Source organism: Psittacula echo, assembly GCF_963264785.1.
Source record: "Psittacula echo genome assembly, chromosome: 1".
Taxonomy (NCBI): Eukaryota; Metazoa; Chordata; class Aves; order Psittaciformes; family Psittacidae; genus Psittacula; species Psittacula echo.
The window spans coordinates 126,288,491-126,432,669 of NC_137735.1; the positions used below are offsets into that span (position 1 = coordinate 126,288,491).

At 38.9% G+C, this 144,179-nt stretch overlaps 1 protein-coding gene across 1 annotated transcript; it reads right to left on the reverse strand.

Moving 5' to 3' along the window:
* Nucleotides 1-10,801: 10,801 nt before the first annotated feature.
* On the reverse strand, nucleotides 10,802-104,333 carry LGR5 (leucine rich repeat containing G protein-coupled receptor 5; the record flags this gene model as incomplete). Its single annotated transcript, XM_080623019.1, has 18 exons — nucleotides 10,802-11,892; nucleotides 13,666-13,749; nucleotides 14,726-14,871; nucleotides 20,851-20,976; nucleotides 22,811-22,882; nucleotides 23,781-23,852; nucleotides 24,066-24,131; nucleotides 26,421-26,492; nucleotides 26,632-26,700; nucleotides 26,833-26,904; nucleotides 27,680-27,751; nucleotides 30,518-30,586; nucleotides 33,153-33,224; nucleotides 35,963-36,178; nucleotides 48,566-48,637; nucleotides 50,242-50,313; nucleotides 66,104-66,175; nucleotides 104,125-104,333. 18 exons carry the CDS (start codon nucleotides 104,331-104,333, stop codon nucleotides 10,802-10,804), a joined length of 2,724 nt encoding a protein of 907 aa, XP_080479145.1.
* Nucleotides 104,334-144,179: the final 39,846 nt, after the last annotated feature.

Genomic DNA, 144,179 nt, shown 5'->3' on the forward strand with positions numbered 1-144,179 from the left:
GGGTTTAGGGAGCGGCCAGGAATGAGATGAGAGTAGAAGAGTCTGTTTTGCACAGTCGGCCAGTATTTCATGCAGAGGATATCTGTTGCTCTAAGAACAGAGCAGGGGTGTTAGCTTATCCTTATCTGTAAGGTGACTTAATGTTTGCAAACAACCCAAGATCAAAATTTGCCTTAAGAGAGGATATAGACGTTAACTGCTGCTTTTCTTTCTTATTGCAAACACCATTTGTTGTTGTCCCACCTGAGTAGCAGATAATAAATCAGAGCATGGCCTGTAACCGAAACTTAACCTTGAGAAATTGTCTGTGCATTGGCAATGCATTATCTGTGTGTCTGTTTGTTCTCTGTTAGCAGGAGCATAAAATCCAGTCATAAAGCTTGTGGTGCTGCACCTGGGGTACAGGCAGGAGTGACCGTATCATGGCTTCGTAAAACGTTGACACAGTTAATGGGGAGAAGCCTTTTGCTGCAGGCAGCAGGGCCTTATTGAGCAGAGAAAATAGTGATGCTGTTATATCAGTGACTTGCTTCAAAGAGCCTGAGCTGGGGAAAACTCTGCATCTTTGGAAAAGGGGATAATTTTAAACTGATTTCTCACTGCTCCCACAGCATGTGATGGCCACAGGTGATCTGTGGGGAATGTCTGCTCTTTGAGATGACAATCCTCATCGATTACTGTATTCGCTGTCTATTTTTGTGAGAACCATTGATCTGGTTCTCATCTGTGACCCTTGTAGTTAGGTCAGTCCCTTTCCTGTCTGTTTGAGAAAACTGTGTGGCTGGGGAAAAGTGGCTGTGGAACGTCTAACCATGAGTCTTAAGGGCAACAATATTTTCTCTTGTATTGACCAGAGTTAATACAGCATAAGTAGGACAGCATAAGAATGGGTCCTACAAGCCTGCATGAGGAAGTTCTAGTCACGATGGTGTGATGCGGGAATAGCCCATATTTTTCATCCCCTAGCCTTCATAATTACATCTGCCTTTCTCATTTGCTTTCCCCCGAGGCTTCCTTCTCCCTCTGAAACCTTCTGTGAACTTCCTTTCTCTTCTAGAAGAGAGGTTAAGGCACCTTTTTCTGCTGGGAGGGGTTGGATAGATTTTGGTAGGAAGGTCACGAAAAGCCCAACTTTGTCTAACATCTTCTGTTGGGACAGCAGGAAGGAGTGGCAGTGCATTCCTTACAGGGCCATAGATAGACCAACAGGTCTGAAGTGTGCTTCCAAAAGAGCAGTGGGTCTGAACTGTGTGATTGCAGGTATGAGACCATTGTTCCCGTGAAGTGATTGAGGGAGGATCACCTGAAAATCTGCCTACACAGAGGACAAAGACAGTGGTTTAAAAAACGATATTCACAAAAGTCTTAAGACAGCTGAGGTTTTGCTTAAAGACACCAGTGCAGGGCACGCTGAAGGTCTGATGATGGGTGCAGGAGATGGTGTATAGCAAGACCAGAGTCTGTGGCAGAGGCATACCCCAGCACCGTGTGGACAGCACAGAGACCTCTTCACCTCCTAAGCCGAAGTGTCCAATAGAAGGTAGTGGGTAGAGAACTCTGATGTACCTGGCTACTCTGAGGCACTCATTAAGGAATTCCCTATGTCTGTTACTACAGAAGGAGCTTGGAGAGGTCAGCATCCGTGCCTTTGCTGTCATCAGTCAATAGCACAGTCTGTGCTGTCTTCCGCAGAAGCACCCAGGATGGACTCAGAAACCCACAATAAACTTCCTAGTACACAGACTAGGGCTTTGACATACACGGGCTGGTGTTAGTTATTCTCTCCAAGAAGGAGGTTAGGCTTTTGGGGTTGTTTTTCCCTTTCTTTTTCTTACTTTCCCTGGATACAGAAAAGGAGTCAGGACTCTCTTGCCTGTAAAACGATTTTGAGCCAGCAACCCAGGGCATATTTTTTGCTAAATTGTCAGAAGCCAAATGTGGAGGCTTGGATAAAGCCGAAGAGTGAATTACGGGCAGAGATCTTGTTTAGATGGCAAAGAACTCCTGCTCCTTGTTTTTACAGTATGTCTGTTCATTCCAGCTGAGCAATGCGACTGCCATGTGGAGCTTCTGCACCAGCTCTGAATCAAGTAGTTTAACTTGATAATTAGGATAATTAGTAATTAGGAAATCCTGCTTCCATGTGTACTCTGGTTGTAAAGCCCCAGTATAATCCAATGGATTGTCTGGAGAACAGTGTGAACACAGAACATAATCGCACCAAAAATAATGTAAATGGATTTATAATTGTGCAATGGGAGATGGGAAATGACCAGCGGAATTCATCTGGGAGGTGAAAAGTCAAAGTTTGTGTCTGAAGTCAGCAGGTGAGTGGGTCAGTGCCTGTGAAGTGCCAGTGAACACAAACCCTCTGCTTTTATCAGTTGTTCAGCATAATCCTTTTAGAGTGCTATGTTGAGTTGTTTTTGAAGGCCCCGTGCCAGGGCCTTATCAGATCAACCTAGATCAAAGGTTAGGCTTGATATTATATTTGTGTATATTTCTGCCTTTTTTTCTGTCCCATTCTACTTGGCAGTCCAGAGGCTTTAAGTTACGCCAAGCGTTTGTTGAAATGGAGCAACGAAAGCTGTTTCAGCCTGGCCTTCTTTCACCCAACACGTAGATGGATGGAGAACACGGACATGCACCACTGGGACCTGAGCTCACTTCCTGCATGATCCACACTGATTTCTAATGCAGTGGAGGTCCTAAATCATAACTGGGACAAGCACTTATTGAGAGAATTGTCCATAGAAACTTGGAGTCAAGAAGCCTTGATCCAGCCACAAAGCACCCACTGATGCTGGCTATGGGGGAATATGTGGGCTTATCCAAGACCAGTTTTTGTTTTTGCTAGATCACAGGCAATTGGACGATGGAGCAGACTGGGAAGCCTTTAAACAAAGCCAGAAGTCCACCCAGTTGCCTGGGATATAAATGCTTCCAGGTCTGCTGGACACACTGACAGGATGCTAAACCTGAACTCTGGACTCTGTCTCTCTGAACCGTCTGACTTGTACTCCAGAAGCATTGGTTGTACGAATGGGATTGGGCAAGATGTGGACTCAAGCACAGGCTAACAGTTCAACCTGCTGCTAGCAAGCTCTCTGGCATGGTTTTGGCCCATACAGGTCTTGTTTGGTGAATGAAGGCAGGCCAGACACTGCTCTATGTTTTATGGACAAGACCACTCTGACTTGAGGGAAAAAGGGACTGGAGGGAGTGTAAGAGTGTAGGCCTGGATTATGCTTTGGGGCCAAAGCATTTAGGTTGCTCACATGGGTTGTCAAAGCTGGCTGCAGTACTGACCATTTTCTTGGCTTCCCCAGCACAATTACTAAGGTTCCACCCGCCTTAAGAGTTTGGAATCAGGAACTGTAACACTTCCACAGGTTCACAACATCCCTGTCCCATCCCCAGCCTTCCAAATACTCTGGGTTTAAAGCTTACTTTTTCAGATAGCTGAAGCAAACAGGAACATGTGCTTGATATAGAATAATATATGATATGAACATACCATATGTTATAGAGAGATATGAACAAAAGTATATAATGAATATAGCTGTGAACCAAAGAAAGTCCCAATACACTTAGTTTCCTTGATTTTCTGACCATTCTTCTGTATGGACATGAGAGTCCTCTGTACATGCTTTTTCCCAGATCTGCTTGGTTGGGGTCTGTTTTCTGTGCCTTTGGCTTTCCTGCTGTGATTTTCCTCAGTGTGGCTGATGGCATCCTTTTCTCTTACAAGGCTGGAGCCCTTTAATCACTTTTATCAGTTGATCTCTTCATTGATGATTTCCTTTCTGCAGTTAAGTGTTTTGCCTTGCCTGGCAACCATCTCGCTGATCAAGGATGCTGTGCTTCGTATGGAAAACTATTGAAGCTTAAGGGCTCCCATTGCCTGCCTTGTGCCTGTCTCCACCACCACCAGCAAGGGGAAGCCTGGGAGCGTTCCTTCCACCAGAATTCCCCAAATCTGCAAAGGGAGTTTCCTCAAATTGCCTTTCTGAGCCTTGCGGAAGAGGAATCAGACACTGGAAAGGGAAGGGTTTCACAGCGGCGGTGAGGCTCACTCGGGCACACGGTGGCACTAGGTGCATGGCAAAACGAGCCACCTCAGATGTACATCTCTGATGGAAGGGGCAAAAGCCAGAGCACCGCATGGCAGAGTAAGGAACATAGGTCTGCAGTAGGATGTCTGGGAATACTCCCTTAGCAAGTGTCTTCCTCCGTCTGTCATCTGTCGACCGAATTCTGCTTCTGGTCATATTACACCCGCACATCCCTTGGGACAAGCTTTTCCTGCAATGCTTTCTCATGGCTCCTTTGCACACAAACCCAGGGCACATTCCTGCTGGCTTATTAAACGATCTGTGCCACAGTTACTGAAAATCTTGCTCACATTAAAGAAAAATACTGGTTGTTTAAAAGGTGATGGCTTAATTTTCAGCCTGGGTCCTCCTTCAGAATCCTTTAATGGCTGCTCAACATCACCTTGGCAGCCGAAACTTCGGAGCCATAAAATGTGAAACTTTTAAATTTTTTCCTTATGACAGAGGTATTTGGGGTAGAAAATCAGAATGACACAAAGGGAGAGATTTGCCAGGGAGCTCTAAGGGGGAAACAGAGCTGGACAATCTTTTTCTAATTATCGTAATAGAGTGCCATTATCAGAAATGCTCTGTGCTCTGTTGGGAAAGAAAGTTATGTTAATAGGAAACAAAGATATTTGATCCTTCGTAGATCAAAGCACTTTTATGATGCTGCTGTCATCTTGCAAGGCTCTTGGTGTAAGAATGGTGCTCAGTGGACAACGGCTCTATTGTGTGTCACTTATTTACCTTCTAACAAAACCCATCAGACCTAGTGTATCATTTATGAGGTCCGATTTGATGAGAAATGCTTCACTCTGCCATAAAGCAACAGTTTTTAGGATTATGCTGCAGTTTCACTGCCTACAAATGTGACAAGTTCCACTATGCAAAAAGGGATATTTGCTATGGAAATAAAAACTTGCTGAAATCCACTGAAGTGCAAAAGGCTCCTTGCAAAGGCTCTGAATTCCTTTACGGAAAGGCCTTTGGGCTTTCTTACCCATTTTTTTTTTCCCCTGTTTCTTCATACGGATTCAGAGTTAACCGTGAGAGATTTCAAGCAGCCTTTTTCCTTTTGTATTTATACTGCGCTTAGAGCAGTGGGAATGCTGGTCCATGACCAAAGCTCTAAAGTGCTCTCCCAACACAGATAATAAAAGAAGTAGAGAGAGATCGATACTGAGAACAGCTCACCTATGGCTCTCAAAATGGATTTCTTACTGCTGTAAAACCCTCTAGGGAAGGAAAAAGTGTTTTAAGACCTGGAAAGGCCTGCATACACCAGCAATGTTGTGTAAAGAATAATGCCAAGAGGATGGGAAAAGGAGAGAGGATTCATTTAAAGGGAAAGCCTATCAATTCTTGTAGATAGAAAGAATTGATGTCAGTATTCAGAGACAGAACTAAATAATTAATACTGGTAGTTTTCTTTGACCTTTATTTCAGTTCTGTACATGAGAGGATCATCGATTCCTATTTAAGTGGAGTGAATAGAAGAAAAAAAGTATTTGACTTAGGAATAGCTTGTCAGCTCACCAAACCTAACACTTGCTGAAGCCAATAAAACACAATCATTTATGGTTTGTTTGCTACCGAGCCTTGCATAAAGGTGCTTTTAAAATTATTTTCTTTTCATGGAAATGCTTTGTTTCTGCAGTTATTGTATATTAGTGCAATGTGTGACTGGCAATTCCTGTCACTGCCTCTGCATCAGCCTATTCTGACTTGATAGCAGCATTTCCATAAGAGAAGGACACCAAGATTTGGTAATACAGACCTAGCTATATGGTATATAGCCTATAACATCAACAGCTTTAATAACTCATATTGTTAATTCTGTAATTTGAGAATAAAGTTACTTGAAACTAGGAGGTGATCTCTTAATCAGACAAACGTGAGCGAGAGCATGTCCCCAAAACTGCAAAGCTTTCTGGAATTCCAGACACACATCTTGGGTGTTAGCCAGAAGCAGGATGAGAGTGGGACAGAGAGGCATGGAGGGATGGCAGTGAGGAAGTACTGGCATCATCCAGACAAGCAGGTTTTGTATGAACAGGAAGTAAGAGCTTTTGGGTGAACCTGTGGCTGAACAGCTGCCCAAACCCACACAACCCCCCACACAAAAAAGCCAACCAACCAACCCACTGGAAAATCCAACAATATGAAGGATTGTCTGTATACTGGGACAAGGGTATATCAAATAAAGCAAAACTCCTCATATGTTGCATTCACAGTAGGGCATTCAGTCAGGGAGCTGTTTTCCCAGTTCATGAATTAAGATGCTGATGGCTGGCTTTTCCACTAGGCTAGTTTGCCATGGTTTAGACACGTTCTCATCAATCATCTCTTCTATGTACTTCCCTGGAACAATGATCTTGGATCCTCTTTCGTTTGCTGACTGATGATGATGTTCAGGCAGAGTGCTGTGAACTTGTTAACACTGTAGATTTAAGACTGATTTCATATCCTAGAATTCACTCTCTGGCCACACAAAACTTTCTGGATTCATTTTCATAGTTAACCAGAAAAGAGGCCTAGGAGAGTTTCACAGGCAGCTGTGGTACTTCCTACAGGAGACAAAACCTGTTTCTAGTAGAACATTCACCCCAATTACTTTTTTCTTAGAAGGCCGGGAGAGCTCTTCAGGAAACGTCATAAACTGGAAGTGCTGATAATCACTGCAGTGACATCTGTAGATAGTCCTGAGAAGCTGTTGTTGTGCATGGAACCAAATCAGTAACTGCAGACACCTGTCAAAACAGTGATTACATATCAAGAATGACACCAGACGAGAAAGGAGATGTTTGAAATTTCCTTTGAGTATTAAGAGTCCTGAGACTTTCAGGGCCAGTTGGAGAAGACTCTTGGTACATGAACGCATAACACTTAGTGCAAGTCCTTAGATTCACAGACGGACAGTTTTTTCCCTTGTTAGTGAAGCATATTTTTTACTTGACAAGTGGAAAACGTTGCCACGTGTGAAAAGATTAAATAGGGATTTTGAGTGTACTCTTTGTCTGTGACTGAGACTTTCAGAAATCCTGGCTGTGGGCCAGCTCTCAAGAGGAACACTCTTAGCTTTTTTCCTATGACTGAGATTGGATCCTTAGATAATTCTGACAATGCCACAACAAATTGTTTTATGAAGAGAACATATTCATATTTCCTATGTCTCCAGAGTCACTGGAGCACGAGCCTGTGATAGTCATTATGTGAACAAGATGTTTGTAATGTTGATACTGCCTTTTCTTTCCAGTACGCCTGCAAGTGTTAGGTGTAACACATGGAGTTCCTTCTACTTTATTAGCATGGGTAAATCTCTATTTTTCTTTAAAATTCCTAATCTCATGTAGCTGGGACTCTTCAAGCAAAGACAAATAAAGACCCGATTGAATCAATTTCCTAAGCTTAGTTTAGATAACATACAATAGTACCCACATATTTTAAAATAACACTATTGTAGAATGACAGATTTGTCCCTTGGTTGGCACACGTTATTGAAAGAGTACATCAGGTGCTTAATATGGTCGGTAGAGATGCTGGTCCTTTTGCTGGTGGAAGCAGTGCAGCTCTGCTGGAGTTTGAGCTGTGTTCTCCTGCAGCACCTGAGCTTCTGCACAATCATTGTGCCTTACAGATCTGGAAAGGATTTTCTAACACTGTTGTTGCTGCTGTGATCCTAGTTCTGGTCTTTTATTGTTAGCTTTCCTGTATTCATTTTCTTACTCTTCTATCTCCACTTCCTTGTTGCCCTACAGGAAAAACATTAATTTTGCTACAAACATTTTTAATCATTTAAGCCTCTCTCAAGCGGTTGTGTAATGAGGATTTCAACAAGACCTTAACTTTCAGATAGCATCCTAAACTGATGAAAGAGAAATGGCTGATAATGAGATGATTGTTCCAGTGTTTCATACAACAGTCAGAGGAAGTAAGTGAAGCCCACTCCTGTAAAGCTGAAAAAGTGATGGTGTAAAGCTGAAAAAGTGATGGCCTCTTTGTATGTATCAGATGAATTTCCAGCTGTTTTGTAATCCCCTGGCCTGTTTCATCTGCCACATAAGGGACTGGAATGAAAATTGGGACACATATGGGAGAATTTGCTGTCTCAGCAGAAGCAGCAGCCTAGTGCAGCAGAACCTCCTCCCTCATGTGGTCCAATACGGTCTGAAGCCTGCTGGTAACATCCATCACCTGACCTGATGCATGCCCTTGTCACACAGGCGGAGGAGCCAGTCTTGCACGTAGCAATTGTGAGAAGTCATCACTGAGATGCGGAGAGTGTGCACAGGGAGCAGGATCTGTTCATAAGGGTCTGTGAGGGAAGTTTTGGTCAAAGACTTTGTGTTAAAATGAAACATTCTTCTCTTTTTTCCCCCTCCCTGGGCACCTAATGAGAGCACAAGAATTTCGGACATTCGGGAGGTTAGCGTAAGTATTACGACTACTTGGGAAGGATTAATTGAAAATGAATGCCATTTTGTGAGGTGTTAGGTCCTGATTAAATGCTCTTTACTGTGTAGTCACATTTTATTACAACTTACATATGTTTGAAACACTGATAGAAAAGAAACCATGTCACCTATTTACAATCACTACACATTTACATTATATTATTTACAGATAATGAATTTAGTAATATATATGAGCAGAAAATATAGCAAATATCAATATGAAACTGTACAGGGCTTAATCTCACGTCCTTTACTGTGTTGCATTTCACTGTAATAATAAATACAGTTCTATATTTACACATTTTACTTTAAAAATCTATTAAATGAATTTTAACAATTTCAAGTTTAAAATATCTGATCAAAATATTTCAAACATGCTTATAAAAATAAGACACAAAGCCTTTAGGACCTTCTGCAGCTAAAAAAGTTCTGATAAAAGAAGCTTTCTTTAACTAGCCTTTAGAATTATAACCTTATTTTGCTTCTCAAATCACTTTACAAACTTCTTAAATATAGCGAGCTGAAAGGAATTTCACTGACATTAAGCAGAGCAGCACAGATGGACCCCAGTTAAATTAAAGCTAAGTAAACATGGTAATAGGCATTGTGCAACGGTTGACTGATCCTCTGTTTAATCCAAAGTGGTTTCAGTCATCCTTCTGCAGCTGTATGCTGCACTGCTTCAAAACCCACAAGAGATAAAGGATTAAGATAAGTTCTCAGCTGACTTTGTCATACATAATTTTAGCGTTGGTTCATGTTTTTTCCTGAAGGATGAACATGTCAGCCAAAGTCAACTGATGCCATCTGTAACTGCAGAACTGAAAATATGCCAGTGTGAATGGACAAGAAAATCAAGGCATATCCATTGTTGGCAACAAATTCTTCATTGTGAAAAATCTGTCCTTTGAGTCCCAGCAAGTTTTATATACAGTAACAGATGAACAGCAGAGATCATCTGTAACTGATTACCATAATTACCGGGCTAGCCTAACCTTGGTAATGTTAAAAATTAGTCTAATTCACCTAGAGGTTGAGTGGCCATTAACTGAGCAGTGAGCACTGGGCTATTAAATGTTACTCCTCAGGGAGCTATTTTTAACAACAAAAAAAGATTAGATCTGTGCACTTGAATGTCTTAAATGATCAGCTCACTCAAGCAAAAGGTGCCAGCTCTGAGAAAAGGATACTGGAATATCCCCTGATGGCTTGGCCAAGGTCAAAGACCGATACTCTAGGGAAGTGAAGGTGGCTCTGTGGTCTGAGATATTTTCACAGTAGACTTGGCAAAGGAAGGGTTGAAGTCTTTCATCTCTAACTGGGATGCTTCTAACGTGTAAACGTACATGTCCTGATTCAGCAAAGTGTTAACAGATTTAGAGCCATAGAGGAACTCTCTATTAATCTAATCTAATCTTTTCCTTAACTAAAGCCATCAGAAGTCCCTGAATTCCAGTAGCTGATCCAATACCTTTTTTGGCAATATATCCAATTTGAATTTAGAGATTTTTTGGTGACAGACGGTACCATTACCTAATGACCATCACTGTCAACAATTTGCACCTTTATTTCTATGCTGCATGTCCCTAGTGTCAACTTCCAGTTGATCCTACCAGATTCTTCTCTCTTGAATGAGCAGTCCTCTGCTCTCAAAATTCTGTTGCCCAGAAGTAGCTACTTACAAAATGTGATCAAATCACTTCTTTCTTAAGCTGCTTTAAATTTATGATATTAATATCCTTTATTAGCTTAATAGGGCTGCTCTTCCATTTAGATACCTTGCTGAATGAGGGCCATACACAGATGCTTATAGAAACTATCATGGCACTTAAAAACCATTATTAAACCCAAATTACAATAGTGGGGAGGGGAGGGAAAGGGGGAGAACCCAAGCTCATAAAATGGCACCAGGTGATGCTTTGAAAATACAGCTTACCAATTTAACGTGCTAATTTTGCTCTTGAACAACTGATGCCTTTCTGAGTAGTGCTCCTTCAAAAGAGAGCAGCTGATACAACTGCACACACTGCAGCAACTTTCAGTTTCTCTCTCCATCCCAGCATTTCGGAAGCAGGCTGAGAAGGCTCAAGTATTTGATTTTCCGCCTGCTGCAAGTTTTGTCACTGTCTGTTTCCTGATGTGTGTTAACAGTAACTCAGAGGCACTCTCCAGCATGTATACACACATCCATACCTACTTTTGGGATTAATAATTTTGTAAACATAGATATTTTCTGGAATGCCACTGAAACTAGCGACATGGAACAAATGCGACTGATGAAAGATTGCAGCTTTCTGTCATTTGATAAGATGATGGCATTAGTGAATTGCTGCTAGGCATATCATAGGATATGCTGGCACTTGTGAAGGTTACCAGCGCTTGTGTTGAGTCACAAGATTGTTTTTCTATGTCTTCTGAATTCACAGAGATCAGACTAGCATGTTTTGATCTTCTCCATAACAAGGTTTGCTTTCGAAGGCTTCCCAAGTCCTCCTTAAAGTGTGGATTGAAAAGTATATAAAGGAGTGGGTTTAGACATGCAGGCAGTGGGACAATCACCAGCAGTATTGACTTAATCACTTCTGGGCTGATAAAAGTAAGGTTTAGTAAGGAGGAAAAAGATAAGAAGGCCACAGGGCAATAAAGAATGCAATTAGTAAAAAGTAACAAGGCTATATGTTTGACCATAGAGCAATCCCAGATGTTGTCTAGTTCTCCCTTTTCTAAACTACAGTAGAGCTTTGTATAAGCAATAGTCATTACCAGAAAACAAAGGGAGTTCAACAATACCAGTGCCACCATATAGCCCATAGCAGTGGGTTCTCCAAATGGTAGTGGTAAACAAAGGGGAGAAACTCCATACTCACTCCCAGTGAGGAGGGGTATCATTGCAATGATTAGTGCCAACATAAAGCAAAAGAAAATGGCAATTTTTATGCTAGCAATGGAAGATTTTGTTTCAAACTTTGTAGCGTGTTTTACAGAGAATGCACGTTCAAGTGCAGCTAGGGTAAGGAGGAAAATGGAAGCCTCTGAAGCAAAAATGGAGAGAAGCCCAGTTATTTGGCAACCAATTCCACTTTCCCACCGTGCTCCGTACTGAGCAAAGCTACCAAAAGTTGATGCATCCACACTAGCCAGTACTCCGCTGGCCAGACCCATCAAGGTATTTACAATAGCTATTAAACTGATCAATAGTTTTATGGAGGACATATACAATGGAGATCTGAAAACTGTAGCAGACACCAGTGCGTTGCAAATAAAGGTCAAACCCACTATGGTCCACACTCCAATTCGGATCAGCCAGCTACCAAACAGATGGTCACATGGTTTGAAGGGACCTGAAATGACAAAATGAAAAGGTCATGGAAAACCCATGTGAACCAAACATCGATTTTGCACTTTCTAAAGTGCAAAGATTTCACTGCTTCGTGCAGATTCTCAGCACAGCCAAGCAATGAGTTTCGGTCCAAAAGGGGACCTGTGAATTTGCTCTTTGCAGCAATTTGAGACCTTGATAACATGGTGCTAAATGCATGTTGCATGTTGTGTTAAATGAGCCTTTGTCCCTTAAGTCAAATAGTCTATGGGTTTCCTTTTGTGCCTAGCAGTACAAGTGCAATATGAATGTCCAGTCGGTAGTTTCAAGAAATGCTATGAAGTTTGTCAGTGTGTGAAAAAAGCTGAAAAAGATACCTCTCACTAAACTAGGGCAGGTTGCTATTGAATCCTGGTGAAGTGTGGTGTAATGGATATCAACAGGTGCACTTCGGTTGTCTTATGTCGTTACACAGATGAAGAAAATTGAGGTTGTCTTTTCATTTCAAAGTGCTGCCCTTTTGGAGGAGCTTCTAATGAGCTGTGGCTGAAGTCAGGTCATTATGATTGAAGCTTGGTGTAACCTCATAAACTGAGGTTCATATGCTGTGCAGTTGAAGCTGAATGTTCTGCAGTCTGAGAAATATTATTTATCTTGGTACAAGCCAGCTATATTCTCTCAAAGCAAGTCCTTTACAGTGGTCTGTGCTTCTCCATGAAGACACAAACCCCTCAGCTCAGATGCACTCCATATGTCTACAGCTGTTGCCATCAAGTAAACATAAGCATCCACTGTGTCAAGTTTTTCTAAGATACCATTTGAAAGATCAACATGGAAGCCAAATTTTCTCGAGTCTGGTGATACCTTACCTTGAAGACAGTGACATTTTTGTGAAAGCAGTAATTATACTTAGGCCATAGGAGAATATGTGATGGTCAAATGGTTCTAAATTCTTTGGCTTCCTGCCTTTCCTACTACATAACTTTAAAAAACCTATTATTATTTGCTGTTCCAAAAAGGAATCTTGGTTTGGAATACATGCTGAAGTCTTAGGTTGTCACTTGGGTATTTTTATTTATGTTTCACAACAAAAGAATGGTTAGGGAAAATGCTGAATCAAGTGAGCAAACCTTATAACCACAGCTCTTAAAGCTAGAAGTAACCTTCCAAGGAGACATGTTTCTTTCCTTGCCTTAAGGGAAACTTTCAGTGGAACTGGTGGCCTGTACCCTTGCAATTCAACCAATGTATTTATTTTTCCTTTCTGCCAGACTGAGAAGCCAGAGATGCACTATTCTATAAAGGAAATAACAGTGCTGAGAGTCCTCTGCAATGGACTGTGTGCAGTAATATAGTACTGTTTGGTATTTCCTAGACATTCAACTAAACTGTGTGTTGTTCAAGAAGCTCACGTAGAGTAACTCAGAAAAGTTCAGAAGAATTACTTTAGCTTTACAGAAGACTGAGTGACCAAAGATTGTGCTGCCTTTTATCATCTGTGTCTTGCCAGAAGAGAGTCTTTGCTCTCTCATTCCGCAAAAGGGACTTGGAGTGAGGATCTGATTCAGGACTGGGTAAAACTTTTGTTACACTAATAGATGAATTTAATACCTGAATAGTTTTCTGCATTTCAGTGCAATATTTTATATTATTGTGCAATGTATTTGCATTAATCTCACCAGTTTATTGCAAAACACCATATTACTCTACTAGTGTCAGATTCAGAGTTTTGTTCTGCATCTAGAGTATCCGGTAATATTATGTTTGGATTCCTGTCTGGCTGGCAGTTTCATACCTGGAGAAGGTGAGCATTGCACTGAATGATGAGCTTTCAAATCTTCTTCAAAGTCAAGAAAAAAGTCTTCAAAGTCACGCTCATCTGTGGGGGAGAAAATAAGCACATTTTCAGGAAAACTTCTTTTAGTACAAATTGCAATCACGTCTGTGGTATTTAAGGCCTGCTCTTGTCTTTTTCCCTGCCAAACTGTGAGCAGAAGCAGACACATGCCTACTTGGTTTTGAATTACTGTACTCAGGATTATTTAAAAAGTTGGCACAATCACTGCTCTGAAAATGATCACATTCCCTGTTACCTAATTGCCAGTGTGATGACTGCCTAGGGAGGAGTTCAAAATATGAATTCTGCTGCTGTGCCAGGCTACTAAGAATTAACTCAAGTTTTTCTGTTTCTTAAGTCATCACTGTGTATTTTTGGGTGTATTCTTACTGGGGACAGCCCTGAACTCAGAGACTTACTGGTTTGCATCGTGGAGATAGCACAGAAAGCAGCAGGATGGTGTAACGCGTATGTGCGCCTACATAGCAGGTAACAGGTCAAGTAACAGACCTTGTGCTGAAGGTGAAGAAAAATACAGTAATCTTCTGTCCTGGAGAGCAGATGCACTCTCTGGTACTCAGGAAGTGCTGGAAAATATGTCAGCAGGTATGCCAAAGTAGCCACAAAAGCTCTGTGAGTCATTCTGAAGCATGTGCACAGCAGGAGAGCCAAGGATGTGTTGCTACTTCCGAGGCTGGCAAGAAACCTGATCTTTGCTGGGCTGCTCTTGTATGAAGTTACATACCAGCATCACTTCCCTGTCTCACACATAAAGGGAAGATTTCACTTCCCACATTATTATATTATTATTTGGACAGAAAGATGAGCAAGTGAGATTTCTGACAGACAGACCTGAAAAAAATGAATTTGCTAAGCATAGGAATGCTTGAATAGCATAACACTGGGCAAGAGACAGCGAGAGGCTGCATCTGTGACTGTAAAAGAGTATTGGATTTGTTTGACATCAGAGACTGCTCATAGCTTTCAGGCAGATTTAAAAGCCAAAGATGGTGATTACCTTGAATCTGTAACAACCCCACATCCTTCCTGTGGAAATCGTCAATGCTACTATTCTCATCTTTGCTCCATTGGCTGGAGATTTTGTAGTGGCTCTCACAAGCTCCGAAGGCACAGCACTGGTAAGCATAAGGCATTTCCATAACCCTGTAGAAGAATAAGGAAGCATGCCATGATAGTGGTTTAGCAGCAGGGTTACTGGATTTTACTGCTCCTCTACTATTGGCACAAAGGAACACGTTTAACTAGCCATGACTGAAAGCAAAAATATCTGTGGGTAAAAATCAGTCATGATAATACAAGATGAGGACTCACAAATCAAATTTCACAACAGAAATGCAAATGATTTCTAGGCTAATTTTAGTAAAGGCACAATGAAGCATTTAAATGCACTTACGCATTTTCATGGGAGATATGAAACTGGGAGACATCTGCCTTGCCACTGAGTGAATGTTTCTCTTAGAGCTTTATTACTATTTTATGATTTTGAATGATTTTGCAGTGTAACCCAACAGTTTCTCCATGTTAATTTCTTAACGGTTTCTTTAAAAAAAGTGGATCCACAGATCACAGCTGCATCTACCTGCCTAACACACAAAACTAAACCATCACTTCTCAAATGGAATTTCTCTAGGTTGGGGAGAATGAGATCTTTTGGAATTTAAATTTTATCCACCTCTTCCCATACTCAGCTCTCTTCCCAGCAAAATGGAAACAAGGAGATTGTGTTTTGTGTACAAATCAGGAAAACACTGTTCTAAACCAAAAGGTGAATGAATTAGAAAGGCACTGTGTGTGAAAACAAGTGTCACTGAGAAGCATGTTTTACTTTATTAATTGTCTTAGAAATGAGTATGGTCACTGCAGGACACTGGATGTTTATTCCTAACTCTTTCAAGGTCATCCCTGACACATCACTGAGGATAGGTCTGAGTTTCAAATGATTCTGAGGGCTTCTTTTGTCAGAAAATTGCTAATTTCTGGTATGTTTTGAATCTAGTTCCTTTGGGGATGTGCAAAACCTGGAGTAACACGGAAGAACTGCATACATTCAGGTTCTATAAACTACTTCTTCTATTCCCCAGATAATTCTATGCTTTGGAAGCAGAGATATTTAATTTGCACAGTTTGCCAATAAGTACAAAGTAAAACCTAACAAGTCACCTGAATTCCAAAAGCCCAATAAATGAAAAAAAATTAAAAGATAAAGAGGCAAAGTTATTCTGACTTAACTTAAAAGGAATAAAACAGAATTAGATCCTCCTATCAGATTACTTTCAACAGGTTAATCATGTAAATTAACATAATGAGCATTCCAAGCAACCTCTAACCCCCTGGGAAATCTGCAAAGAAATCAGTCGGAATGAGGCCCAGTGCCAACAGGACTTAAACTTGTGTGCTAGCCAAAAGCCTGATACAAAGGAGAGAAATCAGCCCTAAACTCTAAAGTGATTTTAAATTAGTGCATTTTGGGGCATTTAGATCCTATATACTTACATTTTTTGTTGGGAATTAGCAACAGAAATGTGTACCCTTGTACCCAAATGCGACAAGCTTCATAAGGTGTTTTTAAGGTACTCCAAGGAAAGTTTAAGATAACCAAGATCCAACTATTAAGCAACCTCATGCCAGCATATTTAAATACTTGATTTCTAATTCATTTCTGTGCATGTCATCTTTCAAAATAAGACGATCTCAACTAAACATTTTTGAACACATTTCCCAGAAGCCCCTCTTAAATAAACTATTAATAAACACATAGATGACTAGACTAACCCATAGCTCCATAGCTAGTCGCCTGGGCTAAATCCAACTTCAATCCCCAACTAGAAATGCCCCTTTTCTGGAAATTTAAAAAAAAATTCCCCACAAACAAACAAACAAACAAATAAAAAATTCTCAAAAGAAACACTGACAGTTGTGCAAGGTGATCACTGTAACTTGTGGCTTGCGACTTTTTGGAAGTCATTGATACAGCTGGGGAAATAATCAGCTACAGTAGATATTTTGGGCTCAAGGGACTAACAGATGTGTTCTCTCCTCATTCAAACAGGTATGTGTGCTTAATAATGGCAGATTTCCAGAAGCTGTTGCGCTTCTACCAAGCCTGCTAGCCTGTCATACATTGGAAATATTCATAGAATCATAGAATAGTTAAGGTTGGAAAAGACCTTAAGAACATCAAGTTCCCACCCCCATGCCATGGGCAGGGACACCTCACACTAAACGATGTCACCCAAGGCTCTGTCCAACCTGGCCTTGAACACTGCCAGGGATGGAGCATTCACAACTCCCTGCGCAACCCATTCCAGTGCCTCACCACCCTCACAGTAAAGAATTTCTTCCTTATATCCAATCTAAACTTCCCCTGTTTAAGTATTAACCCATTACCCCTTGTCCTATCACTACATCCCTAATGAAGAGTCCCTCCCCAGCATCCCGATAGCCCCCCTTCAGATACCGGAAAGCTGCTATGAGGTCTCCACACAGCCTTCTCTTCTCCAGGCTGAACAGCCCCAACTTTCTCAGCCTATCTTCACACGGGAGGTGCTCCACTCCCCTGATCATCCTCGTGGCCCTCCTCTGGACTTGTTCCAACAGTTCCATGTCCTTTTTACGTTGCGAACACCAGAACTGCACACAATACTCCAAGTGAGGTTTCACAAGAGCAGAGCAGAGGGGCAGGATCACCTCCTTTGACCTGCTGGTCACGCTCCTTTTGATGCAGCCCAGTTGGCTTTCTGGGCTGCGAGCGCACACTGAAGCTGGCTCATGTTCATTTTCTCATCAACCAATACCCCCAAGTCCTTCTCTGCAGGGCTGCTCTGAATCTCTTCTCTGCCCAACCTGTAGCTGTGCCTGGGATTGCTCCCACCCAGGTGGAGGACCTTGCACTTGGCACGGTTAAACTTCATCAGGTTGGCATCAGCCCACCTCACAAGTGTGTCAAGGTCCCTCTGAATGGCACCCCTTCCCTCACAGCGTATCAACCGAACCACACAGCTTGGTGTCATCGGCAAACTTTCTGAGGGCGCACTCAATCCCACTGTCCATGTCACTGACATAGATGTTGAACAAGACCGGTCCCAACACCGATCCCTGAGGGACACCACTCGTTACCGGTCTCCAGCCGGACATGGAGCCATTGACCACAACTCTTTGCGTGCGACCATCCAGCCAGTTCTTTATCCACCGAGTGGTCCACCCATCAAATTGATGTCTCTCCAATTTAGAGACAAGGATGTCATGTGGGACAGTGTCGAATGCTTTGCACAAATCCAGGTAGATGACATCAACTGCTCTACCCCTGTCCATCAGTTCTGTAGCCCCATCATAGAAGGCCACCAAATTGGTCAGGCAGGATTTCCCCTTAGTGAAGCCATGCTGGCGGTCACCAAGCACCTTGTTGTTTGTCATGTGCCTTAGCATGCCTTCCAGGAGAATCTGCTCCAAGATTTTGCCAGGCACAGAGGTGAGACTGACTGGTCTGTAATTCCCCGGTTCATCCATTTTCCCCTTCTTGAAAATGGGGGTTATATTTCCCTTTTTCCAGTCGTCGGGAACTTCACCTGACTGCCATGATTTTTTAGATATGATGGACAGTGGCTTAGCAACTTCATTCGCCAGCTCCTTCAGGACCCGCGGATGGATTTCATCAGGACCCATGGACTTGTGCACTTTCAGGTTAAGATGGTCTTGAACCAGATCCTCTCCTACAGTGGGCCCAAGGTCTTCATTCTCACCGTCCCTGCATCTGCCTTCCAAGACTTGGGTGGTGTGGTCACAGAATTTGCCAGTGAAGACCGAGGCAAAGAAGTCATTAAGAACCTCAGCCTTCTCCAAATCCAGGGTAGCCAGCAATCCTGATAGCTTCCAGAGGGAGCCTATGTTGTCCCTAGTCTGTCTTTTATTCGCTATGTACCTATAGAATCCCTTCCTGTTATCTTTAACATCCCTGGCCGAGTTTAATTCTAACTGGGCCTTAGCTTTCTTAACCTGGTCCCCAGCTTCCTGGACAACATTCCTGTATTATTCCCAGGCCACCTGTCCTTGCTTTCACCTTTTATAAGCCTCTTTTTTCTTTTGAAGTTTCCTCAGCAGCTCCTTATCCATCCAAGGAGGTCTCCTGGCCCTCCTGCTGCACTTCCTTCTAGTTGGGATGCAACACGCCTGAGCTTGCAGCAGGTGATCCTTGAATATCAACCAAGAGTCTTGGGCCCCCCTGCCCTCTAGGGCTGCATCCCATGGAACCTTACTAAGCAGGTTCCTGAAGAGGCCACAGAGTGGACCTCTCACATTGTACCAGTCCACTACTTCGATGAAGTAGGCAAAAAGCCCCAACTGCTTTTAAATTATCTTTAAAGAGCAAGACTTCCATTTCCTATTCTCTCTGTAGTTTAAGGTCTTTTTCCCTCCTGGGTTACTAGGATATACAGATAGGCCTCAAACTGGTGAGTGCTACTAATGTGTGTGCAAAGCTAATTGCACAGAAGGACTGGCACCCAGAACACAGAAGACAAAACACTTTGCAGTGCAGAGAAATTAGTATCAGCTTTTCTTGGCAAGAGTGGAATTTCTTTCTCAAAAAAAAATATATTTAACAACAAAAAGAAAATAAAATCCCTAACCAAAAAACAAACAAGAAAAAAGAAGCAGTTCTTAGCCATAAAGTGCTGGAAGCGATCCTTTTAATGGCTGGTGCTTATTTGATGTGGGCGATTAGATTTGGACTTCGTCAAACTAAACTCTTTTAGAAACACTGGCTGAATTTATTTCTCTCTATTGCTTATCTTTCTGATGATCTGTATCCTTGATAATTCTTCCGCAGCAAGGAATGCCTTTTTTTTTCTGATTTTTGATTAAGCAGCAGAGAACACAAGGTTATTTTCCACATCACAAAGGTGTGGGGTTGCTGGTGAATGAGAAGTTACAGTTACGATGAATGAAGCAAACACTGAGTTCTCTACAGTGCTGAATCAAAGCATCAGAGCAAGAAGGAGGGAGTGCATGGCAGCCTGACTTTACTTCCTCAAAGCTTGCCATAACAGGCTGGGCTCAGCTCTTAGAGCATTCTCGTGCCATTGCAGAGTTTTAATCAGCTCTGCACTCCTACTCATGATTCCCTTACTGATAACTCCAAACACTCCAGTCCTTTTCATTAATGGTAACATCTCCTTGAGTTGTCTGCCTGTTAAGACTCATGGGACTTTGCCAGTGCAAAATGCAAACCTAGTGAAGAAATAAGAATGGAGTCTCGCTCCTTGGAGACGTTCAAAAGCTGTTTGAACATGGTCCTGGGCAACTGGCGCCAGGTGACCCTGCTTGAGTAGTGTGGGTTGGACAAGATGACTTCCAGAGTTCCCTTCCAACATCAACCATTCTGTGATTCTGTAACTATGTGCACACTCATTGTTTCAGATTTTATGATAGCAAGCATGTTACAGTAAAACATAGAAAAAAATATATGTTGCATTTGGCACCCTCTAATTAAAATGTAAAAATAAAGAGGGAATTAGGGGATACTCCCTAATGCCTTGAAGTCATGGTGATTTCTCTATGGTCATCCAGTGACAGGCAGAGCTGCATATGATCTCTAGAGAACATTTCCTTCCTGTATCACAGAGCATCCAGCAGAAAATTATGAGCATCAAAATGTTTTAGTAATAATGGCAAAGTATTATCTGAATCTTAATCAAAAGATAACAGAAAAAAAACATGGTCAAACGAGTGAGGTCAAGTATTTTGGAACTCCAGGAGTATATTCTTCCCTTGGTATTTGCTGTGTTCTGATTAAATATAATGGAAGTTCTGTAAGCACAATCCAGTAGACAGACATATCACTAAGCTGCTAGCAATACTGTTTTAACAGCTTTCGAAACATATCACCAGGAAGCAGATGTGGCTCATATTAAGCAAGTACTGGGGTTAATATTTCAAAACTCTTCATAGTTTCTTCAGTTGAAAGTGAACATAATAAAAGAAGTCTATCATTTTTATCATATTTGCTTTAGTTTTAATAGCACAGATCAAAGACTGACAATACGAAATAACATGCATTACACACTGACACACCTTCCATTGCACATGAACACAAATGTGGCTTATTAGTTTTAATGATATACTCACTTGAGTTCTGGAAAATTTTCAGATGATATCAAACTTTGTAGGGCATGATTTCCTGTTAATTTTAAATGAGTTAAACCATGTAGCCCCGTCACAGGAAAAGAGGACAAAAGGTTGGATGACACATCCCTGCATAACAGCAAATAAAAATCAGCTTATGGATTTTCATCTTTTTTTCTTTAACTCTAGAAGTGTCATGTTGGAAAAACAGATTAGGCTTTTCTAACTCAATCAAAAATGACTACATTAAACAGAGGCCTCAGTCAGCAGAGCAAAGCTGCAGCACCACTCAGGAGTATGCACCTATGCATCCAGCAGAAAGCTAACAGTAGTATCTAGCAGTTAGCTAAGTCTCTGATGCCGAATTTTGACTCCAAACATTCATAGTGACAGCTTTGAGACGAGCAAATGAATTTAAAATCTGTTCATTACATTGTTTGAATTAAAGAAAGCCAGTACCAGAACAGCTTCCCACAGTTTAAAAGATTCAGTGGGATGCTAGAGGGCACGGCTGCCCTGAAAGCTCCAGAGGGAGCAAGTCAGGCGTGTGGGGAAGATGTGTGTTTCAGGGTAGGATGGGTCTGGGCTGGAGCAGATGAAGGTGACAGTTCTTAGCTGAGGTTTGTTTGAGGAGCTGAGGGAAGACAGTGCTGATGAACACGGATATGTAACTTGGGAAAAGTAAAACAGGAGAAAAGTGATATAGTAAAGTATTCAAAGAGGGGGGAGCCCGGAGGAATTCTTTTCTCTATTTTCCCCTTTCTCTTTCATTTATTCTATGAGCCTTTTCAGTTCTCTTCACAATTACCTACACTGCAATACTTCAGATGGTCAACAGTCAAGAACAAGGAAAAAGGGGAGTCTGATGCTGCTGAAATGCTTTTATGCCCAAGGCTGAACAGCAAAGTTCCTGACTCTTGGACTGTCTACTGAAATCTAAGGGCCAGACATAAAAAAGGTATGTTGATGAACTGGTGTTCTATCCATCTGATTTAGTGAGTGTCCTCTTGCTTACAACACAGTTAAATACCAAAGGTGAAATTCTGGTCCCCCTGCAATGCTAAAAATGACCCCTGACTTCAGTCAGACCAGGGTTAGAGACTAGCATTTTAGGGAACACTAGTGCACTGTTACAGTGCGTGTGTTACAGGGCTTTTTTCTTTAACCCTCTCTGACTGTTCTATGTTACTGACCAAAGGCACGACTTACTCCTCCCCTCACAAAGTAGGAAAGTTTGAGGAGGGCTCCAAAAGGGATGTCATAGACAATATTGTCTTTATTCAGGAGGCTTTGCACATTGACAGAAATTAGTACCCTTTTCAAGTTTAGGTTTCCCAGCAGCGACTGGATTACCTATGAGCAAATGTCCAGCAGTGTATTTTTGTGACAATCTTGCAGCAGGATGACTCCAGGGGCATTTTTTTCCCTGGGACTCACTTAAAGAGGCATTACAATGACAATGGGAAGTAGGAAAAATTTAGTAAGGACTGAGAAGTGCTGTGATCAAGGCCTGCAAAACTGGCAGCTGATGTTTTGAATTTACTACAGAAGAAAAACTATTCCATCAAATGAGGAATGATGAAATAAAGATGTGTACTGAAAAATGTTTCTTATTTAAATTTTAATCCAATTCCTTAGTCCTGAAACACAACTAAAATGAAATATTCCACACTGCTACAAGAGACTAAAATGCTAACAAATTAAATGAAGAAAGGCAGATGCACTGATAGCTTCATGAACCCCAAATCATTCTGATTACACAGTGTTATATGCAGCTTTGCCATAATGCCTATGGGGGTTGGTGAAGTACAATGAAGCAGGCATTTAGATATGGATCCAACAGACCAGAAGATTAGAAAAAAGAAAGCTTCAATTTCTGCTGGGGCACAAAGTTATTAAATTCTTGTATGGTCTAGCAAGACAAATGTGAACATTTGAATGTAAAAGATATACAAATACTTACAGTTTGATCAGAGATGGTAAAGAGGAGAAGGCATTGGGGTGAATAATTTTAATTTTGTTCCAAGCTAAATCCCTACAAGAAAAGTGAGTGGAAAATTACATACTCACTGAGTGAATGTGGAAGTTTTCATACACTTGATTAGGGCGCCTAAATATAGAAAAGGTATTATTTACATGCAAATATTTTCAATAAACTTCTGCGTATCTTATAGTGCAAAATCCTTGTTCCATTTTTAAATTATATTAGTCCATTAATGGTGTTAATTATTAAACTGACAACTTCTAAAAAACGTCATAATGCCTTATACAGCCTAAGGCAGGTATTTTCAGTCTCCTTCATAGCTTCCCAAGGCAGCAGAAACAAGGGTGGGGTATATGGGCTACTTCTAAGAAGTCCTCATGATGTGACTAAGAAAGAAAATCCATTGCCAACAGGCTTAATTTCCTAATCTCAATCTTCATTGCCCCTGAAAAGTCAAAAAGACTGAAAACAACTCTTAAAAGAATGTATGGGTTTGATTCTGCAAGTTCCGAAACTTACAACCATGAATAATTTCTTGACAAAATTACTCTGTTAGCACATGTGCCTGTGTGAAAACTAGAAACCCACACATAACTGGACTCTATTTCTTAAGACACTGTTCTCTATAAAAGGATTTCATGCTCCCTAGAGCTGATTATTAGGTGAACCTGCCAACAGACACCAGCTACAGCTCAGTATCTCTCTCTACCTCTATCAGAAACATTTGAAAGTAACAGCTTTTATAGCTATAAATTCATGTCTTTGAATTCACTGCTGCAGATGCTAAAATTCACAATGTTTGTTCTCCTTTCACAGTTATGATCTAATAGGTGGAAGATCAAAGTGAGGAAAAACGGAAACAAGGATGTTTTGGGGCATATAGTGAGCAGACAGCATAGACCCCATGCTTTTGAGAACCTAGGTGAATGGCTGTTAGGGCTGTACTCACAGAGACCGAAGAGCAGCCAGCTGCCGAAATGTGTCTGCTTTGATTTCACCGATTTCATTATGATGCAAGTCACTGAAACAGCAATAAGAATCTCCTCAGTTTCAAAGGCACTTGGAGGACGCTCCAGGGTGTTTTGGATTGTGTTTATGATACACTTCAATATAGTGTAAGGGTATGTGTTTGGGATATGTCAAATCGCCCAGCAATAATCCAAGTTAATGATGTTCAAACACATTTGTATATAGATGCTTCTTTTTAGGCTTTTTAGGGTAGTTTGGCACTTACATTTTTTGAAGTTTTTTACAGGCAGTAAAACAAGGTAACTCTTGCAGCAGGTTATAAGACAGATCCCTGTAATACAGAAGAAAATAGGAGATTAACATCAAAGTAACATTAAAAGAAAAAGATCTTTCATTGTCTGCCTTCACGCTCAATTTAAAATAACTTGTTTTCATTCCACTCACAGAATAGAAATGTGCAAACTCACTTATCATCTCTCATCTGTCAGACTTTCATTTCTAACTGAGGAGGAGAGAGAAGAGGAAAAGCAAGATGTACTAACTCCATATCCTATGTTTGCAAATTCCTTTCATTGTCTGAAGATTTCCTGCCTGAAGTAAAGACTTCTGCTGAGAGTTTTATAGTAATGATATTGGCCATCTGCTTATAGGAAATATTCGATTTACATCACAGACTCCATATCCATCATGCTTAAATTCTGATGAATATTTGAACCATTTAAAATAATCTGCTAAATAGCTATACATTCATACTTTTTCAGAGAAGATCCTGTATCTTTCTGGTAATAATCACAAGGGACTGCAATCAGCTGTCCATTCTACACTTTTAATTAAGCACTATGCCTCTGATCTTTAGATCTTGTAACTGAGGGAAAAGGTAAAAAAAAAGTATTGGAACTAACTAACATTGAAATCAATCACTACATAGGGAAAAAACCCTCTTTAACAGACTTGAGCCAAAACTCAACAAATTACAGAATAACTGAAACATCTGGACTGATTTATAGCATAATGTAGCTAATCAAAACCAAGCCCAGGCAATTTGCAGAAATTGGAGGAAAAAAAAATAAAAGGACCAAACACTCACCCCCACCATGCAACAGTCTCATCCTATATATACATGTTGCTCAGGGAAAAAGGAATGGGCAATATGCTAGTGAAAAAATACACAAAAAAGCTTATGCCTACAATTAGGAAAAATATCCTTTTCCACAGCTATTCAATATTATAATGTAAAAGAGTAATCTCTTTTCAAACCTGTTTCAAATTCTTCAAATCTGGTTCATATGCATCCATTTACTTCCTTGGTAAAATTTTATTTTCACTGTTCCTATCCCAACAGGGGCTTTTAGACTATTTTATGTAAAATAAAAAAATGTGAATTTACAATGAACAGTCCAACTCTACTATGAAATGTGTAAGTTATTAATTACTATAGTATTTATTTGCCTTCTGTTTTGAGGTTATTTATTGTTTAATCTGAAGGGGACCTACAAGGATGCTGGAGAGGGACTCTTCATTAGGGACTGTAGTGACAGGACAAGGGGTAATGGGCTCAAACTTAAATGGGGGAGATTCAGGTTAGATACAAGGAAGAAGTCCTTTACTGTGACGGTGGTGAGGCACTGGAATGGGTTGCCCAAGGAAGTTGTGAATGCGCCATCCCTGGCAGTGTTCAAGGCCAGGTTGGACAGAGCCTTGGGTGACATGGTCTAGTATGGGGTGTCCCTGCCCATGGCAGGGGGGTTGGAACTGTATGATCTTGAGGTCCTTTCCAACCCAAACTACTCTATGATTTTATGAATGCAGGAAATATTTAAACTGCATGCAGACTTCCCTGTGGCAACAGACTCTGTTTCTGTCTTTTATCATTCTGGAAATGATTATATTGATTCCATCAACTAAAACTTAATTTTTTCTGGAAATGTTCATGACATCCATGCTGGTATTCAAATAATGTGTTACAATTAGTGCTATTTCAATGCTGGCCAAAGGACTAATAACAAATACATTCCTAGTGATGTAATACGTAGAGGAAAGTGCTGTTGGCTCATTCTCAAAGAAGCAGACACAATGATTATTTTCATTAGTGATTAAGCAAACTCCAAGGAAATTTCCAGGCTAAAATAACATTGGATATGTAGTATAAAAACTATGCCCCAACTATGCCAAGCAATAGTCTGTTAAAATTTCAGGCAGCTACTTACGTCTGGTCAGAAAAGAAACTAAAAGAGGAGCATAACAAGGACTCAAAACTACACTCCTTAGTTATATTTTCCATTCACTTCACTGAATTATCTGCCTCATTGAATTAAAAAACCCCAGACTACTGTAGCAGAGACAGAATGAATGAAAGTATGGTAGTTCTGTTGTGTTTTTAAGCAAATTAAAAACTATTTTATCCTTTCCTAAAAATATGCAAAGTAATTCTCTTTTTCACCAATGTATGGGGGTTGTGAACTTTTTGAGTAACACGAGGGCCTGCTCCCTGAGCTGAACTCCTAAGAATTAACAGGATACACAGTAATAGCAGCAACTGGGTAATTTTGAAATCATAATGATTCATTTGTCCATTAATCTCTTGCATTAATGTAACGTTAGTAATCTTACTGAAACGTACAGCACTTGGAGATTAGGTAACTGGTCACAAGCTGATTTGGGGAGAGAGGTGATCTGTGCTCCTGTGAGTGTCCTGTTGAAAGTATTGATTTAAAAAAAAGAAAACCAAAAAGATTACTTATTAGAGATTGCAAAACAAATATAATTTTAGGACATTCTTTAGAGTAAGTATCCAAAAAATACAGCAAAGCAGAAATATTTTTCTCACTTACAAACTCTCCAGACTTGTAGTCCCTGTCAGATCAGGAAACTCTGTTATCTGTGAAGCACCATTTAAAGTTCTAGAAGATAAAAACATCATTTCAATGCAATTGTGGTGAGGGACAATCATTTCAATACAATTGTGGTAAGTGTGGGACAACTCTAATATTGCAATATATAAAGACAATTAAGACAAAAAAGTAAGCACATACAGAGTTCTGAGTTCTGGTAAGTGTTGAAAAGCAGATTTTCCAACAAGCTGGATAGGGTTGTCATAAAAATGTCTGCAAATAGAGGATAAAGTACATTTTATGAAAAGTATTTTAAAAGATTCTAAATATATTACATGATTATGCTACAAGCAAATGAGTAAACTCCCTATGATGAACTCATGCTACTCTGGTTGTAGCACCCACTAATTTATATCCATCAACCCCATTTCACACTTTGGACACTGAAGTAGTCATTGTTTTCTTGGTTTTAAAGCCAGAAGCCAGTCCCAAAATATTCCCTCCTCCTCCCAAGTTTGCAAAGATAGAAATCCACATATGAAGAACTTTGTTATGACCTGGGTGAAGAAGTCAGAACTTCCCCTACTCAGAAGAGGCTTCCTTGCAGTTTTAAAGTCATGCTGCTTTTGTTCATAGAATAACATTGCTCAAGATGAGTGACTATTTTTTTTTAACATTTATTTTACAAGATCTAATTCTGAGGTTTGCCCATTAAATATATTGTCATGTAAGACAATGGGAACTCAGACTGGAATCCATCAAGAGTAACTCTGCTAGCTTCTACATTGCCAGTAATGCCAAGAGGCTTAGAAGAAACAGTTCAAATCAAAGGTCAAAGGCCAGAGACCACTACTCAGTTCCCTTAAACAGGGCATACAAACTGCCATTCTTTTCACAAAACTGGCAAGATATGAGCTTATTTGTTTATACAATGATGTGCTACAGAGTACATTCACAAGAAGAGCTATTTGACAATTAGCCACAAATATGATACTTAGTTCCATGTTCTCTAATAAAAAGAGTCATGGAAAAGACTCTTATCACTTACATTGTAATAAGTGATGGATTACCCACAAATGCACGCTCAGGTATTGACTTGATGTTATTGCTATGAAATCCCCTACAAAAGGAAAAATGATTTACACAGTAAGAAAAAAGTGAAGGCACAATCTGGATTCACAATGCACACCATTTTTTTTTGGATTATAATAAGAAAAGTATCTGTATGTAAAGATATATCCTTGTTTTCTGGAATAAGAACTGAAAAAAGCAAAAGAAAAGAAAAACAATGAAATAGGTGGAATTCTGCTCTTTTCTAAATGAACAAAACAAACACAATAGTGTATATATATATCTCCTCCTGTACTTGTTAAACTGCAACTATCTCTTTTGCTGGGATAATAATGGATAGCACAAGTTTATCAAGTAAATGATTTTTACATTATATTGTAATCCATTGAGCCTCCCACAACCATCTTTCTGTTGACATATTTTAAATGTGGACATGAACAAACTATCCAATGTACTCAGAAGGCCCAATTTTCATCTCATCGTTAATTACTGGATTTTATTCATATGAGTAATTCTCCGTTGTGGAAAACAAAAGACACAACTAAGATTTCAAAAGAACAATGATGATTTGTGTGGGAAACTCCCATTAGTTCAGTCGGGTATGAAAAAGGCTTTCCAGCTTAAATTTATGCATTTAGAAAGCCTCAAATTGTTCACTGATGCAAGCACACTTGGCCATTACTTGAGCAGGTCTCACATTATTGGTTTAACTTGTTTAGGCATTGTGCTACTGCTGATGAGCTACATAGCAAGGCTCTAAATTCCTAGCTCTTTTGCATGCAGTAAGAACTGCATCTATGCAGACACAGACTCTAAGCAATATGAGGATGCCATTTCATCTAGAACAGTTTTGCGGCTGTATTGAGTGGGATTCAATACATGACAGAAAAGCTAAGGAAATGGCATGACAATTTCCCAGCGCAATTCTGGCCCTTATCACTATTCTGACTTGAGTCAGAGGCAGCCCCATCAGAAGCCAAGAGCAGATTCCAATGCATTTATGCACAGAAAAGCCTGAATCACTTTTGAGCTGGTCAGAAGACAGCGAGCTCACAGCTGTAGCCTGTGTCCTGGACACTGTACCCAGGTGACACAAACCTGTCTGAATTTAAGGGACCTTATAGCCTGTTGATTCATACAATGAACAAAAGAACAGCAAAATCTATGTGCCCCTCAAGTAAAAAGACTATATTAATGCCACACTGGGAAAAATGCTTCTACAATTACCTTCAAAATCCAGTCGGTAAAACATTACATATACAACAACTTTGGATAACAGCTATATCCACTTACTTTGGAGAGGTAACTACTCCTACAGCTGAGACTTTGAAGTGCAGAGCATCTGGGACAATGGTGTCCCTGTAGCGTCAAACATATATGGCCCTGACTAGCTGGCCACTTGCCAGCAGAAATCCAGCTCTGACTGGCTGCCCTGGATGTCTCCAAGCTGGAAACAAATGCCATAGTCTGTGTGTTCAGCCCAGGCATAACTTCTGAGAGAAGAATGTCATCCCACTCAGAAACACCCTTACTAATGTGTCCCTGTAATGAGCCGAACCTCTGTGGGCCTAGGCTCCCACTTGGGTGGAGACAGTAGGAAATGTACAACCTTGTGGGAACACCTTGTGCATGTAAGATAAGCTTTGCAGAGCCCAAACAAAGCACTGAAGCACATGGTCTCATGGTCTGTGCTGGATTTGGGATGTCAGTTTGCAATTTTACACTACAGAGATTTCTTGCACCTACGAGCTTATCTGAAACATAAGTGTGATACTTAGAGGTGAAGTCCTATGGGTGCCAGCAAGTAATCTCAATCACATAAGGCTGGGTTATCCATGTTTGGCTACTGGCTCCAGAGGTCAGCAAAAAGACAATCCTTAGTGGCCACTGGATTTCATACCAATTATTTTACCCAACAAGATGACATAATAGCAGCTGAGAACAACTGGCCTGCAAAACTCGTAGACCCACTCCCTCCTCCAGAGCTGCACTGTGCCAGCACAGGAGGTGCTGAGCTGGAGTCAGCACTGCTTGAGGGTCCCTGCTTTGGAAAAAGTCCAGGTAGCTATTTAACGGGGCTTTAAGATCAGCTTGTGATGTAGCAGGGGTACAACCATGTCCAACTTGTATATGATTACCTGTTGTTTTCAAAAATCTATTCTGATGGTACTAGTAACATGTTAAATAATTCAAAGGAAAAAAATCTCAACATATGCATTGATGTGTACAATTGTGTGTATGATGTGTGAATCGAATTTCATTAGTTTTTAATAATTCAGCTGTTTCTTACAATAAACTTGGCTCATTTCTTTCAATTTTTGATTATTTTTTAATGCAAACTATGTCTGTGTATCTGGAAGTGTTTTACTTACAGCATTACAAAGGACTATTTACATTGAAAAGAAAATGCTTTAATTTAATGTGGGGGAGGGAGGAAAGAAGGTTAAACCTCTAAACCTGGTGGACTAATGTCTTCTTACACTAGAAGACAGTGACATACTGGACTGTTTGCAAAATCCAGCTGTTGTGTTTGGGATTCAAAGTGAATTAATTGTGTTTATTTACTGCATTCCAGAGAGGAAGTTCCTCAAAAAAAACCCCACTACACAATGCAGTATACAAGTAAAAGTTATCAGAACTTGAATACTCTAAACTCAATGTTGAAAACGATCTTTTATGCAAGTTGGCATGTTTATTAGTTTTTCCTAGGATATCAGTTTTTAAGGATTACTGATAAAATCACCAGCATTAAAAAAAAAAATAAATCACATACTAGACAAAACATCCTCCTTCCTAATAGGAGCTCTGTACTTACAGTTCTTTTAGGTTTGTTAGTGTCCTGATAGCAGTGGGGAACTCGTCCAGACTGTTGTAATTTAAATCTCTGTGTGAAAATAGATTTTATTATTTAGGTTATGCGCTGCATATGAAGTAATGAAGTATCACCTTCCATGCATTGAATAAATACATACAGACAAAGCCAGGATATCCGTGAAAGTATATAGATGTTTTCCAACAAACTCTATTTAGGGCACATTATAATTTATATTTTCTATCAGCATCCTATTTTTAGTTATATCTTAGCTGTTCTGCGATGAAGAAAACATAAGTGGATTCAGAGACAGATTTGCTGTTTTCTAAATTGCCCATATGTTTCATTACTTGAAAGTATTAATGGGGAAAAAAATCTTTCAAACAGAATATTCAGCAACTTTATACAGTGAGCTGTGTTTCATATGGCTAATACATCTCACTATTGCCTCTGATTCACTGTTTCGTTGTATTAGTCTTCCTGTTTGTTTTATTTTTTCTGATGAAAAATCTCTTTAGAGATTTTTCACAATGGTTAAGAGGTAAAAATAAGAAACACTGGAGTTTGGAGGGTAAAAATGATTGGTAGAAATCTTCCTCTAGCTAAAATAAGTGGGAAAACATACAGTAACTTCAATGTTACCATTATCTGTATTGTTAATTTCAAGATTTCTCAATGTTCACACAGAGAATGTTTCTAACCACACAAATTGTAAAACCAGTAGTTTAGCTAGGGTAGGGACCTCTGCTTTAAGAAATGCTCATGCTGCAGTGGCAATTAGACTTTATTCAGGTAGATTGAATGAACTATAAGCCTTCTTTTGCCCTCAGATTGACATATACATCTGCTAGCATTCAGGAGACACATGAAACAAAAATTGAGATATGCTAGGTTACTGTGATGCTCTCTGGCACTGCTTTGTGAAGAATATAGTCTCAAAAACTTAAGCAAAAGCCTTTTTGAACAAGCAAAACACAAATCACAGTTTACAATAGATTGAAATTGAAATAGTATCAGGCTGAAGTAATGCAGGCAGGAAACTGCTGTCTGAACTCAACAAGGCTTTCCTTCCTGCTTGTAAATCTCTCTTGCTTGCTTATTGACAAAAAGAGATTACAGGCATGTACAGTTTGGTTTTGCCCTCCAGTGACATGTGATTTCCAGACCTATGCGTTGATGCAAACAAATGATCTTAAAGCTGGCGTCCATCATTTACACTGAGATCTCTTTAGATTATCTTGAAACTATCTGGAAACTGGTCTATACAGGACGCAGTTACTGTGCTTCAGGCAAGTGCTATATTCTGTTATTATAGTCAAGTGGCTGCACCTACACTTATTCCCAGGTTCCTGACTGTCCTCTGTGTTTTCATCTCTCTCATGCCAGGTGGCTGGGACCGGCTTTGCAATTACTTATTCCATTGTTCTGTTTTTCCCCATCTTTGACCAAGTGCCATGTGAATCTCACTTAAAAAAACAGAACAAACAATTACATTTTCCTTCTCCCCTTCCTGTCCCCCTTTCCAGTGCTACTCTAAGGGACTTCCTCTCAACTCATAGCCAGCTAAAAGTCAAAATTGTAAAACTGCAATTCAGTAGCAAGGGATCAATGTAATCAAAACTAGTGATAAGAAAAAAAGGCCCCAAGCTTCTTGCTTTCTGCTCTTAATGAAACATGAAAGTGGGCAGTATACTGTTCTGTGGATAAGAAAGCAAAGAGTCGCCTTTAGACTAGCATTATTCATTGTTTGAAACTGTCTATTTGTTCCTTGTATAACAGGCCTTTTAGCCTCTGTCGTGGTTGGGTGAAATCCTGTAAATCTCTGAAAATGATGCAGCTGACTGTGGCAGGTGCCAGGGAAAGGATATGGAAGCATCTACTCTCCTTGTAGCATTTTGGGGATTTGTGGGCTACTCCAGCAGACACCACTTTTATTTGGGTAACTCTGGAGTGAAATACCTTGAGCTAACCATCGGCACTGCATTCCTGTTTGGCATTCTTCTGTAGAATTACTTTTTGCTAGAAAACTCAAGAAAATTTGAATAGGTCTGAACAAACTACAGTGGAAACCTGAGGAAATGTCAATCTGTACCAGTGCTATTCTTTATCAGAGTTTTTTAAATACAAAAACTTGGATACAACTGAAACGCTCTTCTTCCCCACTTGTAAAAAACATGCATAATTTGGCTACCTGGCACTTTTGCATTTTCCAGGAATATAAAACCCCATCTGATTTTATAACACTCCTCTATGGTGAGACAGTTTTTTAATGTTAAGACTTTTCATTGTGACAATTACCCAATCTAGCTATTATTTGCTTTATTGATTAAACAAGACAAACAAATAGTACTAAACTAGGCAAACATAACTGTTCATGAATAGCCACTTCTTTTCAATGCTCAATAGTTTTCAACTGTTCTTCAAACAATTTATCAATTAACAATGCTTATTAAAAAGGCAAACTAATTTTATAGTCAAAAATAGGATTTGCTACGTAGAGTCATTGTAAACCACCACTTAGATCCTGTAGTGATTAGGCAAGCCAAAACCCACATTTGGCTTTTAGGCTATTTTTATTCTTTCAGAATATTAATGAAAACACTCTAAAAAAAGGGAAACAAATAAGAGGTCAACTCACAAAGTCTCTAGGCTGTGGAGCCCATCAAAGCATTTCTTTCCCAGGGAGTAGATTCTATTGTTATGGAGATGTCTGGAGGGGAACATTAAGCACAGAGTCAGGAAAGTACACTGCACACAGTGGACTTAAGCAAAACATTTTGATGGTTAAATCAAAAGAAACTTATTTCCAGGCATGCACTGATTATATGCAAGTCATGCTTTTGCAAGAGCATGTATAGGAGGCACCTCGACTGCCTTCGCCCCAGCCCCTCCTCCCCCCTTCTCCTGTATCTCCCCACCCATGCAGGCTTACATTTAGAAGGGATTTGTTTTAAATCACCTAGATTGTTTAAAAAGGGCATATCCCAGTGTTCCAGGTTGGGGGCTGCACATCAAGTATAGAGATATTGCAGAGATATTCACAGTGGTGGTTAATTAACATGCTGTCTTAAAAACTGTGTGTGGGGCATGAGGTGTATAAGGAAGATGTATATTCAAAGGGTGTCAGAGGATATGGCACAGAACAGGAGCAGGTGAGGAGATGGATAACACAGCAGACAGGAAAGAAGCATTAGGCTTGCAGAATGAAAGAAGACACAGGGCCATAGGACAAAAAGTCGTACCTTCACTGATAATGAGTAAACTAACCCATCTCAAAAGTGCTGCAACTTGCCTTCCTTTGAAACTATAAGAATCAAGAACTGCTTTCTCAGATGTTTAGCAGTTGAAAGTAATTTTGTTACATATTGCAACCAACTTCCCCCACACAAAGGCTCAGAGTGCTGACTATTTCTGAGATTTTTAGACTAACATGATAAAACCCCAGTCTCTGTGAAGCTCATTAATGTGAGCAGACACAACTTGGAGCCACTTCATGTTGTTTTTTAAAAAAGATGCCTTTTTCCCAGCAGTTTTTTCCTTTTATTTTAGTCTTGACACTCTACACCTGAAGTAGGAAGAAACTATGGGAGTAGCCCTTTAAAAGAAAAGAAGGGCTGTGAATAAGGGCCTGCCAGCCACTTTCCCTTCAATGCTTTATTCTGCTCTAAAAATACTGTTGAAGATCAGAGGCTCTCTGAATGTTCTGCAGAACCTGCAGAAACTGAGTCTACCTGTGCACAAAAGGCAGGGATTCTAATGGCAAAATGCAAATCTTCCATGAGTTTTTACTTTCCCAGGAAGAAACCTAATCAGCTATTTTTCTTAATGACTACACTGACCTTTAATACTTTAGTTAGCATGGAAAGCGCATCTCCAACTTGCAATTATGTTTGGATATTTAATGATAGAGGTTCAAACATGCTCCAATTGACCATGCATTTTTGCACTGAGTTGAAACTTTGCCAGACTGTATAAGGTAGCAAGCAAAACAAAGCAGAACCACACACAAAGATTCTGATGAGCCAAAAATACTAGATGTTGTAGATCATGAAGAATGATTCCATTATTAATCAATATGAAGACCAGAAGATTAGAAATAAGCAAGGCACATCTAAACCAAGGAAACCTAACTGAGCAGAAGTAATCAAGGCATGAAAACAGATAATTTTCTCATGAATTTCTTAACCCTTCTCTTATCACTATGTTTTCGGTTGGGATCTAGAGCACAATGTTCAAGGAAGTCTCTTCCCTTTAGCATTACTAAGCCTAGAAGCTCAGTCAAATAACAAGTTCATTTAGTCTTTAACTTGATTTGGTTTGATACTTAATGTAAACAAACAGAAGACAAAAGTTTTGCAGCACAAGGCTGCTGTTATTCCTCATTTTTGGTGTCCTATATGCTTATATAAGCACTAGGCAGAGACAGTGATTATAAATGTCAACAAAAGAACCCTGGCATGTGCCAGGTTCAATGCTTACACTGGGGCTAGAATATGCTAAAATATGCTAAGTGTCTTAGCTTATTATCTTAGCTTAGTGACTATGGTTTTGGACAGCTTGTAAAGCTTGAATATATTATTCTATCTTTAATAATGCCAACATTTTCCAAAGTACCCTGAAATAACTTCTCCACCTCGGCTTCTCCAGCCAGTCCAGATTTTTTTCCATTTGGTACATTCCCAGAGGAAAAAAAGATGAAACTGTGCTTCACAGTATACCTTCTGGATTTTGCTGCAAGCTATGCATATTTCATTTAGTTGAACTGTTATGCAAACATAAGCAACTACAAAACTACATATACTTTCTATGAAGGGAAGTGCATACTTTTTCTACTGGACAGCATTCTTTCCAAGTCAACCAGAAAGCTTTCAGTTCATTTCCTGTTTCTAATCTTCCCTAATTTAGCCTTAGAGTCTTAGAGGACACACAATTCATCTCTTCCTGTTTGCTTTGCTGACCAGATAGGGTGATTGTTTAATTCCCTTACATAGTTCTTTATTGCTGATGGAAACTTTTAAGCTAGATCAAAACAAGTGATGCAGCAAATGCCAGTTTAACTGTAGGAAGATGTAAAAAATCTGCTTTCTCCAAGCTAATTTTTAAATATTTCGGTTTGCTGCAATTCAGAAAAAGTAATTTATATTTCAAAAGAACATTCTCTGCATCAAACAAAACTGACCTCTTGGTAAAGAAATATCACTAAGCCTAGTGCAAATGTAGAAGGGAAACTGCAGATTCATAGCCTTAAGGTATCAATTTAATATTAAGACTGTAAGACAAAACGGATGTTTAATTAACCCAGGTATATACCTATTTATCTATCATTTGCCATTTGTCTCAAGCAACATCAAAATTAAACACAGTATCTTCAAGTTCTTTATCACAAAGAGAACAAAGCCCTTCAAAAAAGCTGAGATTGTGTCTAAAAAAGCAATCAATAAAACTTACAGAACTACCAAACTAGAGAGGTTTCCAAAAGCATAGTCTGGTATGTAATGAATTTTATTCAGTGCCAGTGTCATTGCCTGAAGTGCTGGTAAACTTCTAAAAGCTTGGACAGGAATTTCTGTCAAAGAATTATCGTCTAGCCACAGGTGTCTAAGGGAGACCAAGCCATTGAAGCAGTTGGGGGGCACATAGTTGATGTGGTTGGCATCCAGACGTCTAGGAGAAAAAGAAATGGAGAAAGTTGACTCTGAGAAAAGAACAGTGGACTTCCACAATGACTATCAGAAGTTATCACCAACAACACAACCCCAAAGGATGCCCATGTGTTGCCACATCCATTTTTCACTTTCTGGAGATCCTGCATTTCCATCTTGCTTGCAGCCTCAGCCCTGAGACCTCACATTATGCTTACAAGTCTCCTTGTCAGCTGGCTCTCCACAGACAGCTCTCCTTTGGAACCATCAGCTCACTGACAGCACGCTCCAATAATTTTTGAGCAGACTCTCTTTACAGACCAGGTATGAATTTGTTTCCCTTCCCAATCATTTGAAAGTAAGGAATAAAAAAAAGTGCAAGAAACCAAGCAAGAGATTCTCTTTCAGAACATATAAATCACTGAGCTGCAAGATGGGTTTCTGTATGCTCTCTCATTCTAAGAGCCAAAAATAAAACTCACTTCTGAGTCTCTGTTCCTGTTTTACCTTTCACGTAAAATGTTTATTCCAATGATTATAATGAGCAACGAAGTTCACATTTTTTGTAGTGGAACAAAACATTTTAAAAAATAGATTACTGTTGCTAATGCAATATATTTATTTTGAGAAAGACGTTATTAAATACACTTCAGTTTGCTGCAGAGCCGACAGAGGGAGCCCAACTGTGCATTGTACCTCTTCAGAGTCTGCAGGTGATTTCTTGGTCTCACACTTGTGTAAATAAGGATTAAATCTACTGAACCTTTTGCAGATGTGGTGCTAGAAATATTATGTCATGTATTCACCGGCTTTTGCTTTTGCTCTGTTTTGCTTTCCCATTGTGACGCTTTCAGGGAAAGATTTAAAAGTGTGCTTCACCTTTCTGAAACTTTGCAAAGCATTCAGCTGGTGATCTGTGCTCCAAAACACTTTTTCTGCTTTTAATGTGTTGTAGTGACTTGTACCTTGCTCAGAACATGAAAGACATGTTCTTAAACTCTCCTTGAAGATGTCTGTACAGAGCAGTAATTAAGTGAACGGTGAACAGAATAAATGTAAATAGATGTTTGAAAACACAACAGAACAACCAACCACACCCAGGGTACAAAGAAGTAATTCTGTATAACCTAAATTCGGTTTGTTTGAGAGAAGTGCAATACCCTTTGTGGCAAGCATACTAATCTATTTAAAGCTGCTTCCTCATTTACAGTCATGTAAAGCATCAGGTCCATTCTATCTCCTGCTCCATGTTGTCCCTACCTACTGCATGAGAACATATAATGACTGCTAAGGCTCTGTGCCAGGCTGACAAATAACTGAGACAAGGTCAGTTGGAACAAATTTATAAAGTTCAGTGTCAAAGCCCTTGTACAATTAAATTTTTGATATAATAACTGACATGGCTGGCAGCAGAGACAGAGCTTCCAAAACAACTCAAGGGTCTGTCAACAAATGGGTGAGGCTGGAAATGGTTAGAAATACTCATGCTGTACCTCCCCTCTCCCCAAGGCAACAACCATGCTATGCCTGTGTTTTCAAAGAAGGTATAATTCAAATGAGTAGATGAGGTTTCTTTGTGTTTAGTCATAATACGTAAATTTCTTCCCTGGGTGATGCTGGTATGTAAACTAAGAAGTTACACTTGCCTTAGTTTGACAGTTACACTGATTAAAGAATGGAGGCTTTATTCAGTTTATACTCTTACTGTATTACAGTTAACATCTTGTTCAATATGAAGCCTGCCTGTGCAGCTCTGATGTCCCTGCTGACTCCACAGGAGTTACTCACAGGATGCCTGGCTGCGTGGTGAAGCCGAAAGTCAGTTGTTTCTGTGTGATCCCGTGGCTGAAAGGGCAATGTTTCTGCTGTCATCAGAGGGACTGAGATTTTTGTCTTCCCAATATTTGGTAGCAAATCAAGGGACAGACTTTTTAATAGCGGAAGCTTCCAAAAACAAACCCAGCACTGGCTATGTAAACAAAATACACAACATAAAAAATACAACAGGAATGCTGTAATATACATGAAATTCTAGGTACTTGAAAATAGGGAAAATATGGTCCCTCTTTGGAAAGAAAACAGAGACCATGATACCCAGGATATGGAGAATGTTGAGGTTCTCAGCCTTCAAAAAAATTACTCCAAAAAATTACTTTTTGCCTCAATCTCCACCAGCAAGTGCTTCAGCCACACCACCCAAGTCGCAGAAGCCAAAGGCAGAGAATGAAGAGTTCCCCACTGTAGGAGAAGATCGGGTTCAAGACCATCTAAGGAACCTGAAAGTGCACAAGTCCATGCATTTGTGGGTCCTGCGACAACTGTCATGTGAAGTGACTAAGCCAGCATTCATCATATTTGAGAAGTCCTGGCAGTCCAGTGAAGTTCCTACTGACTGGAAAAAGGGAAACATAACTCTCATTTTTAAAAAGAGAAAAAAGGAGAAGCTACGGCACGACAAGTCAGTTGGTGCCTGCCAAGATCATGGAGCAGATTTTCCTGGAAACTATGCTAAGGCACATGAACAATAAGAGGGTGACTGGTGACAGCCAACATAGCTTTGCTAGTGGCAAATTGTGCCTGACTGGTTTGGTGGCCTTCTACAACAGGGTTACAGTGCTGGTGGATAAGGGAAGAGCAACTGGTGTCATCTATCTGGACTTGTGCAAAGCATATGACACTGTCCCACATGACATCCTTGTCTCTAAATTGGAGAGACATCAATTTGACTGATGGACTACCTGGTGGATAAGGACTCAGACAGATGGTCGCACTCAAAGAGTTGCAGTCAACAGTTTGATGTCTAAGTGGAGACCAGTGATGAGAGGCACTCTTCAGGGGTCAGTATTGGGATCACTGCTGTTTAACATCTTCATCACCAGCATGGACAGTGTGATTGAGGGCATCCTCAGCAAGTTTGCTGATGACACCAAGCTGTGTGGTTCGGTTGATACGCTGGAGGGAAGGAATGCCATCCAGAGGGACCCTGACATGCTTGAGAGATGGGCCAATGCCAACCTCATGAAGTTCAACAAAGCAAAGTGCAAGATCCTACACCTGAGTCAGGGCAATCCCAGGCACAGCTACAGGTTGGGCAGAGAAGAGATTCAGAGCAGTCCTGAGAAGAAGGACTTGGAGGTGTTGGGTGATAAGAAGCTCAACATGAGCTGGCTTCAGTGTGCGCTCGCAGCCCAGAAAGCCAACAGTATCCTGGGCTGCATCAAAAGAAGCGTGACCAGCAGGTGAAGGGAGGTGATCCTGCCCCTCTGCTCTGCTCTCAAGACCCCACCCTGAAGTACTGCATCCAGCTCTGGGGCCCCCAACATAAGGAGGATATGGAGCTATTGGAATAAATACAGAGGAGGGCCATGAAGATGATTAGAGGGATGAAGCACTTCTGAAGATGTATGAAGACTAGTTGAGAGAGTTGGGGCTGTTCAGCCTGGAGAAGAGAAGGCTCCAGGGAGATCTTCGAGCAGCCTTCCAGTGCCTAAAGGCGGTCTACGAGAAAGCCAGAGAGGGACCTTTTACAAGGGAGTGTAGGGACAGGACAAGGGGTAACGGCCTTAAACTGAAAGAGGGGAGATTTAGACTAGGTATTAGGAAGAAATTCTTTACTGTGAGGGTGCTGAGGCACTGGCACAGGTTGCCCAGAGAAGCTGTGGCTGTCCCATCCCTGGCAGTGTTCAAGGCCAGGTTGGATGGGGCTTGGAGCAACTTGGTCTAGTGGAAGGTGGCAGGGGGGTTGCAGCTGGATGATCTCTAAGGTCCCTTCCAACACAACCATTCTATGGTTCTATGATTCTATGAATTATTGTTTAAATAAAGCTTGGAAGAAATCAGGAAGCTACAATTATTCCTTCAGCAGGCCCTGTAACTGGATTACATATCTTGCAAGTGCTTGTAAGAAGTACTGCCTCAAGCGCTCTTTTGTTATCTAATCTTTTTAAAATTTCCAAGTGCCATTTTCCCTCTTGCAGATATTAAAAGGTTTCAGCAGTGGTTAAGTTTCCTGTCACACTGTAGGCAATGCACACTGATGTGTAAAGCATTAATCAAAATCGCTGTTTTCAGCCAATTGTTTTACATGTGTTGATCAAAGTTTTGGCACTTCAAGAACTAAACCCATTAACTCACAAACATGACCCTACTTATAATTGAAAATACATAGATAACGTGGTGAGTTTGAAAGCTGCTATTATATTCCAGAGAGGGCCAGTTTAGGGAAACAAATACTTGATCTCTTCTGATAGGCAGCATGTAAATAAAGCAGCCAGTAAGAAATTCAGCATAAGCTCACTTAAAATGTTTAAACCTTTCAAAGCAAATGCTTGAGCTATGTGGACAGTATCCCACTGGTGCTTCCTGTGAATGCTACAACCATGTGCATAAATTATGAAAAGATATTAGTCATTGTAAACAGGACTCATTTATTAGTACTCTAAAACAGGTGAAAAAGACTTGATTTGCATTTTTTTATCAATTCAATATGACTGGATACTTAGTTTTATGCCATTGGTAGGTTTCTAAGGTAATATTTACTTTTTTTCTCTTTCTGAATCTTCTTCAAGAGCAAGCCTAGCTACAACCAGGATGTACCCTGTGATCAAGAAATTCCTTAATGTTTGGTTGGAGTGCCTTGCTTATTCATTCAGAGGTAAATGAAATGCTAGATATGGGATCAGGAAGGAGATTTCTCCCTCTGAAATGGGCAGCTATTACATGGATTGCCTCTTCTTGCAGTGGATGAATGTTTGAATACAATGAAGGGTCCAGAGAAGAGGAGAGCCACAAAGATAGATAAAGAAGTCAAGTTCAAAATTATTCTTCTGACATTTAAGTTTTAAACAGGAAAGGTAAAACCGCATGAAAAGGGGCTGTATGCAACAGGTAGGGGAGGCAGAGAACTGAGAGCACACGTTGGGCTTGGTAGATTACAAAAGGGGTGTGCTCCTCCCTCTCTTAACACCTTCCTCTTCTCCTGACCTGGCTCTGTTATACAGGGAACCACAGCCAAGCCTCACCACAAGGTATGGGGACAGGGCCTGTCTGTGAAGGGTATAACAGGCAGGAAGGGATCACCTGCAGCCCCAGCATCTGTGCTAGTGTGTGGTAACAGGTCCTTTCAAGCGTTTGTTCATACAAGTTTGTCTAAAGCCTCATTTAAGTAACAGCAAGTGACATTGAAACTGGCTCTGAAAAGTGAAAGTAATGAAAATATAGCTGGGTATTGTGAGTCATGTTTTTCAAACATGGCCCTTTACGCAGGATATCCCCTTCAGTCCACAGGGGAAATGCTACGACTATTGTAAAAGGTTAAGTACGACACACCAGCATAGCAGTTCCCACAGCTCACTTTCAGCTGTTCCCTCATATGGGTTTCTACAGGACTGATATAAAGGACCCTGTGGGGCAACAGCAAGACAAACAAAGTCACAAGTCACAGTTGAGGAGCATTTGTTTCTGTCCCACTGCTCAGTTTTCCAAAAGGTATCTGCAGCTCTGGGATTTTCAATCCTTAGTGTTTCTCTTCATATCCAAACATGCTTTCTCCAAGATCAAGTGGGCCAGGATGCCAGATGACTGCATAAAGCAAAACAGCCAAGTGCAATGCTATATTTACGCAAAGATTGGCCCTGATACTGGGTACCCTCAATCCCCACAGCTGGGAAAAAGTGGGGGCCAGCAGCAGTTGTTGGGTTATCCTAGGAATCTGCCTGCACTCAGGTTACCAGTCCCCAGCTAGACCAGCACGTTTGGTGTGGCTGGGAATGCTCTCAGGTCCTGCAGCCAGCTGGCTCCGAGTGACCTCTCCTAGCCTCCCAAGCGAGGTGGCTGTATGCAGAGCTCCTAATAGGCACAGTCCCAGGGGTGCTTGAACTCCCAGATGGCCCCCAGGGAACAGCTCAGTCATGTGTTAGTTGGCACAGGTCAAAAGTGTGCCAAGGACCCTGTTAACAGTGCAGCAGGACAGACGGTCATGGCCAGTGCCTGGAGCACTAAAGAACTTTGCTTTGCTTGGCTGGTAGTAACCACACTCTGTCACTATGGTGCCCAAAATGATTTCAGAAGTCTAGTGTGAGCCCCTGTACTGATAGCCATCCGAACAGTGGCTTCTTGTCCTCTTCCCACATGGGGTGTACATACTGGTGGGCTTTAGCCATGCAGGATGATTATTGGCTAGCGGTTCCGAGGCTGAGAAATTTGCCTGTCCTTTACAAAATGTGGTTAAACCCCCTCTCTTTTGAAATTACTCAGAAGACAGAAAAGAGTCAGATGCCCAGTAGTTTCTACTGGATGAAAACCCCCATCACCCAGTGGCCTTGAACTGCTCATCTAGTTCACTCTATTTGCACCAAACTTTGAAAGCAACTGGCTTGTGGCTGGTTGATTTAGGGACTGCGTCTCAAAAAAATAGTAGCACATGCATTTTAGGCAACCTTGAGCCTCTATCTTCCTCCCAGCTGCTTATCAAGCTACAAAAGTGTCTTTGACTGAGAGGGGTGGCCTGATACTGTACTACTACTTGCTTCGTGTTCAGTCACTCTTCCGTTATTTAGCCCACCCCAGGGCTCCAGTAGCTCAGATGGCTAAGATGTGCAATGAAATGAGAAGACTGCAGTGGTGAGTTTTGAGATGTCTTTGTGTATGTGTACAGACAGCTGCATGGGTACACACAAACTTGATTTAAACTGTGGGAAATTCCTCCTCAGGGAGTTTGTGGGTACCTGTTGAGGTACTAGGTTTCCTAAGAGGATAATACCTTGTGTAGGCTTCATTATCATGGGGTGTGACATGGAAAACCACAACTAAAGCTCCTGTCTTTTCATGAAAACAGTTCTCTCGGGAGAATGTGATTTCATCAAAGTTGTTTTGCCTCTTAACTAAAAATCAGGATTAGTAACAAACATCAAACTGGAAAACAAAAAAAAGTTTGAAGTTAACATTTCTAAAGAAAAGGCTTTTTAATTTCAAACTTAAACTGGAAGCATTTCAGAACACTGAGCCCTCAAAGTCTTCAACTCTTTGTTTGGATTAAGAATGGAAACTTCTCTTGAAATGTCAAATATTTAGAGGAGTAGGGAGAAGATTAAAAATCTGTTTGCAGACCTGTTCCAACCAGCTAATTAAAGAATATCTAAGATGATTTCTAGATAATCTTTCATGTAAAACTCGGAGTAACCATCAGATGCTCCACAAATACTGAAATTCCTTAAAAATGAGATTTACACAACTTACAAATTCTGTTAGGAAAATTAAGACAAATGTAATTGATATTATTTCATTGTTACTTGTAAAGTCAAATTAATTTGCTTCACTAAATTGCCATTTTCCAGGTTGTCAAGGGAGAAAAGATGGTTTATTTTTTTCTCTACCAACTGTTTCCGGTGCTTTGGAAGATGGGCTATGCTGTCTTCTGCCCTATTTTCTGCTACTGAAGTAGAAGTCCTCTTAAATTTTGCAGAAAGGAAAGCAGGTGATACAGTAAAAAAGGCTTGCTTTTCAATGTCCTTCATGACTGGTTTGGCATGGGCAGTGAGACAGCACCTGATCTGCTCTTGATTTTGAAAATTTCTGCCTCTGAAAATGGAACTTACAGAACAAACCAATACACATATGTAAAAGGTTTTTAGACCATACAGTTATATTCAAAATCACTAAAAGGCTGCTGGATTTAAAAGCAGTCTGGAGATACTGATGCTGCAGAGAAACAAAACCCAGAGACCATCTGCTTATAGTTGGTTCTAAAGAAATATATTTGCACAAGGTGCAAAACAGAGAAGACAGCACACAAGTGACACAAAACCCTGCTGCCAAGATCCAAGTTGGAACATGTCACTGACTCCTTTCAGTCATGTTCCTCCTTTTCAGTCATGGTACCTGTGAATATATTTTCTTCTTGTTGGCTTAACAGAAATAAATGCCATCTGACTTGTTAGGACTAGTAATCCAGATAATTTATATTCGCAGTAGATTTCAGATGAAAATGATAGCCCATATAATAAGTTGAAGACACCCTTCTGCTGAACTTGGAGACCAAAACTATATCTCAAAATCAACATGTTCTGGTTACTTCCTTAAATCCTACTGCCACAAAGGGAACTGAAGTCCCATCAATCATTATGCAAGCTTTAGTAGCTAAACTGATTTATTAATCAAAGTAGCACTGTTGTTAACTATTGAACTACAAAGACTTTAATAAAATTGAGAAGATTTTAGTATTGTTTAATCTTATTTTTTCCTTTAGTGACAGAAAAAACCATACTGTTTGTTTTGAGGCAACAGTATATAAGTTTTCTCACAGATTTTTGCTGTTGAAGATGGAATGCGCAAATCTCAGGGGAGTTTTGTTATTTTTTTGGTGTCCACTTCTCATGTCATAGTATTTACTGATTAATATCTGCTGTCTGAAGAAGACCGATCTATTCTAGAAGCAGGTCAACCCTTAAGAAATTTAGGAATATTTATCACTCAAACTTGTTATGCCATTCTGCATGCCAGACTTCAACAAGTTAGTGGAACAAATTGTTGCTTGTTCCTGCAATACATCAGTTCTCTTTTGTGGGCCACAGGCCATTTAACATCAGTTAATATATCTATCAATACTGATGCTTGCACTGTCATTTTTTAGCCTGGAACTAGATAATATGGAAAGCATATTATCTAGAAATACCCTTTTGTGCAAAATATTTGTGATGAATTTGTATTACAAGTGAACATGGAGAACTTGCATCTGTATATATATACACATATATTGTTCATGTATATGCATACAATTGTATATGTATACTGATAAAAAAATGGTTGTAACATAATCCTCCTCACACTGACTAAGGCAGCAAGGCAGTTAGCATGGCTTGCCACTCTACGTGTCTGCGTTTCTTGTGTAAAACCACAAAAGGCAGAGATTTGAGTCCTGTCCTCAGTTTTCTGCATCCATACTAAGCTAAAGCAAAGGGTTAATGAGGCTTTCAGAAATCACACCACGTGCATAGTTAAACGTAGTTAAGTACAAGAAGTTGCTATCTTATAGGAATTGCCTTTGAGAAGGCTTTTAACCTCTTAACACTCTTGAAAAGGCTCCTGTTAGTTCAAAGGTTTCAAGAAACAATTCCTATTGTAAATCAGAAACCAATGCAAGAACCACCTTGAGGACAGAAAATTCCTAGACTATATGAAACAAGAAATTGAATCTGTGCACACCTTTATCTGACAGGCACAACCTTGTTTAAGCAAACAAAAGAATAATAGTTTTCTTTTCCTCAAAGAGGTCTCTTTTGCTGATGATCGTCTTTCAGGTGATAGTAGTTTTTCTGTACTAACCCGTATCATTCCATCTTGGCCTGCTACACAGCTGTCTAAAGGTTTCTACTGACCACTCCTATTCTCCTTCTGTTTTAATTCTGTCACAAAATATCCGTCCTTTACATAGACTGCACAAATGATGTTTGGTTTACTTCTTCAAATTCTTCACCCAAGGACAAAAATATTTGCAATAAAGCCTGAGTGAGACTGTCATTTTGTTTAGAAACTGTGATGAAAATTCAACAGTCTCTTTCAGAGCAACAAAAGAACTCTTGTTTGCTTGGCTTATCGTGTTTTGGTCCAGAATGTATATAGAGTGATCTGATCTCAGCAAGATTGTTTTTGTTTGTTTAGCAGAAAGAAAATCTAATACAGTCACTAGACCAGCATTTTCTCATGACTTTTTCAAAGATCAAAGGAAAGAACTGTAACCTCAAAAGTATATGGCTGAGATATTTCAGTCTGTGTCTGGTCAATAAAGAAAAAAGGTACTGGCCAAATAACAATTATAAGATAATTAATTCCTAGGGCTGTTTCACCTTTAGAAACCTTAACGAATGCTTTGTATATTAAGGCGGTAAATGTTGTTCAAGATGGATATAAGAACCTGGGAGCTAATGAAATATAAAGTGTGTCTGCGTAGCAGCAAGTTATACACAGATGACATAATTTTGCTGAAAATTAATTCCTTTAATTAATTCTGTTCTTCAGATTTTGGCTGAATTGAATGTGTGCAAAAGATGTTAACCTTTTGGTGGAACTTCTTTATACACAAAAAAAGAAGACCGTGTTCAACACAGTTATTTCTCGATCAATACAACTTAGCTCTAACCAGACTGGATACCTTGGTACAGACACCCACTCTATCCTTGTCATTGTTAGACTTCTACCAGTGATGCTGGTGATCAGTGCACACTGCAGCAACATTGTTTGTGACTTGTTATTTGAACTTCCAGATTTACTTTCACATTAGATATTGGAACTTTTTAGGAAAAGAACTTTAGTTCAGAGTAATTCTGTGAAAATATAAAGTGGTCAACTAAAGGCAGAAGGTTCCTCTGCCCAGAGAACCTGCATGCCTATCTTAAGTAATCTAAATATTTTATGCTGCGCGTCAAAATCAGTAGATCCTTTAGAAAATAATCTTTTTATTTATTTTTTTTTAATTGGGTGACAATGGAATTCTGTGGATAATTTGGAAACATACTCTATTTATTATGTCTGGCATTCAGACAGCAAGAGTGGCCTTGTGCTTGCAAACTGTTAACGGCAAGTACAGCAGAAGGAACTCATGATACTCAACTGACTCACAAGAATATGGCAGATGAGTTCAGTATAGATAGGTGTCAATTGAGGCACTTAGGGAAAAGGCAATACAAACTTTACATGACAAACTCATGAGTATCTACTAATATGCTAGGCAGAGGTCCAGCAGTTGTAGTAAGTATGAAAATAAAAGCTAAATTTTCAGTAAAGGTTAAAATAATTAATCAAAATAAAATTTGGGAGAATTAGTAGGAAAGCGAACAAAAAAACATTTATAATTCCACTCTATAAATCCATGATGTGCAAAAACTTTAAACATGAAGGGGGCCTACAAAGATGCTGGGGAGGGACTATCCGTCAGGGACTGTAGTGACAGGACAAGGGGTAATGGGTTCAAACTTAAACAGGGGAAGTTTAGATTGGATATAAGGAAGAAATTCTTTACTGTGAGGGTGGTGAGGCACTGGAATGGGTTGCCCAGGGAGGTTGTGAATGCTCCATCCTTGGCGGTGTTCAAGGCCAGGTTGGATGAGGCCTTAGGTGGCATGGTTTAGTGTGGGGTGTCCCTGCCCATGGCAGGGGGGTTGGAACTAGATGATCTTAAGGTCCTTTCCAACCCTAACTATTCTATGATTCTATGATTCTATGCTGTGAAGGTCTGATTGCTCCTTGGCGTCCCAGATCAAATATATGAGAACTGAAAAGAAGTTCAGTAAGACTGACAAGGATGACCAGAGGAAGGGAATAGCTCCCAGATGAAAAACAATCCTAACAGCCTATGCCTGAAAAAACATGACTCATGGAGATAAAGCAGAGGTCTATGAATCTGGTATATATCAATAAGGATCTGCTGTTTTCACTTTCTCCTGATGTTGCACTTAAAGGATACTAAATGTGTGTTCCAAGTAAATAACAGGAGGTACTTCCCCATGCTACCCAGGGCTAGCCGATAAGCAGATATACTGCCACAAAAAAAATCTTGAGTGTTACAGTGGCTCAAAAAGCAATTGTACAAAAACATAGAAGAAAATTTTTTAAGAGCTATTAAATTCAAAGAAGCCACAATAGGCTCAGTGAGTCCCTGAGTGAAAATTTCCAGCAGCTGGGAGAGTTTACCAAAGGAGTGTTTTATATTCCTTGCCAGACCTTCTAGTTTTCCTGCTGTTGAAGACTGGATACCGGGCTGGGTCAGCTTTTAGCACAACCTGGGGCAGTTGCACATAAAAACAATTTCATTCATACCATGAAGCAACCAATCCTCACTCCTGGTCTAGCAGTTCTGGCAGTTCTGTTAAAACTGAAGCTCATGGACTGAGTCAGCATAGCACAGTCATGAAGTATAAATATGGAGACCCACCTGAAGCACAGAATATAATTAAGCATCCTCTAGTACACTTTGTTTCATGAGTTATTGTTTTCCATGCTGCTTAAAAAGAAATAAAAAAATTACACCAAATGAAAAAAAACCAAGGGAGTCGTTTGGGATTCTTTCTTTTCCCTGGTAAAGAATCTCAGCAAGAAACCATGAGAAACACCAGTGCTCAAGGGACCATATTCTTCTGGACAGACAGAAAGCACTGCAGGGCAAGGTGTGTCTTCTCAGACAGTGAACCAGTTTATAACGCTGCAAAGAAGCTGCCGGTGTCATGAAATTACTGGAATGAAATCAGTCACTTTTGATGTTTAATTGAGTATACAATTCTGCTGAAAAACAGCTCAAAGAGAGTTAAAAGAAAAAGTTGATTCAGCACATTATTAAGTGATATTAACAGGTAGTTAATAGGTAATCATATATTCTTGTTCATGCAAAGTTACAAGTTGATTTATCAAGTATACTCACAGAGACTGCAGGCTGCGCAAGTTCTGGAGTGCTTCAGTAGGGACCTGGCGCAGTTGGTTATTCTGCAGCATCCTACATTTTGAGTAGCACAAAAAAACCAGAATCAACACAGTAAAGATGATTTCTTTCTATTGGAATTTTTTTTCCAAGCTTACCTCCTTTGTACTGGTTCTACTGCAAGATTATAAGCAAAGGAAAGCTACACAAATACTGTGTTCCCCTGCCCCTGTCAAATGCCAGCTCTTTTCAGAGCAAACAAATACCTGAAGCATATTAGCTTTGTTAACAGCTACACATCAGCTTTGAGAAGGATTTTCAAAGCAGCTGAGAAAGTTAAAATAAATCTGATTTGCTTTCAATAGAGCTTGAGCTCCTAATTCCCTCCAGTGATCCTGAAATTGTCATCCTCATGTACTGATTTTGTTTTCCTTCTGAAGTGATTCAGTTTCTTATTCTGATAAAGCTGAGAAGACTGACTCTTGAAATCCTTCCTCAGGAATATGCTACTATGGCCATCAGGACTTTTAACGTTATGAGGAGTTCATGATTTGGTTTGAATAAAACTTTATCTCCGTAAAAACTGCTGAATTCTTCCCACTGAAATAAATTTTCTCAAACAGAAGGTTGCTGTCAATGAGCTGACAAATCTCTTTTCTGAAATATCACACCATTTAGCTTACAAAGACTGAAAAATGACTTTTCATTCCAAAATAATATTTTCCTCCCTTTGAATTCAGTGTCATTTACACTGCCTAATATCCTTGTTTGAACCGACTCCTACATATATAAAAGGATTCTACATGAAACTGAACTATTACATGCTACCTTCAAAATGAGGCATACTTGGTGGGACATTGGAAATGAAATCATTTTTGGCAGGCCTTAATCTCCTTAGGCCAACAAGAGCTACAGCTGGCCAATTTAAGAATAAATGGAGTGGGAAGCTCTTCATACTTCTTTCCTACTTAGGTATTTTTTCAGTACAGCTCTGTATACTCTTACAGTAGCATCTGGCTTGACTTGATGCTGCCTGGGAGACTGGTGCTAACAATACAGTTTCTGTGATAGGCGAAGATCCTCTCTAGTATAAATATTGTGAGATGTGGCCTGCTAATAATTCCAGTAACTGTATGTGCCGTCCTATTACTCCAAATAATACAGGGTTTTGTTGTATTTTTTATAATTTACCTCTCAGCAATTACATGGCAAAGAACAAGATATGAAATACAAACTGGATTTTATTTTCATGGTGTTCTACAATAATGTTTTTTTCCCCTGGCTCTCACGAAAAGAAGGCAATTTACCCCCAGTTCTGTGTGATGATGAAAAGTTCACTAAGACTACTACACTTGCAATCAGAACTTTTGAGACACTTGAAGAAACTATTAACCGAACCTATTTTTACCTTTGATATTATACAGACACATTTACTTGATGAGCAAGTTGTTTTCAGAATGTCACTAATGCTTTCTAACCTTTTTGTTTAGGATAAGGATATTTTCTAAATGAAAAAACAAAGATTTAATGATGTTCATATGTATCTTCACTTCAATTGAATTGTTCAAAATGAGCTGATCAAAATATGTAATTTACTTGATCAAAACTTCACTGGTTAATTAGTTCCCTGGAGCATTTAGGAAATCAGAAATATATCAAACAACACACAGTTTACTTACAGCACTTTAAGACTGAAAAGGCCAGCAAATGCTCCCTTAGGAATGTATGTCAAGCCATTTCCTGCAAGACGTCTGCAAAGTTTGAAAAAGGAAAAGAGTGAATACTTTTTCTCTTCATGTGGAATTAATTTGGTTGTTAAAAAGTGCAACACAGCTATGTTTGAGCGACTGATGCCAGAGGCAGTAGTTTAAGAGCCTTGTTTTGTCATTAATACACTTTTAAAAGCAGAAAAAAAGAGAAGTCCTTAACTGTACAGTTGATTTACTGACAGCTGGACTGCAGAGAAAAAAATGCAATTTCACTGCAAATTGAGTTTATAGGTTAGAACACATGCTGAATTCTTCATATTGTTCTTTTTAAAGATTACAGCAATCTCAGCAACTAAAATACATACGTACTGACAACAATTAGCATCATTGGGTTTACAGGAATCCACTTTTGGAATTGTGCATGTATGATGTTTGTTAACATTTAACTAATTTGCACTGAAATACACCCACATAGTCATGACCATAGTCGATCTTAAAATAACTACACAGAAAACTGCTGCACTGGTGGAATCATAGGTTTTCCTGCGAATAGATAAGGTTCATAAGGATGGCAAAAAATGTGTTGCTAAAATCTGTAGAGCTTTTTTTCCCTACTTCTATTGCATCTTCCTTCTGAGAATACCTGAACGTACTTCACAGACCTAGGTGAGTACAACGAATACCTCTGTAAAGCACCTTACTCTGACAAAGAGCACATTCTGTAAGGTTTGTGCCTAGGAAAGAGATTTTGTATTTGATTTGAAATAAAAGCACATTATTGGAACATAATGGCACAGTGGAACTCCAGAGAATCTTGCATTTAGCCTACTGACATCCCAGTTCAGTATGAATGTTCTATGAAAGCCATACCCTATCTGGAAAACTGACTGCTAGGGGTCAGATACCCAGTAAAGTTACTTTGTGTCACTAGAGATATAGCGTCTGCTGGTAGCTGGCAGCAAATGTGGGTTGATATGATGTAACTCTCTTTGCGAGTAAATTAAGCCAGACAGATTGATACTCCCATCAGCTAAAACATTGCACACCAAAGCTGCAGACAGTCACCATAGACCAGCTGACGTTGTAAGATCTGACATCTGATTTGGCCTCTGGCCCCTTAGGAAAGACCACAGGACGAGACCCAGAAAATGCCTTACGTACCAAGCTGCCAGAGAAGAACCTACACCACTGAAGAAGGCACCAGAGTTGCCAATACTGTTTGTGAAAGAGTAATGACTGCAGTCCCAAAGGTCCAGCAGTGACTGCCCCTTAAACTTTCTTTGGAATTTAGTTGCCCCAGGCTAAGTACAGGGTCCTGAGCACATCTTCTCTTTAGACACCTCTTTCATACAGAAAATAAAAGTAAAAAATAGAGCCATGAAGAAAGAAAACATGATTCTAGATCCCAACTCCAAAGACCTTTCAGGCCATTTTCAGTGTGTGGAAAAGGCTCTTCCTGTACACACACCTGCTGGGTGATGTGACCTGTAACTCCAAGCAAGTGTCTCTTCCTCTCTCTCTTCAACTGTTTTAATTGTGCTCTGCAGAGGCACTTGACTTCAGACAGAGCTGCCGAACTTGTCTCTCATTTTGGAGTACACTGCAGTCTGATGTCGAGACATCTGAGAATGGGGCATGTGCACCTGAATTCCTGCAGGCAAATGAGTGAACCAAACCTGACTAGCTCTTGCTCCAAGGTGAGGAACTCACAGGCTGAGCTTATTTTTGTCTGAGAGGCTTCTCCAGCTTCAGCTTTCATTCTGAACGAAAATCACAATGACTTTTGGGTTGTTGCTGGATCAAGCAGGTGTGTGTTGATTATGCACACCACACTGGGTCCCTCAAAGTAAATGCCATTTGTGGGTCACTGACTAGCAGAGGGTCAGGACCTATCTAAGCTGATCCGAGTATACGGTAAGAGTTTTTTGGAAAGAGCCGTGACTGCTTCATCCCCACAGCACCCTTTTGCTCTTGTTTTAATTACATGACTGGACATGAGTCTGGACATGAGCCTGGCATGAACCAGAAAGTGAGGAGTCCGCAAAACTTCGCTGGAAAAAGGTGGGTACAGGTATTGAGGTATAGAAAGCTTGATAAAGAGCAGAGAACTAAGCTCACACATCTTAAAGATGTAAGTTAGTGCTCTTTCAGGCCAAAAGCCCTTCTTAAGAGTGGCTGTGTTGTGACAATTTTCATAATTGTCACCATGCAAACTGCCTAACACACCACATGTTCATACTGCCTGTTTCAACTGGAACGCTCTTCATAAAATGGGCTAGCTGAGAAAATCAGACCTGTTTAAGAGCTCCTGGAGAAGGGCTTTGGCAATTACCAAGGATGCTCCCCCCTGTTGCAAAGACAGGACTGCAGTCATTTAACTGGGACACTATGCAGCTTTCAAGTTTTGTTTCAAGATATAATACTCCTTTTTCCCAGGTTCAGAGCATCATTGTGGCTTTCTGTGGTAAGCCTTAATGTCTGGCATTTTTTAAGAATGGAGTTTCATAATTTTAAGACATTTTTGTCGCACCTGTAATCTATATCTAATATATTTAGAAAGAAATACCTAAGCACAGAGACACACTTATACATATACATGCTACACATCTCACTGACACTGAAGTTGGTTTCAGTGAGACTCCACTGCAATGGGCTGTATTTGAGCTTGTCTCTAATGGCTAAAACTTTTTCATGTAATTTTTTTCCCTGTTTCCTTTTCTGGCCAGGTTTTCTGTCAAAGTGATTTCAGGAGAAGATTTTCCAGATTAAACTACTGTCATTCTGACTGTAAGGTCCATTTGGATCATCTGGCCACATACAATATACCACCTTAAAGCCTGACCCCTCTGCGTGACCCCAGCTTCAACACCTTTTAGAGGAACATCCAAAGCTGACAGATAGTTGGTTGCAAGCAAGGGATGTTGAGCCATGTTCCTGAGCTGTTCTAAGTGAACAGTTTCCAGCACTGTTAAACTGGGATATATTTTTTTCTCTTTTCTTTGTTTTGTTTCAGATTCCAACTCTTGTTTTATATTCTGCTTCTTTTCCTTTTAGATCACAACTTCTCAATTATTAAATATGCCTTGTACAAACACTTCAGAGAGATGGAACCACAAGTTAATCTTCTTTTTGGTAGACCCATCTTCTGCATTTACTCCTTATGAGTTTTTCAAACCTCAGGTCATTCTTGAAGTTCTGCTTTGAATATTTTTCTGTTTGGAAAGAGCTCTTGCTAATTTTGCAGCCAGTGATTAAATACTATTTTATACGATATTCCTCTTCTTATGTAGCAGAAGATCATGCTCATCAGATACAGCCCTACATATTTCAGCAGAGGGCTACATGAAATATATCATAAATGCCAAAATATGTGTATGTCCATGTAGTTCTCATACCAAGTAAACTGGAAGCATCAGAAAAGGTAGACTTCTGGCAAAAATTATTTTTCATGTAATGATGTTGCCTGCCCTTCAGTTAAAATATTCTTTCTCATGATGCTCTTCTTGTGATTTTCTGTGGGGCTGACTTCAGGAAAACCACCTATCTATTCCCAAGACACTCCGTGAGACCACTTCTGAACAACGACGTAACAGTAGCATCTTCCCAGGCCTTTAGAATTCCCCAGCATTGTGGTATTTGGTAAAAGTCAGCAAAAATGATTTATTGGGATTGTTTAATTCTTTCAATATTCTTGGATGAAAGTTAACACATCAGCTACTTAAGGCATGCTGTAAAGCTCATTAAGTTTGGTTTATTTGTTCCTGACCATTTTTAATGCCTTCTTGTGGTTTTTGTGCTACTACTGTGCTCTATTCAAAGTCTTGGCATAGGGGCACATTAATCCCCTTGTTGACACGACAGTACCTGTCAAGTATCTATCAGGGTTTACTCTTCTCCACTTCAAAGATTTTGTTTTCCATTACTTTAAATTATTTAAGGGAAACTGCTCAGTATTTTATGGAACTTTGCATGGACTTTGAGTAATGATTTTAGTCTGGATAGGTAAATATTGCTTTCCCCAAACAGATGAAGGTAAATATACTATCTGTCTCTGTAGATCAGCATTTAATTAATGATTTCTGAGGGCAGGAATGAACTAGCTTGTTTATAGTGCTTACATAACCAAATGGTTGGCTTTTATTGTTTGATCAACTTCAATTTTTAAAGGTTATTTATTTCCAGCATTTATGACTATTTTAGAAGTATCTCATTAAGTACATTTAGGCTCAAATGCATCATAGCTCTTTAGTGAAAAAGTAGTCAAAAGTACACAGCACCACTGATTTTAGATCATATCATTTGAGCTCTATTATTTTAGAATTAGATTTTACTTATGCTGCTTCATATAATCTTGCAAATTAATAGAGGCTGTAAAAGTTTATGGAGAAGTGTTATTACATGTTTCCCTCAGTACTCACTTACTTGCCACCAGTCAAGAGACTAGGACACTTTTGGCTTAAACACAGGCTAAGTTTTTATACTAGTGCCTCTCTTTCTAAAAGATGCAAAATAAATGAGCTGAGAGAAAAGCATGCTGCCTCCATCCTTTCAAATGGCAGCAATTTATAAAGATGATCAGATCTAAGAAAATGTGTGTCTTGGTTCTCCTTTGAGTGTTGCCCATCTGTTTATGGCTACATACTTTTTAGTAAATGCAGTGCAGCAAGGCAAGGTGGTGGAGCTGCTCTTCATGTGAGACAGCAAGTGGAATGTATCAAGCTCTGCCTAGGAGTGGATGAAGAATGAGTTGAGAGTTTACAGGTAAGGGTTCAGGGGTAGGCTAACATGTGTGTGACACTGTTGTAGGTGTCTACTACACCCTGATCAGAAGAAGGAAGCCTATGGGGCCTTCTATGGACAGCTGGAAGTAGCCTCATGATCGCAGGCCCTGGTTCTTGTGGGAGCTATGGAGATGATTAAGGAACTTGACCATCTGTCTTATGAGGAAGGGCTAAGAGAGCTGAGCCGGCTTAGCATGAAGAAGAGATGACTGAGAGGGGATCTTATCAATGCATACAAATATCTTAAGGGTAGGTGTCAAGAGGACGCCACCAGACTTTTTTTGTATGTGCCCAGCGACAGGGTGAGGGGGAACGGCTACAAACCGGAACACAGAAAGTTTCATCTGAATATGAGGAGGAACTTTCTTACTTTGAGAATGACAGAGCACTGGAACAGGCTACCCAGAGAGGTTGTGGAGTCACTTTCTCTTGAGATATTGAAAACCCACCTGGATACAATCCAGTGCAACCTGCTTCAGGTGAACCTGCTTTAGCAGGGGTGTTGGACTAGCTGATCTCCAGAGGTCACTTCCAACCCAAAACATCCTGTGACTGTGTGATTTTGTGTTTACCCTTTGGGTGTATTCTGACCTCTCCTGCAGTGCAATAGTTCTGAGAAATTGTGGTCAAAAAATCAGAAGAACATTCCCAAAGACAACGCAACTAAGGAGACACCCACTGAAAGCTCTGAAAATGATCAGAAAGTTTTGCTTTACTTTGATTCTTTAATGTCTGAAAAGAGAAACTTCATTCTTCAGAGAAAAGCAAATAAACATGAAGTTGTGACTGAGCGCACTCAATTATTTCCCTTACATTTTTAATACAACAATTTTTCTTCACCAACTCAAAACTGCTTTGTTCATGTATTTTTTTCTGCATCAGGACAAGTCTTGCCTTGTACCAAGCATCCCCTCATTACCTGCTGGAACGGAAGGTGAACTTAAAACACTAAAAAGTCTTCTCTCTACAGCTAAAAAACTGTGGCATTTAATAAAGAAAGCACCTCTCCACTATTTGTGGAAACAACCTGTGGTAAATCTATCCCAGCTACTCCTCACTATCGGCAGCGAGCAGTGACTGTACTATATGGGTACTGGCTGCTTTCCTTCTTTGCTTAAGATCCAGTAAACGCTGAATAAGCATCTGTAAAATGTATTTCAAAATCTGGTAGCATCAAACCTATAGGAAGGACATGAAAGGAAGATAATAGTCTCCTTGGGAAAAATGTAAGTTTATATTCATTAATATTCAAGCCATGTTCTAACAGGATTAGCACAATGGAATTTTCTGGAACAAGTTACTGATTAAATCTTGCAAGGTGCTGTAATGTAGGAGAATAGATGACACTCTGGATCTTGATGTGGCTCAACATATGACAGGAATAAGAAATGTGAAAGGAGTTCAGCTCCACTATTGAGAAATGGAAATCCAGGGAAATCTGTTGTAGTTCTATTTCAGAACAGATATGGTTAAGTAGAATTTCATTACACTCAAAATTATGGTTAATATATTGGACTCTTATTATTATGCCAGTAAACTATAACAGCAATATGAGAGTGACTCAATGTTTCTAGGCTAGTGCCAGTGCATGCCCTTTAATACAGATTAGGTTATATATCATTGCATCACTTATGTTGCATTATATTCAATCCGTCCAGATGTATCCTATACAGAATGTAACTGTAAGTGCAATATGAAATCACCCTTCAACAGCACAAAGATACTGAGGGATTTCTACAAAAATAATTCCCTGAACTATCTTCCCTTGATGTCCCTTTGACTCTGCATTTTATTTCTGCTCACTCACTGGTTTGCTGATTTTATTTAAGGAATGAGAGCAAAGATGGCACATGCTAAGGGAATGCTATCATGAATTTGGATATGCATATATATATGCAAGTTGAAAGATTAGTAGGTTAACATCAATGCCACAACTCAGTCAGTTTTATAGTTGCCTATTTTCTTGGAAAACAGATGATTTATTCTTCATTTTCTACATTATATACTGCAACTAACAAACTTTCCAGACAGATAATTGAAAAGGAATTACACAGAAGAACCTAGAAACTGGTGAAAAATCTTTGCATTTGTGAATAGAGAGTACAGAAGGCCTGAGATAGTGAAAAACTCCAACAGCAGGAACAGTTCTGCTGCTACATAGTACTAACCTTCCTGAATTTGGTGCTAAATCACTAGTATGCCATGTAGAAAATTCCATTAAAATTCATGTAATCATAGATTGTGTCTTTTATACCTCAGGTACAGATAAGTAATTCTCTTTCGTAATTTGAAACTTCTTTCTTAAAAGCCTGATCTACCTCTCCAACTGCCATAATTGTTCTTAATAACTGATAAAGATCCATGGTGAAATCTTAGTCTCATTGATGTCTGTGGAAATATTTGTGCTGACACAAGTAGAAATAGGGCTTTCATTTGCATCCTACCTCAGCTCTTCTCGTATTACCATCTTTTCTCTGAGGCATTGTACCAATAGCACTAGTACCAATCCTAAAACTATTATCTCAATTTCTAATAAAGGAAAGGGCTGTTTGAGGAGAAACAACATGGAAGTATAGCAGCAAAACATAAATTTACAAATCTCTTTCTAAAACAACTTGTGGATATAAAAAAATCACCTCTGTTCAAAGAAGAACTACTGGTCTTGAAACTTTCTCTCGATTTTCTTTCCTGTCAAGCTTAATCAAAGATACACAAGCACACAGCTAAACATAGTAGCTATATTTAGTCCAGCTATACAAATATATAGCCAATATATAATTTATATATTTCTACAACAATAATTTCCTTCAACTTACATATACATCTATAAATAGGTTATACAAAATGTTCTTGCATATCAGAAAAGCTTTGACAATGCAGATACTCATAAAGTACTTTCCCAAAGTCAACTAAAATTTTGAGATAAGAGTTTAATGTGATACGTATTAGCAATTATTCTTGAGTCAGTGCAATATAAATGAATGAATGGGTGGTTCATTACTGTTTAATTATTAGTTAACTAATGGATCATATCAACATATATATTTCAAAATGTTTTTTTAGGAATTATTTTATTAGACTAGGAATTTAAGTGTTATTCTGCATTTTAATTATCTTTTTATATTTCAATCTGTCATGTTAATTAAAACTGTAGTCATTATAATAATATAAAAAGAAATGTGGGTCAAATGATATACTAATAACTCTGATGCTCAGAGAGATCAAAGAAGAAAATGTAAAGATATTATCCTTTCTTTAAAAAAGGGGAGGGGAGTGTGTAAGTCATAATTGTGCTGTATATTATATTTATTGCTACTTACAGTTTAGTTGGAAATTAAAATATAACACACTCTGATCTTGCTTTAGGGCCTAATTGCCTTTCAAAATGCATGTGCCAAATTCTCATAGGGTGTAAACTGAAATAACTTCAACTGACCTCAAGCAGTTGGAATGAAATCAGTGTGCTTTTGATCTTCAGCTGGCTTTGATAGAACAGATCACAGATTTTTGTCAGTTAAGGATATGGTCTAAAATATACTATTTCTTTCTCTACTTATAAAAGGCAGAGACTCTTTCTGCACACGGCATGAGTGTGATCCAGTAACTGCTAAAGCCAATTGATCTCTCCTTTGGTGAAGCTGTCCACAGCCAGTGCTGAGAACAAGCTGTTTTGTTCTCAGCACTGCAGAAGGCAGCACCCTTCCATAGGGCTCCAACAGGCCCAGGTACCTGCCTTCTGATTGCAGCAAGGCTGACCCTCAGGAGGTTCTCCAACACTGGCCAGGAGATCCCACTCTGATTCCCAGCAGTGCATCCCAAGGATACAACCAATAAGAGACATAACTTTACTCCTGTGTTTAAAGAATGCTGTCACCAAATCACTACTCCCAGAAAAATCTGAAATTTGCTAAAATTCCTTTCTCAGTGTTTAAATGTTACAGCAAGATGGAGCGACAAATGCTGGATTGTATGCATCACACTTCCTAGGCTGGGTCTTCCAAGCATCATTTATGCTTCTGATGCTGGGCTTGGTTTTATCGCAGAAGTGCCAGTAAAGGGTAAGAACCTTCTTGGTTCTTACCAGAAAGGGTAAGAACTAAAAATAATAATAACAGGCCAGCTGAAGTGCACTGCACTACAACACATCTTGATCAAACTGTCAATAATGAAAAATGTGACAGCTGTTTTGTCATTCTTGTGTGATATGCAAAGGACACAAATTGTGCAGATAACAAGTTTCAAGGTTACTGCTGTTTTCTGAGTGGCACAATGAAGCAGTATCAAAGAAGTAGGGGAGAAATTACTGCCACCCCTGTCTGGAAATAGATAAAACAACTTAAAGAGAAGGTGTTGGGTTTATTTGCATGTGAACCTACTAGATAGAAATGTGATATTGGTTGAATTCATTACACGTAATCCTAAGCAAGTGGAAAATTGAACAGTGTAGGGATCAGAAGTGCTCACTGCCCTGAGATCATGCGGTCTACAAATAGGCTGAACTTCCACTGACAAAAAAGGAAATTATTTCTGTGTACTTGCTACTGCTGTGCAGATAGAGTGTGTAAGACTTCAATTAAAATCCTGCCTCAGGATCTACAGATATATAGCACATTTAATAAAGCATCATTTCGCCTTAGTTTAATTAAGTATAATGTCACTATCTGATTGATCGCAAAACAAAATGAATTTTTTCCTTTGACATTCTAAACTAGTTCATAGTGAATATTGCCGGATTATATATTACAAGTTCCAAAAAGCACTTACAAGCTACAAGCCAAAAATAAACTTCAACATACGCTCAGTAAGAGAAACACAGCAGCACTGACAAGGCTTCTTGGATATCAACCTAGAACATTTACTGTTTCCACTTGCATGCGTATCTTACTCCTTTCACTTCTAACTTTTTCCTTCTCCCATGTTCTCCCCTTCTGCCACTTTATACCAGAGATGCACAGCAGTTCCAGTGTTAAGGCTGCTCCACGCAATTTGCATTAACATTTCAGAATAGTTGTCTGTCAGCACAAGTTATTCAACAAGCAACGCAAGCATGTCTGGTTTAGTAAGGCACTTGCTCTGTTGTTTCTCCTTTTTTTTTGTTCTCATCTTGTCATTCTTGATAAGGCAGCAAAAAGGGCAGTTTGGAGGGTGTCAGGCTGACACATCCACATAGGAGAGTTCTTTGTTGTTACTTGCTTTGGTGGCAAAAAGGAACAGCAACAAAGGCAGTGACAGTTCCAGAACATCGTGGCCCTTGTTTTGTTAATGTAAAAGTTACAAGCTGTTATCTTGTACAGTAGAAATCTTCTATGTTTGGGTTTATTCCTTTCTAGTAAACATAACTGTGTATGTAAAAACTAAGCAAGAAAAATACCTTAATTGTTTCCAACTGATTAACTAGACAAGCATCTTCTCACGGTTTTTACAGACATATGGTTAATTTCAAGATGACCGGTGCACTTCCCTCTGTTTGGACTTCGAGTGCCTTCCTGGGTGTATTGAAGCAAAGTTGAGGAGTCACAGCCCTGAGGTATCAATGAAGTCTGTCTTACAGCAACAGAATTGACAATGTACCATGGGCCCCTTGCCTGATGGGTACCTCACACTGACAAACATCAAGTGTGGCATACTCTGAACAGACCATCTCTACACGTATGAGGTGAAGAAATCAAACTCACCATTTACATGAAGAAATCAAATTCACAACTTATTTGTTAGATTGTGCCCAGCTCTGAAATTCCCTATGGGGTTGTAAGTCATTTAGCAGTGAAAGTTCTTGAAACTTTAGCTGACAGAGGTGGCAAAGGCAAATTTCCACTGGGAACAGCTCCACTAAAACCTGCTGTGCAAGCACTGTAAAAGGGTATTTAAGTGACATAGGAAGGAAGCATGTGCAGACAGCCTGAGACCACTAGATGATACTCTATTTTTACTTCCATTGCGCATGTCAGTTGCAGGTAGTTTTACTTTTTTGCCTTGGAGGTTTTCAAACCTATGCAGTTTAAACTTGGGGGAAGATTTTAGTTATCAAGCATCCTGTCTAAAGATTGTTGAAGTAATTTACAGTATTTCCTGACTTTCTCCAAAAAGTTTTAGACTATGGCTGCAGTACTTTCATGTCTTCTACTAGCCTACATAATAGTAAAAAGTACAGAGTCAGTCAGTTTCAGTTTTAATGTGCCTGCACCAGCACAAAAATACTGTACAAAACCCCAGGAGCTAAAGCTCTTGGTTTTCAAAGACATAAATGATCAGAGCTCAGTCCTGCTGCTCAAAGTCAGTGGGGAAAAGAACACCTAATTCCCATTAACAGCTTTGAAAACTTCTTTGTAAGAAGAAAGAGCAAGCAGAGAGAGACGTAAAGGGAAAACAATAAATAAGAACAGATGGTAACGGATTATGCCTGGTAATTTAGGACTTCATTTTCATGTATACAGTGGCCTTTTGACCACTTCTGTGGTATAAAGGGATTTCCACAGAAATCATGGTAAGATTCACATGATATGTCTGGTACATATTGTAGCTGTTATTCTGCTCTTCAGTACTGTAGTAAGATGCACTTTTAGAGACACGTCTGCCTAGGTAACTGCTATAACAATACCATGATCAATTTGAAAAAATTTGTATATACATATAATTGCCTTCAGGGTTCTTTTAGGAAATAACATGGGTGTCAGTAAACTTTCTTGCACCTGTATATAGGTTACAATTAATTGAAGGTGAGTTCATTGCTTGCTTTTGTGAAGTGAAATTTATTTGGAACCGGTTTACTTTGTAGTAAAATAATTGTAAGAAAAAAGTCCTTTGTTGCTGTTTTACTAAAATGCCTATTTTAAGTTGCTGAAAAATAGCAAAGTACTAAAAATCACTTGGAGTTTTCCTTATCTGTAGAATTTTTCCGTGTTTAAAAAGAAAACTAAAGCCTTATGTATGTGCATGTGTGGGTGTGTGTGCATATATTTATGCATATGCATATGCATGTATGTGTAGAAATATATCTAGTTGGAGATATCTCCAGTTTGGTCTGACTCAAATAGTTTCAAATTATTATTGGCTTACTTCCTCGCTCCTCATAGAGACATTAATTTAGAAAATAAAACAGTTTCAGGCACTGCTTTGAAGTGTTACTAATCACAAAATGATATGTCTACACTCATATGTAACTGCCTCTTAAAAGCTTAGAATTCCCACCCTCTGTAATTCCTTACACTTTTTTAAAAAACCTTTTTTTCATGGATTACTCTAATTTACTGATCTATAATACAGCCATTCTACACGTATTGCAGAATGACATGCATTTACAAATCCTCCATATGAGATTGAGTCTTGGACTCAGTCATACTGATAAATATCTGCAGTTATTTTGAATTTATAATGAAGAATTTGACTTAATGGTGTTGTAAAAGTTCATGCAGAGCAACTCGCTGATAATCAAGCAGCTGAAGCATATTTCTTTCTTGGTGGGAGTTCCATCATATGCACTTTAAGAGAAAACGAGGCCTGAAAGGCCCATCATTTTCACAAATAAAAGATCTTGCTCCAAACTAAACATTTCAGGAGCTAGAACAGTTCAGTATTCAAAGTACCATGAGGTTTTCCAAAGTTTTTAGAGGAACTTTCGCCTCAAAAATACAGTGTAGTTTCAATATGTTGCACTTCAGTGATCAAAGTCTTTGGTTAGGGATAAATACAGAGCATGATCATCAGGATTGCAAGAATGCTGCTTGCAAAAGTGTCTAACCTTGCCTAAAAGAGTGGATCAGATTGAGCCTAGAAGATCAGAAGAGGCTGAACCTGGCTTATACATCCTTGCTTTAGAGTCAAAACAACTGGTTTAACTGTAATTTAACTGTCAAAATAACTGTCCATTACCCCAGTTACTTTGGGGTAATGACTTATTATTGCCAAACTAAGCATCTAGGACGTAAGAGCTAAGCTAAAACTCAGTGGGATCAATTGTTAGCTTTTATCAGGTTTCTGAACCAGACCTCCAATAAAAGGATTAATAACTCTTTTTTCAGCACTAAAAAAAACCAACAAAAAAAAAGAACGAAAAAAACCCCCCACAAACAAAAAACACAACAAAAAAAACCACAAACAAAAAACACAACAAAAAAAACCAAAGGCATTTTAAGCTCCCAGTGTAGTTATATTTCAAAAAGCAGATAGACATTTCTAAGATGCATTTTAATTTCATGGAAACATTGCTTTGGTACAAAGATCTCGTAAAATCTCATTTTACAATGTCTGCAGTACGGGCCAAGTTATCTTTTACAATAGGTGCCTTTAACTAAGCCACATAACCAAAACACAGAATTTTTGGAGAGAGTCCAGAGGAGGGCCAGAAAGATGATCAGAGGGATGGAGCACCTCTCCTATGAAGACAGGCTGAGTTGGGTTGTTCAGCCTGGAAAGATAAGGCTCCGGAGAGACCTTTTAGCAACCTTCCAGCAGCTAAAGGGGGCCTACGAGAAAGCCAGAGAGGGACTTTACAAGGGAATGTAGGGATAGGACAAGAGGGAATGGATTTAAACTGAAAGAGAGGAGATTTAGACCAGGCATTAGGAAGAAATTCTTTACTGTGAGGGTGCTGAGGCACTGGCACAGGTTGCCCAGAGAAGGTGTGGCTGCCCCATCCCTGGCAGTGTTCAAGGCCAGGTTGGATGGGACTTTGAGCAACCTAATGTAATGGAGGGTGTCCCTGCCCATAGCAGGGGGTTGGAACTGGATGATCTTAAGATCCCGTCCAATCCAAACCATTCTGTAGTCCTATGAATTCCCAGATAAGCTGGGAATAAAAATCATGTGGCATAATAATTTTCATGTGTACAATTGCTGCTCAGAAATTAACACAGAGGAGCATAGGAACTACAAATGGCTGTTACCCCCTCCTTAAAAATTCAATATCCAGTTCTCTTTCCATTGTCTATACCTTTTTCTATGTAATACTAGACTGAAATGTATTACATGCCTCTGAGCAGCAAAGAGTCTCTCAGCACAATATGTTTGAATCGGCATCAAGGTAATCAGTTGCCTCACCTCGTCAAAGGCTTAATTTTCCTATGCTTATTTGAAAAGTGAATATAAACTGGAAGGGTTCCACAAAACAGCATCACAATTAATAAGAAATGGAAATTATTGGCTTGTGTGAAATGAATGGAGGAGCTGACTGCATATATGTAAAACAGAACATAGTGAATAAATAAATATTTTTTTGGTACTACCAGTAATGAAGGAATGGAATTACTTAAATTGGAGGAAGGTTATAAGGATAGCAGTTTAGTATTTCTGGTGGAAAACGTAGGCCCAAACCAAGAATAAGATAAGAATACTACCAAAGGTCTTGATCAGTAAGATGAAGGCGACTGCTGAACAGTTTCTCAAACAGCGACATAAGTCTTACTTCTTTGGGTCATCTAATTTTAGGTTGTAAAATGAAAGAGTGAAGGTAACTTGGCTTAATGTATTAGAATTTCCTTCCAGGAAAAGCTCAAACTTTTGTTTTTCTTTTTTTTTTTTCTTTTTCCTCTTTAATGGCTGGAGAGAAATCTTTCTTTGGAAGTTTTTAGTATTTAGTATAGGGTTATTACAGTTGACAAGAGATTACACAAGCAAACATGAACATGATGCAAAAATCCATAAGCAAGGTCTTTGTGGCATAATTCATTTCATAAGCACTTGATACTGTTAGTACTTGTGTATGGTGTTATGTTATGTCCGTATCTGTATGATACTTGAAAGTTGCACCAACAGCAATACAGACAATGACAACCAAAGAAAAGCAGAAGTTAAAGGAAGAGAGAGATCTCAAAGCAATAATGCTTTCTAAGTACAAGTGATGCCAGTAAAAAAAGTAAGACAGGAAAGGAAAATCAGCCTGCAAACAGAGTATTGTTCAAAGACAGCATTACAAAATAGGTTGGTTTTTTTTGCTATTTTTTTTTTCTTTTTTCCAAAGACCAGGTAGCAAAATTCAAATGAGTGTTCACAAGGACACCAAAAGTTGTCAGCGCAATACCCAACTCAATTACAGAGGACTGTACACACTTCATTGCTTAAAATAGACCATGTTTTTGCAAGAAGGGCAGCACCATGACTTTGCATATCTTACATGGGTTTTATGGTGTGTTAGGAGCCAAACATGCTATAAAAAAAGGAGGCTTTCACTTTTAAAAGCTTATAAATCACATTTCATAAGAGGCTGGATGCCTAGACAATTATTTTAATCAACTTTTAGAGATATTCATGCAAATTGTGGGTGCCAACTTTTTCCCACACAACTTATGGTGCATCAGTTACACAGTCTCCATCACTCCTCAGGAACCTGAATTTTCTTTTAGGTCTGGGCCATTATAACTAGGGTCATTGCCAAATCCAGGTCTCATGAATGCACAATACTTTTCACTTTTGGTTAGTCACCATCACTTCAAACAAGCATTCCCCTTTTGATGTTGTGCTTGATTAGCTAGTTTTTGCAGTGTACTTTTTCCCCTCAGTGAATGTACTAGATAGATAGCTTAACTAAGCTTTTTGCAGGATTCTGCATTTTACAGTCAGCCTTCAGGGATGCTAAATTTAAGAGTAAGGAAACAGTAATTAAAAGTGATTAGGACAAGAAGCCTTGATACTATGAAATGTGGACTCAATTGTCCTTGACACAAGCAGAACGAGGCAGCAGGTTTTGGTTTTGATTATGGCTTTACTTGCGATTTTAATAAACATGAGCCAGTATTCAAACTTTTAATATCCTGCTGCTTAACTATTTCCAAAAAGCAATCCAGCTCTTTTAAACAGCCCTTGTTTAAAAATTTTAATTTGTTTGGCTCTGTCTCTGCTTAGAGAAGTTGTAGCCTCACGGTAACTCTTTTATAAGTTCATTTCCAGAATCACAAGCAATTGGTTTTTTTTCAACTAAGTGTTTCCGCATGTGCCAGAAGTATCAGGCTGACAGCTTTCCTGCACTGTTTTATCTGGTTCCCACAGTAAGTATTAGAGACAAACACAGGAATGTGTCTAGTGCTAACTATGCCCATCAAGGATACAATGATACTTACAGCTCTTCCAGGAAGCGGAGATTGTGCACGGGGTTTGAGGGCAGCTTAGTAATGTTGTTCATACTGAGATCACTATAGGGGAAAACAGACAGAGACTTAATACAGCATGCCACAACTGTGGTATCCAGCTGTTCATTCCACACATTTTTAAGTACTACATTAACAAAAATTAGTTCCTCTGCCAGAACTGATGAATCATTATCTAGTTAGCACATTAAACATTCCTTCTTTGTATGAACACAGCTTTGTCAAACCAAATATAGGCTGTAGCATGTTCTGTGTTTCCAAGGATTTTGGAATGTTTTATCATGCCCTATAAATCAGCTGGAACACTAAACAACCCTTTTATTCTACATAATTTTAATAAACCACTGTACTGTATTAAAATTTACTTGGAGTAGTAAAGAAAAACTACTATGATTTTTGTTGTTGTTGTAGTACTGTAGCACAGCTGGTTTACTAAAGTAGAGAGGCAAAAGTGTACAGGTACAAACTACCTGCATCATTCTTTACATTTCGTGAATACAGAAACATGTTGCTTTTGCTGTACAACCTGCTGCATGGCCGTACTGATTTGCCTTGCTTTACATTAGGCACATCAGGTGTCCCCAAAACCCGAGTTACTTGAGTCAAAGAAATCACATATTTTCAAATAATAAACATCCCCTTTTTAGAGTGCTCTTTTTTTGCAGGTACTCAAATTGCATTAAATAAGTGAAATGAACCATAAAACAAGGGTGTAATGTGATCCTGCTCTGTAGCACACTTCCTGGTGGGGTTCCTTGGTAGTTCCTGGCACAGGAAACAGGCAGCCATATCAGCTCTGTCAGGGTTCGTTCAAGCTATGTTTGAGACTAAATTTCATATAATACCTTTTTATTCTTAACATGCTTTTTCATTGTTTTCCGTTATCTTCCCCATGCCCACAATATCACTATAATTGCTTTGCATTAAGTATAAAAACTGTAAACAGACTGCATACTAAAATTCTGTGTGGAAGATATGATTTATGCAACTACAGCAAAATTCCTGTAGACTGTTACAATAAAAATATCAGACCTGCATATTTTATGCAGACATTATGTGACAATTTAAAACTCCCCACTATTTAAACAGATATATATATATATATTTGTAGTGGTGCTTATAGCTTCCAGCTACTTTGGGTAGTATTTAGATAACTTTATTTCTTCCAGCTGTTGAGAGCTTACAAGGTAAATAAGTTATCTGTATGGTGGTGGGTAGACATCTTATTCCTATTCCATCTAGTTCTTATTACTCACAGTCTGTTTCACATTACAGAATATATGCTTTTAGTCAGCATAGTTAATTTTGATGTTTGATCTTTTGCTGAATTTTAAAATGTATAATTTAAAAACATGCTTCACGTAGAGATTCTGAAATAAACGAAATGTGTTAATACTTTACAACAATTATCAAATCACTGTTGGGTGAGGTCTCCACATTCACTTCAAAATCAAGGTATAATTTGAGAATCGTGTACTTATTAAATTCATTCTTTATTTTATCACCTAATTCTTTCATACTGTTTAGCAGGTTATTACCATTTCACTTTGATAAAGGCTCAAAGGATTTATTCTGGCAAAGGAACAAACCCATGGATTTATTTGGCAAAAAAAAACCTCATCCGCATAGTGAATCATATACTACTGAGTATTAAGATAAGTCCAATATTTTAACAGCATCATTTTAATTGTGAGATTTTCAACATGTCTTAAGAGGTTTTTTTGTAAACATACCAAATCACATTTTAGACAAAAAAACCCCAGCCTTGGTGGAAGATGGGAGTGATTTATCTTCAGACAGACAGACATCTAGGGCATTCTACAAATCCAGCATTAACCACTGCTCAAGCCAGCACCAACCACTGCTCTGCCTGACCAGGGAAACCTTAAGCCTGTTTTTATTGCATATAAATTTCTAGTAGGTAGTACTTGTCTGCTTGTATCATCCACAGGACCCCATGAAAACACCAAGCCACAAACAATATACAGACCAGACCCCAACAGTCTAAAAGGACTGGAAGGAGAGAAGGTGGCTTTCACTGTGTGTTTTGATGCACAATGAGAAAATCACACACACTTTTCTTAAAAACATCTTTAGACGCCACAGGTGGATTTGCCAGCAGTGAACTCCAAATCCTAGTGTCCTTTTTGGACTCCACTAGTGGTAAAGTATGTGTTCCACACCATATGATGGAGGAGAACCTCTTTTTTTTCCCCCCAGCTAGCAACTGTTAGCTCTTTCTAAACCTACCAGTTAAATAATCTCATTCTCTTAGATAGGTTCCTTTTTTTCCAGATTATTCTTTTATTGAGATATAAAGTACAAAGTTGTTTTTATGCAACAGAACTACTAAACATCACCTATGCGTATTTCATAGAACCACAGAATCTTTTAGGTTGGAAAAGACCCACATGATCATCAAGTCCAACCATTAACCTAATACTATCAAGTCCACCACTACACCACTACGTGTCTTTTAAATATGCCCAGGGATTATTTCCAGATTTGTTCAATAACGTCTATTCAAATTAGTTTTTAACACAGTAGTAGCTAATACACAGGCCATTCCAGTCTATGTCAGTGATGTGTTACTGTTGCAGCTAGAAGGGTTTAAGAATATAAGGGAGACTACTGTATGGAGAGGCGATATCTCTGATAAGGCTAGCTGATACAGCTGGAAAAACTAAGTAACTTTCAAACACAAAAAATCAAAACTCTCTAATTCTTCCAACTGTACCAGTTGGCTAAAGAGGTGGCATTATTTCTCCCTAAAAACCTCACATTGCTTTCACTGGCAAAGCAGTTCATCTGTGCTTATAGGTTTTAGATTCAAAATACTCTTTTGGGTCACAATCACCACGGAAGCATTTAATCCAATTTTTGTTCACTGGAGTAACTAAGGGACTTATGAGAGAAATCTCATGAAGCAGAGATATTCTGAGGGGATGTTCAGAGAAGTGAAACAAATAAAAAGCGTTAATGCAATGAAATCAGTTGCTGGGTCTCATGTGAGCAATACTGCAAAGTTCAGGCTGCTGAGCAGACATTCCTTGCAGTTCACCAGAGACAAATAAAGGTGATTCTCAGCAAACATGCCAGCCTTTGGACCATATTGCCAAGACAGAGCTAGGATGACATTTATGGCACAGTTAGCAGCCAGGAAGAGCTAGTTGGTAAATTCTAGGCTTACATATTACTACTATGAAGAACAGTAACAATTGTAATGGGTATGTCTTTTGTCTTGTACCTGCAATGGTTTCTTTCCAAAAAGTACATCAAATGGGTTTTCTGATTTCTCCTTTCAGTGTTAGCCTTTCAAAATCAGCAATCTGCTGATTGCAGTGGCTTGCACATCAGAATTTGTAGTGTAATGCTGAAAAATATTAAAACCAAAGTACTAGATCGTTAACTATTCTCAGTGGACTGGTTCTGATTTTATATCAGATCCATTCCCCAATTTCCTTTGCGTGCCTGTGCATGTATACTTGGAAGAAACCAGCTAAAACTGCAAACTTTTCTAGTCAAATTTGGCAGACTCTTACAAGCTACAGTGATGAAAAACTGAACGGTTATTAGCATAATGAAAATCTTTAAATAAACTAGTGTAACAGAACTACTCCTGTATCTCAGTACCAAAGCACATGCAAACACCACTGATACCAGTAAGAACAGCATTGTAAGAGTATACTTTTTGAGTTTTAAAATGCTCCTAATATAAACAGCAATAGTACCAGATCTACTTTTATGAAAGCTACCTGCACCACAAGCTGACATACTGTGCTGGAAAGGTGATACACTATTTTGAACAGCCACATGAGCATACTACCTGTTCTCCCACTGGCACTCCTGCAGCCTCTTTCTAACCGCTGGCTATAAAAGTAACATAACTGCAAATGAAACTTGTATCTTTTCAAAAGATAAAAAGTTTTGCTTCAATGATTGCAATGCCAACATGGCTCACTATAGTAATATCTCAATTCTACTCTGTGCCGATCAGTCACCATGTCATCCCTCTGGTGACTTGCAAAAGGAATTCTATGTGTGATGAAATCTTTGAAGAACAGAAAATATTGCAAAGTGCACCACACATCTGTTTTTTCTTCATGACTATATGGGTAATTTCTAAGCACGTGCAAAACAGAGTCCAAGAAGGCAAATACAACAGGTCTCTCTCCTCTCCAATTTTGTTGTCCGCGCATATACATGCTGGGAAAATGTTCAGTTACCATCTGAAGAGTGAGTAGCTCACAATGAATTCTCAAAAGCCAGGAAAAAAACAAGTGAACTAGTTCTTAACATAAGATAGATAAGTCTGGAGGCCACGTTACTAACCTGTTATTAGCTGTTATTCCAAGAGATGTTTCAGTGACTATTCATCTTGGAAGATCAGTTTTCCATATTATATTTATGTCTTTTAAAGGAGAACAAAAATCTATCTTGGGATATATGCAAGGCTTCTATTGGCTTTCACCACTCTGTTAATCTACTACTATGCTCAACTTCTATTATACTGAATTGTACAAATTGTATACCCAATGCAGGATTAATATAATATTCCAGTTTTAAAGACAATGAATTTTGTAGAATACGCTACTAGCTCTGCTCTGTGATGGACAACTATTCTACCTATTGAATGCACACCATCTAGTAATGCAAATGATTCACTATGGATATTAAAAATAACTTCATCTGCTACAGCTACTTCAAGTAGATATACCTATTTGCCAACACTGTAGTAGCAATTCCTATTTCTTACAAATAAATTCCTATAGCATGTTTTCATTCAAGGGTCTCAGTAAATTAATAGAATAATAATTACCATCATTTTACAGAAGGGAAACTAAGATACCTAATGGCAAAGTGACATGCTCACAGTCAAATAGCAGGTTACACGCCACGGAGAAACCAAATGCTGATGATTTGTGAGGTACCCTTTTCATTAGCTCACACTGTCCGCCCGGTGGCATTTACACTGGTTTTCCAAATGGTGATGTAAAAGCTGCCAATAGCCCCAGAAAACAATGACCATATTTTCATTTTACTGGCCCTAGATTATATTATTTTCCAAAATCAATATGAAAATTGGTAGTCATGAATTTGTATGCTTAGTACACCCATGCAGAGCAGCACGGGCAGAGTATAATCATGCATAAATAAGCATTTAAGTGCTTCCTGACAATTAAATCACAGCATTTCTTCTCACAACTAGCTTAAAACTTCATCTGTGGTTCTTTGAAGGTCTCTAGTAAACTATGAATAATATAATCCACTAAATGATTCACATTTGAAGCACTGGATCTTTGTGTTTGGAAAATTTCCAGGAAAAAAGTGGTAGATTTGCAGGAAGAAGCAGTAAAGAGAGTTATAATAGACATTATATGGAGCAGGCAATCTCTCCATCAAGGTATTCACAGTAAATAACAAGTGGCAATAGCATAGATATTTCTGCCCTTCTTCACGTTCATAAAGACAAACGCTAAATTAAATATTTAAAAATTAATTATCCCATGTAATATTATTTGTAACAGCAAATTATCAGCAATGCATCCTGTTCTATACTTTTAAAAATTAATACAGAAGTGATGCAAGGCTAAACCAGGATTGCTTCTTACACATTTTTCACAGAAGATTTCTGTTACTCGACATTGAAGTTTATTGTTTCTAGAGATCCTACACCTTTGTACTAAAACATGCCCTGCAAAAAGCAAATGATGTTGGGTGGTCGCATGAGAATAGACCCTGCAGTGAAAGTACATGCACCTGTGCACCTCACAAAGTGCTTTATGTAAGTAAATGTAAAGTACTCCCACTACCTCATAACACTGTCCTTCCTTTCCTTGGCACACCAGTGGTGCTTGTTCCAGCAGTGCATTTTGCTTATACTGCAACTGCAAATACGTTTCGATGGGAAGGATCAGGTGCCTTGAATATAGGGAAGCTTCAAAAGGTCAGCAGGGCTCTGTCTCTGCTGTTGCGTATTGGCCCATAACCCACTGAGAGAATACTAAACATCAGATCCTAGCAAACCAGGCTCATAACCATGTCTGGATTCAACACAAGCTAACAAAATGCTTTGACCAAAATTCTGCACTCCCAACACCTGCCAGTGGGCTCCTCTAATGTCACAGATGGAAAAATTTGGCTTATTACTGCAGAAGCTCTGTAATAAAGTCATTTTAACCAGCATGCATTATTCCTGAACATAGTAGGCAATTCTGTCATATAAACAGCCATCAAAGACTTACTTAAATCTAGGCTGCAGAACATTTGTAAAGCAAACAAGTACGTGCATGATTAATCTTTTCAGGAAACAATTTTGCCATTCAGTTTATCCAAGACTCCAGCAGAGGGAGCAGGGCAGAGCAAACAATTAAGGTCAAAAAAGAAAGTAAAGATCAAAGATCGGATCAAACACACAGTGTTGAATTAATCTGACAAGTACCTGACATTTCATTTTAGGTACAAAGATTCTGGCTCTCTGCTTTTTTTGTATGTCAAATTCACGATGCTCCCTAAATAAAATTATCCATTTACTTTCAAAGTTGATTCATGGCTGTTCATTTGGCATGAAGACTCAGTTTGCTAAGTAATAATTACCAGAGTAAGTAACAAAAACATTCCAACATGTCAATCATTTACTGTACTCAACTCACATATTTTAAAGCTTAAATAACTAAAAAAATATTTTATAATACAGAAGCCAGCAGAAGCAATTAAAAGAGGACTGAATGGAATTCCTCTTTCTCCCATGCCCACAGATTGCATTAGATTATTTTACTTTGTGAGTTATTACTTCTGCTGCACTAATTCAAATGGACTATGCAAGTACTGCAGACACAATTCATCTTGTTCAAATACTGAATACACAACAGAAAAATATATCCGTTTTTGTTGTAAATTATGAGGACAACTACTACAATGTTTGTTCTGTTTTTCATCATTACCTGTTTGTTTATAACATACTGTTTATCTTATTTTTGATGAAGAACAGTAGAGTTAAATTGAGAAAAGATATTTATTAGAAGTGACCAAGTCTGGGAAAAAACCCCAAAACCTGGTCTCTCTTAGTTTCAGGATATTTTCTGCAACTCTAGAAGCTGTAAATAGCTTTTATAACTATTTGTTACAAAAATTACAAAAATACAGGAAAGCATCTTTTTTTTATTTTTATTTTTTTTCCCCCTGGATGGACACATTCATCCATTTTAGAACTCGGGGTCCAATTTTCTTCTAATTCCAGGTCTATAATTTCATTCCTCTGAATTCAATGAAGCTGTTCCTAAATTATAGTAATTTATATGAGAGGAGAGCATCCACAAAAAGCACAGCATAGTTTGCTTATTAGCATACTACACCTTGACTACAGCAGAATCTAATTCAAAATATATCTCAGTGTAGACAAACTCCAAATACAATCCTAAAATCATAAAGTACAACCTTCCCAAATCAAGTATTGTGGGCTCCACAGCCAGCTGGCCTGAATACTCAACTGGAAGTTATGCACAGCATAGATTACATGTTACACAAGCCATTTTAAATCTCATCGTCACCAAAATATCCAGTATTACTTCAGTGAGACTGCTTAGAGTAGAAATGAATCAGGATTAGCCTGATTTCATTCATAACAAGATACACAGTAAGTTTATTATTTTGCTCATCTTAATTTGCCTCAACTAAGTTCCACAGCATGGACTGGAAGAATGAAAATGCAAACAGCTTTGAGAGCATCTGCTACTAACACATTCTAACAGTGATGGTGTAAGTCTTGAGTATCTGGAAATCTGTGCACAACACACCTGCATTTAGAGCAGGAAATATATATCCTACATTACACAGTGCAAAGGTCCCTGAGGTACCGATGAGTGAGCTGGGTCCAGTGCTGGAAGTTACATTACCATATTAGGTGCTCTCAGAAAGACTAATTATCCCAGGTACAGCAGGATGATGCTATGACTAATTTCATAATTTCACAATGCAGGGTCTCTGCACAATGCTCCTTTGTGTGATGTAATTCAGCAGTTGTCATTTATATCAACTCCGTATTCCCAAACTGTTTCCCTGCAAAATACACATACTCTGGACTGGGTAAAATTCTGGCCTGGAGAAGGAAATGGCGAAAATGCCATTCAGCAATGACAAGAGTCCACCTCTTTGATCCCAACTGCTCTTTTTACCTCAGAGGAGTTTTCAGTAAAATTCTGGTTAGCTTCTTCACTACTCCTATAGATTCCTGTTTTCCTATGTGCTGGTGTTGAATTATAGAATCATTTGGGCTGGAAAAAAACTTGAAGATCTTTTGAGTCATTGAGTCCAACTGTTAACCTAACACTGCCAAGACCATGTCCCTTGGTGCCACATCTACGCACCTTTTAAACACTTCCAGAGCTGATGATTCCACCACTTCCCTGGGCAGCCTGCTCCAGTGCTTGACAGCCCTTTTGTGGAAGAAATTTTTCCTAATATCCAACTTAAACTTTCCTTGGCGCAGCTTGAGGCCAATTCCTCTTGTCCTATAGTTTGTTACTTGGGAGAAAAGACTCAACACCCACCTTGCTACAACCTCCATTCAGGTCTCCCCTGAGCCTCCTTTTTTCCAGACTAAACAACTCCAGTTCCCTCAGCCGCTCTTCATCAGACTTGCTCTCCAGGCCCTTCACCAGCTTCTTTGCCCTTCTCTAGATACGTTCCAGCACTTCACTATCTCTCCTGTAGTGAGTGGCCCCAAACTGAACACATTATTTGAGGTGCAGCCTCACCAGTGCCACATACAGGGGACAATCACTTCCCTAGTCCTGCTGGCCACACTACTTGTGATACAAACCAGGATGCTATTGGCCTTCTCATCCACCTGGGCACAAACCAGCTCACGTTCAGCCATCTTTCAACCAAAACCCCCAGGATTTTTTCCACCAGGCACCTTTCCAGCCACTATTCCCCTCACCTGTTTTGTTGCATGGGATTTTTGTGACGCAAGTGCTGGAGACAGCACTGAGCCATGTTGAATCCCATGCAACTGACCTCAGCCAATCGATCCAGCCTGTCCAGATCCCTGTGTAGAGCCTTCCTATCCTCAAGCAGTTCAACCCTCCTGAATGATGGGACTTAACACTGCATTGTCACTTCTGCTTTTATTATAATTTAGTTGTACCTTGTTTTGTTGAAGAGTAATTGAAGAGTTTCACAGAGAAAATGATGCTTCTCTATATCACAACTACTAGAGTTCTATTCTGAATTGCTAATTTGATCATTTTTGTGTTGTTGCTTAGCTGAAATAATTCTTAACAGAATCTTCTCTTTATTGTGTGGACAACCCAACTGATGTCATATTACCAGCATACTCAGTTTCATCTAATGTTGCTACCAAAAGAATTACTTCTTATCTCTCCATCACCCCAGCACTGTCCATTCCTTTTGAGGATGCTGTTGAATCACAGTGTTGCAGTTTGTGCTACCACAAGCTAAAGTATAGAGGAAAAACAAATACGGAAAGTGAAGCAGAGCTGGTTTTGTTTTTTTTTCACTTGGCAGTGTTCGGTTAGAGTAATGCAGGGTGATCCTATACCTAGGATGTAAGGACTGTAAATCTTCAGATGTACAAAGTCGTGGATTTTATTTATACATGCATCTTCCCTTTATGTCTGACAGAGCTTGTTCACTGAAATAGAGTGGGCCTCCAGATCTGATAGCTCCTGGCTGGGTGACAGCCTCTTCCAACACCTCCTACAGAGCTCAGAGGAATGACAGAGCTGTCAGATTTTTCACTGACAGGTTGAACACCCAAACTGCAATAGTAAGTGCCAGGAAATATTTGATAGTTTGATTCTTACAAAGATAATTCACTTTAAACCACTGTATTTCTCCATCAGGTCTATTTTTCTTTTGTTTAAATGTTCAAAACTCACTTTCATCATGAGACACCTTTCCATAGGCTGGCATAAAATAATCTGAATATACATAAACACGAGGTCCTTAATCTTATACTGACATCACATATACCTGGTCCCCACACATTTTTTTGCTTGTAACTGAACAGCTGCTTTGAGATAAGCAGAGTACTGAAATACCAAATCTAGCTTTAAACAATCCAGGTGAAGGAGCAGGGTTGAGATGCACTAACTTACCCTAACAAGGAGAAATCTCTGGCAGAAGATGTCACTTGTTTGATCAAGCTGGTATGTACTTCTTATGCAGTTATACCAGCACAATCTTCAGGGAAAAGGGCTGTGCTCCTTCTAGTATAAAAGTGTCTTCTTTTAGGATAAATTATTTCCCTTTCCAGTAACTTAAATTACTGGTATCAGAGCTATACAATTAATACATGGAGGCAAAATCCTTCAAGACTATTTCTACTGAGACAGGCTGGCCTGTTCAGAGATAAGCTAATATTTAGTATGAGCAGAGGCAGCAGAGACTGATCCAAACAGAATAAATGATTCGTTTCCTTCCTTTTATTCATAGTGTTTACAGAGTCACTTTTTTGCAACCTCGTTCTGAGGCCAGTGACCCACCACTTCTTGTGATTGTTATGATGATCAACAGAAAAATCTCTTCAGGGCAAGCAATTAACTGGTGCTGATCAGTCAAATCCACTGCTGTGTATTAATTTCAGGTTTCAAACATCAGGTTTGGGTCTCCCTGGAGACAATATTGAACAATATTACAAACCATCTGTAGTCAAAACAAACCTGTAACAAATGTAAACTGTTGCTGCCTACTCTATTGCACCTGTGTGTGTACGTGAAGTGTGTCCCCTATACTGCACCTGTCTGTTTTCCTTTTCTTACACATGAAATGAACTTTCCAAGATCTCTTTTCTTTAGTTATTCCAAATGCTATAAAAATGCTGGAAAGAATCAGTCACCCTATTATTTACATGTCTTAAAACTTACGACACAGCAAGTCAATGTCAGCACTAGAACATTGCCTGGGGGTAAACACCTGGCTCCACTGATGCCGGTAGCAAAAATTCCACTGACTCCCATGGGAGAAGGATGTCATCCCAGGCCTACGAATGCCTAATACCAGGTTCTACCCAATAGGCAGTATTTCACAGTTGTGGAAATGATGCAACAGCACTTCACTTTGCCTGAAGTAGTGACTGTAGTACCACTGGGCTCACTGGGAAAACTTCTCTGTATTTTTCCAGCTATTTTGTTGTTCCTAAAATCTGTTGAGTCAAAGGTGGGATGCTGCTGGTTTGGGTCACCAAAGGGAGTAAAGTGTAACATTTTCTGCTAACAAAATAATCCTTATACCTGTTTTTCAAGAAACGAGGTTAAAAAAATCTAAGGAAATGGTTTATTCGTTTTCTTTCACTTCTGCATTGTTCACTGTTACAGCTTTTCTTTCTTTTCTGTTTGGTTGTCATGCCTGCTCCAATTATTTGGCTACTTTACTTTCCATTCCTGATGTTCTACCTCCAAAGTGATGTGTGAATTCTCCTCATTTTCCCTTTCTCACCCTCTCTTTTCCGCAGCCTTTGCTCAATTTTTCTTTCAGTGAAGTTGAGCTTTCCAGTCATCTCCACCAGGAAAACAGGAGCATTACCTGGAATAACCTCTCTGGTTCTTTCTGGGTGAAGATGAATCAACATTTTGGAACTAATAGGCTTAAACACTCTGGGAGATCTCTTATAGGCTTAATTTGCCTTGTGATGAACAAATAGCACAAATGAACACAGCAACACCCACCTCCTACATGACGGCAACTACTAATGACCACTAGTCTCACCTTGCAGAACGGTTCACAAGACAGTACCTGCCACATACTGCTATTAGAATCATAGAATCATAGAACAGTCAGGATTGGAAAGGACCTTAAGATCATCTAGTTCCAACCCCCCTGCCACGGGCAGGGACACCCCACACTAAGCCATGCCACCCAAGGCCCCATCCAACCTGGCCTTGAACACTGTCAAGGATGGAGCATTCACAGCTTCCCTGCGCAACCCATTCCAGTGCCTCACCACCCTCACAGTAAAGAATTTCTTCCTTATATCCAATCTAAACTTCCCCTGTTTAAGTTTTAACCCGTTACCCCTTGTCCTATCACTACAGTCCCTAATGAATAGTTCATCCCCAGCATCCTTGTAGGCCCCCTTCAGATACTGGAAAGCTGCTATGAGGTCTCCGCGCAGCCTCTTCTCCAGGCTGAACAGCCCCAACTTCCTCAGCCTGTCTCCATACGGGAGGTGCTCCAATCTCCTGATCATCCTCGTGGTCCTCCTCTGGACTTGTTCCAACAGTTCCATGTCCTTTTTATGTTGAGGACACCAGAACTGCACACAATACTCCAAGTGAGGTTTCACAAGAGCAGAGTAGAGGGGCACGATCACCTCCTTCAATGTGCTGGTCACGCTCCTTTTGATGCAGCCCAGGATACGGTTGGCTTTCTGGGCTGCGAGCGCACACTGAAGCCGGCTCATGTTCATTTTTTCATCGACCAACACCCCCAAGTCCTTCTCTGCAGGGCTGCTCTGAATCTCTTCTCTGCCCAACCTGTAGCTGTGCCTGGGATTGCTCCCACCCAGGTGGAGGACCTCGCACTTGGCACAGTTAAACTTCATCAGGTTGGCATCAGCCCACCTCACAAGTGTGTCAAGGTCCCTCTGGATGGCATCCCTTCCCTCCGGCGTATCAACCGAACCACACAGCTTGGTGTCGTCAGCAAACTTGCTGAGGGTGCACTCAATCCCACTGTCCATGTCACTGACATAGATGTTGAACAAGACTAGTCCCAACACTGATCTCTGAGGGACACCACTCGTTACTGGTCTCCAGCCGGACATCGAGCCATTGACCACAACTCTTTGCGTGCGGCCATCCAGCCAGTTCTTTATCCACCGAGTGGTCCACCCATCAAATTGATGTCTCTCCAATTTAGAGACAAGGATGTCATGTGGGACAGTGTCGAATGCTTTGCACAAATCCAGGTAGATGACATCAACTGCTCTACCCCTGTCCATCAGTTCTGTAGCCCCATCATAGAAGGCCATCAAATTGGTCAGGCAGGATTTCCCCTTAGTGAAGCCATGCTGGCTGTCACCAACCACCTCCTTGTTTTTCATGTGCCTTAGCATGCCTTTCAGGAGAATCTGCTCCAAGAGTTTGCCAGGCACAGAGGTGAGACTGACTGGTTTGTAGTTCCCCGGGTCATCCATTTTCCCCTTCTTGAAAATGGGGGTTATATTTCCCTTTTTCCAGTCGTCGGGAACTATTGCTGCACTCCTCCCCAGAATGGTGACAAAATGGACACCAGCTTGAAAATGATGCAGGTAGAAATGAAATACAGGACAGAAATAAAGTCAAGGCACTCACTAAGAAGAAGCAGGTCTTCTGCTGAGAGGTGTTACCCTATTTTACACACTCCTCAGAATTCAGTCAGCCTTCTCTTCCCTTTATGAGGTGTTCGGAGTTGGTGGGATACAGGCCACACTCAGAGACTGCCCCAGCCCACATGCTGGCTTCATTCAACCATCCCACGCGGGGAGCTGTGTGAAGATTTAGAAAGGTGAAGTATGCCTCTCTTGCTCATGGTCTCGGCATTTGGATCTCAACTTTCACTTAACTTGCAGCAGACTGAAGAAGACAGCACCACATGGCTCTACATGCATTAATACTGTTGCTATTAAAAGGACCGCAAAGGGGGTTTCGTGGGCACTACTTCTGACTGAAAAACACAAACCTGTCAGGAACTTCCTGAATAAAGTCTCAATATATCCTTACATGATCCACTAGAGATTCCAGAGGCATTCTTTCTCTAGAACTGTCCAGAGGGTTCTGCTACTTTTTTATTTGTGCAGTTTTATTAAGCTCTTCAGAATTTTCATCTGCAGATTCAGCACAGCACAAGAAAAAACGAGGACTTCAAGGCACTGTGATCTTAAATTAAAACCTCTTTAACAAAAACATGAGCATCTAAGGTGTCTTTTTTTCTGACCTAATCCCACAATGGACAGTTTTTAATAAAGGCATGTGGTTTGAAAATGAGCTTGTAAATAACCATAGAAAAGAAAGAACATAGAAACAGGCTTTTAAATGTCTGTGGAAAAAAGACAGGTCGTCATTTTAAATAATTAAATTCAAAGCTCAGGTGATTTGTCTTGTCATATGTATAATGTATGAGGTTACGTTTTTTAAAAGTCAGTGTTAAAGAAGGAAATGATAGCATCACTAACAAATGCTATAGGGCAGAAAGTCTTTACTGAACAACTTTTCAATTAAATAAAATTTCAAATTTGCATTTCGCCATTTCCAGCTCCCATATTAAAAATCTATTAGCAGAAAGCCTATTGAAAAGCTGACCATGAGCACAAGAGACTTTTTCTGGAAACACTTCTATTCAGTTCTCATGCTTGAACAAAAGCAGATTGGCACATTCAGTTATATACAAACGCCTTTGAAAGGGACTTCCCCCCCCTTTCCCATAGCCACGCGTTTCGGGGCTCTATATGCTGAAGGAAGCCAGTGAAAGGTTTGAAGGGGTGGGGAGACCAAGGGCTTCCACCGAGATCCTTCAAAGTCTTCGTCTTCTATAGTGGGAGGTTTTCCCTCTAAATCCCTTTCAATAGCATATTGATGGCTTTGAAAGCTTAAATGGCATTTGTCAACCATCAGTAAATCTTGAAAACTGTTTCTGCAAATAGCCCAACTCTGAGTCTCAGCTTTTCCCATTAATCTGTACGTAAGGCCACTGAAGACTTTTTCAGAGCCTAGATAATGCCTGGATTAAAAGGTCCATTCAGAAGGGAAAACTTTAGCATTCACCTTGTGTACATAGCCATTTCACCAGTGGTATTCATGGGTTGTTATTTCAACTCTGCATTTGTCCTGCAAACAAGACATTTTGCCACAAAGACTTGGTAGAGACATTCTTCAGTGAATTACTGAAACCTAGCCCCATTATTTGTTATGGCTTGTTATTTTTATCAAGTGTAATCAGTTCAAATAGGAACCCTAGACTGACAACTTTACAATTATGTTACTATTTTAAGACTGGAAGCTATGTTTCTTCTAATTCAACAATGAAACTGATTAAAGCACAACCTGATTGCTTTATCTAACGAAACAATTTAAAATTTCCCTTAATCAGCTGTCAGAAGACTTTGTTTTCATTGAAAGTAAAGACAAGAACTTTATAAAAATCATTAATCAACATTTTTAGTTTATGGTGTTTTAGGAAAGTTTTATACATTTACAGTGCTTAATAATTTACAATATATTACATACTGCTTTGTGTTTGCATTTTGCAATTTTTGCAATACTGCATTAATATACCTTTCTCCAAATAAAACAAATGGACAGACTTTAAACCCTCAGGACCTCTGTCCCTTACACACACAAACTCTTTTTTTTTTTTTTTTTTTTTTTTTTCAGGCTGTTCTTACATCTTAATATGTTTGCGAACTCTCCTTTCTATTTTTCTTTTTCATTTTGCATCCAATAAGTTATACCAAAGCCAAGGTATGAGCTCTTTAGAAGGGCACAAAAGATTTCACCATTATTATTATTATTATTCTCGAAATAATCAGGTCAAGATGTTTATGCATCACAGAGAAGAAGAAAAACAGAACAAGATCACACACTGGAGTCCCCAGGCAAATACTGAGGAGCCAGTGACACAATGCAAGGCAAATTTTTTATTAAAAAAATATAAATAAATCAGACCATGTCAGATTTTGCCCAGATAGATCTCATTGTTTGAACAAATTGACCTTTCCATCACACTGGACAATTTACTGTGAATGTCAAGAACACCCAGTCTGGGATCAGTGAAGTTCACTGGAAATCCCTAACAAGGATACACAAAAATTATCCTTCTTCTAGTACTGTTGAAAGGAGGAAGCTTAGTCAAGGATTTATATCACATATTAAATCACATATATTAAAGACTAGAGACTCCATTTAGTTTGCTAAACACAGGCACCTAGAGTAATTCAAAACCATCCTCAGTTACCTGAGACATCCACATGGGCCTGAAAACACAACATCATGACACAACAAGCTTCTGGGCTCCTGGTGTAGTCAGTGAAATCTAGAAGGATTTGTCATCTTCTGATAAGTGACTTATTTTAGTCACTGCTCCCCAGTGACTAGGACCACACTGACTGTTAGGGGAGTGAGACACTGCATGCTCTAGACAGGTGCATGTTAGATAAGCTTGTGAATCTGGAGCTGAATACCAGTTCAGTTGACTCCAAGAGCAACTAAATTACATAACAAAATGTATGCACATTATTTACACTACTGGTGCTGGTGGTGCAAGGAAATTAGATGAAGAAATTTGCTGCTTTCATTACTTCTCTGCACCCATACAACTTAAGTCTTCTAACATCTGAAGCATACTCTAATGCCTGGTTGCTTATTCAAGCTTTTCTTTTAATGAAAGAAATTAGTTTTCTTTTGTGGGAAAGTGAGAGTCTTTATGAGTCTTTACTTTCATCAGTATTCATTAGGACCTGTAACTTGATTGCTGGGCTTTCTTTTTATAATAATATTACTAGGAAGGTCTTCCTAGAAATACAGAATACTCACTAAGGATGATTTAATACAAATTAGTAAAACACTAACAAACGTGAATGCAGGATAGGCTGTAACAACACTCAAAGACTTTTGAAATTTTTCTCCTCTGTAATGCAGCATGTGTTTCATGAAAGCAGAGCTTCACATGAGTCTCTGTCTTGCAGTTAGACTCCTCTAGGTACCATGAGATGGAGGGGTTTTCTCTTCTATGCAGATTCTTAGGTGTCTTTAGATATAAGCCATCCATTTTGGTAAGGTTAGTGCTCATGTAAGGTCAGCACTTTGCTGATGGTTTCCAGATGGCTCAGAACATGGGCAGAGCTTACACACATCTTCAAAAAAATTCTATGTAGATGTGACTTCATATGTGTGTTGAATCCTTTGGGACTAGATACAAGTGATATCACAAAAGTGTGAAGTATTCCTTGTAAGGCTATTTTTCTGCACCATTTCGAGAGTTGTGCATTTCCATATTGTCATGAGAATGTTATTTTTAAAACCCTTGGCCAGCTTTCATAATTAGGGTCAGTGTTTTCCTCCTGTAAGAGACACAGATCCTCTGATTTCCTCGTGGTTTGCATTCTGAAAAACTCTAAGGATTTATGGAATAAATTTCCATGAAACTCAAAAAGGTGGACAAAAGCAATTCTCCATCCTTCCTCAGGTTTGTGAAAAGCAGCTGTAGGAATCTGCACTCTAGTTCACACCCTACTGAAAACATGATGTAATTTAAAGGTCCCCTGGCACTCCCAAGACAGCAACTTCTGCCCACCCATACCCATGAAGGATGTGTACTGGCAGGGAGCTGCGGGAAGAATTTTCTGGGCTGGAGTAATTATGCATTTGCTGGCTCCTTCCTCCTGCTCTTTTTGTACAGCAACATTCAATTATGCAATACTTTACAAAGAACAACATAAGGAGTTAACTACTATTTAGAAGTTGAGGAGACCGCAGAGTGGGAGACGAACCAATTTTGCTGTGGCACTAAACAATTCAATAAGGAAATGTAAGAAAATATAGGTCTGAATCTCATATCCATACTTTATCTATAAGGTGGTGCTGCCTCCTTAAGCAAAACAAATAAATATTCCCAGGCTAACCGCAACTCTCAGTGGTATTTCAATGAATGCTTCTACTTCTCTTTACGACTCTTCCATCACTTTTTATTTTTGTGACCATGTTCTCACATTCAAACTAACATACCCTTTTCATCTGACATCACAGGTTTTGGAATATGAAGACTGCAGATGTTCACAATGCCAACAGATTTTAGGACACAGAAAGACAGAAAAATCTATTATCTACTTTAGTTTAAGAGTGCTATCATATAGGAACATAGGGGTTTTCCCCCCTCAAATACTATTCAATGCATCTTGCTGGCAGGCGAAATTAATTTTCCAAACTTGGTCTTTAAAGGATATTATTTTTTTAATAGAAGCGCCATTGAGATAGAACATATGCCCCTGTTTCTCTATCCACACCATAAAATGTTTTTCCCATTCATCACAAATAGCTGGGTTTTTTTACTAGGAAAGTTTTTATGGAGCCTGCCTTCCTGAAACAGCGGATCCACAATCTCATATGGCTGTGGACTCCAATACAGCCATAACACAAATGATAAATAGGGTCCTTATGCTTATCTGATTCTTCAACTGTAACTTCCAAAACACAAAGAGGTAGGTAGACAAAATTATTAAGCAAGTTGGCTGTAACTGCCTGCTGAACTACTGAATTCATACAAAAGATGGGGAAACCCAGGGAAAGATGAAATCCTTAACCTTCATTTAGTACAGTCTAAGGTTACATGATTCTCCTCTGCATTATTGCATAGCACAGAAGTATGTAGAAATGTGAAGCCTTAATGCCTATGGAAGGCCTGTCTGCCCTCCTGAAGAATGGATATTTTAGGCCCCTAACACTCCCTGAAATAGCTTCTATACCCTTGTAAATCAAGTTTGTGAAAGTAAGATAACTAATAGCTGAACAATGCAGTCTAGAAATTTTTTCATGGACTATTTAGAGATTTGTTTGCTTATGACAATATGCACGTTACTTACAGGGCATCAGACTCCTGACTGGCAGCAGTGAAACATGAAAAATTACAGGAACACTACAGAAGAAAGCTTCTTACTTTAATAGTGGTTAACATGGCTAATACATATTTCCAAAACAATCTTCATATTAAAGACAGGAATTAAAAATGGGCGATTCTGCAGCCTATGGACTTCTGTGTAAAGAGAGCAGTTCTGTATTCTGGCATTTCATTATGCCTGCATATTAAGGGCTTTACAGTGAATCTTAGTGTCTTTCTGGGCGTCTTGATTTATACTTCAACAGAAAAGCCAAGGAGTAACAGCTCCGAGAAAACCTGGCTGGGGCATATTACACGAGAGCACATGTGTCAAGCTAACAGTCACCTTTTGGGCCCACAGAATCACACAGCTGTTACCTAACAGAATCAGGAGACAGGGATATGCAGTGATTTGGCTTTGGCTATGGCAGTTTTGATTTCACTATGTGACCTTAGAAACCCTCACCCTAAAGCCTTATGGTAGCAGCAGATCCAGACTTAATTAACCACTGAATTATTCTAATGCAATTGTGGAGAAAGATACCAAATGCCTTGGGAAATAAAACAGCGTCCTCAGAGAACAGCAGACATACTGTTTACATGGGCTATGCTTTTTCCATAAAAAAGAACAGAACCTAAATATACTGAAACTCATGGGAAATTAATCTTCAGAAACGTTTAGCTGTGTATCATTATAGATCATGGTGTACAATGACATCTCAGCCCATAAAACCACCTTAATCAGGGCCTCTCTCTTATGGCACCATCCTATTTTAAACTCACAATGCTTTCAGATGAGCCGAAAAGGGGTACTTTGCTCCCACCATTACAATTTCTGCTCTTTTCTTTACCCTTTTCAAAAACATGAAAGCATTGGATTGCTAATTACTTTTATCCAGCCTATAGGAAAATTAGTTTATCTTCCTGATCAAAGCAAATTAGGCAGATCATGGCTGATTAGAATGCAACAGTAAAATCTCCATACTTTCTATTCCACCCCCTTTTCTCTCAGAAATGGGGCCTGTGTCAAATATGTAGGTATTTCCCACGGCCAGTCTGGACTCTGTTTCCAACAGGCTCTGGGGCTGGGACAATGGCTCTTACACAGACACCGACGTTCTTTAGTTCAGTCATTGTGCAAGGAAAGAACTGGTAACCCCTTAGCTAGCATTTGATGAAACATCTAGATTTACACATTTCCCTAATGGCATTTTTTGAATGTGAGTGAGATTTATCTGACCAGAGTTAAATGACCCCTTTATTCTACTACCCAAAATACAAACCTATGCTCTTCAGGCAGAGTTGCATTTGGTTCTGATCCCAGCATTAAAATTTTGGTTTTCACTATAGTCGGACAAAGCAATGCCTACCTTTACTTCTGAAAACAGTCTAAAGAAGACTTGGCTAGTTGCTTCCAAGGTGGCTGCTGCATTACATTGCAAAACTGCATACCATTACTCCTTCTAAGTAGCTGCTTCAAGCAGCATTTTCTATCACTCAAGTATTTTACTGTTCACTTTTTACCCTTAATAACTCATTTCCCTTCAATTTGCATTCTATGGCTTTAATAGATGCAAGCCAAGCTATGCTGCTACTTTATTTATAACCAATTACTATAAATTAACAGTAAATCTCACATTTAGCTCCATTTAAACATCACTATGCAGCTGCCCATTTGAAAATAAAATGGTTGCCTTCTTTCACTTGAGTGGGCACAATACAAAACATCCATTGAGCTTTTCCTTTATTGCAGCTGCCAATGCCCAGCCGACTTTTAACAAACCAACCAAGCGGAATAACAATGCAGCTGCAACATTTTATGGTATTTCTGTTAGTTCTCTTTTGAGACTGAAGGTGTTAATTAGGAATCAAAGAATACAACCCTGCCAGCTTTCTTTCACAAACTATACACTGGCCACTGCAGTTTTCAGAAGAAAAATAAATCTAATAAAGGGACAAAAATGTTGTTTGTCACACCAGTAACGTGTATTTAAGATCCTTTGATCACGAGCTTTTTATGTAGTCTTGTCAGACAAGCTGAAAATATTTTTTCCTCTCTTTTCTCCTTTCTTTTGGCTTTTCTGAATACTGATTCTAGGGTTGTCTGGAAAGGTGAAAAACCCAATAGTAACTGGAACGCTTTACAGGTTAAAAAGGCTTTGCTGAGCAAGCCAGCTTTAAATCAAATCAAATCATAATTGTTCTGTTTTCTAATTTAAGTGTAAGTTGTTTTGAAATAAAAATGACCTGTTCCTGTTATAGAGTTTAAGAATCCTGTGTAGCATTTATTATTTTAAGAATTTAAAGGTATGCAAGTGGTTTAATATTAATACATTGTTTTGTGGAATCTCATTTTAAACCACAAAAATGGCAGCTTACAGACGTAAAAAAATCCATTACGTACATATTTTCACATGTATACCACTCAATATACATTCGATATCTTATTTACAAATTAACCGTAATTGTATTAGAGTATCATATATTCAAAGGTAGCAGCGTGAAGTCATTACCTTTAATCTTTAGTCAAAGTTAAAACCTGAAAATAGGTTTATGAAGCTAGCACAACTGAGAATTAGTCAAGCTTGCTGGCTTACCCAGCAAGAGCTTTCACTGTTAAATGCACAAATCATGCCAAAATCCATTAATCCTGCCAGGGAACGGCAGAAAGCAGCTCTGGTTGTTGATTTAATGATAATGAATTGAACAGGCTCTTAAGGCTACCTGCAGAGTTTCCTAAACTGTAAACCAAATAAAGTCAATTTTAAGAAATGCTTTTTACAGAAGTATATATAACAAGTTTTCTTTGCTTTAAACATGAGGTAGGAGAAGCAAGGTTTTAAACTACAATTCCACTTATCTTGTTATAAGTTTAATATAATTCTTTGGAATGTTATTTGCTGTTTGGTAACCAAGAAATGCAGAACTGGTTTGAAAATGTTATAATACAACCCTTAGCAACAACAAAGTTCTGATCAACGCTGTCATGTTCTATATCTCATGTAAAGTGCAACGGCAGCTGGGAGGCCGAAGAGAATATTCCCATTCCGCATACGGAGTAAAGGAAAACAAGCAAATATATTTGAAATTGGCTGCTGTAATAATTTCTTACAATGCTTTTTTTCCTGTTATTGCACCATAATAGTGACATGGTGTCTAAAGGAATTCAATTATTCTTGTAGAAAGATGCCAAGTATATAAACACAAGATACACTGCTCTCCATAGGGTTAATAACAATTATTAGAGGCTTATTGCTAATAATTTGGTAAAGTTCTGCTCTGACCGATATCTTTCATAGCTATTTCAGAGTAAGCTGGAATTTTCAGTTGTAAGCTCATCCTTTTAAACATGGTCTTGTGTGGTGTACAGGCTGAGGATATATGTATCCTGGGTGAAGTTTGCCATTAAGCAGACAAAACATTTTAGCTGTGGGTACTTCAATATGGAGTAGAAAGGATTTTATTTTTCTTCCTCTAGTTCTGGAAAAGTTTTTTACCCAGTCATTATTTTGAAATTATTTGCTGTATGAACTTCATATTTATTTGACTCACAAATTCAAGAACTGCTCTATGTGGCTGCTTTTATTGAGCAATGTCTGGGTGAAATATTTTCTCTGGGTTGACTAATAATGCAAATGAACTCAAGTTCTCTCAGAACGTTTTCCTGTTCAGTTTTGCTGAATTCTAGACTCATCTGGAATAGTCTGAATAATTTATATTCTTCCTATTTTAAGCATCTCAAACGGAACTTTTACAAAATGCTATGTTTATCAACAATACACAATCAAAGAAGGCAAAAGACTTTTGCTAATGAGCACATGACTACAACTAAATCAAAGACAAGAAAATCCCATCCCTATGGTTTTTTGTACGTTCATTTTTGCATTGGAAACTGCAGTGGTACAAGGGTACTGGAAAAGTTTTCCAGTCCCCTTCAGTTGCTCACTGACCTCCCAGTCAGTTGTCCCTGTCCCTTCAGCTCTGCTGGTTTGGCTGTTTCTGTGGCTACATTCTAAAACAGATCAGTGAAATGAGATACATATTTTTCAAAGACCAGAAATGTGTTTCTTTTTAAACTGGATTATTTCACAGATCTGCTTAGGAGCACAGCCCAACAAACAGCTGAATCAGCACAGCCAGAAGATGAAGCCTAGAGCAGCAAGGTGGGAACAACTAACTTCGACAGGCGGAAGCCAACATGGGCATCTAACTGTCTCTGTTGCAGACTCATTTTTTCTGAGTTTTCTATTCCAACTGAAATCTTCCAGAAAATTCTGTGCACTATCTTCCCCCAATTCTGCGAATTCAGGACCTTAACTAGCAAAGACAAGCAGCTCCTACTCAAGGAATTCAGCTGCAGAAAACAGGTTCTTTTTGCAGTGCCCTGCCCGGCTAAGTGAAACCAGCAACTGAGCTTCAGCAGGGAGTGTCAGGAGTCAGCACATACACATGCTGGCACCTTGGAAGTTCACTTTTGGTAGTCTACCCTTCCTAAACTCTTTTTCCTCATAGATCCAGCAATTCCTAAACCTGTTACCTTTCACAGCTTGGAGAAAAAGTCCATTTTGGTTTCTTATGCTTTTGTATGAGAAGATTCTGTGCTGACGGGACCAGAAGAGAACATATATAGACAAAACATACCAGCAAATAAAGCATGTAAAACAAGCTTTTCTTGACATCTTTCTCATCTTTTTCACTACACCACCAATGTTACAAGATTTCATTACTTACCCTCAAGTATAATCTTTGGACCAAACCTAACATGTCCACGATATCCTCATTCTGTTGCCTTCTAGGCACAGTAATGATAGTGAAAAACAAAATTTGCTCTCAAAGTTGGCTTCTGCAATGGAACTGATTTTTGATTACTCTGGATTTTTCTATTTTGGTAAGCAAATAATTGCAAAAAAAAAAAAAAAAAACAAAACCCTCCAAAAAAAACCCCACACATTTTCTATTCACTTAACATTCACCATTTATTTTAAGAACTCAAAAGGAATTTTAAAAAACTTACCATGAGAGCATACAAAAAAAAAAAAAAAAGACTTTTTTTTAGAAAGAAGATGACTACAATCTCCTCTTCAACAGGAGAAACAAACCTTTTCATAATAGATTCCTGTAATAATAAAGCTGTCAATATTTAATACTTTTAAAACCCCTCTATTTGTATCTAAAAAACCTGTTGTCTTGAGGTAGCTGAAATTAGTATTTTGACAGCATTTAGAAAGGGTCAGTTTGCTCTCAGGAATAAGAATGTTCCCAAGTATATAAAAATACAACAGGGCAGGGATTTGTTTTCACTTACAAGGTAACAGTTAAATATCTTCCAAAGCAACTAGGCGTGGTTGCTGTTCAAATGAGATATAGATTTAATCACCTTGGTCTGATCCATTTTGCAATCTTTTATTTTGCCCTTTAGAATACAGATTGCCTAGTAATTCAATTCTGATTATCCCTGGTTTAATTGCTTTGTAATTTGTAGACTCTTCTACAGTTTGATTACACAGTTCACTGTGATAACAAGACCACTCGATTTTCAGATTTACTTGTCAATAGCTACTTTCACAAAGAGGATGGACCTAGGAACATGACAGAAATATAGTCAGTGATCTGAAGATCAAATTTAGGCAGCTGTCTTATTCTCCACTGCCTGCACATTTGCAGTCATACCTTTGCTTGTTATCAATGTAGTTGTATACGCTTGCAGATCTCCACAGTGACTGCCAGGCATGTTTAGATGATAGAGCATATAAAAATTAATGTAAAAATAAATATTCAAATGTTTACCAGAACCTCTTTCCCAGCCTGTACACACAACATCTGTATGTATTCTACCAACTGCAACTTAGAAGCAAATATCTCCTTCATCTTATTAGTTAATGTCTTTAAAAGTGAGAGATGCAATTCAGACTCAACAGTTAGAAAAATCTTAAGAAAAGCCTCTTTCTAGTTCTGGAATAATAAACTGAGAAGCTTGAAAAAAGTTTGTTGTCCGGTTTAAGGCATCTCTTATCATCTTTAAGCTATTAAAGTAGAAAAGGATAAAGATCTTAAAAGCTGTATAGGCACTTAAGAGATGCAAATAGCAAACACAGACTTACTAAGAAGGGACCAGGCACTGAGTAGATAATATGGAGGTAATTGTCCCCCATCTGATTGCCTGATGTCATACTAGTTACACCATGATCTGTCTTCCCTTCCACACATAACAACAGCTAGCTCTGCAACTGTATCCGAAAGTGTGTAACCGACAGATTCCCATGAATAAAGGATAACTTGGTAACCAAGGAAAAATTGAATGTGTAACAGAACTTGAAAAGTATTTCCACTTTGACAGAATGAAAGATTCAGATACTGGGAAAAAAAAAAAAAACCAACCAAAAAAACCAAAAAACCAAAAACACATTAATTTCTCTTTTTTTTTTTTTTCCTATATTTTACACTTAAAGTTTAAGACTTAATGAGGGTATGAAGGATCTGCACTGTACAGAAGCACTGCAGCTGAAATCATTAGCCTGAAGATGCATACATTTGCTAGTCTGCATTTATTTATGTCTCCAGAAAACATAATGCATATAATAAATCCAGTCATTTTACCAGAGAACTTTACCTAGAACTAGCAAAGCTTGTAGTTATACTGAGGTCTTCTACATGTGGCAGTTTAAGAACTGTCATAAATACAAGTTTTTAAGATCCAAGTAAAGTCAACGATTCTGCTACTGAACTAAATTGATAGTTAAGACAGATGTTCATCATTTTTAACAGAACTGGGGAACAGAGCTTCACTGACACAGATGTGCATCAATCCGAATGGGGCTCACTTGCCTCTGAGCAGCCCCCTCAGGATGAGATAATGGTGTATAGCAAACCTTTTCAGAAGACAGAGAAAGACATTTTACATTCGCTCCTTGACAGCTCTGACTAGTGGAATGGTTCCCAGGATATCTGTGAGCTGACTGCTTTTCTAAGAAGCAGCCTTAGGCCTTTTCTACTTTCTTTGTGAGCTGTGCTGTCCTAAGTAACCTCCGAAGGAAAATATTTTAAAGTGGCAAAATGTACCTCTACCCACCCCTGCCAGGACTGGATTTTAAAAGCCACATAAGTTCCACTCCAATATCCCTTACTGAATTTTTCTTAATTAGTAACTTTTCAAGTCAAATGCATCATGTGCTTTGTAAAATACTGAAAAAGTAGCATGAGGTACAGAACTGGTGTTAAAAATCAACCTTTTATTAATTTTAATATCACTCAACCTTACGTATTACTTAAATGGTGACACTCCAAACGTGTTTCTCTAGAGCACTAAGTGTTATTTATTTCTTTAGAGAAAACTGCAGCTCTATTTCATGTCATGATTGAAGACTTTATTCCATGGTCTAACGTGTATTTTCATTTGCCTACTTTGAATTTTTATCCATCAATATTGTGTCTTATGTTAACATGTTAATACTCAGTATATTATTTCAATGTAATTTGTTCTGCAAGTGTTTTACAACAATTTTTAAATTAGTTTATGATCTCACGCCAGCAGTAAACCTAACCATCATCTTGCCTACCAGAACATTTAATTATGCAATTTTACGAAATTTGGCAGTGAGAGACAACCCTTTCAACAAGATTATTACCAATATGACAGAAATTAAAGAAATAATATGCAAAGGAAATAAACCTCTTGATTTTACTTGAGCTGCATTATCTATCCTTTGGATGATGATGTAAAAGGAAAGATGGTTATCTGAATGTTGTTGGAGTTTCTTCCTCCACATTTAAAAATCTGTTCATTGAGATTAATCTCTGTGAGCAGTTATTTCTTTACACTTGCCCCGACACATGGCAAAATATTTAAAAACTGTCCTGTTTAACTAGAAGTGAAAACCATACATATATGACATCATTAACATACTCAAGAATTACATGCTCTGAAGCAGCACTGTAGAATCAGAATTACTACGCAACTTCAAAGCCTCTTTCTCATACTGTAACTACTGAGAAATTCCACATCATATTTCATCTTTGTCAATAATGGTGCCATAGTGCATAAAGAAAAAGATTGAGCTCCCTTTGTTCTGTGTCATTCTTCCCACCTGGTGCAGCCCAGAGCTGTTTCTTTCAGGTCTTGAACCATGCCTTCCCAAAGTGCATGCAAGGTCACCGCAGTAGCAACAGGCCTGCTCTAACTGCATCCAAGTGGACTGACTCAGGCGTTTACCTGTCACACTGTTTGAAGACCTCAGTTTGCCTAATAATCCAGGAGCTGCTCCACAAGTGAAGCAGTGTACAAATACACCAGCTTTTTAGACCCATCTCCTAAAGAATCACACTGGCTACTAGTGATCCAAGGAATTTCATTATGAATGGACTTGGACAGCACAAGTCACATTAATGTCTAAACCTACTAATGAATGTTAAGATTACCAAATGTTTTAATTGCTGGAATTGTTTCTGATAAACACCATTTTAAAGACAGAGACCAAACAGAAGGCTTATTTAATGTCTTTGTTTCACTCTGTTACAGCTACACATATATTTAATTTACCTTTAATGCTAGTAGTGGTATTAGTGACTGAAAGAATATAGACATAATGCCTTGCTGCTAAGGTATATTTTGTTTTCTTTTATGTCTTTCTGTTATTATTTTCCTGTAGCTAGCACATCCATCTGTTTACCAAATTCATATTGCTACATGATGATACACAAAGTGCTTATTTTCATTTGGTCTAATCTTGATCAGTACATATTTATTGAACAACCACCTTAATGCTGTCTTATAAAAGTTGTGAACACTTTAATGGAAACTTTCCAGCCTGAGATAATCAAAACCACTCATGAATGTCATTCAAAATTCATTATTATAATTGTGTACTTAAGTAATTATTCATTCACCAAATGTAAAAAACAACTCTGTTTGTGTGCTCATTGAACACATGGTGATATTTGGATAAAGAGTAATTTGCTTTAGATTAGACTCACCATGACCCAACAGAAACTTCTACAATAAAACCGTGACATAGCAGGAGCTCAATCCATATCGTTAAAAGGAGTTTCAGTTCCAGTTTCATTGGGAAACAAATTGGTTCATAATTAGTCTTCACAAGCCTTTATCAGAAGAGATTAAACTAGCAGCATGTTGACAGCATGCAGCATTTCCCTATACACTTCACACACAGACATATAACACTAAATAATACCATCCAGTGAATATTACAATTTCCTCGTGAAATCTGATGCGCTTGCAGCACTGCTCTATGGTCAGACAGGCAGGAACACAAAGCTACATGACTGCAAGATGCTGTATCCATGACTGATGATAAATGTAGAAAGCAGACCACATCTGGCTTCAGGTTTACAGGATTCTTCACAGATTGACCGGAGACAGCCATTGAATTTAGAACAGCTGAGGCACCAATATGTACAGAAATGACATTTTGATAACTCTATTTGGTGTGACAATTCTTTCCGTCTATGATAAATGCAATGAACATATTCACAGCGCTATGCAAGCATTCTGAAAAAAATCTGTTGCTCTTTTCATTGAGTGCTATCAACAACAAGAAGAAGACTGGAAAAGGAAAGAAAATCCCTCCTTCCTCAAACTGCTGGGAAGTCTGTACAGTTGACAATATCTCCCTGATATACACAACATAACACAACTCTCCTGCCAGAATCTACATCCAGACTCAAGACAGTAATGATCACTTGGCTGTATGACTATAAAAAATAATTTGACTTCTATTTATTTCGGAAAGACAGACACAATGCACAGAAGTAACAGGAACTTTTCTGTCAAGCACTGGCACATGAAAACTGAAGTGAATGCTTCATTTTAGTTATATAAATTAATTCTTTTCCAAAAGCTTCAAATTTTTCTAACTGAATTTATTTTAGCAGCACCGATTCCATATGATTAAGTTAGTTGCATTAGCATAAACAGAGCAAAAGCTACCTGAACTCTTATCTTGGCATAAGTCTATTAAATAGAATGAAACACATGGAATGACATGCAGAGATTAATCTGGCACTGGGTCTTTTTTTTTGCATTCCCTATAATGATTTATTTTAAATATTCCATCCAAATAACCCTTGAAATACTTCTGCTACAATAGCCTTCCACATATATCAGTTTCTACACAATGTTTTTATTTCAGATGAAAGATTTTTGCTTACTGAATACTGATAAGGCATTTGTTTTATTCTAAAACCATGTATTTCTAGATTTCAAGAATGTGTTCAACTATGTTCTGTACTGTCTCTGGCCTTTGGGCAGATAGGGTGTTCCAAGACGCTTGTCCTGCCCTTTCTTTTCACATCTTCTATCTTGGCCAGAAAGAAGTAAAGTTCTGGCACTCAGCACTTCACATTACTCTACATATGTACAGGCAACAGGTAAGAGGCAATGTGAAGCCTCCTTATGCTGAGGAACTTTTAGCCTTCCCAGATGCTATTCTCAGACCATGAGCTTTCACATTGTCCCTTTTCAGTGCTAGGCCTAAATAATCCCACATGAGCCCCTTATTCTGCTACCAATTACTCTTCCAGAGTGCACCACACTCAATTTTTAAGAACACCCAACAGCAGTACTGCAAACCCTTACTCTTCACCCCACCACAACTGTATACTGAGGTGTTATCTCTGCTAGAGCCCGTTCGTCACAAATGTTTCTGGTAATAACTATGCCATGGTAACTGTACCCTACAAAGGCTTATTGCAGACACATGGCACAAATGTAAACTGCAATTTGCATTACTGCCACTTCTCCCGAGGGTTTACAGTTGCTGGAGCTGCCTGATGAGAGCCCCATTTCACTACTCTATAGCATTGATTCAGATGGATTCCCAAGCTACCTGCCATCTCTCTCTTCACAATGCACTTTTTGCTCCTTTGTTAATCCTCCTGTAATTTTATGTGCCTGTTGCAGGTTAGAGTCAATATAGTGAGGCTTTATGGAGGGACAGCAGAACTGGAATTTACTCCCTGAGACCCTTGTCAGGTCACAAGGTTGAACCTGCACTTCTTTTGGCCCTCTTCCAAATCCTTGCCTTTGCACAACTTCAGAATGATTGCAGGCAATACTTCCATACTGCATGAAGCATATGGATCCTCTATTTCCTTGTCAGTAGGTCAAATATTGCTTTCAGATGTCTGCATAGACTTCACTTCTTCCTGTAAGAATCTTATGTATCAGAGAGTTCAGCCCTCATAGGCAGCCATGAGCAAAACTGAAAGGCAGACATACAGCCTCATGAAGAGAGAAAATCCTCCAGGATTTCACCTTATTTTACCATGCCATAATCATAATTATAACCTCATTAAGTGTTTTTAATCTACAGATCTTCTGCATTTATCAGCCACTACCAAATTAGTCAAACTCAGATGTAGGTAGTTGCTCCAGCCATCACACAGAGTAAGACTACAAAAACGTTGCATGATTTGCTTTAATTTGTGAACGACTTCATTACTGTATCCAGGAGCAGAACTCACTACCTGAATGCCAGCTATAGCTATCTGATCATACTTTCTACTCGCAGAAGCAGTTCCTGCCCTTTCCTCATGCTTCCGAAACAGCAATTTCTGTGAACCAGGGTGTTTAAGAAACTTTGGTTTCTATGCCTTCAAAAGGATGAATCTCATTTCTGGACACTGGACAATTTGATCTGGCCCCAACACAAACATACTGCAACCTCATCATTTGCAAGACCACAGGAGAAAGATTTAATTTCTGAGGCAACCTCCATGCCAAACTGATCAAGGATCAAGCCCAAAGGCAAGTTACTCATCAAGGTGGTTCAGATCATGTTAACTTTCAGTGATGGGTGAGAAAGAGCTTTGTCTTGTCTTACTTGCTTCCTTTGCCAGCTATGACCTACTTCTCCCCTCAGGGTACACAGAGACTCATTTACAAAACTCAATGAATGCCAAATCAGTGCAGTTACACTTCCCTTAATGCTGACATCATCTCACATCTGTTCTCTCATTCACTTAGATTAGCATTTATATTATCACAGGATCCAGAAGACATGGTATAAGTGGCATTGTAAGATGCCTACCACTGCAGAAACTGGGAAAGTTTTATTTCTGTGTAATACCAGAGCTGTAACTATTCCATCCTTGAACAGAGAAGACTGAAATGTTTGATAAAGGAACTAAGAGGGGGGAAAAAAAAAAAAAAAAAAAAACGAAAAAGAAGAGAAGTAGTAGTCCTGAACCCCAGCTTTACTTTTCTACCTCCTAACTCCCCTTCATAAATATCAGCATCAAATTATTATACACTTTTCATGGAAAAAGTTGCATGAAACAAGCACAAAAAAAAATCATAAGACTTAGAAGGTTAAGTTTAGACACAATCATTATACAAATTAAGTCACAATCCAGCAAATACTTCAGCATTACTTAGGTACTTAATGCTTAAGTTGGGTAACATCAGTAAGCATGGGTACTTTTAATAAGAAAGCAAGCATTTCTTCAAATGTCTGCAAAAGGATGGACAGATTTTTTGTGGTGGAAGCCATAGTTGTTTGTACTGCTCTAACTTGATGCTTGTTTTTCATTTGCTCAAACCCTACCTACACACACACATATCACACAAAATACTGTATCCCCTGTACAAAATGACAATACTTCTATGCTATAATGCAAAAAGTTGTAGCAATTTTTTATCAAAACATGTCCTTAAAATCACTTCATTGCAATTACATAACCCTGTTGAAAGACAGCGCATTCCTGATTAAAGTAAAGATCCATTTTATGTACGATTTTGGAAAATTTTGTAAGAAAGGCTTAAAAAGCAATTTGATATGCATAATGCTTTAGGCTGCGTAATTAGACAGTGCAGCAGAGCACCTTAGTGGAACTATTCCACACAATGAGTTGATGTTTTGGGAAGGGGGTAATTGTTTTTGAACTGTTCGAGGCATTGATCCGATAAACATTTGTGCATGTGATTACAGTAGAACTATTCCTGACACTAAAGTTAAGTATCTGGATAAGTATTTGCACGACTGGAGCCAAATCATACAATTGGGCCCAAACTAAGAGCCCATTTGTTACCAATAAAATCTTATTTTGGCGTGGTTGATTATTGTAATTGTCATTGTTGGATAACGTTGCACTTCAGAATAATTATTTTTTGCAGCAGTGTCAAGCCATGTACAGCTTGTCCTTTCTAAGATGGACCTAAGCGCTACATCCACCACACCAAAAGCCCAAAGCTCATAGCTAAAAGTTAGTAAAACATAGCAAAATATGAAAACTGGAAGGTGATACAGAATGTATCTGTACTCAGACTATGTGTCTAAGCAAAGGCCTTATTAAGCTGGGGACACACTCTATCAACTCCTGGGGATCTGTGCTGCTATTCCATTTCATTTCCACTTGGAGTTCCAGGTATTGCTGGTGCCTAACATAATACTAACTGGCTTGTGCTCTCTCAGTTTGAGTGATTGCATCTCTCCAAGCAGCAGTTTACGGGTCTTTTTCATCTAAATGGCAAAGACATTTCAGGGCAGTCTTTCTATTTGGGTGCTGCTGCTTTAATATTCATTCCAAGGTCTCCAATTGAAAAATTCCAGGCTGTTGTCTATAGGTTTTTAGAAAAAAAACGCATGCTTCTTGGGACTAAAATCAGGGGTACCTCGAGTTACTGTCATGTATAGTTGAAGCTTTTCACTGTCTTAGCTTTATGCATTTTTCATTTAAACCTCAATTCCAAGAGAGACAAGAAGGTAGCACTACTTCAACAAGTAACAACAACATTGTTTCATGTCCTACACCTCCTCAACAACATTTATTTCTTTTATAATTCTCCAGGCATTAAATTTCTCACATCTCAACAGTAAAACTGTACAGAAGTTTCCCAGGTCTTCTCAGCAAACAGTACAGAGCATGTAGCATAAGGATTTGCCACATGACTTGCTAAATCTCTGAGGAGTAAGCATGCTTTGATCACATCTCATTCTTTTTAAAGGGTATTTTCTTCTAACTGAAGTCTGACACTGTTTTGGTATGTTGAAAACGCCACATCATGTTCTGCCCTTAGTCAGTTTACTTGGAGCCAAAGGAGCCACACCTTATTTACCATGATTTTTACTGAGAGAAGAATCAGATCTGCTGGACAGTTCAAGGATGTCAGAGTATTAAACTGTATTAATTGAGACCATTTAAATAACCAACAGAGAATTAAGAAAGCAATGCATGCAGATGAAATATTACTTTGGCCAACAACCAGAATAAAAGAAAGCAATCTGGACGGCTGCAGAACTGGTAGCAATTTTAAGCATTTGAAAGACAAATGACATTGGAGAAAAGACCGGGTTAACAAGGGAGCACTTGAGGAAAGTCTAATCTCTGCTGGCATGCTGACGGGGAAGGTCAGCCCAGTGCACGCATTCTCAGCTGGAGTCAGGCTCCCTCTGCCCAGCCAATTGTCCTATGCACTTCAGATACCAAACCAAATTGAAGGTGCCTTCACCCTGCCAGCTCCTTATACTCTACCAGCTTCTCGATTCCCCCTGTCAGTTTATGCTGCTTTCTACAGAGCAAATGCTACAATGGAAAGACCTAGCGTGAGAGTGCAGTTTTTCCCCCCTTGTGAGCAGCACAAGGCTCTTTAGGAAGCAGTGTAAAGAGTTATTTTTAGCACTGTATTCTCAAGAGGGAAGAGTGATATTCTCCCTTAAATACTTTTTAAGTCCAAATTTTTCACAAAGTCACTCTGAATTGACACGTTATGTTTTGAAATTTAAAGCAAATCCCTTGAAAACTGGCAAACATGAACTTTACATAGCTTGTTACTTCTTCAGTTTTTATGTACCTCTAATTTACCTGTGCGTACATTTTACCTTCATGTACCCACTACTGCCATGAGTAGAGAGGGAATGTTCTATTTTCAAATGGGATATTTAACACTGAATTCTAAATCCAGAACCTGGATTCACCTTCATCCTCAGCTGGGACAAGACTCAGATTTTAACCGAAACCACATGGCAATCATTTACTTCACCCAGAAAGGCACAAAAATGGTTTATAAAGTTTGTAGCTATGTAAAGAAGTACTTTCTAGGAAAGGCAGACATTTTGCTAACTACCAAACACCTAAATCTTGTCAAGGGATCTGGAAGTTGTAAGAGACTTTATAAAGCTGACTTCTCCGTAGGAAGTCACCTTGCTGCTTGATCTCTTTGAAAAACTATAGTCATTCCCAAAGTATCTTAGATGAAGATTCAGACAAGATTTACGTTTGCAACAATATCAGAATGACTAACATACTGCAAATCTACCCCAAAGCATTGGTCTTGATGCTTTTTGAGTATTCCTAACACAGAAAAAACTATCTTATTTCAGAAGTGTAGTCAATTTCTGGGAATGTACTTCTTCACCACCACAAAGTAAATAATTTTTTTCTTCCAAATTGTATATTGCTTTTTCTGTTTAGTAGTCTTAAACACTTTCAGACACCCAATAGAGCTTTGACTGTGCTATACAGGAATATTTATCATCAGACACAATATTATGGCAATGAATGAAGCATAAGGCCAAAATTTATTTGAAGACCAATATGCTAGGAACAGGATAATTTGCACTGATTTCTTCTTCATAGGTTTTCTGTAATACTATCATAACTCTGAAATACAATTTTTCTTAATAAATTCTGTCTAATAATAATTAAAATTATATGAATCAGATTTTCCCTGTTTCATCCGTATTTACAATGTACTCAAAATTAAACTTTTAAAATGCACATAGCGCATATCCCAAAATAACTCATTAAACTATAATGTAAAAGACAACATACCATATGCTGTAATATTTACACATGCCTATGTCAATCTAAGCTGGTAAAGTTGTGAAAACATTCTGCTTAATATTCCCCTTAAAATACTACGTTTATCTACTACGTTTATCACTGAGAGTTTCTGAACACAAAGAATAGAGCATCTGCCCTGGAATTTATAATAAATTTACTTTTCTGTGCTATCCAGGCATATAACATCTCAGAATCTTTAAGAGCTACCTTCTATAGTGTCATCACATGAGATACAAAACCAGATTTTTTTTGTGCTCATCATACTAGATATTCTTGAAAAGGAGTTGCCAGATTTTACACTGTTCTTTAATGAGTAATTATTTAGGAGAAGTAGGGTGAGCCTGTAGTTAAGGAATGGTGTTTGGATAAGGCATTCTGTCTTTAATTACTGGCTTTGTCATAAACTTTACCTCTAACTCTGAGCAAGCCCTTCTTTACCTCAGTTTTCCACATCACAGTAAATGGTATTTCACTCACAGGCTTGCTTTGAGAATTAATGAGGGTCCCATGTGCAAAAGACCTGTAGATCTTGACTTCTTCTTCTCACTGTGCACTGATAGGAAAGTGACATGTTCTTAATTTGAAATAGAGACTCAGTGCTGCCCTTCATCAGCACATGGAATTCTCATTTATGTCAACATGAATTGCATTAAATATGTTGAGTACATTATTTAGCCTAAAAGTAAAAGAAGAAAAAGGAATGGAAAGAAACTCCTGGATTCTCCTTGTCTGCTCTTAAAAAGTCTGACAGTTCATGGCAGCAGACATACAATCATAAATAAAAAGATTTTTGATGAGAGGCATGACTTGCTCCCTGGGAATATAAATGAGAATGGAGAAATGTGTAGTAGGTCCATCTGTAGACTACATTTAGCTCTGCTGCAAGAGCACCATCATAAAAACCATGCAAAATTCAGTCACCATAATATATCATGCTCTGCACACATTTGTCCCAACATAAAACAAACCTTGATGGCCTCGGCATTTCAATTTTTCACACAATCTCCAGTGCACGCCAAGGAAACATTTACTTTTTTTTTTTTCTATGTGAGTACCCAGATTCAATAAAAATGACAGAAATTTAGAATAAAAATCTTTAAAAGCCCAAATGTAACATAAGGTAATACTACAGACCACTTTTGCACATGTATCTACTGTGTAAGAGTGGAATCAACTAAAGAAGATGGTTTTTTCACTAGAAAGAGAGTTAATGTGAGTACACAGTATTAATCTCCTCCTTTGATCTGAAGTAAAAACTGTTCCAGTGCAAAACGACATTTCTGTTTTTCTGGAGAAAAAAAAAAACAACAAGCAACAAAACAAACCCAAACCCAAAAACAAATAAAAAATAAAAATAAAATAATAATAATAATAATAAAAAAAAACAACACAACAAAACAAAAAAAAACCCAAGTAGTTTCTGGTGGGCCACTACCAATCTCGGGGAGGCAAACATCTCTATAAGAAGCAGGCATGTTTTAAGGTTTGCCATTGCTTAGCCATCTACAGACAATGAGACTTGACAGTTCTTCACCGAAGGCAGGCAGGAGCTAGAACTCTGCATAATTAGGCAATAATTAATCAATCCAAGGATAACAGCCTAGTAAATCTGGAAAAGGGTAAGTGTAACTGACTATGTGTATGAACTAGTATTTTATACTGTTAATACTGCCTATATGCAGCCTTGGTCATTTACAAGTCTGCCTGTCCCCATGGTGTTTTTTTACTTCAGGGCGTATGCTACTGAACAGCACAGAATTCTTGACCATAGAAAGACATTCCCCTCCTGAAGGACAAGAGGATTTAAAAAACAAAAGTGAGGACCAGATCACAATCCTACTGAGAAGTAGCTTCCTGGAGGTATGTATCTTTCCAACAGCAGAAGACCACAGCAGTGGTATTTTGCCATTATCATGCATATTTATGTTCTCTTTTCTTCATAAAACAGTCAAACAGTGGGTTCTCTAATGTTTTTCTTTCCAGTTTTAGCATTTCTCCAAGCAACCAAGAATTTAGGGCATCTAATTCTTGACACAGGATATGCACAACTTAAGTGCACCCTTATACCTTCACTATCTATCTTTCTGCATATGACTTTCTAAAGCACCAGAACACATTGTGTCTTGCGTATACCCCAAATCCTGACCTGCTGCTTTGAAACCACTGGCAGACTTTGTATGTGTCTTAGAAATTTTGTCTTCATTACATTTTGCTCTACTGTAACTAGTCATTCAGTAATGCTGACTCCTGCCTTTTAACATTACTAATAGCTTTGATTTTGAAATGTTTACAGTAAAATAAGCCAAAACTGGTCTACCAAGGTAAATTTCAGGACAGTATTTACACGCATAATATTTAGAAAAGTATTTTAGTTGCACATCTTCTTTCTAAACCAATGCTATTTTCACTAAACTAAGCTTTCTAACACTTACTTAGTACTTAGATGTTTTTGGTTGCACTTAATTTCTACCTTGTTGTCATGTTTGTACTTGTCATAGAAGGAGTGTTTCTAGTTTAGTTTCATCTGCTTTCTCAGATGCAACATATGTTTTAGGTCCTTTAGAGTACAGCATTAAGAGAGAAGTGAGTTCAGAATTATCAGTTTAGTACCCTTGACACACAATATTGTGAAAGCATCTTTACAGTAACCATAGTAGCAAGCATGGCAACAGCACGTCAAAATACACGGGTGGACAAACACATTCAGAAACAGACATAGTGTATGCTGGACACAGAGGATTAGCATCAGACCAACAAGCTATAGGACGTGCAACCACAATGAAGTGCATGAAATTAGTAAGGAGAGCACTAGAGTAACACTTTCAGCGGACCAGCACTTCTAACACACAAAACCAAGAGGGGCTAAACGAGGGCCCTTCTGCCAGAAAGAATAAAATAAACAAAAAGTTTCCCCGGAGTGTGGGGCAGTGCTTTTATTAATCCAAAGCTCCTCCATTCTCACTGTCCCTATCCCTACACGCTGTAATTCGGCACACCCGAGATGCAGAGGAGTTTCTTTCCAAGCACCGCAGCCGGACCAGCAGGTATGTCCCCCCCCCCGGCACAGTGCGGCGGCTACTTGGAAGCAGAGGGAGAGCTCCGGCAGGGTTGGGAGCTGCGGCCCGGCTTCGGGCACAGGCACCTGCCCGCACCGGCCTCCGACCGCTGCCCGCCTCCCGGGAGCCCGCTTTATTTATTGCCTTTCCTCAACCCGAGGGGAGATCTGTTAAAGATTAAATCAGCAGCAACCGCAGTTCAAAGCCCTGTCCCGGGAAGCAAAGGTGAAGATAACGTCCCTGCAGATAGAATCGAGTTTCTGCTGTTGCAATCGCTTTTAATTACCCTCTAAACGGCACATCATACAGCGATCCTCCAGGCACCGGACCGGGCACCGAGATAGCGAGATACCTACAAACCCGCCCGCTGATTAAAAACCGATTAGAAACTTATTTGAAGTCGGGTGTTTTCGGGCAGCGGCTCGGCAGTCCATCGACCCCGCGCGCCTCCTGTCACCGCCGGGGGCCGGTCCGGGCCCTCCCGCGGGGTCCCCCCGCCGCTGCCAGTACCCCCTCCCCGGCCCGCCGGCGCTGGCTGCCCACACTTACAGGTAGGAGGTGAAGACGCTGAGGTTGGCGGGCACGGCCGTGAGCCCCAGGTCGGAGCAGTCGGCACGGACGAGCATGCCCTCCTGCTCGCAGCGGCACGGCACCGGGCAGCCCCGCGGGCGCTGCCCGCTGCCCCGAGCCCCCCGCCGCAGCCCAGGCAGGCAGAAGAGGAGCAGCAAGAGGAGAAGGGCAGCGCGGGACGTCGCCATGGAGCCCGGGAGGTACCTAGAGCTGCGGGTCGGTCGCTCTCATGCCCCGCGATGCGGCGGGGGCGAAAGGCGGGCGCCCGCGTAGGTTCGCGGAGGAGCTGCTGCTGCTGCTGCTGCTGCTGCGGCCGCCGCCGCGCCGCTGTCTGTGGTAGCATCTCAGCTTACACGCTGCTTTAAAGCCCTCGAGCCGGCACCGCGCGCCCGCTGACGCCGCCCCAGCCTTGCCCGCCGTAGCGCGGAGGGCCCTGCCCGCGCCGCCGTACGAGCAGGCGGGTGGGGGCGGCCGCGGGCCCGGCAGGCGGGAGGCGGGAGGGGGGTGTGTGTGAGGGGGGGAGCCTCCCGCCCGCCCTCGCTTTCTCTCTCACGCCGGCCCGTGGCCGCCGCGCCTCGGGGCTCGCCTCAGGAGGGGTATCGCCCCTCAGGGCAGGGGTGAGCGCGGTGGACGTTTCTGGAAGGCCGCGGGACGGGCAGTTGGGCAGCGCGTGTCCCCTCACCCTATCACATTCGAAATCAAAGCGGCAATGGGGCTGAGGCAGTGGGGTTAGTGAGCGGTCTCTGGGGCAGTAGCGCGAAGGCTCGGGTGTTGCTCTGGGCTGGAAGGGAGGTCTAACCCAGGACAAGAAACCCGCTCATTGGTGAGCAGTCCCAGCTGCTGACTGCGCGATGGTTCTGTGAGGAGATGGGGATCCAGTCGCTTCCCTCGCATCACTCGGTTAGCTCGCAGGCGGGCCAAGAGGCTGCATTTTTCCAAAGGAGACCGGCTGCCAAGGGAAACTGTCGTTGCTGCGAGGCTGCCTTTTAGAGGTCTTGAGCTGGCCTTCACCCGGCGTCTTGCCAGAGGTGTCCGCTCCTGAGGGTGTGTGGAAAGTGGCCTTCATGCTGCTCTTCCGTGACTGAGTATGCCAAAGCCATTGGTGAGGGAAGGGTGAGGGTGGCAGTTTTTCAAACCGTTTTTGCCCTCCAGATCAGTTCTCAGTGCAAACAAAGTTGACCGCAAGCTCCAGACTTGAGCCTGTTTAATAACCCAGTCCCAGCCCAATTCTTATTTAGACTGGTGACGGAATTGTTGGTCGGGCTAATCTGTGTGTGTTGGAGAGCATTAGTTAAAGGTTTCTGCTACACAGTCTTCGAATCTACAATTAAGTCTGAAATGAGAGCTTAATGAAAAGGCCAGCAGAATACATGCTTTTATATTCCACCTGCTTCATAACCCCTGTTCCCACCTTTGGACCATCATTTGATCTAATTTGAGCTGAAGAAGGATCTTGTACTGGAGCTCAAGTGCTTTATTTAAAATAATAAAAAAAGAAATCTCCTGTCTGGCTGGTTAGACAGGACAGAATGTTTTGTAAATCTGGGCCTGTGGGGCTTCTGGGAAGCTTTTCCCCAAGCATCACCTTATCCTAAGATAATAAAAACAGTGGTTGAAAGCAGAGTGTCCGAAATAAACACTTAAGGAGAAAAATTATGCAGGAAGCAGTTTTCATTATGTATGTAATATGTACATAATGTACATACAACATATGTACATACATATGTTCATTATGTGTCTGTCCAGGAGACCTGTTCCACTAAAACCTTTTGATTGTTTCTTACACATCTTACATAACTGTGAAACAGCAATACTTTTATCACTACATTTCATGGGTCTCAAGAAGTTCTGGGCTGTGTTGAATAGGTACATACTAATGGTTTGATAAATTATGAATACTTTAATACTTTTACTTTCTTCTAGAGTGAAATAGTTTCTATTAGGCATCTGTACTGGTTGTTATTAGAGTCCTTAACCTGTGCTGCCAAAAGACATCAGAATAGCTGTAGTTAACAAATAAGTAAATATTTTTTCATAACTGTAGTAAAATTGTATTTATATAACCTGAGTCTATTGCATGCATGTTTTGTTTGTTCTAGGAAGGAAAGTGTATACTGTTTGCTCATTTTATATTGAGGATTTATCAGCTTGCACAAGATATCTGAAGATAGACATAGATTAATTAGTAGTGAGGTTTTAGCTGTAAAAATCTTCCTTTGAATGTTGTGTACTTTGCATGAATACATTTGTTCAGCTGGTGACTTTCTTTGAAATAAATATTTAATGTACTTCTATCTAGTTTTACTTAAAGATTTTTTTTGAAAGAAGAGTAGCTTGAAGATTAAAAGGATATGGTAGGAATGGATATGGATAATTTCTACCTTAGTACATTTAAATTAGGCTGTACAGTTATTTCCTTTTCATGTTTCTCATAGGTCTCTGACTTTCCATAAAGAGAAAAGGAAAAACATCTGTCAGTTTGGTAATGTCTCTTGGAGGTGCTGTTACTGTTCCAAAAGGCCATTGGGACTGTAAAATTTCCTGTAGGTTCTGACATCTCAGCATTATGTCCTGATCACTTGAACTGACACCTATGGTACAGCCACCAGTGATCTTTAGCTTTCACCAAGGTAGTAAACAAGTCCTTTCAGGATCTCAGCAGAGTGCTCTCTTGAATATCTTCCTGTCTTCCTGATACTCAAGTGAAAATACCTGTCTTCTGAATATGATATATAATGTGTCAATCCTCCAGTTTATCAGTATAAAAGATATCTTTATGGAATGTTACCTACAAATAAACAAAATGATATGTTGCATTATATATTGTTAGCACACAAAAAGCATACCAATTTGTATGTCAGGAATATATATACACTGATATATATCTAACATGCATCTTTTATATTGTTACTTACAGCATGACAGATTTTAGACCTTATATGAAGTCTGATTTTAAAATACAGGACTTTAAAAAGAAAATTGGATATCCAAAATATGCACTTTATTTCTGTTTTGTAAGCTTAAACTGGATGAACTGATTTTAGAAAGAGCGTGGCTAATAGTGGAAATGCGTGGAAATTTATGTTTAATCCTGAAACGATTGGTTGTCCCAGCCAAAATAGAGTTTAAAGCAGAAATATGAAGAGGTCCTACACTAGCAAAGGTAGCAACTATCAGTTAAATATTCAGGCAAGTCTGATACAGTGCCAAAGTAAAAAGCACAGCAGCAAAAGACAAGGTAGTTCACAGTTGAATATAGCTTGTTTTTCCCTTTCCTGTCTGTGAATGAAGAGTATATTCCTAGAAAGCAGTAGAACCATGTGGTTCGGCTGTGAGGAAAATAAGGCTCTCCTGCAGGGTGGGATTTCTCTTTCTTCCCATTGGGAGAAGAAATTCTTCATTGGCTGTGTTGAAGTCAGTATGTTGAAAGGGTTCATTAGGCAAGTGTTAAGCCCCACTAGCCCTTAGGCTGTGCTGCTGTAGAGCAGTACTGCAAGTGCCCAGTGACCTGTGCAGAAGGATTCTTTCCTCTTTGCAGGACACCTGATTTGTCCCTTTGTTCTGGCTAGTCCTGAAGAACGGTTTATGTCTTTTAAGATTTATCTTTATAGTGCTTTTATACATAAAGCAGAAGGTTATTTATATACTGTGTTCTTTTGATTTCATATTTACCTACCGATATAGGTTCACACTCATTTGCATCATGTATCTATCATGCTTTACTGAGAATCTTTAGCTAACACATGTATTTACATCACTTTATTAAGCCATGCAATGTTCTTCAAACCAAGGCAGATAGCACCATTTCAGTTTTATGTAGTGGTAAATGCTGGTACCTGAAATGTAGGATGGTTAGGGCAGAGTCACACCTAGAACCAGACACAAATACAGGAGTTTTAATTACCCTGGCTTAATTTACCACAGGGCTACAGCTTGTCAGTCACAACAGTGACATCAACTTGGTTTTGTTGAGGTTTTCGTGCAATTTAAGGCATGCTATGTCATTCATCTTAAAAAATCATCTTTTTATGTTGATTCTTTTGTTTGGCACGCTGCCACCTACCTGCACCCTTCCCTCTGCAGTTCTGGAGTTAGTGTGGTGGTAGGACCAAGATAAAACATTTGATGTTTAAGATTTACTTGGGTTCACTCTTCAGTAGTTTGAAGTCTGCTGATGGGAAGAACGAAAAAAGCAGAAAGATAGTATTATTATTACTGTTATAATGCATACAGTGACAGTTGATTTATCCGTATAATTTTGAATCAAATGCTGACATGAACATTTTCAGGCTGAAAATATCTGATTGTAAAGCTTGCAACAATAGTGGAAAAGTCAGGATTACTCAGGCACATTGTAATAGGAAGGCATTTGGGAAAAGAAATCAGGAAAAAATGTAAATATATAGGATGCAGATTTACTGAATGTTTGTTTGGAGGGAATGAAAGTTGATCATTACAGTAATTCTCTGTTTAGGAAATAAAATCCATGTGTTAGAGTGAAGATGTGGAAATAAGCTGCACGAAGAGACCCTTCTATTATTTTGTGTTTAGGTGGATGGGACATCATTTAGGGAATTACAGCCAGGCTGCAAAACATTAAGTGGGTATTTTACCAACACAGGGACTATGTGATTTAAGCAATATTTTAAATGATGCTTTTTAACTCTTAAAATTTAGTGATGTGTTATTTTATCCTTGTGTGTCTCATGTAAAGCCAAGAGAAGAAAGAGGACATGTAAGCTATGTCTAACAGTACATGAAGGATGAGGAGTAATAGCTTTTATCAAAACAACTAATACTTGAAAACAGACAAGAGCTCTCTTTTTGGCTCATCTGTCTTTTTTTTTTTTTCTTTTTTTCTTCTCAAGCCATGTCTAACTGCCCAGTTAAAGCTTGTCTCAAGAATCATATCAAGGGCTATGACAATTTCTTAAGAACCATGCCACATGGGACTGTGGCAGCAAGGCTGATCAGGTTGACTGTAGACTTCCTCTAGTCAGGTCTTTTATACTGTGGTCTTAACTGTGCCTTTTGAGAGTCAATAAACCATTGCAACAGGTTGCTGAACTGATATGTACTGGTTTTACACACAACAGAAAAACACATAGTAGGTTTGAACCCAAATGGCAAGTGGGCTCAAATGTCTCTCAGAAAGAAGGATGAAAGAAGAATGTGACTTTTGAGAAGCTATGTTGTGATGAATGAATCCCTTTGATCATTTCTGAATTGCATAGTCTTGGGACTCTACTTTCTCACCGCACAAAAGTGATAAAGTAATCCATAGCTACTTGTTCCATATAATAGCAGGTATCAGAGCAAGAACATTCAAAAAATGCGTTACTGTGCCTTACAGCACAGTAGTAAATCCAGAGAGTGCTACATGATGTGGTGCTTGTTAGTGGGACTTTGAGGAAGGTCTCCAAAATACTGCAACAAAAATTCGTCACTCCCATGGAAGGTCAATACCTCCACATCTATGAGGAAGTTAACTCCAGTTCATAGAGGATTGCAGTTTGGGTTTTTTTGCCTTAACACTTGCAAAACATAAAACCTCTGAATATGTATGCATGTGGAGATGCATGATATATTTCTTTGTCCTCTGAGTGCTGTGATGATCTGCATTCTTCTCTGGGTAGAAGAGTTGATACATACCATGTGCATGCATGGAATAATTTCTTAATTTAGCAGCTCATATAGAAATTCTGTCCAATTCTTTCATCCTTCTATCTCTCACTGTGTCTGTGTGGCAAACACCCTGGGGTTCCTGTGGTTTTTCAAGTGTTTTTGCATGATACTTTATAATGAGAGATTACATTGTTTTTAGTTGTTTGAAGGAGGTCACAATAATGGGTTTTTTTCCTTCTTTCTCTTTTTTGTGGTTGTGGTGGTAATAGTTTTAGTCATTTTGGGATCAGCTGCCATGCAAAAGGAAGAAATGTATCTAAGAAAGAAGTATGTAATTGTGACAAATTGTCAGAAGGCTTTAGATGTGGTGTAATACCTTGTTTTCCTGCAAATTCCTCCCTCCAAAAGTGGGAGAGGTCTGTATTTTGATTTCTATCTCTGTGTGCTTGTCTTCTGAGGTGTAAACAGAGATTGCAGAGAGGAGGGAAGTAAAAGATTTTTCATTAGCAAGACCAAAAGATTTCAAACATGTCTATAATCTTAACAGCAGTGCTTTTACTATTCTTGACTTAGGAAAAACAAACAGGAAATACCTGTAAGACTTAATTTTTCAAGAAGTTTTTGAAAACTGCGTATTTCCCAGTGCAATATTAATCAACAAAGCTTACATACAAATCAACATAATTAACTAGAGAAGTGTCTGTGTTTCTGTGGCTCACGTGCTTCATCCTCACTTTGTACAACAGTGATAAACTGGCAGGATACATTACCCACCTCTGTTGACTCTTTTAAGCTGATGCAGTCCCATCTGCAGTAATGTAAAATGACATAAAGGAGGGAAGAAGCAAAATACAGGTCTGTGACCTCCAACACATGCACAAAGTCTCCACCAGAGCCTGCCAGTGACACAGGACCTCTAGGGTGCTTACATAGATGTACAAGAAATGCTATTTTTTCTGCATGGCTAGCAGTTATGCAGGGTCCGTGCTATAGGTAGAGGAAGGGAACAGATCAAGAATTTGAACAGAGCAACCAGCAGGAAGAAGAAGTGGAATCGTTTGTGGTTGCCTACAGCTGCCAAGGAGCTGAAGGTAGGAGGAGCTTTATACAGGGGAACATGGAGCAAAGGGAGGAAGAATGATTGCAGCACAGATGTTTATAGAAAGATGAGAGAGGATGAGTTGAAGGAGTCCTTGTATTTGAAAAAAAGAGAATGGGGATGCTTGGGACTAACAGGAGGTTTAGAGCAGGGGAATGACAAGGAGGTCTTCACAGATAAGAGGAGGGAAGGTGGCCCACAAAAAAACTTACAAGAGAAAGAGCTAAGAACTCTTGATACTTGTGGTGAACTCAGCCAGTTGAAATACAGAACTCTGAAGTTTCTATGCTCTTTCTTCTACAAACACTGCTCCCAGTTTATAGACCTGGACCACGAAAGCCAGTATTTCTGTTAATAACTCAGGCCTCTAAGGATTTGGCTACTTTTCTTTAGTAATTAGTGAACACAGTAGGAGATGAGCAGAGAGTGTTTGTACCACCCAAACTTAATCTCTCAGGCATCTCTCTGAAGCTGATTAAGAGTGATAGATTCTCCTCCAGAAGGTAGTTCAAAGCATCTGTATTAATTATTTTATGCATTTGTGAACAGTTATATCAAGGTTGTTATGCAAAAGTATCCTTGCATTGATTATGGTTAGGGGTGCTGCTATAGTAGAACAGAGCCCTGAGATGTTATATGCAGGAAAGAGGAAACTTCGGCAAACAAGGACTAATATGAAAAGCCCAGATTTAGTATACTCTCTTTGCATACATTTTTTGGTCAGCATTTGGCTCAATATATGAGCCCTTGAGGTAGGTGAAACAGAAGGTTGAAAGTAAATCAGTACTAATAATTTTGGTTTAATGCCACTTGGAATCTATCAGAAGCAGCAGCAGTATAGAAAGCAGCATTTGTTCAAGGATAATTTTTCTCTGAAACATTTCTGTGAACTATGGTAAAAACAGATGGAATTTAAAAAATACAAAGAAAAAGAAAATGACAAAAGGGGAAACCGTTGTATTGTATTGAAAAATAATTACTTTTAAGTTTGACCTGGAATGGATTTCAAAAGCACCAAGTCAAAAGCAATCTATTTGTACTTTTTTCACTTTAATTTCCATTATAGGTTTTCCTTTTCAGGGAAGACTTTTTCATCTGTAGAACAATTACATACTTAATGCACTTAATATTAAGAATAATAATGGATAATGCAGAATTTTAGAAAATGTTATTATGGGAAGAAGTCAGAAGTGTTAGGTCTAATTGCTGATGATTTTAGGGAATCTTTCTTTGAACATGGAAGAATAATACAATTGAAATTATTTGGGAGAGAAGACGACTTCACAAGGGAAGCTGTGTTGCTCCTGGGTGGCCATGCAGAATTCAGCTGTCCTCTTATTTTGCTTCAGACTTCAATCCTTCAATCCTGTCCTTGCAGCTTGAGCCATATGCAACAGAAAACAAAATCTGCCCCTTCCATAGTGTCAGAGTTGTACACTAAATTGACGTGTATATGTATGTGTGTATACATTGGCATTGTATACAACTTCTTTAGGGCAGAAGCATATTCACAGGTGAATTTGAGTCAAATGAGATACTCTTTATTAAGCTTGTTCGTCCCCGGGAGCCTTCAGAATGCAGTATTTCTATTTATTTACATTTTCAAAATGTAACTACTAATTTTGAGACAGTAGTAGTTTTTTGCTGTCCTAACTTTGTACAACTTAATTACAAATTGAGAACAACTTTAAAACAGTTTGAAAAGTTAGACTAAATAAGCTATTTTGAAATCCTAAATTCAGATTTACTGTGGTGATCAAAGATTATTTCTGATATGTTTTACACTGGAGTTTTAATACTTACTATTTCCTCCAGTTTTACAGTTGTCCAACAGTACAACAGCAAAGTTTTTCCCACTGCATTTTTTAAAAGAACCTTTTTCCATGCAGTAAGAACTCATTTGATATTTCTTGAGAATACGTATCTGAGAAACAGCATTAAATTCAACATTAAAGTAATTTTTATCATTAAATTATTTTGAGGTGTAGAATTTTGGAGTAGTCTGGTGAGACTAAGTTACTTAATCTCTTACTATTGCTGTGGGTTGATAGATACAAAGAAAACGTAACATCAAGTATATAGATGTTTCTTAAATACAGCTAGCTTATTATTTGATGTGCTCTGTCTGAATAATAGAGGCTTTTGTGCTAGTTTCAGTGCATTTAACATGCAGGGCTATTCTTCCTATTTCATAGAACCATAGAATGGTTTGGGTTGGAAGGGACCTTAAAGATCATCCAGTTCCAATCCCCCTGCCATGAGCAGGGATACCTTCTGCCAGACCAGGTTGCTCAAAGCCCTGTCCAGCTTGGCCTTGAACACTGCCAGGGATGGGGCAGCTACAGCTCCTCTGGGCAACCTGTGCCAGTGCCTCGCCAACCTCACAGTAGAGAATTTCTATCTCAGTACCTTGCCAGAGTAAAATCTAACAAGTTTAGAATTGTGCTCAGGTGAATTGCCACTGTTCAGAGAAATTTCTGTGAAAACATACCCATAACACGTGAAAAATATGGTACCTTTTATGAATGCTTTTACACAAAGAGTAATTAACATGAAATGTAACAGAGCTACTTGAAATAAAACCCAAACAAACACCACAATTAGATTTCAATAAGACATTAAAAGGACACACTACTTTATGGAAAAGTCACAGGTATATATGCCTTTCTTGTATATTGCACAACTTCTTTAGGACTTTTCATATGGACAAAGTAAGGGCATATACTTTTTTTGCAAGGCTGGAGTCTAAAGCTGTGGTTGAACTGAAGAAGATGAAGCAGTAGATCACGACATTATTCTGACTGTTGGAAAAGTAGCAACAGAAAAAAAGGCATATGAGGCCAAGGGTTAATTAAAAGATTCCTTCTGTATCTCCAAGTTGATCTGTGAAGAAGTTGAATGGATTCCCGTGCAATTGTGTATTCACACCAAATAATTTTTTTACTGCTTACTACTGGAAGGTGTGGGTTTTATTTATTGTTTTGCCAAAAGCCTCACACCCAAAAGCACTCACACCCAAGAGATATGTACTTCTGCTTGGACTAAAACCAGCTTGGCTACCATCTCTTAAACCCTCTTGCTTTTACCTGTACGATAGCTCTGCGCCTGATATTGCCCTGATGCGCTGCTCACCGGTTTAGGTAGGACCAGACGAAGCTAAAAGCGTGGGCGCCCTCTGCTGGCTGCCGGCGTTGCTCCGGGCCCTCCTCCAGGACTCCGCTCCACACGATGGATTCGGGAAGACAGGAGTTGTGGCTTACTTTAAACGATTACACTTTCAGGAAAGAAAAAAAAAAATACCCAGGTGGATATTAAAATAGATTTAATCTAGCCTTTAAAATATAACGGCAATGTAAAACTTGTATTTGAAATGCCCCGATGCTCTGAAATAATAGTTTTATGGTGAAACAGCATCGGATAAACCAGGAAAGAAAATAGTGGGCAGAAACAAGTTTTTATTTTCTGTGATTTCAAGTACTAAAAGAGCTGGGGGAATAGGGAAGTAAGGGTGCAGTCTACCCAATCCTAGCTTCTGTGTAAAACTCAACAGAAAACCAATATTTCATCTCTCATTCTTTCTAGCTGCCCCCAGATTCCAGGGCATAATTTTTGCAAGGTGCTTTGATTTTTTTCATATCTCAACCGGTTTAGGCCTTGAGCAACCTGATCTGGAGTCGGTCCTTGAGCTGAAGGTTGTACCCGATAACCTCGGTAAGTCCTCCCATCATACATTGTTCTGTGTTTCTGTCCTAAATGTGAATATTTAAACTTGTGAAAAAGAGTTTGTATAATATAGCCTTTAATCTCTTGTTCATCTTGACAGGCCTTTTATGTTCCAAGGTAGAAAGTGACATTCTACCTGTGTAGAGAGGAGCCTGGATCCATTTTCTGCACTGTCACCCTTTGTATGCCAGCAGGCCTTTTCAAGAGGAGAGGTGTAATACAGGTGCAGCGTACAAGCCTGCAGATTAGGAAACTCCTCAGCATTAAGGAAAATGACTGCGTGTCCCCTGTGCCAACTAATAGCTATTAAAAAAGCTGTGGAAAACCACATACAGCTCATTTCAAGAGGAATCCTGGACACCATCTCTCAGACTGAGGGCTCAGGTGATAGTTTGTGACATGCCTATACCATGAGGGAAGGGCTATATGAAAGTAAGGGAATGCTTTTAACACCCTGTCTGGGTTGTGATCAACATTTACCCCAGAGCTGTTTGACACAACCATTCACTGCATGGGGGAGAGAATGGATGAATCTGAACTATCCATCCTTCCCCAAAGTACTGAACAGTAGTACACAGATTAGATGAAAGAGAAGTTTACAATGCCAGAAGAAAACAGGGAAACACAATATTCACAAGAGAGAGGCTTTTTTAGAAGCTGGTTCAGAGTAGTAGCGATAATCTAGGCATTCTTGATTTTTTCCCCCAGTACATCTTATTTCCTTCTATCAATAATGAAAGCAGCCTAGCAAGTTTGGTATTGGAAGGCTAAAGTTAGCCTTTGCGAATACTTCCTTTCCTCCCCTTCCTTCACTTCAGTACCCAGTGTGATTTTCTCAGTTTTCTAGGCCATGGATGGATATGGAGTTTGTGGTTTTATCTGATGATTTTGAATTCTATGTGAAAAAATGGTGAGTTCAACTTGCCACAACAGATTCCCATCATCCTGCCATGAACATGCCAGATGAAAGGTTTGTTTGGGCCTGTGTTGTGATTTCAGTTAAGAGTAATTGTCAAAAAAAGTCTGTTTTTTCTACTAATCTTCAGGAAAACTACCTTTACAAACATTATACCAGAATTATTATGAGACATATTTTAAGATGGGCTTTTTGCCCCATATACAAAAGACAATTCTGAAGGAACAGTCTTATATTTTTAAGAGACAGGGTGACCAAATCAGTCACATGTTAGCAGTGATGAACCCAGCTACAGTGTAAGTAGATATGAGGAGGAAGGTTAAAAAACAGTTTGGTAGTTTCGTTTCTGATAGTCCTGGTGAGGACACTGTATCCCAAATTAGTACTCCCAGGTCACAATACCCTTGATTTACTAGACAGTTTTCAAGAAATAGAAAAAAATCATAATCAGAAGCTACAGAAATAACCTGGAGAAGCATCATGTGATTCTTTTTACAAGTTGTGCCTCTATTTTACCTGGAGGAACAGGCATCAAAAATGTCACTGGCGAAACTGGCTTTGAAGCCAGTATATGTTTTACAGTTGTTTTGTTCAGTGATACTTGCTGAAAAAGCTGAACCTATGGAGTATTCCAAGGGATTAATGCCAGTACAGCATAAGGAGCACAGTAATGCATGCGCTCCTGGGTGTGCCTATCTTCTAGAAGAGTGAAGGAAGGTGTATAGATAATAGTGCCATTCTTTCCAGATGCTGTTGTAATACTTGTCACAATAGTTCTTAGATTTGCTTTGTAGCATGATGTATATTTACTTAAAATAATTTTAGTTGTTATATATATATGTAACTTTTTTATCCTTTTGATACTTAAATGGGCATGATAGTAGTAAAAGGACAATATTCCTTCAGGTTTGTGAACCATCTGCAGCTTCAGCTGTCACCCAGACATTGCCAAGACAACAGAATGCAGATAGTTATATTTTGTATGATACATATATAGATCTTTAGAACGCACTGCTTTTATGTGGTGACTTTAGAAAAGCCAAATGTAAATAGCATTTATTAGATAGCTGTGCACAATTCACTTGCATTCAACCCACTGAGGCACTGTTAGTAGGCACAATTTACCACTTTAAACTCTATGCAGGGAAATTAATGGAGCAAAAAACCTGTTTTGGAAGCATCTTCACATTAGGAACTTTGCTTTCCCGTATACTTGGCTTTAAGACATGACAGGCATTATTGGGATTTGAGGGGTGAGGTTTCAAGACTTGTTTTTTTCTGCCACCAAAAAAAAAAAAAAAAATAAATTATTAACTGAGCTCAGATGTAGTTATGAACAGTGCAGGGGTCAGTTCACTTTGAGCCAAATGTAAGTTCCTCTACTCATTCCCTTCCACAGTTATCTTAACTCTATAGCTATAGGGGCAAATCTTTCAGTTCATACTCTGTTTTGCTACTTTTAAGTGGGAATATTGTCTCAAAATGGCTATACCATGACACAGAACAGGGGTGTTTACGTGCCTCTGTGTATCTATATTGATATACCTGAGCTGGCTTTGACAGAACAGATACATCTGTCAGGACAATACAATGCTGGGTTAGCTAGAGTTGTGTGAATAGCCAAGTGGCTGCATTAAATAGTACTGCACAGCACAGATGTACTTGAAAATTCAAAGCCATTGCTTGAAAGAAATTGCTTTCTGAAACCAAAAAAAGGGCAATTAGATTTATTTGGCTTTTTATTTTATAACACATTTTCAGTATACTAGAGAACAGATTATGCTGTTGATAAGAATGCCTGGATTTTCAAGGATTGATGTAAAAATATGAATATGATTACCCTACTCTCAGTTCTATCTGAGTTTTAGCTTATTTGATCCTATCACAAAATGCAAGAGAAAAAGTCTTCCATATGCTGCCTAATAAATCCTGGGAGAAGCACACACTGTTCATTAAAATACAGCGTATATTTTATGAAATCTATTTTTTCCTAACTTCATTTTATATTAGGTGTATCTGCTTTACAAGCATACATTCTTTTAAAATAATTTGTTCTGCACATTATGTTTGCTGTAATAATAACATGGGAGAATGTTTGCTGAAATGTACTGAATTCCAGCCTGTAGCTTGTGCCTTTACAGTCATCAAGTAGGTGTTCCAATTTATGAATAATAGGCTTTATGCAAGCAGGCGGGTGAGCCGACACCACTGGCTTGCCTCAGTAACTTCAAAGGGAAACATTTTTTTTCCAGAAGAGACAGAAAGATCACATTTGGAGGTTGAAAGGGTGCACTGCACCCTTTAGCCAAGATAAGGAGATCAGCCAGCGTCTGAGAGCTCTCTTCATCAAATTATTTAAATAGAAATACAAAGAAAATGTTCTCCAAGTTTCAAGTAGCATGGATAAAGTTACTTATAAGCATATACTTAAAGTGGCCTTCTTATTGTTTCCAGATGTAAATTTTGAAACGCAGAAAGGGCAGTTAGCATTTAGGCCCATTAAAAGCAGTCTAATTCAGAACTCATTCAGCCTCATATACTCTCCCTTGGATGAGAAAGGGAAGACAGGAATGAGAACCTAATGCAGCTGAAGGCACTAAATATGGATAGAGCGTTAATGTGGAGTTTGGGTAGGATGTGTTACTTGAGAAGTAGCATCTGGTCACGTCCATGCACTAGCACAAATAATCAGCAGTTTTGTTCTATATCCAAAAAGAAATTGGAAAAAAGAAAATTATCTCAATCTCACTTTTCTTGTTTTTAATTGTTTTTTCCTTGCAGCATCAGAAGTAACATACAAATAGCCATTTTCAAAGGAGGCAAATGGGCATACAGCTTCCCCTTTCCCACTGAAATTCAGAGCCTACTCCTCACCTTGTAGGCAACTCTGAGGACAATTACTGTGAATTAATTGAAGGTGCCCACTAAAAACGATACACTTTTTCTCCTATTGTTTGCTTCCCCTGTGTGCTGAGCTTTGCCATCTTACCGTGCTGACTGTAGGGATGAGTGTTGTCTCTAGATGATAGTTCTTAAGTAATCCAGCAGGCCACCAAGCACATTGTCTATAGTTATGGGCTCCTTTAAGGCTCATGAACGTGCTCAGGCATAGGGTTAGGAACCTTGAAGCATAAAATCAAGAAAGGAAGCCAGTGCAGGCCCAAATACAAACTGATGCACCAGCAGGCAGGCCTTAGTAAGCAGCCTGTGGTCTGTCCTTTCTGTGTGAGCAGCAGGCAGGCAGGAGCACATGGTGCTTACAGCTCTTCCAAACCTGGCATAGCTCTTGCCAATATGTTTTAGCTGCTTTTCTGTTGCTGGAGAGCCAAAAAATTTAATGAGAGTGATTTGGTTTGTTGTCAGTCTTGCACAATAATATTTCTAATGGAGCTCAAGCTGCAGACCGTTTTTTACTGGTGATGCTGATGAGTAGGAACTTAAGAAAACCTACCTTGACTTTTACATTTCAGGCCTAATTTGGAGGGTTGGCATTTACAAAAGGAAGCACAAGCATATTTTAATTTATAAATGGAATAAAATTAATACATCTATGAGGTCACAGGGAAATAAAAATGCTGAAAGACCACAGTTTTACAGACGCATATTTTAAAACATAACTGCATAGTAAGATAGGTTTTATTCTGCACATTCCCTCAGGACACTGACTGTTTATATCTTTCTCACTACGGAATCCATAGGACCCAATTCTTCTGTGACTCACAACTGCTGTAGTTTTCAAGGGGGTGCCACATGTGAAACTGAGTAACTCAAATTATGGAACCCTTGTAAAAAGATCTGTATTGAAGTGTTCCAGCTTTTAAAGTTTATCCCTTGTTTCTGCACGTAAATTTCCATGAAGGCAGATTTCGTCTGTAAATGGATGCAGCCAAATGTGTAGGCGATGCATATACATTACTTAACCAAAATAAAATTTTCATGAGTAGAATTTATTTTGGCTTTTCTTAATCCTGACTGTGTTACCATTTCAAAAATATTTAACCAAAAAGCACAAACTGCACTTCACATGAGAGCCTCAGGAAGCGCAATAATACACCACAGGAGAAGAGAATGAAACCCATTGATTAATAATTCATAGCATTCCAGTAGCTATAATAATATCTGCTACTAAATTAATAGAACAGGAAACTTTGCAAAAAGATTATACCAGCACCGGCTCTCCTGTAATCGTTCTTTCTTGGATGACCTTCAGTGTGGGATTTTCATAGAGCAAGCCAGAGGTCATGACATACCTGACTCCACCGTTTTGCTGCTTGTTTTATGCAACTATCTACAGAAATCTTTCATTTCTTAAAAATATGATTCTACTGTTAACATGTATCCCACTGAAATTGGTGGAAAGGTTCACACTGACTTGAGTAAGATCTCACTGGTCCCTCAATCACCCAAATACCTGTCTGTTTTCTTGAAATAAAGCTGTGTTTGAGGATGCAATTGCGGCACTTGCTGGTGCAAAAGTTAGGCTCATAAAATATATGGCTATCAGGCTTCACCTTATGAAAATCTGGCCTACAATGTGAAGGGATAAGGAAACTTGAAGGCACTTAATACTCTTCTGATTTAAAGATGACCATGCATAGCTCATTTGTTGCTTTATTTCAGTCAACACCCTGGACTTTTGTGCATAAAGTCATCCAAGAGTCACAACTAAAAGGGGCATATTCTAAGAGGCCGCAATTCCTTTGACACCTCTTTAAAATTAAATGGTAAATATAAATTGTAACTGAGAGAATCTGGTAAAACTGATGCAAAAATATCTAGACTGCTGCGCTCTGCTAAGTACCTTCAGATGGCAATAGGCATTTCTGGAATTAAATCTTTCTCAACTAAGCTATTTTGCATTACCACTACTTAGCTCCCTAAGCTGAAGATTGCTGAAATTGCATTGAAATGAGGTACCTAATTGCTGAAGAAGCAGCCAAAAAAGCTATTTTCTACCATTGCCTACTTCTAGTGTTGCCTAAAATGCCTTCAGTGTGACCCTGATTGCCTTTGACCTTGCCCTCAGGCCTGTGCAGAAGTGCCCTCAGGGTGATTAAGAGAGTCCTCTTCTCCTACCTGGGTTCTGCTGCTGGGTTGCAGGAATTTGGAATCTCCCATCCAGAGCCAACCTTGTATTTGCACTCAGCAGCCAAGCCCTGACTTCTAGAGCAATACTAGTGCTACTGTCCCGTTCACATCACAGTTTTCTGTCAGGAAGAGAGAAGGAGGAACTCCACGCGCCCTGAAGCACTGGCTGTCACTTCCCCAGATCACTGTGCTTCTGGGAATGCAAAGGACTGCTGTCAGAAGGAAACTGTAAAGTCTGACTTTGCAACTTACCAAGTCAGGGAGATGAGGGCTCCTGGATCACAAAAGCATACTCCTATGACTATCACCTAGCTACAGATATAGCCTTGGAATAACTGCTTTCTCTGATGGAGGTAGAAAATTATCAAATTATGTGAGAGTTGTATTTCCTTTGTTTGGGAAAGTGCAGGTATCTTAAAAGCAGAAATGTTTAGTAAGGGCAATAAGAATACTTCTGTCCTTTATACTTTAAAATATTCAGTTAATTCAAATACTGTTTGGATTTAAGAGAACAGGTAGGTTGGTTGTATACAGACAAGGTTTCCTTCTAGAGAATAATGTTGTATTGTGTGTAAATTAACTTCATTGTTTCATACAGTTTAAAATAGTTTTCCTTCCTGGGAGACTCAAGATTTTGATGATTCTGTCCATCCCTTTTCAGGGCAATATGTCAAAATTTGAGAATGGTTGTGAACTTAAGTATTGCTTTGACATGCATTGTTCTTTTTGATTGTTTCTAAATATATAATTCAATTTTTAAGGCGTATTATTTAGGCTATTACTGCCTTATATTTTGAGAGTAAAGCTTTGAAAGGAAAACTGACCAAACAGAAAATTAGTCAGAAAATTGTCTAAGTAACTCTTCTCAGTACTTTTGAAATCCTTCCCTTTTTATAAGAAATTCAATGCAGCTGGCTTACACCCCCCCCCCAACAGTTTCAGTTTAAATCATTTTGTATCATGGCAAGAGGAGGTATCTTAAAATTTTCCATTCAACAACGTTCTGAATCCTGGAGGAGTAAGGACTCATTATTATTTCTTTCAATGTGATGATGGATAGGCAGTCTGCTTTTTTACATTTAGAGTGTTATCTGATGGTTAGAAACATAAACATAGCACAATATCTTAAAACTCACAAATGCCTTAGTTATTTAACAGAAAGAATGAAGAAAAAAAATCATTATGTTTTTTTTTTCCCAGCATTGAGACCATACAGTCACATTGTAATGATTACATAGGTTTTATACTGGTGACATCACACAAGTATTTTATCATATGTATCAATATTAGTTTCCAAAGAGGTTGATTTTTGGGTTTCCTTTCAGACATCAGAAGTCTGTTAGTGTCAGTTTTCTAACAGAGAATGTAAAGGAATTCACTAGGTGAAAAAAAAGGCTTATAATGAGATGAAACATGTTCAGTTTTAGGTTTGCAGAGAGTGCTTTGAGCATTTTATATTTTACAAACATTGTTAAAATCCCATCTGGTGTTTGTGAAGTATTTTACTATCTCCTGCTGGGCCAGGCAGACATTGGTTTTTATGTCTGTATGTTTCCAAAACAGGAAAAAAATTGAATGGACCTGGACCAACTGTAGCAAAATGATAGAATACCATATTTCCATTCTTCTGCATTCGGGAATGGAGGCAAATATCCCTGATTCCAGAAAAGATTCATCAGTTCCCATAATGGAGATTCTTGTGAAAAATGCAAAGGAGTAAACTTCTCTAAGCAGTTCAACATTCAGTGTCTTGCACATGATAGATTTTTATGAGCAATAAATATATAATTTCTGTTTCAATTATATACTTCATGTTCAAGGGAATTAATTTAGAAAATATAAAAGCCAGATGAAAATGTGTTCCGTCTGAATATGCACATTTTTCCTTTATGCACTTTAATTATTAATTGGGTGTGAAAAAAATAAAATTCCAAAACAGAAATGCAAAGTCCTTCTAATTTTGTATTCCTGGAGCCAGCATCATGCATTCCGATGACCCGTTTTCTCTGAAGTCAATGGGAACAGACCCATTTCTGGTCTTACACTGTGTCTACAACTGGTATGGCTTTTAATTATTTTAATTTGGTTACTGAAGCAGTAAGAGGGGATGAAAGAGAATCAGTTCAGAAGGGAGAAGGGGTCAGTGGGTCTGCATTAGCTACTTGTAGAAGGGAGATAATTATCTAAAATGACATGTCAGTGATAACATAGCTACTGCATGTAACCGTGTTTTAATGGATTAGGAAATATAAGTATTTCCAAACACATTTGTTGCACTAACAATCCTAGAAAGCATTTCCTACGTTCACTGATAATTTGTAGAAAATTTAGATACATTGCCAAAACAAATAAAAAAGTCTTAGAAGAACAGAAGTATAAAAATAGACTGATTGCTTTTTAAGATGCAGTGGTTGTACCATTGGAATACCAGATGGAATTTTCCATAGACATTTTTGGTCTTTTACCTGATAAATGGCTGGCATTTTATCAGAAAACCTCTTCTGTGCGTGCTTTCAATTGTGTATTTGCTATTTTCTTAAAGGACAGACTTTTGATGGGAGTGTAATTCTTGCATTTGTTCATCCTTCATTCCTCTACATGTAATTTGCACACATAGAGCCCATCTTCCTGCCAGGGATGGTGGGGAGCAGGTAGAGATGCAGACACACATTTCATATAAACGTCATGTGTGAGCAACCCAAGGGATTGACTGTGTGTACGGTTAGTCAGTAGGCTTTTCCCCACTTCCATACAGTCTTGGCTCTTGTGAAACACATTGTCCCTCTCATTCCAAGCCCTCAGTTTTCTCTCTTTGCTGTTATCGTGCCCATTCTTAGAGTTAAAGAACGAAAATTAGAATGTGAGGTCAAGAGATCATCTGATACACACATATATATAAATGGAAATCAGATTGCTCTCTGCTGCTCACTTTCTCTGCCCAATGCAAAACCCCACTTCCTTTGCTATTTTAAAAGGTATTTTCAAATGTTAATCTAAACATTGTTGCAGCAATCTTAAGCGTCATGATAGTCAGCATTCTGGATAAATGGCATTTATTTCTCTTTGAGACACTTTGCTGAGTCTGTATACACAGAATTTGATAACAGCTTTGTGCTTAGCAGCAAATGTGAACTGTTAACTCTCTGGGGAACAAGGCAGAGGGGGTGGAGCAGCTCAGCTGAGCTAATTGCTGTCTTCTCCAGAAGGCAGATGTGCAATACAGGTATTTGTTCCATGAAGATCTAAGTATCCGATAAACCAAAACTGGAGAAGGACTTAGGGAAAGGTAAGAAGCTAAGGGGAAGCAGGAATCGCTGGAGTCTGTAACAGCTAGGAGACAATTGCTTCTTCCAGCCCCTTTACCCTTTTTAAGGGGTACGGGTGGTCAGTAGTGAGCTGGTGACCAGCTGTGGAGGTGGAAGGTGGGGGGAGGAGGAGTGATGGGAGAAAGGAGGCCAACTGCAACTCTCCAGCAGGTGGGAATGATTATGGAAAGAATGACGACCTATACTGTACAAGTTATTGATGGTAGTTCCCGGAGGAGTTGAGTTAATAAAGCTGCAGCCAAAATAAACCACATCCCTTGCATCTTGTCTTTCTTCCTGCCTGTCCGGAACAACGCAATGAAAGTCTATTGCCTCCCCTTCCCCCCCATGCCTTCCAAAACACACTGAAGTTTTCTTCTACTCTGTTCTACGCAGCTGTGTTATGGAAGGATTTAACTTTTGTTTTCTGTTAAATGTACAAAAATATGAACATTGAGTAGATCCTGATTCTACTTTTCTAAAAGGAAGTTTTAGAACTTCTAAAAGGAAGTTTAAAATTTGAAATGAGAAAAGAAGTGGAAAGCAAACAATAAGAAATATTACCTGCTTGATGGAACAAGGTATTGGTTTTGCTTTTAGCATCTGTTTACAGATCTGTGTTTCTCTAGGCAGAGCAGAAATTACTGTGTTTGCACTGTACTGTCCATGAGGGGAGCTAACACCCAGCAACTAGGTGACGGTCTTTTGAAGTGATTGTTCTTTTTTATTAAAAAGACTTGTAGGAAAGGAGTTGTTCTGAACAAGAATAATTGTAGAATAGAACTCATTGAAGGGTTGAATTCCTAGAGTCCAAGTTCTAGCCTTCCCAGTGGTTCCTGTTGACCTACAGCTATTTTTTTTTCTTTCTGGCAAAACATATATATTGTCCATTTTACGCACTAAGTCACTTTCTAGGTATTTTCCACAACAAACAACACACGGCAACCCTAGTCTGCATCATTTTTCCATTTGCTTTTACAGCTCCACTCTTAATTTTCGTTAATTTAATCAGTGATGCTAAATGGCATTCTTCAGTACAACTTGAGTTCCAAGCTCTGTCAGAATGGAAGAACATTTGAACTAGTAGGGACTGAATGACTGGCTTTAACACCATGTCTGTTATTTAATAGCTTTGGCTTGCTATTCCCCTGAAAATCGGTATGTCCACTTTCAAATGTACCATAAGAGCTGCATGTGCCAGAATGCTGCTTTATGTAGACATCTAACCCTGATGCTTTTGCCCTGGATATGATTCTTTGCACAATTATTTGTACAGTCTAGGAAATAGCCCATTACTGAAGTATCAAAATTCTTCCAGAGTATTTAGAAATAGAAATATCTGCCTCTCTTTTTTTTTCACTTTTTCTTTGTCCAGGGCATAGGAAAAATATCTTCATTAGTTTATAGCATGCCTGAATGAACATTTGTATACTTGTGTATAGAATTAGGTGTGTTTATATTTATACTGAGAACTCACAGCGAATGGTATATTGACTATATATTTCTTTCTGAAGATGGAAACATTTCTGCTCATTCTCCTATGAGTCCTACAATCAAGGTTAGTGTTTCCCAGACAGGTAGCATTCATGGAGGGGTCATCATCCAGAAGTGGGGTTGTGGTCCTGAAGTTAGGCGTGCTGTTGTAAAATCTTGGGAGCTTGTCTGGGTCAAGCTATTGTTATATGACATTGTTAAATTACATACCTATAGGTATGTTTATTAGTTTATTAGTAAAGAATATTTTAAGAAAGAAGACTTGAAAATTTAGAATAATAGGCATGGGCTGCACAGCTGTTTGCTAGCAAGGCAGGCATTTTGTGATCAGTGGCTTGTTGCTATTTGGGTATCTGCTGTTACTGTAAACTCATTACATTTTCCTGTAACAGTACTTCTCAGTCTTCTAAAAGCTGAGCTCACTTTCAAAATTAAATCAATCAAACCCGTTGCTTTTCCATGAGCTTTTAAAGTCAAACACCTTAGCATATGTGTATTCTGCTTTATCCTTATTACATGCCATTTTTTACTGCTTATTCTCAGAAACACTGGGGTAAGAATTCCTACTAATGTACTTTTCCCTTTTCACATGCATCAGTAGTGAAATAGTGAAGCAACATTTACATTATTACCCCTTGTAATTGGTGGATTTAGTGCATGCAGGCAGACCCTTCTGAACCAGTTGCTCCATTTTTGCAGGCACCTTTCACAAGAGCAAGAGTTAGAGCTTAAATTTCAATAATGACAGCTGAGTCTCTGTTAGGAGAGTAGCCCACCAAACTTAGTCCATATCCTAAGGAATGTTCTACATATTGAGAAATGTTATTCTATAATAACCAACTTAACAGCAGGCAAGTGGAAAACTTTTCACACAGAAGGACTAGACCTTTTATAAAGATAAAACATTTTGCAGACTGCAGAAATTTTGGAGTCTTGGTGATGATCTTGGATAAAGTTGAAATGAGGGTATTTGCTTCTGTTGACTAAATTCCAACATTAATTTAAACCTAATCATACTTAGCTCTAATCATCTTGATCTCTATTTCCCAATGGGGTGGAAAATTTCCTTAGAATCCCTTTTGTTACCCTGGGGTTTACTTGGTTTGCAAATATTCAAGTCTATCCCTATAATTTTTTCAGGTGTTCTCTGATGTGAAAGCCTTTAGGGAGCAAATCGCTCAAATGTGGGCATTTTATGTTCTGTGAAGTGATTGCATATCTAAAGCTTTATGATTGCATAAAGCTTTAGATATCAAATGTTTTCAACTCATTGAAGTACAGTTTTTCCTAACAGCTACTGATGCTCAGCATGTAGGAGGTTTGGCTAGTGAATCCAGTGAGTGGGGATAAGTGAGTAGGCCGTATGTGGTTCCTTGTCACCCTGCCCCAACCTCTTAGTTTTCTTAGGAAAGAATTAAAAAACACAATGCGGATGCGAACTAATGAAGGGTCTGTTGCTGTCTGCACACAGCAAGATCTGCCCCAGCATTAATAACCACAGTAAAGACCAACATTCATTTCATCAATTGTTTTAGAGCAACTGGGTCAATGATATTTTTGACAACGTGAATGGTGAGCGTTTAAATTGCTTTCACAAAAGCGGTTAACACATTGTACCACTAATTACATGATTACAGGGAAGCTATTTATCAATTTACTTTTACAGGAACTGTTTATTTTGGATTAAACCTTTGAGTTTTGCTGTAGTTTGAAACAGAGACTCTCACAGAAGGAAGCTGTTAGTAGTGGCTAGTTTATAGAGTTTGGGGCCCAACAAAAATACCTCAGAATCATCCAAGGCCAGACAAAAAGTTTTATGAAAGTCTTCTAATTCTACACATGAAGCATGAATTAAGCTTCAGTAAAAAAAAAAAAAAAAAAAAAAAAAAGCATATTTTTTCTTTCTAGATATTAATTTTTCTAAAAACTTGGGTTTCAGTTCGTGCAAGCATAGGTAACTGGTGACACATAAAAGAGGGCAGGCAACCATTGCTGTATCTACCTTTCTTCACTTTGCTTCTTGTGTACTCTTTGGTTTTTTTAGCAGCTATAAGAAATAAAGATAGTTAATTTTGCTCGTGCTCTCTGGCATGGACTGGATTTGAGTGGAAAGATTTTGCCAGGGACAGAGCAACAAACCAAGCTGTCTTTTTTTAGAACTATGTATAAGGGCTATAAGGTCTCTAGATCTACTGGTAGGTCTGCTAGTAATGGCATGAGGAATTTTGCGTGACAGGTGAAATGTGAATGTTGTCCATAAGTGAGCATGCACAGTGCTCAAGTGGAGTAAGAATGTGGAGCAATGAGGTTATTAGAGGGAACAGTGTGTACTAAGCCCATAGCCTGAATGGTATTGACCATCACAGGCTGGCCTTATTGTAAGTTAATTCAGGATTATATGGAATAGGCTGTTCTCAAACCTGGGAATTTATGTCCTGTGCTCCGTTTGAAAGAGTCTGCACATGCAGAATAACCGCAGGGCAGCATGCCCTCTAAGCTTTGCCTGCAGAAGCAAGTTGCATTAGTTTAATTTAAATTTTTAAATAGAATTCAGTTAAACAGCCTGTGAGGACATGGTTCCCCTAGTTTAAATATTAAATAGGTTCCTGAATAACTGATCTGAAATAGCAAGGTTTGCAGTGCTTTTTATATGAGAAGCCTCTGAGAATACTGTAGACACTACCAAGTTGAGCCTAAAAGAGAAGAGTATGGAATTTATTCACAGAATGTTATTTAAAGAGTGTCTTTGAACACACTTGTACTTTCAGAAGAGTTGAACAATTTGTCCAGAGCCTAAGGACTAGTTCTACTAAAGGCTGTTTAAAAATTAAGCACCATTGCCCCTAGACTGGATGCCACATCCTGTGCTAAGTGCTGGTGTTAGCTGGGCTAAGCATGGGGAGAGAGGATGAACCAAAAACATCTGTAAGAGGTCTGTACAGGTCTTCTACAGAGAGCCAGAAGGACATGTTAGGAATCTTGGTTCTTTGCTGAAGGAGTGAATCTGACTTACAGCTTCAAAGTGTGTGTCCTAACTTCGGATGCCTGGTTTAGACTCCTTTTCATGGGAGACCCTCAAAGTTCAGCGTATGTTTTTGATTGCACATTTACTAATAGTGCAACAGCCATCTGCTTCTCTTAACAGACTGACACCTTGAGGACTAACAATCTGAAGGTTTGGAAGATCTGGGATCACTGCTGTTGGCTTGAGGGGCAAATCTGGATGCAGGCAAGTGGACTCTGAAGTAAACATTGCAGTCTTGGTCTCCTGATGACCACATCAGAGACTTGGCCGTAGCACACCAAGGCTTTGAGTTCAGGCTGTTGTGCTTCAATTTCATTCTCCCAGGGTGAAGTGATTGTGGTGCAAACCTGCATGTTGTTCCTCATTGAGGTATGATATGGCAGGGGCACTTGTTTTAATTCAGGAGAACAAGGGCAGGAAATGCTTATTTTGTTCTTCCCAAAAGATACCTTTAAATTATGCCCTGCCCATACTATTGAAGTTGTGACACCATCCAGAAAAGCAGTTCAAATTCATTGATCCCGGAAGGCGGAAAAGAAACCCGTTTCTGTACTTTCTATTTTGGACACATACCACACACAGTGATAATTCTTGATTTTTGTCCCTATTCCAGCCTCAGGAGGAAACACCAGAACCCAGAATACCCCATCTTTTTGACAGGTGATTTGTATTGCTGCCGTTCAGAAACATACTCTCTGCTGTAAATTGCTGTATTGCAATTTGTCTTTTCTGCATGATAGCCTCCATATTAGCCAAGAGGTAGAATTTGTGTCTTCTCAAAATATGTCTTTAAGCTGTTGAATTTGCATTTCTCACTTCCTGGGTAAATGTTGTAAGATCTGGTTTACACCTCTGGATATTAAAAAAGCAAACTTGATGGCTTAAAACTGCTGCCTCCAGTTCCATATATATGTATTAAGTGTCTCTCTGAATGCTGCATTCAGTTACTCAGAGCTTTTAAGCTAGTGAAGCGCATTTTTTCTGGATCCCAACCATATCTAGCTTGGCAATGGCAGATAAAGTTCTGAATAAAAAGAATATACATACTGGGTGAAACTAAGCATCTTCAAGATAAGAAACAGCTGATGAGTCTTACTTGGATCTCAGTTTTGATTCCAACTTCAGTCCTTCTTTAAATGCTTGTATCCTTCCTAGATACAGCACAAAGGCTTCAAGGAATACTAGTGCTTGTGTTCAAGTGTACTTTTGCATGGAACTCCTGAGGAAAAGATGGTCTTTTAGTCTTCTTCAGACTCCATACTATGGCGTGTGTTGTCTCCCTTTCACTTTTGAGTGAACAGAACTTACAGGTTCATGATGGTCTGTACAGATCTCAAATGTAACTTTTTCCTTCTTTCCCTAATCTTAGGGCTCAGATATTCCAAAAAAGGGTTTGAGGGGTTTTGGGTTCTTTGGCCTGATTTTGTTAAGGTCTCATTATTGCTTTTGTGAAGTAAGGTATAAGTTGGTAGTTTATAACATGTGTTTCTGTGCATGTTAGTTATATTTCACAAAGCTGATTAATCTAATCTCAAGCACCACAAAATCCCCACTTCTTAACACATACTAATCTGAGATTTGTAGTGGGAATGAAATGGAAAGAAAGGGCAGTTGTTACAAAAATACACAGGGACTTTCTTCTGAAGAATGTTGACCTAGAAGCTGTGTACACATATTTCTTTTGTTAGAAGAAATGTTCTAAAAGGTGAATACAATAGTTCTGTATTTTCTCAGGGGAAACTTCAAGTAACAATTGCATTGCTACTATGCAAAATTATATGTATATCTATTAAAATGGAAAAAGTGTTGCATTCAATAACTTGCAAATACTATTCTTGCTTTTAAAGCTTGTTATAAATCTCTCCTTTCTTTCAAAACAGAACCTACAGTTAGTCTGTTAAAAGCATTAAACAGCTATTACTGACCTTTTTGGTTGCTCTCAGATGCTGAACACTAGAAAACATGAAAGTAGCTGATTTGGGCATTAAGAGCTTACAGCTCAGATTCATTTTATAAGACTATTGTCCACAGAAAATAAAGTAGATGTTGCCTGTTGGTAAATATTCAATGAATGATTTCAGCCTGTAAAATACAAGTGGTAAGGGAACAGATATATGAGGCACAGAAAAGACTACAGATAGATAGGGGGCTTGGTTTTAGTCACTCATTCTAAAAGGAGTATGTCTGATATTTGCACTGTTTGCCATCCATTCACTTCTAACCCAAAATTGAGCTTCACTTAAATGTGGAGGTCAGTCTGTCCGTCAGATGGATCTCCATAGAAGCAAGTACCAGAGAAGTCAGCTCTAACGCAGTTTTTCAGCAGTTCACAGAGGTGATCTAGGCAGATAGAAATCCTGTGACTGGCAATCCTTTTGCTGGAAGGAATACCCAACTTGCAACACTGGTTGCAGAGAAGCTGCTGTTGATAGTTGCACTGCTCCTCATGGTCTCGCTAGTGGTGTTGACGGCAGCTGGGGGAATTGGATTCCCAGGCTCACAGCAGCACTGTGCATACTGTCTTTTTTTCTTCATTTTGAGGAATGAAGAGTTAATTTTAGGCTAACATGCAAAACTTCTTTCTGTGCAGTGCATGAAGCATGAACTCAGTGGGAGGTCCATGAAACAGAGCCTGACTCTGCTCCATTAGCATTCTGGTCATATTTTAGGACAACATAAGCAGACTTAAAGCTTTTAGAAATGTTGTTTTGCTCTCATCTCAATTTGTCCCACAGCTGAGTTCTGTGTAGAGAGGGGGTATTGCCCCATACCAAGGCTGGGGTATTGCAAGCTCCCATCTGTGTATTTTCTATTTAATTATTCTTTCTTCACCTTGCACCCTGACAGATTTTAGAAATAAATGAGAAAAATTAAAGGCAATTAATTCAGTTCAAGATTTACTCCTCTCAAGCCATTCTCTAGCCTATGTTCATCTTTACAATTTGCTTTTTTAAAAAATAGATACTATCACTAGTAGCTTGGAAAATGGTTTAGTGTGCTCATGAACAAAATCATTGGAAACTTCACTGACCTCCCCTGGCTTCATCTGCAGTGAGGGAAGAAGAGCTGTTATTTCCATTACCACTAGTTGAAACAGGCCATGGTGTCTTTGCAGCAGCCCGGCCATCTGCCTGGGTGAGTTCTGTATCTGGCAGAGCCAGGGTCCGTAAGCAGGCAAGGGCATGCTTTAAAGAAGCTCTTGTCCTCAACAGAAATCACCCCTACTGCAGGTCCTTTTTAAATAATGAATTATTTTTCATTTCTGTAGTGGAAAAAGTTTTGTGTTTTTCACTTTCAAATTTCTGGATACATTATATTGACTGCACTGGTTGGCTGACTTAAGAAACTGAAATGGTTTTCTGCTGTTGTGATTAGAGGACATGAAATAATGTGTTATCATAGTAACAGTTTATTTTGTTTCATTCTTTCTGCATCCAACTTGAACTAAATTTTCAAGTTCCTTAGTTTTCTTTCTTTCAGGCAAAACTATTGATGCAATTGGGTTTGCACTAAGCAGAAAACAAAATATTCAGAACTGTTTTGGGCTCATGCCCTCTAGAACCACAATTATGTCTCTAAACGAGAAACTGATTTTGAAACAAGCCACAGGTTTTAATAATTCTCTATGTTCCCTTCAGGTTCTTGTTCTGTGTAGGGAGTGTTGTAACTAATTTGCGCTTCTCAGTTCAAGGCAGAAATGAGGATTTGGCTGCAAAGGCTGGCTCTGTGCTTTCCCAAAGTTTGGGAGCGTTTAGATCTTGGAGCTTGATTTTGGTCAGGCTTGTTCTTTGATATCCCTAGATGAAAGGCAGCCTATAAATGTGAAGAGCAAATTCTTCTGCCTTGGTTACACCAGTGTTACCGGATTAATGCCAATGTGGTGGTATGCATAACAGGATGGAAAATTTGCCCAGAGTGTTTATTGTAAGTAGCAATAAGGAAAAGAAACCTATTGAAGAGAAGAATACAAAACTGTAAATGGTCAGGCAGCAGGCCTCTTGCTAACTTTACTTGCCAAACTGATGACTTACTCCAACATTAACATTTTATACAACCAAGTCAACTTCACTGTATAAAACATTTTATTGCAACAACCCTGCCTCCCCTGCCCTTTGCCTTTTCCAAGAGATTGAAGGTCACATATAAACCACTAGAAGAAATGGAATAGTTTAGTTATCTGTATTCAGTATCCCTTCAGGCTCATTTTCTACATAAAGAGCAACAAGAAAAGAGAACAACAAAAAAGAAAAACAGCTAGACATTTTAAGAGACTGGAGAAGTTTTAATTGTGAAATATCCAGAGGCTTTATTGTATGGGTCTGCACTGCCCATTTCTAATAGCAAACAATGGAAGTGAAAAATAAAAGGGTTTAATGCATTAGTTATGGGTTGGCAATGGACAGATATGTGGTGCTTATTCTCTGGCTGGCATGGCATGGCATCAGCATTGGGTCCCTACTAAAGCAAAAAAGCGGAAAGTCAAACAACAGTCATGTCAAATTAAACCTCTTTTTTTTAATTTATCAAAGTGATTCATTTAGCTGCTTGGCAGAGAATCAAACTGATAGCTAACAATAGCTCATTTGTTTAGTGTTGCCTTCAGTACCCTGTAGTCACTCAGCTGCACCAGAACTTATCTTCCGTAATTCTCTTTGAGCTGTGAAGATAGGCCAGGAAACTGGAGTAGGTCAGGTGTATATGGAGGCAGAGCTCACATGGTGGGGCAGTTTGTGCCTCATGAACTACAGAATTGCAAAGAGGTTTTCAAGAACACTTAAAGCTTCCTTTTAATCTGAAAAGTGAATAAAGCAGGTATCACTATGTTCAATGTTTGCTGGGTCTCAGCAATCCAAAAATTAAGAGCTTGGTTTGTAGAATCAAAAAATGTGTTGTATAAACTGCCAATGCTGCAGATACCCTGTGAGGGCAAATAATGAAAAAGGTCTTCCCTACATTTTCTTACCGGTTATAAAAGTTTGGGGATGGTAAGTTAGCCTCTTGGTGATTTCCATGTAATTCTGTTTTCTTCCATAGGGCTGAAAAAATAATTCTGATTAGAATTAGTAAAGAGCTCTGCAGTTTTCCACAAATATGAGTAAATCTAGTTATAAGCACTTTTTAGTAATGGTTCTATGGGGCTTACAGAAATAAAATTAGGCAAACATTATTATGTTAATAAAGGCAGTAGTTACAAACCTAATCATTGAGAGAGGAAGCAGGGCAGTCGAGTAAGAAGATAATATTTACAATAAGTGTAAGTGTTGATAGCAAAGTTTTTTTCTGTTCTGTTTAATAGAATTTTGTATGACTGTTGTTCTGGCATAGGTTGTTCACCCAACGAAAACAAGCATCGTGTTGTTTTCTAGTTCTTTAGCATTTAGTTTTTTCTAGTTCTCTAGCATTTTAAAGTTGTATATCATGCAGTATAACTGTATACAGAAACACTACAGTGAGTGGGAAAATATGGGCGGCCTACACATGGAAGACATCTGTTTAAATCCCATGTTTAATTTTTGTTTGTTTGTTTGTTGTAAAGGGCTGGATAATTTTGATCTTCAGTTTCAGGTTTTACATTTTTCATCTAAGCTTTTCCGTATATTCGTGCTCAGACAAGGTGATATGTGATAAAAGAAAATATATCGTATACATAAGAACCATGGATTGTACATTAAATAAATCTTTCTGTTATTCAGCTCTGGTAAGGATTATATATACTTGCAAAGGACAAGTTTTCTCAAAAGCCAAATAACCCTTTCACCTCTGTTCCTGTAAGTATGCTCTGTCTTTGCCAAAAGCTCTTGTGTCCATAATTCACTTCTAGTTTTGTGCAGGTCTTATTTTAGAATAATTATCAAATGTTTATATTCTTAAAGAAGTGTAGTTATCTGTGATTTTACTTATATTTATGAAAATACCATCTTTCTGATTGATGGAATAAAAACTTTTTGCTTTGTTCCATAAAATGTGTATAGCTGTTACTAAGTAGAAGGATTCTATCAGAAAAAGACTGGAGAAAGAACATTGATCCATCATGCCTGATTCTCTGGGGCTATCTATATGAGATCTTTGTGTTAAAACCTGTAAGTTTTCCTTCCTGAATTGCATGTAACATAACATTTTGATTATTCCTTGTGTCATTGCATCTTTAAAGTGCTGGGGAAGGCTTGTGTTCTCCAACATCCTGGTAAGCCAAGCCAATGTGGATTTTTTGTAAGTATGAGTCTTTAGTCAGTCAAATCAAGAGTGGATTCCAATCAAAAGGAATCCTAAAGCCTAATGAGGTAAAAAAAATAATCTACATTCAAGAAAAATTTACATTATAGAAACAATACAGTGTCCATAAGAAATATTCTGTTCATGGTATATATTTTCTGGTGGGTTTTAAAGTGACATGAAATATAATGGAGCAAAACAGATTCCAAATGTGTATTACCACACTATGGTAAATGTATCCTAAGTACTCTGTTGAGAGTGCCAGGAAGACTACCATTATTGAGAATATACCCATTATGATGAGGATCAGGAAACCACTCAGCTATAATACAGGCCCACACTGTTAAGGACTTTAAAATAAAAACCATGTAAGAAATGTAAAATCAATACAGCGTTGCTTAGGGTTAACATAAAGGCAATGTAAAAACCAAAACAAGCATAATGTCATTGTTATTTATTAACAGTGTTATTTATATTGCACCAGCAGTGATGTAGATGTTATCAGTGATGTAGATGTTATGTAGCTGGATATATAAATAACATTTTGTACAAAAATTTAAATCTAAATGCCTATGTACAGAAAAAGCAAAACCACAGGAAGGGAGGTGCCAGGATTATTCATACCAATGCAAAAATGTCCTACTCTGTGTGATGCTGGTGATGTTGGCATGGGGCTTACAGGACATTTTATACTGTTGAAATGTATACTTTGAAAATATCTCCCAGAGGGTAAAATCCAGTCATGAAATTGAGTTTTATCTTTGACATCTAAAGGGCCATGGTTTCACTCAGGTAGGTAGTTCTGTCAAAGTACAAGAAAACATATGCCCGAGGAGAGTATTAGTCAATAACTGAGAAGCAAGTAATAAAATTTTATAGTTAATTTTCTTGAAAGCCTTTTTAGTTCTGGGAAAAACAGGAGTCAGTATCAAGGTTATGCTTAAAAGTTACAGCCTAAAATATGTGTTTCGCCTCCTACAGTCAAAAAGTGGCGAAGGTTTGGACAGCTTTTGAGCTGAAATCACTTTGCTTAAATAAAAGGCAGAAAGAGATCACATTAAGAGATCACATGAAGAGATCACATTAAGAGGCAGGAATTTTAGTCCAAATGACTTTTGGATTCCACAGACTTCACACATAAGACTGCAGAGCTAAAAAAAGAGAATAATTGCTGAAAGGAGGCGGTTTCTAAGCTGCAGTATGGGTTGTGCACATGCCTCTTTATTCAGTGCATTTCCTGGACCATAGTAGATGTTGTAGAGCAATATTAAAAAATGAACCATAAGGAACCATTAGGCTGGGGATAGGTAGTTGGGACTGATCCCAACTCCTGTATAAGGAGAAATCATGGATAGTCTTAAAAGAGGTGGGATTGGAACTTCCTCATAATATGGCATTGGGAAACTTTGATAACTGAGAGAAGGCTCAGGATGAAAAGAGCTGCATTGCCTTGAGGACTGGGGAACTAGACATGAGATTCCGCAGTAAGAACTCCAAAGCATTACAGGAACATACAGTAGAGAAAATATAAAATCTGTTACGAGCTGAGAAGTCATCATCTGGAAATAGAGATTATGAGAAGCCTGATTCTGTCTATCAATACACTCGATAGCTAGAAAACTTCATTTGCTGTTTTAAATACGACTTTTGGGTCTTACTATGCCTTCCTCTGCTGTGCTAAAAATCAATTTGTTATCAAAACTCTCTTCTCCACATGACTGCTTGTGGAACAAGACCCAGTCACTTTCTCAATTAACTAAATGAATAGAGCTTCTGTCACTTCTTTTGCTACCAAAGAATTATTCCCAGACCCCTAGCAATTCTTGTAGCTCCTGAGTTGCTGCCATCAAAATCCCTTTAGAAGTGCCGACAGCAGTGTGCTTCAGCAATGATCTCATTACTACCATATTGCTAAGAAATTACCACTCCTGCCACTGTTACACATCCCTCTATTCAAAGATTATATTCTCTGTCTATACCATATTGGAAACAGACATCTGTTAATAATCATGATTTTGACAAGTTTTCCAGTGATAGTGTGGTTTAAGATAGTGTCCTATCCCTGTTCTTCTGAATTTGACTTACTGTCTTCATTCTTATGCATCACTATCCTTGTGTTTAGCCACATTAAACAACTCGTTTATTTAGCAAGCAATAAAGATCAGCTTATATAGGTGTTTTGACTCTACTTTTACTTCTTTCTCCCATGATAAGTGGAAGGTTATCTGCAAGTAGATGTGATAAAACGCTGCCTTAGATACAGAGGGATTTTTCTTGGAGGACTGGAGGATATATATGACTATGTCTTTTTTTATTTTATGTATAAAGAACTGAAAGTATTCATGTGTGTAAGTCTTCATACAATCACTCCCATTATAAAGCACCATGATTCAGGGAATTAGATGTTATTAGTAAATTCCTATTACTATAAATAATAAACCTCAATAATGAAATTATTGAGCAGGTCCCTAATGAATAAGTACAGTAAGTTAATTCTATGTGAATTTAAAAAGATATATAGTAAGTTACTACAAAGTGACATTTAGGCCAAAATAGCAAGAAACACATGCCATGTAGAAGTAGAAATCTTGCCTTTAAAAATTAAATCCTATATACTTAACACCAGTCTAAAGGCTGTTTTACTGTGTGGCACTGCAACTTGAAGACATATCCAGCTGCTGCTGTCTGAACTCCACTTCTTTATAAAGTATAGCTGTAGGCTATCTCTATATAGGCAGTCACACTTAAACCAGTGGCCAAAAAATAATCACAAATGAAAGGCTCCGGAGACAGATGAAATGGAAAATTAGAGGAAGCCAAAATGTAATTAACAGCATAACAAGGCAAGCATTGGCTTGGAACACCTTTCTCCACACTGCCCAGAGTACCCCAGAAATGTAGACACCTTTGCGGTTTGCTGTCCCAAAGGGGAGTGGAAGCAAGCTGAGCCAAAGAGCAGTGGTAGAACCATGGAGAGTTTACAGGTCTCCTCCTGGCAGAAGAAACGAGCCAATTTTCTCTGCGCAGATATTTCCCACTGCCCCAGCGCCTCCTGGGGAGTAAGACTGGGGCTGCAACTGATGCCATATGCAGCAAGCTGCATAATCTGTGCCTAACCCAATGATTTTTCCTAGGCAAGCATCATCAACTCAAACAGAAGACACCCTAGGTTACATAAAAAAAGGGGAAAAAGTCATTAAAAGTGCATCTGGAGAAGAAAGATTGTCACATGGAAGTTAGAAATGAAGGGCTCATGTTTCACACTTGGCAAGGAGGCACAGCTAACCAAGCAACTTATGGCCACCCAGATGCCACTGTATTGTCTGTGTCCATGGTTCAGCATCTATACATTTCTTCTGAAATATATCCCTTCCTATCGCCATGAATGACAGTGACAAGGTTGGAGAAATGTCATGCACGATTGAGGAACTCATTATCTCTTATTCCAAGCAACAGATTCTGGGAAAACAACCCAACCTTACTGTGCAATTAAAATGGGAAACAGTCATAACAAAGATTTCATTTCAGAATAACAGTATTAACTGGCATTATGCACTGTGAGATTTACACGCTAGTCACACAATTCAAAAGCTGGCTATACTTTTGAGATCATGTCCAAAAAGTACTTTTGAATATAATTTTCCATGTTAAATATAAAATTACTAAGCAGTTTATTACTGTCAAAATCGTTCAGCACAGATATCCTTGACTCTAATGCAAATCTCCTGAGGGATGTATTTATAGTAAAATACACGTGAAGCGTAGATTTCTGATCATCTCACTTCTGTAAGCCATCCACAGCAGGAACACTTTATGGAACTTTCCACTGCTCATTGCTTTCCTACCGTCTTGGTGATTTCTTTTATGTCGTTATGGCTCAGTGGCTGTTAGGTGAGGGAACTGGATACAATGCTGCTGCTCTAAGTAGAGTATGGTGATCAGTCAGTGGAAATAGCCTTGCTTTTCTTGCACTGCTTCATTCACCTTCCTGTTTGAGCTTATAAATCTTCCCTGTCAGCCTCTGTATTCCATCTTTCCATGCACTTTAATAGTTGAGGTTGGGATGGGGATTACTATCTCCAAAACTGCCTGGGAATACAAAGCTTTCTCTCTCTCTCTCTTTTTTCTTTTCTTTGAAAAATACCACATTTTGCTAAGAATGTGGTTGGCTAGAATGTATTTGGCTAAATCCCGCTGTTCTTACTGAGGATCATGTGCGCAAATGGTAATAAAAGCTCACCCACTGTAAGATCCCTTCGCCCCAAATCATTTCCTCTACCATAATCCTTAGGAGTGAATGAGTATTTCAAGTTAGTTGCCATTATGTGATCAAGACTCTACCAGATTAAACTGCTTTACTGCTCAAAAGAGCTTAAATTCAGCCTTTGAATTAAACTTCTTGTTTTGCATATACATTTCTTCTTGTGCCAACTCTTGATATTCTTGATTTTTTTCCTCTGTCTTTCTCATGGAAGCAAAATCCAATTGAACATTTCAGAGTAAGCCCTGGTATTTTCAAACTTCATCATTACATTCACATGAATCACACTCTGTACCAAATAGAGCTGCTGGATGTGCCACGACAAACTGCAGATCTGACAGAGGGTCAGAGCAGGAGACACGTTACATTGAATTTCTGTCAGCTAATTTTATGCACCAACATTTTTCCGGTGAGGAACATTTGCAGATTCTTTGCCTTTAAATACATGAAAGTAAAGGAGGAGAGTGAAAAAACCATTAAGCTCTTCTATCTTTAACTGACTTTTGTGTGAGGTCTGGGGAAGATAAAGCCCTTTGGTGAAAGCCACTTCTAGTGGCAGAACTTCGTAAGTATGAGCTATAAAACTCTAAAATATTTTAAAACAAGGAGCGTGGAGCTGATGTGTTGGGTTTGTAAATGACATGTATCAAAGGAAAACCTGTCCATCTGTGTTTAATAACATAAACACAGTGAGAATTTAGGGAGGGATGTCTACATTTCTTTTTTTTTTTTTTTTTTAATTTTTTAAAATTTAATTTAATTCTCTTAAAATTTGAGTTTGTAATTAAAAAAAGTGCATGAAGAAAACTTTTGTTATTGTTCCTGGAACTAAGAAAGAGTGCTATTTCCTTTTTCTGTAAATATTTCATTTAAAATCTCGAACAAGTAAATTTTAGCTGTTTGCTTTCTGCCACTGAATTCAACCAGTGTTAACAGGCCCAGTAGCAAACAATTTTTTCCACTCAATTATTTGAATGGTGTACAGCTGAATTGTGCATAGAGTACAAGTTCTATAGGCAACCTCCATACATTTTCATACAAGAAACCTGATGCTGACATACATTTAAAAATACTGAAAACAAAATAATGCTAGATTACTTACCTGATTAGAAGTAACGTAGAACTTCAGATTTTTACTTGAGATGACAGAGCAAAGGAAGCTTAAATGAAAATGATCAAATGATGAAAATATTAGGGAAGTTACTGGAATACTCAGGAAAAAATCAAAAATTACCTCATGAGTGGACATTATAAATAATTTCTTCCTCTTGAATGATTTCCCTTATGATTTTAATGACTTTATTTAAGTCTCATATAGCGCTGACCATCAACATTTTTATACTTAATGAAGAAAAGAAGCCACAGTCTTTGGTGGCCATCCTACATAATTTCACTGCAGAGTGCTTTTTCAGTTGTTAATGTTTCTAATCAAAGTTTGTCAAGTGATGCTGTCTGTTACAGTTGCAACTTTTGCAACTGTATAAAAGTTGCAAAACCACTCAATTCGTCACCTTTCACACCTCTCTTCAAAACTTGCCCTTGCTGATGCCTGCAAAAAACATTATCAGTGGGTAGGTTGCTGGGATGCAACTATAACTATCTAGCAGACAGAGATTTATTTCACTTCTGATCACCAGTTGTATTATTTTCTAGCCTTTTGTCATCTCTATCACTTCTGACATTTTTTTTGAGTAAAGTTTTTTGATGAGAGACTGTCTTTCTGCTCTGTGTTCTACAGTCACAGTCCATGGCGAGGGCTTCTACTTGCTGACCTAATGCAAGTGAGTTAGTAATAATCTTTCAGCCTTTCTGTACATTCTATTCCCTGAGTAGATACTGCCCTTCTCACATATGCTAAATACCTTATTTTAATTTGCCAATGGTGCTTCAGGTGGCATACTGAAATAGTATTTTATTTCCCCAAAAAGTAAGTAAATGAGATTCAACAAACCATGTAAGCAGACTGCACTTCAAGCATGTAAACCGTATCACTGCTGGGAACCAGTCCAATATAAGGTTTCAGTGCATAGTTATGTACTGTGCTAAGCAGTGATAACAGACGTTTGGTTAAAATTCAGTGTGAACTTCACGACTTTGCTGCCCTGGTGTATTTCTATGCTTAAAAGCCTTTAAAATCCAAGGATGTGAAAGTGTACTGTCAATTCAACTCAGCTTTTATGCTGAAGATCTTAAGCAGTAGGTATCTTTTTCATTTGGCAAAATGGAGGAAGAGGACACTGATGTTTGGAGTCACAATAACAAAGGAAAATAAATTAAGACCAACCACTGCATAACTCCCATGTCCATTTTCAGAGTCTACAGGACATGGGAAGAAAATAAAAACTGTTTGCTTCCTATTTCCAAAACTGTATCTGAGTGCTGCATGGATGAAATCTCCAGACTTCAGGGATCATAAAAAGAACTTCTCAAGTACTTCTCAATGTAGGTCACCTGAGAGAGTAACCAGGCAAGAGACTGTCACACTTCAAGTACTGTTGAAGATATTTCTAAGCTACCATTGTGAAGCTTTGAGGGCTTATGCTCTTGCCTCATACATGTCACACAAGCAATTAAAAAGGCTGGAGCACTTCATACCCTTCGTAAAATATTTTACAGATTTTCTTCTTCCTTTGCTTAGAACACAGTTCTGGTCCCTAAAGTGGAGTAAGGAAAAGCAAATATGAAATTATCCATCACATGGGTATAAAACAGTGAGTTGTACTTCCAGTTTCTTTCAACACTTGGAGAAAAAAAAAGAAAATTCATAATAATGAAATCCTGAAGTGTGCATCACAAGACTGATTAGTCTTCCTGATTGTAAACCTCAACAGTAAAATTATGTCCTTAGGGAGGCAGTGAATCTCCTCATGCAGGGCATAATCCCAAATATCATTCATATGTAGTCAGATCTGATTAGCCTATGTGAATGATAGACTCATTTTATATTTAAATTACAGCACTAATAAAAAATGTATGAAGGCAAGAGATTGAGAAGAGGATGCTGCAGGCAAGTGAAAGGGGAAAAAATTCCATACTTCTGTTTTTCAAAAAGTATTTGAAGTGTGCAAAACTCACCTGAACCGTTGCACATGTTATCTATCTTCAGAATCAAGCATACAAAACCTTGCCATTAACAAAAAGAATGGCCTAAAAGGTATACAAACAACTGAATAATGCATTTTATTTAGAGAATGTGTTGGTACTTCTGCAAGCCCAGTGAAACTCTTACTGATCCTAATCACCAATGTGAAAGGAATAAATAATGAGAGAAGTGAGTTTGGAGAGATTTGAATATGAAGATTTTAGTTGACTGTGAAGTGGACTAACACAAAGACAGTTCCCAAGGAGCTACAGCATAAAGAGGTGTGGAAGGGGGAACAGTCTGGGAGAATCAGAGATGGGGGCTTGGTTTTCTGTGTGAGGCTTCTTTTCTGTATTTTTTTCGTCATCAAAGCAGGTGCAGTGTTTTAAAAGATAATCAAATGTTCAAGGGGGAAAGGCTTGGTACACTACTGAGGAATTTGGACTAGAAGATTAACTAGGAAGTTGGGATCTAGGCATTGCTAATGAGAGACTATATTACCTAGTGTTTTTCTAATTATATTCCTTTGTGGATCCAGTACCAAATCACACAATGCAATTTCTCAGTAACTTCAAGGAGCGACTGTTTTTTTCAGGATAAAAAAATGATTATTTTTTTACAATATCTCTGATACTGCTCAGACTCCAATGTTACCAGTAAAATTCTGCTGGTTTTGCCTGGGAAAAAATAACTGCCTTTTTGTCATGGTCTGCTTTTGCCTGTTCTGCTTCTGCAGCATTAGAAAAGGGTGCAAAATGATGAATAGAAAATTGCTGTATAGTCTTTTTGCAGCCTTTTCCTACTTGGTTATATTTCTCTTTCATCCTATTATTCATCAGTGGTGTGTATTATTGCATAACAGTACCTGGAGCTCATCCAAATATATGCTTACATAAAGTAGGCTTTTGTAAGACAAAAATCTCAGTAGTCTTAGTTCTGAAGAGATAATGTGAATGAAGAATGCCTCTGAAATATGAAGGCATGGGAACTCGCTTGGGGGAAGGTTTAAAGTTAGAGGACATCCTGGTCATCCATGAAACTCTCACAGATCAACATACAGAAAAAGGCCAAGTGAAAAATGTGGGGTTTCTTCTGAGGGGAAAGAAGGTGAGACAAATATCTGTTCCAAGGGCACAGGTGCATGGACCTGACTATGTACAGTAGATGTTCAGTTGCTAAAAAGATCACTACAAGACTCTGAATCCAGTTTGGTATAATTATCTCTATGTAGCTAGAGCTAAGCCTCTTACTGCAGATCTCATTGCCACTATGTTTTCTTGGGAACTTAGACCTGAATTCTGAATACCATTCAGAAAGTACCCAAAATTTAGTTCCTGCGGTACTTAAAGCATGTATTGGATATAGGAAAGCCCATTCTGTTAATGGCAGTTTTTTGGTGTGGTAAGACTTGTGGGGAATAAAATGATGTAATGGTGTCTTGAATCAGGCCCATAATTAGCACATGTAGTTAGCCTATTAAGTGGTGTCTTCAAACAAATGTCACATTATTTTCATTAATACTTTTTTTTTGATTCTTACTTTTATGATGGCAATCCATGGAAGGCAGCTAAAGGTCATTTTAGTTACATTTCACATTTAAAGTTCTGCTTTTGCAGGAATTATGGCAAGGGAGATGTTGGCAAGTTCACAACAACTGCAAGATTGGGCAATAAGGGAATTAAAAAGATTTGTAAAAAACCAGTGACTAAGTGCCTATTTCACTGCCTGTTGTATCCTGTTATATCTAGAGAATGGAAAAAGGAAATTCCATATTGACTAGATTGAGCTGTACTTGCCATCTCAGTAATGAATCCATCATGCAATTTCTTCAAATGAAACCTCATTTAAACTGCACAACTGTTTCTTTTTACTGTCACACTGTAAAAATTCAGAATAGCGAGTGTCCAGGAAAATATATTCATTGGAAAGAAGCTACCAAAGTCTGTGCATTTGACTGTCATCTGCAGCTTGTTTCACACATCCCCCAAAAGCAAGAAGTCAAAAATGGAAACTGCATGGGTGGTTTATTACTCAGCATTGGGCTCCAAACATGTCTTCCTGATGCAATTGTCTTCTTGATACAAAACAGACAGATAATTTGTTTCCCAATTCCATAATTATTTGAACTCATTAGATTTCTGAAAATATGAAAACATTTCAGATTGTCCATACCCTCCTACATGCCCCTGTATTTAAATTTTGG